This window comes from Typopeltis vanoorti, chromosome 1, assembly GCF_054136105.1.
Source record: "Typopeltis vanoorti isolate ZY-2024b chromosome 1, IOZ_Tvanoo_1.0, whole genome shotgun sequence".
Lineage (NCBI taxonomy): Eukaryota > Metazoa > Arthropoda > Arachnida > Uropygi > Thelyphonidae > Typopeltis > Typopeltis vanoorti.
The window spans coordinates 98051020-98195198 of record NC_143549.1 but is presented as its reverse complement, the minus strand read 5'-3'; the positions used below and the strand labels follow the sequence as shown (position 1 = coordinate 98195198).

Sequence of the window (144179 nt, the reverse complement as noted above, 5' to 3'; positions counted from 1 at the left end):
ATGCAATTTTACTGGTATACTTCTATTGCTTTTATTATGCATACACAACAGAAAATTCCTGAATTATATTGAGGTCTAACTTTTTGAATGTGAGTTAATCATTATATATCAGTATTCTCTCTTTACTGATGTTTTAACAAAAAGTTAATTATTATAATGTTATTAATAGTTAATTTTTATAGAATACTTTATAAGAAGAAACAAACTAAAAAGTTACAGAGAATTCTTCAGTTCTAAATACATATGTGCAATTCAAGTTCTTATCAACCTATTAGAAAAACTTAGGTTTGATTTTTGTCAGTAAATAGCTTCTTTTCCATTTTTTATTTTATTTATTTATTTTTTGGCTGATTTCAGAATTAGTTGATCCTTGGTGTGGGTAAGTTAGATTTTCCTCCAAGAAATCATATCATTCATGTGTATTTCATTTTTATGTTTTCAAATTAAAATTTGGAGGTGTCCCATTTGGATTTTGGTGGAGTGGATGAGTGATTAAATTGATCGTAATTCATTGTTTTAAAGCTAAAGTTGGAGGAATAAAGAAATTGATGAGCTGAACAATACTTTTTTTCATTTCATTTATTTTTTATTTATTTTTTTACATTTCAGAAGTACATTTAAGAACTTCAACTTATTTTAATCTGAAACATGTAAAAATTGGCATTCTGGTATCTGGAATGCTTTGAATCAAGTGAATCAAATAATTCCCACATCCTGTTCTAGAATATCAGATGAGTTTGTTGGGTTACATGGGAAACATAATTAAGTCAGTTTATCACTAAACTAAGTGATGATAAACTTATATGATTTTCTTTAAGTACTTGACATATTTATTTATAAATATCCAACATCTAGGAAAATACAGTGTTAATGCTGTGTTTACCACTCTTTATTTCCAAAAGGAATTAACTGGGTTTAGATACTCTCTGCAATGTATAAAATTCTCTAACCCACAGTTGCTAAATTAACTATCTAGAGAACCATATAAGTGAAATATATCCATTTCTACTTCATACCCATATTACATCAGTGGTATCTAAATGTTATTTTAATTTCAACGAACACTTTGCATCTGCGGATTAATGATGGGTAAACATGTCAATGCTTGTATGGTATTAATTCAATCTCGTCTACATATAATTACATGGTCTCAAGCAAAATGAATGATTTTTTTATTATACTGAAAATTTTTGATGTTGATTCATAGCATTTTTAAGTCAAATCACGAAAATGTAAGGGAAAGAAAATTTCCTAATTCTTTGATCTGTACTCTCAAATCAAATTTAGAGGATTATGAACAATTCTAAGTATTTTCTATATTCTCCTGTCTTACACCTTCCTGTTTCTAAGAATCTGTTAAGGATTCTTTCTACTCACATTTTGGAAAATATGCAGATGGTCTCTTAATTACCTTGTTAGAAATTATGAGACGTGTGTACTGAACTTTTCCCTCTTCTTAAGAGGAGACGAGTGAAATGCTAATTTTGAGAAAGAAAAAGTATATAATGACTTCTTCACCAGAAATAGTTCTCTTTTTTTCATTTTTCCTTTTTCATTGTATACATTGAACCTTTGTTTGCATAAATGTGAATAGTTAACTAAAAGTAATGAATCTGCTAGTAAGACATCACATAATTTGATCTGAAGAAGTCTGCGAAGTGTATTCTTAAAATACAGTGATACAAAAGGAAATATCAGATTGGTTGAAAATCAGTGAAGTGATTGTCTATGCAGTCCCAAATTATTATGTAGTATATATTTTAAGAAATAATATGATATGATAATATGATTTAATTTTTTTAAATATTTTTTCTCTACATATCTGTTAAATGATATTGTCATTTTAATGCACAATATCTAGTCTGTTGCTTTCACAGTTATCTTGTTATAGTCCGCATTTCTTTTGAATAGTAAATGGTTTATATTGATGATAGTCTCTCTCTCATATATTACAAGTTAAACATTTGTGGTTTTACAAAGTAAAATATCAGGTGAATGTTTTAGACTAACATTGTATGCACTATACTGTAAGTGACTGTTTTTAATATCAGATATGTAAATGTAAACTGTAAAGTCATCTGTTTTATGCTAATAATTTTTATATTGCCACAATACTTTGTAAAAAAAAAAAAAAAAAAACTGGATTTAGATACTAAAATGAAGAATTGTATATACAGTTAATGAATTAACATTTTATATTGAACATTTGTTATGTCGATTGTCATATACTCCAGTTGATTGTTGTGTGTGTGTGCTATTCATATTCATTCACATTTTGTAATCTTGTTATTATTAATTGGTATAGTACCTCAACGTTTTACATTTGCTCTCAAAACTTCTTTAAAACTGTGAAACATGTGATTATATGTTATGTTGATAATTTGCAAAAAAATTTAAATTATAGCCTTCTCAAACTTTGGTTTTCAGAAGTTTAAATAAAATTTGAGGAGCTAAATAATCGTTGTATCAATATTACAAAGATATTATTTTTGTTTCTTTCTTTATCAAACAGTTATTCATTAACTAGAAATTATTGCTTTATATAAGAATAAATATATATTTTGTAGCATGTCAAAAATGTTGTACATGATTTGATATAAAATGCTACTACAGTAAGTAACATTCAAACTGTAGTTGTGAACATCAATACAGAAACAGTAAATTAAAGTGACTATTATTATTATTATTATTGAAGTACTCTTCAGTATGGCACATTTATTTAATATCTTCTGATATTAAATTGTTAGATGTGACAGTACTGGAGACCTGACAAATAACAGATTAATTTAGAAAGAAATTATTAATAGGAAACTAATAATAATGCAAACTTAATTATGTAGCATTATCATGTGCATAGCATTCTACACCACTGCTTGAAGATAAATATCAGGAAGATAAATATCATTTGATGATGATTACATATAGGCTTCATTCTTCTTATCATTTTAACTGAAATATTTAGTTTAAACTACATATATTATTTAATAGCAAGAATGTACATATTAAATACTTCTAACATTTCATAGCTGCAGCAACTTCCTCTTCAGAGAACATGGAATATATGCACAAGAAAAACCTGAAAATTAGAAAGACTGTAGATAACACTGGAAGCCTTAATTTCAAGAAATTGACATTGGTTCATTACATGACAGTTACAATAATTCACATAACATATGGAAATTGCAGACTTTGAGATATGTTAATTCAATTTCCACATTTTATATTTGTTAGCCCATTTGCACAGTTTGGTACCATGTATGGGCTAAAAGTTCTCCAACTGTTGGAAATGAAATAGAAATTTTTAAAGCCCCCCCCCCCCTCAAGCTTCACTAAAAACTGGGTGGTAATAGTTATCTGTTATCTAAAGACTTTAGCAGACATCCCACTATGGGATTCAAACCCACAGCTTGTTGGTTGGAAAGAAGATACACTATGCAGTTTGCTAATCAGGCTAGCCATGTGAAATAACTTTGAAACAGCAGTTCATATTATGCACCTGTCAGGCTCATAACCTTTCTGAAAAAAATATATATTGATTGTCATTTTCCCATCTGGGTTTGCATTATACGTTAGTTGTAATACAGTTTAAGTTTAACACTCTTTAACAGCTTGACCATTGTTGATTGAAATATATGTTAACAAAAAACATTGGGAAGAGAACCTTCTTTTTTTTTTTTTTTTCTTTCTTTGAAGGGAAGAGTTACATTACATTAAATCAAAATGTTGGTAGTAAAAACCTTTAAATAAATAATGTTTCTTCTTTGGCGAAACAATCTTTACATTATTGCCTTTTAATTTAGACCCAATAAGAATATTACTGTATACAAAAAATATGTCAAAAAAAGTGTTGAAAAACTATAAACGTATGCCCGAATGTATTTGTTTAACCACATAACACTGATTATCCTGTTGTAATTCTGTGTTTTTTTTTAGCAATTTTCATTGATCCTTTTTTTTTAACTGCAGTAGCAATCATAGAAAAAAAAAATCTTATAAGTGGGTTAGTAAAGGTATGAGTGTAAATATCTTAACTGAGTTAATAACAGTATTTATTGCGCTGATTATTCAGCAGCTGTTATTGCTACCATTTCAGACGGGTATTTCCACTATGCTAAAGAACAAACTGCTGCACCCACACATTTAATTAGTAGTTCCAAATGAAGCGTCTACTTTATTTTAAGAATACAAGCAATTTACCATTCATCCAAACACAATTTGACCTGATAAGTAAAGCACAATTATGTGTTGTTTTACCATGGTTGGTATATGTGGGTCAGTTAATTGGAAAATCATTGTTTTGGAGGTCGGATGAACAACAGATTACTATAATTTAGTTTCTAAAATAAGATTTTTATGGATGTTGTTCAACACTTTTTTTTTTTTTGAAGGCCTTTTGCTTTTAAAAATAAATTTGCTCAAATAGATTTATAGAAGTTATAAGGGGTTATGTTGAAAAAAATGGAAATTGGTATGAATTTCAGTGACATATTTTCCCTGAGCACAAACTATTGCTTAGAATGATTCGACCAAACAATTAAATCTTGATATATTAAAATAAATAATAAATAAAAAAAGGAATGATGATAAAGAAAAAGTTATGACTTCATTTCGGCAATGTAAATTATATAAAAAAACTGGAAATTAAAGATTCAACATTATTTCAAAAGTCAAATGTATGTAGAAATCATGAAACTTTTTAAATTTAAATTTAACTAGAGAGCTTATGAGAATACAATCCTCATACTGGAGTTGCCTTAGCTTGCACTACTTAAAAGAACATGACTGCTGTCCAAGCATTGTGCATTTGATAAAGGTTTCTCTGGTCTGACAGCTGATTTGAACTGGTTGGTTCTCTTCAGAGACTAGGCAGAAACATTAAGAGAGTAAAAACTCATTCAATACTAAAGCAATCCAATATCAGAGAGTTGTATTTTTCATAGGTGAACTCTCAGTCAGAGCATAAAGGTAGTTAGTAATGAAAAAATGATACGGCTTCGTTTTGGCAACATAAATTATATAGAAATAGTGGATATTAAAGATTCAACATTATTTCAAAGCCAAATGTATGTAAAAACAATGAAAGTTTTATAACTTTACCAGAGAGCTTATGGTATCAGAATTACCTTAGTTTACACTCACTACTTAAAAGAACATAACTGCTGCCCAAGTATTCGTATATTCTCTTTTTATTAGTGGATTTGATAAAGGTTTCTGCCTGGTCTCTGAAGAGAACCGACCAATTCAAAACAACTGCCTGGCCAGTGAAATCTTTGTGAAATGCACTAATAAAACACAAATATATTTGGACACTTGGGCAGCAGTTGTGTTCTTTTAAGTAGTGCAACCTAAGGTGACTTCAGTGCCAAGGGTGGTATTGTTGGATTCTGAATGAGGAGAATTGGAAATTATTAATACTTCATTCAGAGTCCAACATAATCTACCATTCCCTAAGCCAAATTTGCTCATCAGATTAATAATCTCTTGTTAATAGCATGATATTCATATGATTTCAAGTTATGTTTATTAATATTTATTTGTTCATTTATTATTTTTATATGAAGTACAGATGTAAAAACTATGTATTAAATGTCACTTATTATTATGAGATTAATGTTACTGATACAGAGATAAAATTTGTAAAATATGCAATCTTTTTATGTTGTTAGTAAAATGTAATGTATCCAAGTAATTCTTCAAAATAAGACTTGATTGGTGGTTGTGAGAAATTATGTTATTTTAGCCAGCGCGTGCCTTAATGTGAGTTACTGTACAGTATGCAAGAAGCCAGTTTGGTATCAACAAAACCAGTTAGAAACAGATTTTGGCAGGAAAGGAGAGTAGGATGTCATAAGTAGTACATGAAAAACGAGTAACAGGGTAGAAAAAGAGGGAGAAATAACCTGGGGTTGAGCGGAGTAGGACAGACTGAGAACCGCTCTGTATTTTGACTTATCTTTCTTCGAGCTCTCATTCTTTTATAAATTCTTATCGCCTCGCAGAAGGATGGTGTTGGATGAAATGATAATAAGAATAAGTAAGAAATATTGAAAGTTAGACAATTACGAGCAAGAAGATAAATTCTCCCAAGTTAATTAATCAGTTACTGAAACCCAGGATTCTATAATATTTGTGTGCTCTCAAAGTGAATGTATTTCAGAACCAAAGAGTGTTTCTAGGATTCTCGATAATGAGGAAGCTATACAGTTTATACCGGTAAGGATATCTTTTCTATGCCTCATGTGAAGTAGCGAAGCTTGTTTCTGGAGAACATGATATAGTTCATATTGCTGAAATTAATTGTCAAGATTGAATGTGTGATATAGCGAAGCATTTCCTCATAAACGTAATATATGAAGTATCTCTGGATTTAATAGTTCATATTTGAACGTGTGATATTGCGAAGCCTGTTACGTGAGAACGCAATGTAAAATTGAGACTGAACTTTCTGAGGACTATTGTGTCAGATCGATAAACTTTAAAGTTGCTGAATGAATGTCTGTTGACTTGTGCTTTGTGGTTGTTCTGAATAGTTAAACTGAATCAGTATTTAAATGCTTGAACGATAGCTTTGTTTAGAGTGAAGCTGTGGTTGGAATATTGATAAGAAGAAGAGTAGAATATATATGCATAAACTCTAATCGTAAATGATATACTCAGCCGAGTAAATTACTAATGTCTTAATGAGAACTTGTTCATTCTTAATTGTATTATCCCTACTAGGAATCCTTGTTTTAATGTAAATTTATGTGTTAAAGCATTAAATATGTTTATTTGAGTTGAATCTTATGTTTGCCTGATTTCTTTCATTGCACCGCTCATTAAAATAGTTCGAATCTTAGCGGGAACCCTATATATAACGAGAATTTCGGCCTAAAATAAGTTGATAACAATATTGTGCTAGCTAGTGGTTGATTTCACAACGTTGCATATGTGACTTAGAATATAGAGTGGCACAGTTAAAAATAAATTTTCTCTGTGTTTGAATGTGGAGTCAGTCAACTGCTAGAATATACATCGGAGTAGAAAGTTAGGATTCAACAGTATTTTCATAAGCTCTCTGGTCAAATTATGAAATTTTCATAGTTTCTATATACATTTGTCTTGAAGTAATGTTGGATCTATTATCCACAACTTCTATATAATAATAAATAAAAAATTTGAGGTTCATTGAAATAGTTTTTAGTATATTTAGGTACGAAAATCATGCTGTTCGGAATTTAGGTAAAATTAAATACAATGAGCCATTAATGATTGACAAAAAATTAATTTTAATAGAAATTTAATAATAATAATAATAGGAGATATGACAGATTGCTTTTTGAAATAAAAGATGATGCACGGTGAAAAATCAATAAGTTGGCAGAAAAAGTATTTTGGGAGTTTAGCTTTAGCCTTTTTAACTTAAATTCCTTCCTTGTTGTGACAAGTCTATTAATATGAAAAATGATAACATGTTCTTGTTTTAACTTTGTTATAAAAAAAAAAAAACATATGTAAGAAGAGGCTGTAAAAAGTTCTGATAAACACCTAGAACAAAAATAGACCAATTTGTGCAACAAGGGAAAGACTTCTTTCTCTCGAGGATTGCAAATGATGTAGCAGCAGTGTAACAAATGTATAATACTTCATGGGGAATATGCAGAATAATGTTTAAGTTACATGGATCTACCTCAATTCCTCTTTGGTGATTATCACAACTTTTCAGCATACCCTCATATATATATATATATATATATATATATATATAGATAGATAGATAGATAGATAGAAATAGGGAATATTAAATTATTATTATCATCCACAAACCTCTATGGAGTCGAGACTCGTTACGATAAGTCCCACTCTCATACACAGCTCACCATGCCTCGACTTAAATGCCTTTACTGTCTCTGGACTTGCCATACTCAGATAATACATTCAAATCACCCATCACTATATTCTATGAAAAATCTCATCCATGTTCAACTAGTAATTACCCCTTACCAATTTATATGTTTTAATCATATCTCCCCTCTGTAATTTGCATTCTCTCAATCATACTGGAATCCAGTTTTCAGTTTCTGAAATGTGGATTCCAGAAACTGAAAACTGACTTAGTCAATGATCTCTGAACCCTCTAAAGCAATTCATCATCCTTTTGAAAACTAAGTGACCAAATCTGTGCACAGTAATCCATATGTGGCCTGATCAAAGCATTATGCAATGGAATCATAACATCCTTCTACACGGCAGTGTTCTCTGCATCATTCCCATAATCAGCTGTGTTGCCTTCACAATTTTAGCAAAATCCACAAAATTTCAAGTTCCTAGATCTTTCAACTCCTCTAAAATTTTAAAACATTACACTTTGCTATATTAAACTGACATCCCCAAACACTTGCCCATTCGAACAGTCTAATTAGGTCCTCTTGCAAAACAACGTGCTCTGCATCTCATAGCTTCCCCCCCCCTCACACACACAACATCACATCTTCTGCAAACAATTGTATATTGCCATTTAAGCCCTTTCCAATGTCATTTACATACAAAATTAAACAACCATTGCTCCGGAACATCCACTAGTGACTTTCCTCTTTTGGGATATTGTTCCTCCACCACCACCCCACCCATGCACAGTTTACTGATACCTATCAGACAGCCAATCTCCAATCCAACACACTAATCTACTATCCAACCCTATCTGTTCCAATTTAACTACTACTTTGTCATGTGATAGTCTATCGAAAGCCTTTGCAAAATCTAAATATGCTACTGTATTGCACCATCCATGTCCAATGTATTCGTCACCTTGTTATAATAAGTAACCAGATTGCTAAAACACAATCATCATTTAGCAAACCCATGCTGTCCATTAAAGAATTCTGCTACTGTCAACCCAGTCCTGAATCCTTGTTCTCACAAGCTTCTCCAACACCTTGACCACAACTGCAGACAAGTTGAATGGCCTGTAATTCAAATCCTTAGTCTTATCACTCCTTCTCCCCCTTATGAAGCAGAACAATTTTGCCATTTTTTCACTCCTTTGGAACTTATACTCATGTTAAAAATGTAAATTAAAGCTGTTAACTCCCTGCAACATTCCCTCAAGACACGTGGTGATACACCAAGTCCTAGCCTTGTCGACATCAAGTTTACTGCATTCCTTATTTACCTGCTGCTCACTCACTATCATTGGTTCCTCCCCCATTCCCACTGCTTTCCAGTTCTGCATTATGTTACAATCACAATGATGGAATACTTTAATGAACTGCCCATTAGTACCTCTACTATATCCTCCTCATTGTTTATTATTTTCCCATTATCACTGACCAGCATCATCCTCCCGTAATCATTCTTCCTTCTACTGGTCACATATTAAAAAAAAAAAACTTAGGATTTCTTTTATTGTCATTTGCTAACTGCTGCTCATACTGCACTTTGAACTTTTACTAGCCTTACCAAGCTAGTCATCTTTCTTGCTTGTTCTTTGCACTCCTTGTATTACTGATTATCGCTACTCATCTCGTACTGCTTCCACAATGCCTTTTTCTTCCAGACTTCACTTCTTCAGTCATCCATTTTACACCTACCTTATTTAATCTTCTGACTTTGGGATACACTCAGTTATTACCTCTGCCAGATACTTCCTAAGTAGAGGCCAAGCAGCACTGACCAAGCCAAACCAATTTGCCAATTCCTTATTCCATGATATTGCTGTAAGCTTCATCCTGAGTTTGTCATAATCACCAATTTTATCATCTTATAGTTCCACATATAATCCTTTCTCACAAAAGTCCTGATGTGGCTGGCCATCAAAGCGATCACTTCATGGTCACTTTCACCAACTGGAGGAAGATAAGACACTTTGTTTACAACATCTTCTGATGAGATAATCAAATTCAATACCCTCATTCCACACATGGTCTCTGTTACATACAGCTTAAGGTAGTTATCGCTCAGAAACTCAAGAAATTCTTTCTCTTTGGTTCCTGATGCTGTCTTTTCATTCTAATCTATGTTACCATAATTGAAATCACCCATAATGATCACCCTTTTCTTATTAGCCAGACCAATTTGCCTAAACATTTCCTTTTCACTGCCTTTCACATTACCAAGTCTGTAGCAACACCCCTTAAAAACATTTCATCCTGTCCACCTCCACTTCACACTATACTGCTTGAAATCCACTGTCAGTATTTGCTCCTTGCAGCTTCACCCTAGATGGGCACAACTCCTCTACCATCATTAATAAGTCTGCTATGCTTATTTCTTCTTAAAGTTTCTGCCTGGTAACTGATAAGACCCAACAAGTTTAAAACAGCTGTTGGACCAGAGCAGCCTTTATCAAAAGCACTAATTAAATAAAAATAAATAAAAACCCATCTATACAGATGCCTAGGCAATGCTTGTGTCTTTTAAGTAGTGCAAGCTAAGGCAACTCCAAATTTTAGAATATTTCAAAGTTTGTTTTTGCTTCCGCTGTGAAATAAGGATGGATCTTTAATATCCCCCTATCACAATCTATTTTAACATAACTGAAATGAAGCATTTGGATCTTTTTCTTCTTTTCTTTTTTTTTTTTTTTTTTTTTGATTATTGCATATACTGTATGTGTTTATGTACAAAAAGGATAAAGTTGAGTACAGATTTAAAGATTATGTGGTTTGAAGGTCATTTTTTTTTTAAAATTTTCTGTAAATTTGCTTTTGTAAATTCTAAATATTACTATTAGTACAGACACATCTAAGGACTGGCGGTGTCATGTAAAGCATCACAAGAGGGCGCACTATCTGTTGTCTACCGCTACTAATAAGAGTACAGTATTTTCTTGTTTGTAAATTGCATGTGTTCTTATGGCTTGTATTTGCCTGCATGTGGGATGAAAAACCTGAGTTTCTGGAGGTGTGTGTGGGGGGGATCCTGCTACCCCTGTATGAGATCAGTTAACTCATCTTCAATTTTAATAGCCCATATAAAGATGCTATGTCCCATTGATCTTCCAATTGCACTACAAAGCTCTTAAAATAAAATTTTAAGATTTTACATTACTGATGGAAGTTTTTCCACTGGTTGTACTATAAATTAAAGATACCAAGAAATTATATACAGTGGAACCTCGGTTATCGAACATAATTTGTTCCTGAAGCTGTTCGGAAACAGATTTGTTTGAAAACTGAAAACATTTTCCCATAAGAATTAATGTAAAATGGATTAATCCGTCCCTGAACCCCAGATGATTGCTTATTTAAACCTTTATAACAGTACTTCATGCATAAAATCTTACACAAAAAGAATAAACACAATAAATAGATAAAATATAAACGAAAATTGATCGCCTGTTTATTTTTGAGTATGTACAGATCGTTGATTTCGCCATACAGAACTGCATAACAAGATCCGAGATACGAACGCCATTTTCATGTTTGGATATGATTTCTTTTTTCACCTCTATCATGATTCTAACAATAATTCTTTTCGCTTTGCTGCTATCACTATCCTTCTTCGGTCCCATGGTGGCTTATTTAATAATAATTTATAAAATATACGGGAATAAAAAAAAGGCGTTAGCTGATTTTTTTTTTTTTTTTTTTTTTTAAATACAAAGAAAATCAAGAAAAGACACTGCAAATTCGAGCCGGGGCTACGACGTAACTGACGCTCTCCCGCCGTAATCTCAGCCCGTGGAGCACGTCGTTCCTGGTTTGCCTGTTCGGAAACCGATTTGTTCGAGATGAGAGTCGTTTGACAACCGAGGTTCCACTGTACTTGGTTTAATCCTTTTTCCAAGTGTAAGCAAACAAAGTTTGCGTCTGAAATATAATCAGGACTGGGGCAACTCGGATACAGAAGCTAATGACTTCACATCACTTGCCTTAGTATCCCGTAATGCAAAGCACATATCCTTATGGGTATGTATGCTATGCATTATAGGAAGGGTTACTACCCAGACCAATTTTGACCTTTATTGAGGTCTCGTCAGTGGGAGCCAGACCCAGAGATGATACTAAGGTTGTTTAATCTAAGTCTCAGCTCTGGCAAGATTCCAAGGGAGTGCAAAGAAGGTAAGATTATTCCATTATATATATATATATATATATATATATATATATATATATATATATATATATATATATATAAAATAAAGGTAACGTCAGGACAGAAGTAGCAAATTATAGGCTATTTAATATGCCAGGAGCAGTAGTTAAAGTATTGAAAAAGTTACTTAATGGTAAAATTGAGGAATGGATGGATAAGAATATGATAATCTTATGGCAGGCAGCACTGTTTTGTAAAGGATAGATTCTGCCTTGGTAATTTATTCACATTTTATAATAAAGTGATAGCAGAATCACATAAAGGAAATAGCTACACCTTGATATTGCTGGGCTTTGTCATGGTCTGTGAAATGTTCTCTATGAGGATAGATTGAAGGTGTGTGGGTTACTGAGTTAACAGATGGAGGAGATGAGACATGATAAAAATTTATCAATTACTAAAAGGGATATATAAGATTGGCATAAAATACATTTTTCAATATATGAAAAATAGGGTAAGAACAAATGAACGAGTGGATAGATTGCCAGAAGTAGTTGTGAGTTTCCCGACGGTGAATGAGTTTAAGGGCGAGTATGAGAGGTGTGTGAATAATAATAGAGTGGGTTTCCCTCGATGAGCCTTTTGATTTCACTATTACCTGCAAATAATATGAATAATTCCATATAAATTTATTCATCTAATTCCCAGTACTAGCTTTATTCTGTCATATTTCTATGTTCAAATTTCCATGGCTGTTTCTATGATTCATGTCGAAGCTGGCATTTTTCTAGCGTTATCAGAGACACTTTAACAATACACACAATTTGATGAAAAGCCAAACGGCTATTTTTTCTGGCGAAGTTAATTTAATTAAGGGAATAAAAATCACTTATTATTTTACAGCCAGTATGCGAAACTCTAAGATCGAAAACTACGATCTCAGAGTTTCATGCCGAAGAACTATCGGCGAATCCAAGCGTAAGTGACCACCTAGTAGTGCAACACCAAGGCAACTCGAAGCAAAGGTGGAGCAAGCTCCCTCACTATCCTTGATATTTTCTCATAATGTAAAAACACACAGCTCCTAGGAGATGCAATACTGCTTTACATTATGAGGAGAGAGGTCACTACCCAGACCGGTTTCAACCTTTTTTGAGGTCTCATCAGTGAGTAGCTAGACTTGGATGATATCAAAGTTTAAGTGAAAAGAAGTTACATACCTTTACTATACGAATGCCAGAAAGGTGTGCCCACATATTATATTATATTATAACTAAGATGAAAAGCAAAACGGCTATTTTTTCTGACCCCTCCTCATAATGTAAAGCAATACACACACTTTGTTGACAATCACTTCATGGAGTGTGACAGTCAGTGGCATAGCTAGGAGGGGAAATCCGCCCCTGGCGGCACTTTGAACCTTTTTTTAACTTTTGCAGTTAATTCTAAAATATAGTGTCGAGAACTCAGTTCCAAATATTGTAATACCACTGAGAATTTTCCGCACAATTGCTGTAAGTGTTGCTAGTTGTGAGAGGAGTTTTTCTAAAATTGATTAAGAATTACCTACATTACTATGAAATAGACATCGCCAATGTCATCGACGATTTTGCTAACATAAAATCAAGAAAAATAACATTTTAGAATGTTGGAATTAAAGTTTTGCTTCAAAAATAAGCATAGTGTTTTAATTTATTTCCCTAAACGTCGTTATGATTTTTTGTAGTATTTTTGGCGTGTATAGAGAGGGGTGGCAAACTCAAGGGTTTCCTCGGGCGGCAAAAGCTCTAGCTGTGCCACTGGTGACAGTACTGCTCTTTGTAGTGATTCCAGTTATTAATTATGATGGATAGATAGAGCAATGTGCCAACATCTATACACGATCACACATCAGTTCTTTTATACCCAGGTTCTGTAGGATGCCACTTCCAGGAACACACTCTCTGATTTAAACTGGGATTTGTTAGGTAACCTCACTTTCTTCCATCTAATGAAGTGGCCATTTTCCAAGGCATGTCGTGAGCATCAGCTGTTTAGTTGTCAGTTACAGATGTAACTTCTGTTTTTTTCTTGACTAAATGCTGTCTGTCCAAAATACCAAGTTCCACACTGGCAGGAGATGCTCCAGACACCTGGGAAGGAGACAGAGAGGGCTCCCGGTGAACATTCATTTCTCTCAGGAACGAAGATACTCTGTTCAGAGGGTTATATGCTGTTCTGAATTTTTTTGGGGTGTGTGTGTGTGTGTGCGAGGGAGGGGTTGTTGAACTTTTACCATAACGTAAAGAAGTGATGCATTCATAGTATTTGGGGGGAGGGGGGAGGTTAAGGAGTTTGGCAAGTTTTTTTTTTATTGTTGTTGCTCTTGTATCCATTTTGTTGGAATGATGTGAGTAAAGCCCGTTTTTCCACTTGCAATGCTGGACATGAAGATGAAATAGAAAATGTAAAAAAGATAAAAAGAGTGTGTGCCGAATGGCAGAGACATCATCTATATATCTCGACCATACTTTGGGCTTGGAGGTAGGCTGACCATACGTCCCGTTTTGAATGGGATAGTACCGTTTTTTATTTTTGTCATATTTCCCGGCCGTCTCGTCGTTTAAAAAAAAATGTAAATTTCGTCCTGTTTTTAATAAAAATTATAAATATACTATAATATTGGTCGACCATAAATTATTATTCATAACCTATAATCGTATATAAATGTCATGGATACCGGTAATTGTATAACCATGGAGTCGCATTGTTCGATACTAAATATCGATATCTAGAGTGATTTATTCAGAGATAATAAAAAATACATGTTGGCAACATTTGCGCGTCTGAGACGAGGCGTCTGTTCTGCTGTACCGTTAGTTTGTTTTGCTTGTATGCTAACCGGTGGCTTTGTTATTCAATGGTTTAAATTTTATATTTTTTTAAAGCTTTAAGTCTATCCTTGCAATGTCAAATGGGCGAAACTGCAATTTTAATGACGATCTCCAGAAAGAATTCTAATTTATTAAAGTGGAAAAGCTGTGTAGTGATGGAACAAAAGTGGTATGCCAATATTGTAATGTCCATTTTTCCGTTGCTTATGGAGGCAGAAACGACATCAAACATCATCTACGAAACCAGAAACATAAGTTTGTTGAAAAGACTTTGGCTTCAGTTAAAAACATCAGCTCGTTTATGATGATAGTGAAAGCGATAAAATTGTAGCAAGCATTAATAATAAAAAGCAATAATAAAAAGCAAGGATTAAGACCCACAGAGGCCCTAAGCACTAAAAGATTTTAGTGCCTCATATATATGTAATTCAAATTATAAACAATAATAAACCATAAAATAAATTTTTATTTTTCAAAATGAAACAAAACTTATAGTAAGATGGAAAATAATGTTTATTTTTGTATACTTCAACTTTATTTAGATTTGAAAAGTTTTCTCCTACTCTTTTTAATTGCAAAGTCTATTGCAACTTTGATCAGATCCTCAAAATTAATTTTACGTAACACATCTGTTTCTATACTTAGTAGAGATAAGGCATTCAACCTGCCTTGTTGCATAGTTATTCCGATGGGATTTTTAATATACTTCAACTAAGAAAATGAACGCTCAGCTTAGCAATTTGTGACCATTAATGTTAAAAATATACGAAAGGCAATGTCTATATTTGGAAAGGCACACTTAATATTGTCTTCTACAATTATTTTAGCATGACTGAATCTTGTTTTTACATTTTTTGTGGCACTGAACTTATGGTGCACATATGAGTGAAACTGCTGAAGCTCAGCTGAGAAATTAGTGTTCAAGTCCTCTGGATAAGCATCAATCAGCTTTTGACAACACTGAGAATACCTTTCAATTTCGGTAGATGATGAAGTCACTGAAGTAGCATTATGTGGCACATCAATCTCTCTGATACCTCTCTGTATATCTCTCCTCTTCTTCTCATCTCAGTTTCAAGTTTGTCAACAATTGTGTAAAAGGTGGTGATACGAAATTTATCTCTGGCATTCGGATATACTTCTGGAGCATCTCCATCATTGGGTACCCTCTTTCTGATACGTTTGCGAGTTTGAGCTGCCTTGTAATCAACATCTGGTAGCACTTCCTTTGTACCTGCTTCATATCTTCCAAATTCATTTTGTGAAGTGCACAATTGGTCAGCTAATGATCCATACAGATCTGCACATGTTTTTAAGTTGAATCCTCATTCTGTAGAACTTGGCTTACTCTATGAAAATTTTGCAAAATCTCATCCCAAAAATTGAACATAAAACGAATTCTAGCTCTTGCATCTTATTTGCAATATTAGCTGCTTCTCTTCTAGTGTCTCTCTTTTGTGACTGGTCTTTGGCTATACAGTCTAACGCTTCTAAAATTTTAAGGAAAGATTTCAAAATTGCTGCTGTTGCCATAGCATCTGCATCCCATCTGGTATCAGAGAGGGATTTTAAGACATTTTCATTTCCAATACAACCTTTAAGAATTGTCCACCAGCTGGTTGAGGTTGAAAAAAAGGTATAAAGCAACCTCACTGTAGAGAAGAAATTAATGCATCTTCACAGCAGTAAACAGCACTTCGGCCAACCAAATTTAGTGAATGAGCTGCACAGGGCACATATATAGCAAACTTGTTTGTTTCTAAAATTTTTTCCTGCATCCCCTTATAAAATCCAGACATGTTAGCAGCGTTGTCATAAGACTGACCCCTACATTTTGAAAAGTTTAGCTGACAAACTTTACCTAAGTACCGCAATATCTGATTTGCCATTTCCTCACTGGTATGGCTTTTCATTTCCAGAAAGGTTAAAAACCGTCCAATAGGCTGTCCATCTTTTAAATACCAAAGTTCAACACTTAACTGGTCGATATGTGACAGATCTGGTGTTAAATCAACTGACAAACTAAAATAACCAGAAGATTTTACTTCATCAACAATAAGCACGTGGACCTTTTGAGCCATCAGTTGAATGAGTTCCTCACAGGTGGCTTTGGACAAATAAGAAGGATTTCCTTTGCCACAATTTCCATACTTCGCAATGTGACCTACTAAATATTGATCAAACTGACTTATGAGCTCAAGCAGCCCTAAATTTCTCATTTTGCAATGATCCAAATCTTTCTTCTGATCCTCGAAAAGCCAAGCCACGTTCAGCTAACGTACGAAAAACAACTATGACACACCTCAGGACATGTTCCTAGTAATCACACACTTCCTGAATTAATTTTTCCAACTGTTGTCCAAAACCTACACCTTGTCTGCGAGTTAAGTATGTTAGCATAGAGTCTCGGTGAGTAGTGCTTTTTTCATGTTGATCAATTACAATAGTATTTCGCCAGTCACTGAACCCTTCTCTTGTAACAAAATGCGAGAAATTTTTAGGAGCAAACAGTTTACAAACAAAACAATAAACTGACCCCGTTGATGGTGGATACAATAACCACTCTCTCTCTCTCTCTTGTATTCAAGTGAGATACTGTTCTGCGAACAGTATCTTACTGGTTTGCCACTACTGAAATGTCGGTAAGACTTGTCAAATGGCTCATTGTGGTGTTGACAGTCACTGGGTCCATAAGCAGTCCAATATGGCACATCATCAGTAGAGAAATCAAGCCACAACCCTGGATCTTTTGCTATATTTACTTCATCTTTTGCAGACTGAATCATTTCAACACCATCACCATGGCCCACTAAACTTTCATTTTCAGCAATTATTTCAACCTCAGAATGTTTTGTAAAGCACTTGCATCAACATTTGCAGTAGAGATATCAAGAGAATTTACAGACAAAATGAGGTCAGTAGTGAGACATGTTCTAGATGAACCTGCTTGTGACACCTTGATAATTCCAACATCATCATATGTTGATTTTGAAGTGATGAAATTGGTATTTGGGTGCACTTCTGATGATGGAGATTGGCTTTGATCAGGAATTGGTATATAATGTTGTGGAACTTGTGTGAAGAAATCAGTCAGCTTTGCAGTCTTGGAATCTAATTCCAAAATCTCCTCTTGCTTCTTTTTTGATAGTTTCGCTTTTCTGCACCACTTAACTGAAAACGTTTAATCTTGGAATCAATTAAATACAGAAATAAAAAGATTATTTTGTTGAATATTAGGTGGCAATCAACACAGTTACACATATCACAGGCAAAATCATGCGAACAATTTAATTTTCGGCTTACAGCTGAATCTTGTGCTTTCGTGCTTTAATTAACTCTTATTTTATCTGAGTCGCACTTCTGCGACAGCTAGGCCTTTTACCGGAAGCGCGTTTCTGAGACAACCACGTGATTTGTTTTATATTTGCTTCTGGAGCCTTTTATAAGACATAATTTATTAAAGCAAGACCTAGAACAGATAGGAAAATAAAAAATAAAATGATTACGTTAATTATAAAAAATTACCTCATTTGACGCAATGGTAGTCACAGAAAGCGTCGTGAGCGATAATACGGTGTAAACGAACCGTCATGCACGTGGTTAGAGTTTTATTAGGCCTTCTACACGTCATTATTTATTGAAACAAAGTAGGTAACAGTAAGAAAAGATAAAAACGATGAAAAACTAATTAAAAGTTAATTTAAATTAAATTCGTCATCTAACTAAAGCAGAAATTCTGTGGTGCCCCCTTTCCATGATGCCCTAAACGCGTGCTTATTTTACTTAATGGTTAATCCAGCCCTGGTAACAAGTGAAACTCTTGTTGCTTATCATATTCTGCATCACGGCCAAAGATTTCGCGCAAATGACTGCTTGTCCACATTGATAAATAAAATAAATTTATGAACCAAAATTTCTTCAGCACGTACTAAATCAGAAGCAATAATTATAGTTCGCCCACCGATTAGAGGTCCCTCGACACTTCTGCGCATGTCAGAAAAAGAAGAATCCATTCCGATAATAGGGTAATCAATCTGTCTTCTGGGATGTGTTTGTTTATTATTACAGGTCGGAAAATTTAGCTTTTCTTTGACGAACATTGTAGTTTTTAAAGTAACTATTTTGCTTGTATAACAGTTGGAAAAATGTACGTAGAGTATTAACAAAATTAAAAAAGGTATAGCATAAAACAAAAATTTAACTAAGTTTATTTTTAAGAAAGTTTTCTATAAAATAAAAATAATTATACAGAAAAACAGAAATTTTTTCAAATGAACTTAGATATTCTAAACTTACAGTTGAGAGAACTGAGACACTTTAATGTCCTAAACCGATTAATTATTTATGACTTGTTGTGACTCTTTTAACAAACCCATGCAAAAAAAGGTTGGAAAAAATACCATTATCAAATCCGTTTAATCTTCAGTGGCATCTGAATCGGTGTCGGAATCGTCATCACTTTCACTTAAACTGATCACCAAAGGTTCGCATAATTCTTCGATAATTCCGTCTCTGTCCCAATACATATTTTCCAATGAGGTGACATGAAAGCAATATTTTCCCCAGTTTTGAACTGTAATACTTTCAATCGCCTGTTCTGAAAGCTTAAAAAGTTTCGACATGTCAATATCTCCAGTTACGTTGCGATGGCGAATGAAACTTTTCACTTTTGCCCAAACATTCTCAATAGCATTAATATCGCAATGATATGGTGGTAGCCTCAAATCTAGAAATCATGCTCTTTGAGCATCGTGTCGAATTTAAATAGTTTAGTTGTGGGCGAGTTTCTTTTGACCAAATTGAACAATTCAATTTTTCGTATATCTGGGGGATGAGAAATGTTATTTGCAGAGAGCCAATCCATCAGAACTTGCTTCTTATTAGACCAATTTGGAACTTTGTTTAATCGAATAGAGTGATATGAAGCGTTATCAATTATAACAGCATTCTTAGGAAGGTTTGGAATCAGTTTTTCTTCTGCCCACTTTTCGAAGATCATAGAATTCATTTGCCTATGGTAATTGGCTTTGTATAGTAAGTTTGAATTCGGTAAAAAACCCATTTCTCCACCCGCACACAAAATTATTATGCGCCGCGAGGCATTTCCGGTTTGTAGCACTGCACATTCTTCTTTAGACTGCCAACATTTTCCATGAGTTAAATTACTATCAATCCAAGTTTCATCTAGATACACAATCGGTCTTTTCTCATCCCTGAAACGTCTTATTGCTCTCAAATACTGCGTTCTACATAAAACAATGTCACTTCGCTCCATGATAAGTTTCCTTTTATTCTGGGACTTTTTAAAACAAAATCCGATTTCATGAACTATTTTCCTTAAAGTTTCTCTTTTCCAAGGAAAATTATTTTTCTCTTTAAGCACGGGAATCAATTTCGGAACAGTTGGCATTCTTTTCTCGAACACGTAAAATTCGTGAATAGTTCTTATATCGTCTACATCAAAATCATTCAAAGCTACGGTTTCGATGGTTTTCTTTATTCTGGCGCTTTTTTTTTTTTAGGCGATTTAAATTTTAGCTTACCTTCACCTTTTGATTCCCTACGAATTCTTTTAACAGTCGACCCCGATACGCCCGCAATTGCACTTGCACGTTTTATGACTTGAGAAAGGGGAACAAGGAGACGATTCTTTTTTCGCAGAATGTCAGCACATTATTCAATATTCTTTTGCAAGAGCTACTGAAACGTTTAACAACAGAACTTGCTGACTGTACTGGATCCATCATACAAATTAATAATAAAAAATAATGCAAAAAAGCGACAACAAAAATCAAGCTAGTACTAGTACAGCGACAGACAAGAAAGCACGTGATTTCGCATGTTGGCGACCAATTCGTACATCCTTCATTTCTTTCTCCCATTCAGCATGAATCGACTATTCTTGGCAAAATGCCAAGGAGAGATCTACAAACGGTGGGCGAACTATACCAACGTTTTTTCACCATACAGATTGGACGAAGTAATAAACGATTTGAATAAAACAAAAAGCATTACAGTGTCAGTTTAGATCATAGGTTCCCAAGGTGGGCGGTACCTCCCCCCAGTGGGCGCTGGAGCCTTCTATGGGGGGGGATATAGTGGGATCAGAAGCATTTAGGGGCGTTCAGGCGGTCTAGGGGTTGGTGGCCCTTTATAGAATAAATTAATAATATATATTTAAAAATGAATTATTTTCATGATTTTGCGATTAGATAATAATTTAAAATTTAAATATTGCATTTTAATTCAACTTATGCCCGTCTTACACGATCAATTTTTTTATCAATTTTCTATTTCAGTTATTTAATCATTTGAAAATTTACAATGTCAGATAGAAAAAAAGATGTCAATGAGAAAATAGAGCATGTATATATGTGTGTGTAATAGGTTATGTTTACAGTTTTGATTTGTACAAACATAAACCCAATTTTATATAATTTAATATTACGAGTAAAAATAATAATGGCAAGAAAGAAATAAAATCGTAAATTTTAGTTAGCCTAGTTAGGGTAATAACTAACTTATATTGCTAACTGGAGGGAAAAAACAAAGCAAATATTATTTGAAACTTATTTTACTGTTTTCTGTGGTTATGTTTTGTAAGTTTGTTGTTTATATCTTGTGTAATTATTTTATTTATTAATTATTATTTATAATTATTCGGACAATGTCGTGGTCGGACTAACAAAATGTGCTTGCGTGCAAAATAAAAAATTGAACGTGACATACAGGATATTTTAACTTCTCTTTTTTATATACTTAAAAAATTTATTCATTTTTTGCTATTGTAAAAATTGATCGTGCCATACGGGCTTTAGTCTATCCACGCAGCAGACGAGTCTTAACTAGTAGTATGTCGGTGAACTATTACGTAGGTAATTCACTCAATTCAGCATGTTTTAAAACAGGAATATGGGTGCTTGCAGTGACTTATTCAAAGCACGAGTACGATGGTATTGCAAACAAGTCAATGCATGCAAGTCGATTCGGGCTAGATTTCAAATCTATAAATACCAGTGGTTTAGGAATAAGTTTCATTATTTTTTGTGTGCTTTGCCAACAATCATCAGTCGAAAGTGTGATAGATAAGTGGAGTCATACAAAATGTAAATTAAATCTTTTATTTTGTAAATATTTTTGCAAATCTTATTACTTCATTATGCCTGAATATAAGAAGAAATGTCGACAGTACAGTATTGAGTATTTGAAATATGGTTTTATTCAGTCTCCTGCGAACCAATTATTACCCATGTGCTTGATTTGCCAAAAAGTGTTTTCACATGAAGCAATGAAGTCTTCTAGGCTACAAGAGCATTTGACTGAAATGCATGCTGACAAAAAGGTTAAAGATTTGTCCTATTTTCAAGTACTAGAAGAAAAATATTTTAAACATCTAACTATATCAAAACTTTTTACGTCGTCCACTAAACAAGATAATGACGGATTACAAGCTTCTTATAATATTTCATTATTTATCGCAAAAGCGGGAAAACCACACACAATCGGTGAGGAATTAATCTTGCCGGCAGTAAAAGAAGTAATAAACACTGTGCTTCATAAGCCAGTGTCAGATATCATCAGGAAAATTCCTTTGAGCAATAATTCAGTGCAAAGAAGAATCGATGAAATGGCTGAAGACGTTGAAAAATCATTGTGCGATTATTTGAAGACATGCCAATTTTCCATTCAACTTGATAAATCAACTCTCCCGAATAATGAACCACTACTCTTATCATACGTATGATTCATAAAAGAAGAAAAAGTTTGTCAAGAATTATTATTTGCTAAAAACTTGGAAGCGGATACAAAGGGAGAATCTATGTTTAATATCATGAATAGGTTTTTTCAAGAGAAAGACATTCCTATTCGTAATATTTTGTCTGCTGCTACTGATGGTGCTCCAGCAATGACAGGGCGCCACAAGGGTTTCATAGCTCATTTGAAACAAGCCGTACCAAATGTACTCTCTATACATTGTGTTCTTCATCGTCAACATTTGGTTGCGAAAAATTTAAGTGAACGCCTGCACACGTCGCTCCATTACGTTATTAGAGTAGTCAACAAGATTAAAAGCAATTAATTGAGAGACAGATTGTTTAGCCAACTTTGTAGTGAAAACGATGAAAATTTCAATCGTTTGCTGCTTCACACAGAAGTTCGCTGGCTTTCAAAAGGTATTTGTCTGAATCGATTTTACAATTTGTTTGATTCAGTCCTAGAGTTCCTAGAAAACAGAGACGACGGATTGCGGGCCAACCTGATTACATCCAAAAATGACATCGCTTATTTGACAGACATCTATAAAATATTTAATGAAGTCAATCTACAACTACAAGGTGATGAATTGAATTTATTTAAAACAAAAAACGTTATTGCCGCTTTTGTAGGGAAACTTCTTCTGTTCAAGCGGAATGTGGGCCGAGGGGAATATAGCCATTTTTCAAATTTATCAGCAGTGTCTCTCAAAAAAAAAAAAAAAAAAGAGTTACTTACATACTACCAACACTTGGAGGTTCTCCATGCTGATTTCAATGAGCGATTCAAGGATATTCTAAACATGAATATACCAAATTGGGTTCTAGATCCTTTCTCACATGTAAGCACAGCAGCATCATCAAATTTAGTAGTGGAACGCATAGAACTCACAACAAATGAAGAACTAAAAATAAAATTCAAAACTGGATACCAAGAGTTCTGGCTTCAAAAATCAATACCGACACCGACACCTATACCCTGGATTATGGGAAATAGTGCAGAAATTTTTAATTGCATTTCCATCTTCTTATTTGGCTGAGAGTGGGTTTAGTGCTGTAGTGAATTTACTATCTAAGTAAAGGAACCGATTGCATATAACTGAGCGTGGCGATTTACTACTGTTTTAAACGCAAGTTGAACCCGATATTAACAAACTTAAAAATTCACCAGGCTCATCCTTCACATTAATTTGTAATTTTTTCTTTGTAAGTTCGAAATAAACCATCTAATACATTTGATGGTGTTTTAATTATTACAATAAGATTCTTACTAATGTAATGCAATCTCTTAATATGTATTCCGAATTTTCATATTTAAACCATTGTATGAAACTTCACATTAATTTCTTATTTTTGCTTTGTATTTTTACTTTATAAGTTAGAAATAAACAATTTTGTAATATATTTAATGGTGTTTTAATTATTACAATAAGATTCTTACTAATGCAATGCAATCTCTTAATTGTATTCCACATTTTCATATTTAAACCATTGTATGAAACTGTGCATAATGGGCTACGTTTCACCAATATCGGTATAGTAATAACTGTGTTCAAGATGAAGCACATATTGACCACTTCTTTTTAAAAATTTAACGGCATAAGCAGTAATGTATCGTTAGTTGCTATTTAAGTCAAAAATATCAAACGGCTTGATCGCGGAAAACTGTTATAATGGGGGGGGGGTTTACAAAATTTATGTCTTGCAAAGTGGGCAGTGGCCCGAAAAAGTTTGGGAACCTATGGTTTAGATGCATCAAACAAAAAAGACATCAAACTTTTTCCAATCATTGTGCGGTACATTTTGTTAAATTGTGGTGTTCAAGACAAAATTATAGACTTCATTTCCTTATCTGGTGAAACATCCGACGTACAGTGTGCTATGTTGAAGGAAGTAAGTAACAAATTTGCCTTACAAAACAAAATTGTTGCTTTGTGGACAGATAACACGAACATCAATTTTGGTGGCTGTAAAAGATTTTGCAAAAAAAGAATGTGTGGCTTGAAACCGAACTGAAGAGGCAGATTATCGGTATAGGTTGGGGGCACACAATTGCCTCTAGTGTGCTGTGGACTGTTTACCAATTGATATCGAATGTTTTTCAGTGAAAGTATATAAATAATACCTCACTATATATATACAGCGGCTCGTGGCTTGAAATCGTGGGGATGCTACAACTTTCGAAATATACATAAACACTATAAGTACAGTGTATACGTGTTTGGATAAAATATTAAAATTATGGTAAAAATTAAAAAATAAATAAACATGAAAAAAATATTGTTTATTTTCGATAAAATTATACAGTTTAGTATAATTCAAAATTACTTAAAAATAAAATCCATTATCATAACCCCAATAATGTTCTAAAAAAAAAAAACTATAACAAATGTTATGTCTTTAATTGTAATGTCCAAATATTTAAAGAGGCGGAGTAAATACGATAAGCACTACGAACACTCTACTACTGGCGCAAGCTTCATATAAACGACAGTGCCACATTACGCTAATAGCTCGCATCTCACTATGACGTGCATACACTTGCGCGCGTAGCAATATGACACTGGTAAACACAGTGCTGCTAGTGTCCTTCGCCCTCCCAAGTGCTACAAGATGGATTTTTATTATTTTTTATACAAAATAAGAGAATTGTATAGGATTGTTGATAAAATTAAATATTACAAGCAAATATAAATAAATTACCGTATTTTTTGGACGATAAGACGCACCCCAAATTTATGGGACGATTTTTGAAAAACATTTTATTATATAAAGATATTTACAAATTCTTACTTAATTTTTATTTATTGTTACAATCATTTGTATTAGCAATATTCAGTTCATCTTCACTCTTGGTACTATCACTGGTCTCGTTAATGTCACCGTTCGTATTACTTTCGTCTGAACTATTGTTGTCACTTCCTTCCAAAACTGCGTCATCTTCGGTACCATCCATCGCATTACTTATCCCGCATTTCTTAAATAATTTTATAATCGTCTCTTCTTTCACAGCTTCCCATGAATTTTTCACCCAGATACATACTTCTGAAATTGTTGGCCGTTTCACACATCCTGTTGCTGTAACATCGTGATTTGGCTTTGCCATCCATTTGTTTCACTCTTCCCGCATAAAATTTTTGAATGATTTATTAATAGATCTATCCAAAGGTTATAATTGACTTGTAAGGCCTCCATGAATGAAATTTAATTCTGTATTCATTTCTTTTAGAAGCTTCTTGGTTGATTCTGTTTTATGAGCTCTGAATTGATCCCACACTAACATCGCAGACTTTTTAAACAATGCATCTGGACGTTTTGCCCAAATCTTTTGTATCTATAATTTCATCCCTGTTTCTTCCAGCTTTTATCTTGAACGTGGATAATAATGGAACGAGGAATTTCATCTCTCAGTAACGTTATTCTCTTGAAGATTAACATGGGGGTAGTTTTGTTCTGTCCGCGCAACAAGCTAAAACGGTGTAGTGAGTTTTTTCGTGACCTGTTGTTTTGATCACTATTGATTTGGTGCCTTTTGAATCTACTGTCCGATTTGAAGGAACATCAAAAGTTAGAGGCACTTCATCCATGTTCGCAATTTGATTAAGCTCAAAGTTGAATTTCCTTCTCGCTGATATGACAAATCTATGGAATTCTATAATTTTAGCTTCATAGTTAGCCGGCATTTTTTAGGCTAGAGTGATTTTTGTACGCATGCCTAACCCGTGTCTTTTCATAAATCTAATGCACCAAGACGGTGATCCGGTAAAATCTAAAATTCCATTAGCAGTTGCCCATCATTTCGCTTCAAAAATTATCATATTCGTAGAAACAGATATTCCTATGTTTCGATGATTTTTATTAGTCCTTATAAGGACTGGCTTAAAGGGGCGAAGCAAGAATGCTTTTCATCTTCCCCGTTATCTGTAGAGGACAGTGTAGGGATAAGGTGTTATTAAGCTATTAAAGCTCTGATCATGGCCGGAGGATAACAGCAATAGCCGAGCCTCAGCTGGACTTCATTGGCTACAGCATTGCCTTCCATTACCCTCCAAGGATATTAATTAACGACACCTCTCCTGTTTCGATGATTTCTTACCCAATTTTTCATTTGTACTTCTAATACTGGCCATTTTTCTAGGTGTGAAGCTTTGTTTCCATATTCCTTCGCATAATTTATCACATTTAATTTATAACTCAAGTTATATGAAAGTCGTTTTTGTTTTACACTATTTTTTTCTAATTTTAAGATACAAATTTTAACGACTTATAAAAAATAATTCAAATGAACCGTACAAAAGCACATATATTTACATAGTAATGACTATTGACGCTCTAAATCGGTGATTCACCCACATGCAGCGAGATAACTTAGGTACCTACCTTCAGTGGTGTACTTATTAATTTTATTAACATATTGCGCCAGTAATTGAACTTCGCTAACAGCTTCGGTGCAGTAAAGATTCGTATTTTAATGTTACCTTCGGACCAAAGACGCACCCTAATTTTAAGTCGAATTTTCTATGTAAAAAGGTGCGTCTTATGGTCCTAAAAAAACTGCAGCACCCCCAGAAAAATTGGGGGTGCTGCAGTTCCCCAGTGCCTATACATGAGCTCGTGTCAGGACAAAATTACACAGACAAAATTACATGAGGATGAAATTACACAGGGACAAAATTACAAAGGGAAGAAATTACATATATATAAAAATACACTAAGAAAAAATTACACAAATGTTCCGTTAATTTTGTAATACTTTATAACACCTACCTGTTGACTTTAATTCGATTAAAATATTATTGATACGTTGTTTTAACGAAATGTACCTACGACGTCCGGCTTCATTGACCAGTTAAATGCTGCAAATAGTTTGTATGTTGTAAAGATAATTCTTTAATAATGTTATCCAAAAATTTCCAAACAGTTGGATGGGAACACTGAAAGAGAGACTGAAGTCCATAGTGCCATCCTTCGATACAATTTGTAGTTCTAGCTATACAGTTGACTGCAGAGTGTCTATGGTTCCAAGTAGAAATATTGAATAGAGGTTGTCTATAAGTGCCATTCCTGAGCTGTCTACCTCGAATATATGTACGTTCGAAGTAAAGGAGAACTTGCTCGATTTGTTCATTATATTCGTCTAAATTAGAGAACAGATCAGCAACTTCTAAAAATGTTTCTAACACTTCTTCTTCTGGTAAAAATGCAAGTGATTGTAACATTTTATTCAGTACTGCAAATGACTGATTGGATTCATATAGAGATTTTAGTCCACATTCATTTACTTTGTGTATAAGAGATTGTGATAAGTGGAAAAAACAGCCACCAATTTCGATGTTTTCAAACATGGCATGGAAAGCATTCATTGCTGCTGTTTCAAAATCGGTCAAAATTTTTCGTGGTCGAGCTTGAGCAATTTTCTCCAGTAACATGTTCAGCATTTTCACGTATATTTCTTCCTTTTTTCCTGGTAGAAGAGCCAGTAGACAAGGAAAAGCGACGCCTGAATCATACTGGACCTGGATACTGTATAACTGATAATATATTTTTGGAACCACTTTAAATGTACCATCTGCTAGCCAAAAATCGTTAAGTACAAGTTGATCTAGAAGAGTCTTTTGATCAATTAGTATCATACGTTCTGGATCTTCTTCCCCGGAATCATGAATAATCCATTTAGAGTATTTCTCTGGTATTTCAAAATTTTTGTTATCTGGATTTGACGCTTCCGATTGTTTTAGCTTTGGATCTATTTAATCGCCTTGTCATGGAGCTCTTCTTCGGTAGGCACATTTTTAATCCGTCTGATACAGTCACTAAATTGTTAGCTATAATTGCATGAGCCGTTGCGCCTGGATTCGACATTTTTCTTTTCATTTGATTTGCAAGTTGATGAGCTTCAGATTCAAAAGTCCTATTAACATGACAGTGTTCTGAAGACTCACGGATAATCTTGTTGTCTCTAGTACGGAGCAGCGATCGGCAATGTAAAGTTCTAAACTTTGCACAACGCCAATGAATAGTTCCGATAACAGTTTCACGCTGACGAACAAACTCGAATCCTTTGTAAATTATAATTTGACCACCTTTATTACTAACACCTTACTCAAAATCAGCCATGGGTAAATTAAAAATTAATTTAAAAAATTAATCACGAAATTTATTAACTCGCACGTTATACACTAGTTGTATTACGAGTCACTACACTAGAACTGAAGAATGTAAGAGAAAAATATACTTATATACCTTCACCCAAACAATTCTTAGAAATTCTTGAGCGGTTCGTGGTGATTATTGTTGATTAGTGATTTACCCCTTGCTGGTTATAAATTTTGTACAATTTTTGGTAAATTTTATTTTATGTGTAATTTCTTCTTTGTGTATTTTTTCCTTTTAATTTTTTTCTTAGTTTAATTTTCGTAATTTCGAAATTACTAGTGTAAATATTTTCTTATTTTTCCTTTTAATTTTTTTAATAATTTAGAAATTACGAAATAAAATTACATTTAATTTCTTATATGTGTAATTTTTTCTTTTTTGAAATTACGAAATAATTTTTTGTTTCATTTTATACTGTATGTGCAATTTTTCTTTGTGTAATTTCTTCCCTGTGTAATTTTATCGTGTAACCCTTGGCTGGTAGCGTCTTTAAGCTCCTCACGTCGGCGACGGGAATCGAACCCAGGACACTCCTTCCCCAGGCATATGGTTGCGAACTGCAAAGCCACTAGGCTAACCGTGCAGACGAATTATGGGTGATGGTTAGAGATAAGGATTCCTGACGTCATGAGTATGAAATGTTTGGAATTTCCATGGGGGAACATCTGTCAGTGATGTTACGTTATGTGTTTCGGTTCGTGTATGGAATTCTGGGCAATTGTTCGAGTATGGAATTCTGGGTGATGGTTAGAGTATGGAATCCTGGGTAATTAAGGATTAGAGAAGTGACATCACATTGTGTGTTTGGTTTGAGTGTGGACTTCTGGATAATGGTCAGAGGGTGGAATTCTGGGATGCAGCTGTGTTTGTCATTGACATAAGATGGACTTTTTGTTTTCATGTGGCATTATGGGTAATAATTAGAGATTGGAATTCTGGGAGGATATTTGATCAAGTGTTGGGTTCTTTGGATTCATTGTGGAACTATGGGAAAATATTTGTTAATATACGAGTAGACATTTTCTAAAATAATTAGTTACTGGATATCACTGGTGTCCTCCTCACCGACTCAAACACACACAAACAAACACATTTTTTTTCTTTCATGTTTACATTTTAAAAAATAATAAACTACTGGATATCAGTAGTGTCACCCCTCAAACACACACACACACACACACACTTTTTCTTTCATGTTCACATTTTCTAAAATAATTAATTATTGGAATCTCAGTTTTGCTGCATTTTTTTCTTTCACGTTTTTGTTGTCAATAGGTTGTAGTTAGACATTTTCTAAAATAATTAATTACGAGCTATCAGTTGTGTTCCCCGCACATCCCTCCTCAAACGCACATACACACACATTTTTTTCTTTCATGTTCACATTTTCTAAAATTAATTAAATGTTACCTTTTATTACAAATTCTAGGCAGAATAAATATTCTTAAATAGCACAACACACACACACATGCACGCACGCGCACACACACACACACATAAAGATGATCTGCAGCCTGAAAGAACGAACTGCAGCAAATAAACTGAATTCCGTCCAATGTGACATCATTGAGTTGAAGTGAAAAGGGACGTTACTGTCATGGGTATGTGTGACTTCCTGTGTGTGGAATTCTGGTCTGATGGTTAGAGTATGGAATTATGACAAGTGAGATGAGTTTTTTTTATTATTATTCGTGTGTGGCATTATGGTTTTTTCCCCCATTCCCGGCATTAATTTCACAATAGTGATATTTTTTAACTCATTTATTACGTCATATATGTTTTCTAACACAAATAAATAATTATTTATTCTTATTTCAACTGAATATTAGGTCTGGTACTATAATTTTCAAATTAATTCCTCTGTTACAACTTCCAAAGATTATACTTTAGACTCCCGTATTTTTCATCGCATTAGTAAGTGTTGACTGAAAGGAAATGAGATAAACAAGGATTGGAAGTAAAGTATAGTCACTGCTACGCTCTTCTGTTAATTTCACACTATATTGTGTGAAATTAACAGAAGATTAACAGATTACACTAAGACTTGGTAATTTGCACTCGTATTTTTTTCTCTCATTCATGACTAAACAGAAATTAAGACTTTAAACTTAACAAGTATCTGAAAGTAGGGTTACCATGTTTCTTGAAAACAATATGCGACATCAATGTCGACCATAAAAAAATGTAAAGAAAAATAAACTGTTTACCTTCAAATAAATATTTATGATATCTGTAAACAAGAAATTCATCAGCCTTTCCAAGTTTTGACATTCACACCCATAGTTTTCATCATTTGGGAAACAACAACCCGAAAATTCGTATCACTCGATACTGGCTTTTGATATGCTTCTGACGAGTGATAAAGCCTGTATCGAGTGATACGAATTTTCGGGTTGTTGTTTCCCAAATGATGAAAACTATGAGTGTAAATTGACATAGTTGACATAATTTCTTGAAATATTTGAAGGTTGGCATGAACAAATAAGATTAAAAATTCACTGAGTGGATTTTCTAAAAAGTCTCTGATTAGTTTGTAGCAAGAAATTTCACAAGATTTTTCTGCAAACTCGCAAATTTCTTTTGGTTTTTCTAATCTAATCTGTTGGATACATCTGATATAGTAACAAAATTGTCACTATTTTATTCATTTTGTACTTTATCCATTAAAAATCCCACAATTACTTTATTTGCTAACTTTGTCTTTTTTGTTCTACTTGTAGAATAGTAGGATCATAGAGTTTTGAATTAAGTTTCGACTGTCAGCTACATGATTTTAAACTTTTATCATGCACAATTGTGTGAAAAGAAAAGAAAATGTATCTTCTCTTTATTTTTGAAAACACCATCGAGAGTTACTAATATTACTTGCTCAAATAGCATTTTTGTTATAAGAGCAAGTGAGTAGTTCTCACTCTCATATGTCCGAAATTGTTGGGAGGGGAAAAATAGCATTAGGTGGTGGGGGGGTGATTGGGTAGTTGAGAGGGTGATGGCAGTCTCCCTACAATGGTTTCCTCATCCCTCTCCTCCAGAAGATGTCTGCTCAGTCAAGGGGAGATGAGTGACCTCCCTGTTTGCGGATATCTGTTGGTGATATCACTTATCTCAAACTGATAACCTCGTGGTTATCAGTTTGGGTTATACAGTTCCATACAATTCCACAATTACCCAGAATTCCATATGCCAACCGAAACACAGAATGTGATGTCACAGACAGATGTGTCCCTAGGGAAATTCCAAGGATTCCATGCTCTATCTTATCTCTAACATCACCCACAATCCCAGACGCGAACAATTACCCAGAATTCCATACACGAACCAAAATGCATATGTAACATCACTGACAGATGTTTCCCCCAGGGAAATTCCATACTCATGACATCATGAATCCTTATCTCTAACCATCACCCACAATTCCATATGGGAAAACAAAAACACATAACGTAACGTCACTGAGAGATGTGCCCCCAGGGAAATTCCAAGGATTCCATACTTGATCTTATCTGTATCCATCCCCTAGAATTCCATACGCGAACAATTATCCACAATTCCATATGCGAACCAAAACACACAACGTGATGTCACTGACAGATGTGCCTCCAGGGAAATTCCAAACATTCCAGTCTCATGACATCACAATACCTTATCTTATCTTGATCTTGATCTGGTTTATAGTGACCCTACTACTACTGACACAGTCAGAATTGAAAAATTTTTCAACTCTGAAAACTTTTGTGATTTTGCAGGAAATAGTTACACTAAATTGTTAGAATATGGAAATACAAGATTTTTGTCCTTCGGTCCATCAAGTGTCAGTGTTTTAAGGATGTTTGATGGACTTCGTTCTTATTTTCTTTCTCAAGAAAAATGTCCCGTTATGTTGCAAAAATTGTTTGAAGATCCCTGTTTGACACTTCTCATTTGCAAGAGATCAAGTTTATACCTTCCAAACATACATTAGCTTAATTGAAAAAAGATAATATTTCAGCTACAGAAGTAGCCATGAACATTAAAAATGTTATAAACAATTTAGAGTCCAGCAAAAGTGAAGTGTTTGTAACTACTGAGGTCAAAAAACAACTGAAAATTATTATTATTATTATTCGTGACACCTCCAAGGAGTCCAAAGGCTCATCGCGGGAGGACACCCACTATACAACTGTTTCCACCCACCGAACCTCTGCTATCAATCATCTCCATCAACGCTATCTACCGCCCACCACCACAACTGGTATTTTTTGTCTGTAAATTACGTGTGTTCTGAAGGGCTGATTTGTCTGTATGCGGGATGAAAAACCCGAGTTTCCTGGAGAAAAACCTGCTACTAAAAATATTAGTACATTCAGGAGAAATTAATGAGAGTAAGTTTCTTTAGGTAGTTCAGAGTTTCTATGAAACCAGGTTAGAATATGACAACAAGTGGAACTGCAGTTTAGGAAACAGTGAGAAGTTCAAGTGGGTGCTACTAAGGAATACACCGGAATGGCAAGAAATATAGAACCGCCTAAACGAGGAACTCATCACACGCATAGAAACAGAAGAAACTCGTGTATTCGATCAGTGGACCCTCATAAAATCTGTAATTGTGAGGCAGTTAGACACATGGAATGAAGAAAACATTCCTGTATCTGATAGATGGGTACAGATTTTCTCTGAAATGAGCGAAAAACTAGACTTCCAAGACTTTTATAATATTGTAGAGTTTATTCTTTGTCTTCCAGGAGATACAGCACCTGCTGATCAGTGGCGCACCCAGAGGGGATCAACGGGACCCCTCAAAGAAAAAGGAAACAAAACTAGAAAATTTTCCAAAAATCTTTTCCTAATTAAAATTCGTTTTTTTTTATTTATGTTGTGTCGTGTCCTCTATTTCTATACTGCTTATGAATTAGCGATCATTGCAGATGCTCAGTCATAGGTTGTATACGATGCGTAGTGTGTATTATTAAATCGTCTACTAAAGTCCCCCCTCTCCCAACATTAAATCCTGAGTGTGCTACTGCTGCTGAGAGAATGCTTTCTGTTATGAACAGTATGTGGTCAAAGGAGAAATCTAGATTAAATGTTGATAAAATTGGTGGCGCTGTGACGTGTGGCTGGTGGTTCATTTAGCTGTATAAAGTTGTTTACGCGTTTTAGTGAAATATTTTTGTTGAGGAGTATTTCTTTTAAAATTATGATGTTTAGGTTGATCACATTGCATATGGTTTGTGTAAATTGACTATTGCTCTTCAGTGAGCATACTTTATGAAACTGTAGTGGTAGAGAATGTGCGAGCAACTAAGCCTAATTTGAGTAGAAGCTTATTATACTGTTTTGTTGTATGCAATTGCTTAAGAATTTCTGTCGCTAGTACTATGCTGCTCAATTTAGTTAAGGAATCCTAATATATGGAGAGGGTTAGTGAGGGGACAACCACCCCTCCTGTAAAAACCCTACTGGTTACGAAACAAAAACCACAGAAGCCACGGAATTCGGACGCTTTTGCGACTATGATTATTAATTGTTTTGGGACCTGGAATATACGTAGTTTGGTGAAAGAAGGAGCTCTTTTTAATGTAACGAATATCTTACGACAGTATAAAATTGGACTTTGTGCTGTACAAGAAGCGCGTTGGCCGGGACAAGGCTCGACCTGCAATCAGGGGTACACGCTATACTATAGTGGTGTCGACAGAGGACGGAGAATCCTTGGAACTGCGTTTTTAATTAGTGATAACTTTTTGTGTAATATTTTAAATTTTAAACCTGTGAACAATCAGCTGTGTGCTATTAGAGTTAAGGGACGTTTTCGAAATGTGTCTATTGTGGACTGTTATGCACCTACTGAAGAGAGCTCGGAGGAAGCTAAAGATTGTTTCTACGAAGTGCTTGAGCGTACTTGTAATAATCTACCTTCCTATGACGTCAAGCTAGTGGTGGGAGATTTCAACGCGAAGCTGGGGAGAGAGCGTGTATGGCGCCCTTTCGTGGGTAGTGAGAGCCTACATGAGGAGTGAAATGATAACGGGATCCGACTTGCGAGTTTTGCCGCCGTTACTGGATGCTTTGTAAAGAACACTATGTTTGCACATAAAGACATCCACAACAGACCTGGAGATCGCTAGACGGTAGAACAGCTAACTAGATAGACCATGTAGTAGTGTATCGACGTCAGCACAGCTCTATCTCGGATTTGAGAAGTGTCAGAGGAGCAGACGGAGATAGCGACCACTATCTGGTAGCCTACGATTTCAGGCATAGATTTGCAGTTCAGAAGCCAGCGTGTCCTACCATACGATCGACAAGGGACCTGGACAAGTTGAAAACAGTGGACGGCAAGCGGACTTTCCAGTTAGAGTTGCAGAATCGTTTTGGAGAGTTACAGGAGAAAGAAGATGATCCGGATGGGATGTGGGACACCATCAAAAATTCGGTCGCGTTAGCTGCTTGGAGAACTGTGAGAAAGAGGGGAAGAAAAGCATGGTTTAATAGACAGTGTGAAGAAGCTGTAGCAAAACGAAGGGAAGCACTATTGAACTACCTAGCGGATAGCAGGAAGAAAGCTGCATATGAGAGGGTGAGAAGAGTGGTGAATACGTCTACACAGGGAAATGCGGAAGTATCTTAATAACAAAGTGGCTAGTATAGAGAGAAATAGGGTGACGAATAATGGACGGGAGATATTCCAGATGATCAAAGCCATGCGAGGTGCCCAGACACAAGCGGCAACCATAAGAGATGAGAGTGGAAATCAATTAACAAACTCAAAAGATGCTCTCGTTCGGTGGTGCAGATATTTTGCGAACTTGATGAATGTCAATGCTGGAACGTCAATATCGGAGGATTATACTCCTTATCAAACTGCTGAACCATTTATTGAAGAGCCGACATTTAGTGAGATTACTCGTGCTATCCGCATGCTGAAAAATAATAAGGCTCCACGAGTGGACTGCATACCGGCGGAGCTCCTGAGAATGGTGGGGGACGTCCTTCTGGAGCAGCTGAACAGGTTCATGTTGATGATCTGGCGAAAAGAACGGCTGCCGGACGAGTGGAAGGAGTCGCTGATCATCCGGATATATAAGAAAGGAGATAAGGCTTAATATGGCAACCACAGGGGCATCTCACTGCTGTCGACTGGCTAAAAGGTGCTGTCTAACATCATGCTAATGCGCCTCACACCATATGCAGAAGAGTGCCTTGGTGACTACCAGACGGGCTTCAGGAGGAACCATTCTACAATAGACCAACTCTTCATGCTGCACCAAGTTTTTGAAAGGCGCTGGGAATATAACCGGGAACTTCATAATATTTTCATAGACTTTTCTAAAGCCTATGACTCAATGATACGCCCAAAAATATGGCAGGTGATAGAAGAGCTGGGAATTCCTCGAAAACTCCGAAAAATGGCGCCGGTGTGCGTAGCTGGTTTGAGAGCAAGAGTGAAAGCAGAAGGTGACCTTTCGGACCAGTTTCAAGCACAGATCAGTGTGAAGCAGGATGATGGGCTTTCTCCGATTCTCTTCAATCTAGTGTTGGAAAAAGTAATTAGAAACACAAAGCAAGTGGCAGGTGGAGTCGACATGGGGGTGCAAGTTAGGATTCTTGGCTACGCTGGCGACCTGAACGTTATGGCGCATCAACGGAACGACGCAGTGGCATTGGTTATTGCTATTGAAGAAGCTGCAGAAGAAGTTGTCCTGAAAATAAATGCCAGAAGACAAAATACCTTTTTATGAGTCGCCATGCTTCTCAAGATCCAGAGGGAGCTGCACAGTTTGAGAGGGTGAAGGTATTTAGGTACTCGGGTTCTTTCGTGACTGAAGACAACAAAGTTGAGGCTGATGTCCAGAGTTGGGTAAATGCTGCGGATGTTGCCTATTATCAGGTGCGTTCCCTTTGCGCCTCGCACTTGCTGTCTTGGACTACAAAGTTTGGACTATACAAGACTTTGATCAAGCCTGTTCTTCTCTATGGTGATGAAGCGTGGACTCTCACGGCGAGACAAGCCAATGACCTGAGAGTATTCGAAAACAAGATGCTACGACGTATCTACGGAGGGGTCATGGCAGACGGTCTGGAGGAGGCGGTGCAATGCTGCCATACATGCTTTATACAACTCGGCAGACGTCTTGATGGAGCTGTGAGCCTGGCGTCTTCAGTGGTTGGGGCACCTGTACCGTATGGGCTCTGAAAGGACTGTGAGACAAGCGTGGGAGGCCCAATCCCGATCAGGGTGACCGAGAAAGAGATGGGCGGATCAGGAGAAGGAAGACCTGAAGGCTGTTGGACTGGAGACCAGAACGTGGTGGACAGTCGCAGAGGACCATGCCCAGTGGCGACATGTGGTGCTTGAGGCCAAAAGTCCCCCTGGGCTGATAGTGGCTGACTAATGTAATGTAAACAATGAGGGATATGTTAGTTGTAAGGCAAAATTGAGTCACGGAGTGTAAGAAGTTTTATAAGGGGTTGAAAGACCGAAATTTGCTGCATAAGATCACTTCAGTGGAGAAATATTCATAGTATGTTCGTGGTGAAATACAGTCCCCCCCTCTACGTCCAGCTAAATTTTGTATGGGTTTGTCACTGAAGAATATTGGTAAGCTCAACATGTTTATGTAATAAAACTTTTTTAACGTCTTACTTTTTCATGAATACAGAATATTACATAACCCTCGTTCCGTTTTTGCCATCCTAATATCCCATTTTTGTCTCAAGGAAATATGGTCAGCCTGCTTGGAGGGGGAGTGAAATTAAGTGCCAAAAATTCAAATGACTCCATGTGTAAGTTAGCAGTGTGGTGAAAGTGCGAAACTCATTGCGACACCTTTAATTTGGTTAAAGAGCTGGTTCTTCCGACAAAAATACCATTATTTAAGACAGTGCTTAAAGAGTTCAGAAATGTTAGGGGTATAAATTTTCGAAAGGAGAACTAGTGTATCATCTACTGGAACAGTTGTAAAAAAAAAAAAAAATTAACACTGAAAGCTTATTCAGGTGAATATTGAAGGTGCTGTATAGTAGTTTTAAATGTGGGGAGTTTACATGTCCAAGTCATTTTGTTTTGCCTTTTTGCTCAATGTGCACTGTTAAACTGCTTATGATAATGCTAGCATTAGCATGTAAATAAGTACTTTTAGTGAGTAAATTATTTATATGGATTCCAGCATCTACATAGTTTCCTTTTCCAGCAACTTGGACAAGAATTATTCTGTTATCTATTTCTAAATATAATTTGCCATTTTCACTAAAATTGTACTTAAATAGTTGAAATAGTTTACTAGTTCTATAGGTTCTCCGTTAAGAATGCAAATAACATTTTCTACATTCCTGTTTTCATAGTTTTTAACTTTTTAGTGCTAATTTTAATGGGAGATGTGTTGTTTCAAGAAGTTTCAGTTTGGTGAACAAATCTTAAGACCTGGACTGGATTTAAGGGTATAACATTGTCTCCATAAATTAAACAGATGAGATGAACTTATCTTACTCCAAAATCACGTTTAATTAATCAATCCTTCATAATGTGATCCATAGATGAATAAATAACAGTGGGGATTGTTAGAATTGGAAGAGGTACAAGAGAACATTTTACATGAAACTGTTTTCTTGTACATCTTCCAATTCTAACTGTTGGCTTACAGCTACATCAAGCCTATGTATTGCTTTGTGTAATGTCCTATCACCACCATATAACTGTGTTTTGAATAACTTTGTTCTTACACATTTAAAGATGCCATTTCCATATCTAAAATTTATACCGTATAGAGATTTTAAAATTGGAGAATCTTGTTATGCTTCCTTGTTGATTATATAACAAGGAGATATGATCTTGTTATATACCGGGTGATTATAAATAACGTCAAGTGTTCAGAGACCTCTAGCGATTAATGTATTGGACGAAACTCACCAATATTCGGTAGAAATACACAGTGGAACATGGGAATTCGATTTAACGAGAAAAAAATAGTACAACAGGTGACATTTTGTCGCTGTTTACAGAGTAAAATGCATTAATTTGCATTGTCGCGTTTCTTGTGAGCCATCATGCAATAAAAGGAAAGCCTGTGAGATTTCTTATCATTCGTAGACGAACTGCTTTTTGATCCCTCTTACCTTACGTGAGCGTGCTTTGTTAGTCAAACTCTATTATCAGCGGAACAATAATGCCAGTGCTTGTCTTCGTGATTTTCGGCGTATGAAAAATTTAAGAAAAGGACCGATTAGCGTAACAAACTTACGAAAACTGATTCGGCGATTTGAAACTACTGGAACTCTAACAGTGCAGGTAGGCAGGGGATGCAAACCAATCAATCACCAACAAGTTGAACAAGTTGCAACTGCTATTGTGGAACAGGAGATGATCAGTGATGTTCAAGAATTGCACCCTGGTGATGCAACCACACGAATCGACTTATATTTGAGATTCTTAGCGCGCATGGAAGTGGATGATGCTCGGCCTTTGCAGATTTTATGGAGTGACGAAGCGCACTTTTATTTGAATGGCAATATTAACACACGCAGCTGTCGTTTTTGGGCTGCAACTAATCCACACGTGTGTCTGCAGATGCCTATCCACTCGCCCAAAGTCACAGTGTGGTGCGGATTTACGGCATCTGTTTTCATCGGTCCATACTCTTACGAGAAAAATCGCCAAAATGGACCAGTGACCTGTTCCGTCAATGCTGACAGGTATGCCTATATGCTACAGAACTTTGTGGTTCCACAACTGCAGCAAAGAGGATATCTCGATTCGACCATCTTCATGCAGGATGGTGCACCATCCCATATCGGACTTCATGTACAGCGTGCTTTTGCGACAACATTTCTCTGACAGAAGAATCATTAGTTGTGCATTTCCCACGCCATGGCCACCGAGATCGCCTGATCTCAATCTTTGTGACTTTCAGCTGTGGGTATTTCTTAAAAGCATTGTGTATCAAGGACATATATCCGATATTCCAACTTTGAGAGATCGAATAACGTTACACGTGAGCAAATCAATTCCAATATGTTGCGAGCCACTGTGGAAAATATTGTGCACCATATGCAGTTCCTGGAACATCAGAATTGTGGTCATAATGAACCTCATTTGTAATTAACAATAAACGTCATGAAATTGATGTGGACTGTCTCTCATTTGCCATTTTGTCATTCATTAGTCACACCTACTAAAATTAATTTGGCAGCGCCAAAATTTACCCTGTTGGCGACTTTTGGTACTATTTTTTTTCGTTAAATCGAACATGGTTAAATCGAACACAGTGGAACATGGGGACACAGCGCTTGACCGCATGAAGGAAGACTTGGTTTCGAATCTAGTCGTCGACTAGAGGAAATTTTTCTAAGCCTTTTTTCGACCTGCTCCCGAGTTAGTCGATCTCTGGCACGGGAAAGTGGGTTTTTTCTCCCGGAAACTCAGGAAAATCGACCGTAGAACCCACATTATTTCAGTCACTAAATATATCGTGTTAGGGACCACGAGATGGCGGCACTTGTTGAGCCATCTCTCTTCACTGCATGCCGCTTAATTAGTGATAGCCTTGGGCCAGCTCTCTCTGATTGGCTGCCAGTGGAGATGAACTGCGCACTCAGTCTCCAAAGTTAGATAGGGCTAAACCGCCTCGCCTACTCCCTATAAAGGAATAAAAATATGTTTGCTGATTTTTTTTTTTATAGGTTCTCCATTTACAATGCAGTTGATATTTTCAATGCTTCTATATATTTTCATTGTCTTGTTATTGCTGACCTTTATACCAAATCTATTATAAAACATATTCACTTTAGTCAGGAAACTTGCAGAGTTGTTCTGGATTTATTTAGAAGTCTCCCTCATCATCAGAATAAAGTGAATAGCTGAGATTAACATCTCCAATTTTGATATCAAGTATAATACCACTTTCATTCGTAATGTGATCCATATAGATAATGAATAACAGAGGGGATAATGTATGTAGATCAATGTCTATATATTGCCACCAAATACACCAGATATAACATTGAACCTTCTTCCTGTACTTCCATCAATTCTAACTGCTTACTTACAACTCAAATAAAGACTAAGTATAGCTTGATATAATGCCCCATTTGACACCTCACAACTGTAGCGGTTTGAATAGTTTCTCACTCGGCACCTTGTCATATGCCTTTTCCGTATCTTCAAAACTTAAATACAGATCTTTATTATTTTCCCATGATTTCTCAACTATTTGTTGTAAAGTGAAAATCTGATCCTTATAGCCTCTATTTGGCCTGAATCCAGCTTGTTCATCATCAGGCTTTCATTCCACAGTCCTTTTCCACTGTTTCTCAAGTATACTTGCATATATATCCTACCAATAATACTCAGTAGAGAAATACCACTGTAATTCTCACATTCAGTTTTATTTCCCCTTTTTATGTATGAGTACTATCAGAGCTCTACGAAATTCGTCCCTCTGTCCAGGCCTTCTGAACTATGTAGTGCAGCCACCGTAAGACTTTCATGCGTCCATACTTGAGCATTTCTGTCGAATATCATTTACTCCAGCTGCCTTACTATCTCAGGCCTTCGATAGCTTTTTCTACTTCAAGTATGGATATGTTTTACTAATTGCATGCCTCTTGAGTGTTGTTTTTTATTACTATGCGGTCACTGATTGTTTCGTTTAGCTATTTTTCGCGGTTATTACTCCATACATCAAGGATATCTTTTTCACCAATTTTCATGTTCATCTTTTTCACCTCTAATTTCTTTTACAACACTCTTTCCTCCATTTCTTAGCTTTTTAAACAACCTCCAGAATATCTTGCCACCTTCCTGATATTTATTTTTTATGTTCTTACCAAAGTCTTCCCATGATTTTTGTTTACCTAGTTTTACACAGTTTAGCTTTCCTACAATTTTCTGTGTATTCCCTAAGAGCACAAGCTGACTTATTTTCCAGGAACTTTTGATATACTTTCTTCTTTTCCTTCACTGCCTCTTCAACTTCCTGTGTCCACCTTGGAGGTCTAATTTTTTTATCTTTGCAGACAACCTCATCACAAGCCTCTCTGGCTGAATCAATCAATTTTCTTCAGTATTTGCCAATGAATATCCAAGGGTTGGTTCCTGTATTCAAATTGTTTCATTTTTTATTGAATAATGTTTGTGTATTTTAGTCTACAGTTGAAATCTCTGAGGTGATCAACTTTTATTCGCTTTAAAACTTTCTTAGATATTCTTCTTTTCAATATGAAATTCAATATTATCCAATTTTATTCAGTTTTATATTAGCCATTAAAATGATAGTGAATTTCATCCTGCTCAAGACTAAATTGTGATCCCTTCCAATTTCAAATCCTTTGTACATTATAATGTCCTGCATCAGGGAGAAAACACACTATCAAGAATAACATAGTCAATGAGAATTTTCTTATTCCTTGCCTCTTCTCTATATGAAATTTGTGCACATTTCTATGTCCGAGCATTGTGTTAGTAATAACCACTCCATGTCCTGAGCACAAATCGAACAGGTATTTGCCATTCCCAGTAGCGTTGCTCTTTTCTCCAAAATATTTTTGTATGTCTGGCAATCATTCCCTTCTATTTACTTCCCTACTCTTGTATTTACTTCCCCAACTGGGACCAATTTTTCCTTTTTCATTATGTGAGTTGATTTCTCTAAAGCCTCTCTCTCTCTCTCTCTCTCTCTCTATATATATATATATATATATATATGTATTATAAATGGACTATATTTATTATTACGTGACACCTCCAGGGAGTTCAAGGACTCATAGAGGAAGGGCACTACTCCATCTCCACCACTTAATTCATCAACTAGAAAGAACCGAAACTACCATTATCATGTATGCTAACGCCATTTACTGTACTTCACTACTGGTATTTTCACAGAAAATCACAAATCATAATTTTCACAGACAGTCATCAATACCGACGGCAGGATTCGAACCAGCAGCCTTTCCGTTGGAGAGCGGATAGGCTAACCACTCGGCCAACCAGACCATCTATATATCAGTTATACCACAATTATACACATATATCAGTTATACCACAATTATTATTACGTGACACCTCCAGGGAGTTCAAGGACTCATAGAGGAAGGGCACTACTCCATCTCCACCACTTAATTCATCAACTAGAAAGAACCGAAACTACCATTATCATGTACGCTAACGCCATTTACTGTACTTCACTACTGGTATTTTCACAGAAAATCACAAATCATAATTTTCACAGACAGTCATCAATACCGACGGCAGGATTCGAACCAGCAGCCTTTCCGTTGGAGAGTGGATAGGCTAACCACTCGGTCAACCAGACCATCTATATATCAGTTATACCACAATTATACACATATATCAGTTATACCACAATTATTATTACGTGACACCTCCAGGGAGTTCAAGGACTCATAGAGGAAGGGCACTACTCCATCTCCACCACTTAATTCATCAACTAGAAAGAACCGAAACTACCATTATCATGTACGCTAACGCCATTTACTGTACTTCACTACTGGTATTTTCACAGAAAATCAGAAATCATAATTTTCACAGACAGTCATCAATACCGACGGCAGGATTCGAACCAGCAGCCTTTCCGTTGGAGAGTGGATAGGCTAACCACTCGGTCAACCAGACCATCTATATATCAGTTATACCACAATTATACACATATATCAGTTATACCACAATTATTATTACGTGACACCTCCAGGGAGTTCAAGGACTCATAGAGGAAGGGCACTACTCCATCTCCACCACTTAATTCATCAACTAGAAAGAACCGAAACTACCATTATCATGTACGCTAACGCCATTTACTGTACTTCACTACTGGTATTTTCACAGAAAATCACAAATCATAATTTTCACAGACAGTCATCAATACCGACTGCGGGATTCGAACCAGCAGCCTTTCCGTTGGAGAGCGGATACGCTAACCACTCGGCCAACCAGACCATCTATATATCAGTTATACCACAATTATACAACTACTCAACATTTTTAAAACCATAGCTCAATGTTGCATATACGAGTTTGATAGCTTTTAACAACATGGGCACTCATTAGTTGAACAATCTCATATGCATCTGTTACTTACACGCCATCTGCATTTAGAAGAATTGTTCTTTCCTAGTCATTCTTTCTGTTACTTAGAATATATCGATAACATTCTTGTGGGGTGTATTTTGCACTCAGAGCCACTTTCTACATTCATACAATGATCACCATTCATCACCAATAACGGTCATCACCATTACACACACGGTATTCCGTCCACATCATTCTTTTCTTACGAATATTTTGCTTAATAAGAATACACATCCATTTCACTTCTACCCTATTTATTCTTTGAACTCTTGTGATACATTTTGATATCGCATCATTTAAGTATTATTTAAATGCTTTCTATCCACTGTCGAATTTTCCCATCCAGTAATCGATATCATTCTACTAAACTCAGTATTATCCTCAGTTAATCATAATTTCATGCTTTGTAGTTCAGCATGTAACCTTTTCCGAAGTAACATTCATAAACTTTGTTACTTCCCAAATTAGTATCGCATGATCACTCTCACCTAATGGAGGCAGAATAGTTACATCTTTAACTGAAACGCCGTCTGACACTATAATCAAATCTAACACTCTTTGACCTCGAGTTCCTTCTGTCACATGCTGCTTGAACACGTTGTCCCGCAACATCTCAATAAATGCATTGTCATTCTTCTCATGAGATTCTACTGCTACCCAACCAATATTTGGATAATAAAGTCTCTCATTATGATTGCCCTTTTCGCGATCATCTTTTTTATTTGGCAATGCATTTCATCATCACTAGCAACCGATTCACCATGTCTGTAACAACACCACACTATGTAATTAATCTTTTTAGATTCCGCTTCACACCAGATGACTTCAAACTCACTGCCAAATGAAATACTGTTAGTACTTGTACTGCAATCATAGGTCTCAATTCTAACTGGATTCAAGTCATCCGATATCATTAGCACCACGCCCTCTCCTCTCGTATGCTCTCTGTCCTTTCCAAAAATACTGTATCCTTTACAATTTACTCTTGACAACTGTACCGTTTACCAGGTAGTATATCTGATTCGGAATGGCAAGTCTTAGTAATATCCACAATCTGAGGTCTCAACGTTTTGACCAATTCAACAAGCTCTGTCCTCTTTGTTTCTGATACGCCTAGCATTTGTGTACAGACATAATAATCTACCTGCATGTTCTTTTGTATACTCTTGTCTGCATGACATATTTGAACCACTTGCAGGTCTATGTTATTCTCTAGTGCCTTATACATGTTGACTCTTTGCCCACGCTTGATGGGTCATGTACGAACACAAAGTTCAAATCCTTCTCTTGTCAACATTTCCATTATAAAGCCCATTTCCGCCATTTACACAGTTATGTGACATTGTCTCTCTTACACTCACATTCACAACATTTCTCCTTTTATAATTTAATTTTCCTGACTCTCTGTGTTAGGGCTCATGCCAGTTATAACTATTTTAAGACTCCTGATACCTAACGCTTTCAGATGTAGGCCGTCCGTCTTATACAAATACAATCTTCTCTAAATCTCTCTTCACATCCAAAAACTCATATCCATTCCTTGTACATTATTATAAAGATTCTCTAGCAATTAAAAAATTCAATAAAATAAAGCAAATTCAAAGTAGCCAAAGGATTCATGCAAGGTTTTCTGCCCTGACCAAATTTATTTACTATCCGTCTCTAAAATATATATAAAATAATAACCAAAACACCAGCTCTCTAAATAAATGGTATACATATCAACCACCTTAAATATGCAGACAATATTAATATTCTTGTAGAATCTTAGCACAGTTGGCAAAGTCTTTGAAGATTTTAAACGAAGAGTGCAAAACTTTTGGAATGAAGATCAGTCTGCAATAAGCAAAAGTAGAGAATGAAAGGAAATTAGCAGTGAAGGCCAAAGATAATACCAAACAGTTCTTTCGATATGCTGCAAGTAAAAGGAAAAATATTCAGACAAAGGATTTTAATTAATGCCGATGGTAGCGAGGTACCTGAATCAGTCGAAATTGAATTACTAAGGAGGACATTTTGCAAGAGTCATCATCAAGGTGGAAATATCGCAGTAAGGAGAAAGGCTAAGACTTAAATGGGAACTGAAATATATGAAATGGAGGTGCATAGCATAGTACAGAACATCAATGTGAAAACAGCTATGGGATTACATGGTTTGTGTGTGTGTATATATATAGGTGCTAGGGAATTGTCGATGCCTTTGACCACATTGTTTAATCTGTCTCTGCTCTGGGTTAGTCACAAGGGGATGGAAAGTGGAGGAAATAATTCCATTGCATAAACGAGGCTCCAAGACTTATGTAACAAATTACCGACTGCTCATCATTTCAGGAGTTGTTGTCAAGAACAAAATACAGGAATTCATAGTCGGAAACGGGTACTATATGGGACCACATTGTTTTTTGAAGGGCCTCAGTAACTCGCTCACGTTTTGTAATAGAGTGACACTTGAGTTGGATAAATGTAATGGGTTTACAGTGATACTGCTGGACTTTGCTGAAGCCTGTGATGGTACACCGCATGGAATTCTAATCAGTAAAGTGCAGCACATGGGGATGGATATAGGATTAGTTGGGTGGAAATGGTTGTGTTTCATTCAGGAGTAGAGTCCACAAGAAGGACAGTGACTAGTGGTGTGCCACTTGGCTCTGCTCCTGGGCTGCTAATATTTAATTTGTACATGAACGATATAGAAAGGATCTGAGAGGAACTATTCAGTTGTTTGCCGATGATGCAAAGTTGGGTAGAGCAATAGTGAATACAGATGATGTTAAAATTTTGCAGGATGATTTTGATAGACTGATAATCTGGACAAAGGAGAATGGATATCAGATTAATCTGGCAAAGTGTAAGATTATGCATTTCGGGGTGAAAAAATTACCAGCTGTATACCACAATAATAGAAGTATACTAACAGGAAACTGATGAAAGAAGTATTATTTGATAGGAAGTAATATTTAGACGGCATATAGCAAAAGTAGCTAAAGCACCTCATCAGATTGCTTTGTTACTGAAGAATACTTTGACAAAAAGGTTATTATTTATCTTTATCGTACCTTGATAAGACTGCACCTTGAATACCCTACAGAGATCTCATAACCTGGGTTTCTTAGTAATAAGGAGGAGATGAAGGCGTTCAGAGCCGAGTAACCACGATGTTAACAGGTTTATATATGAACATTGCTAAAACAGGTTAAAGATTTCTCTTTTACAGAAAGACAGGTGGAAAAGGGGTGATATGATGACACATGCAAATTCCGGAAGGGTTTTTACAACGTAAAAACCCTTCCGGAATTAAGTAAAAGTAACCATGATGTTAACAGGTTTATATATGAACATTATTATTATTATTATTTTTTTTTTTCCCGGGAAACTCCAAGGAGTCGACAGACTCATCGAGGGAGCCCTAACATCATGTCTGGAACAACTATTCAACATTCACACAGTATCTATCATATCTTGCCTTGAACTCATTCACGGTCGTAGCACCCACAACACACTCTGGAAGCTTATTTCACTCATTCACCACTCTCCAAGAAAAAACCTAGCTCTAACACCCTTGTCAACCACGCTCTTGCCCAGCTTTCATGCATGGCCCCTAGTCCTCCCACCACCAGTCATATTTTCAAAAATATCTTCTGGATCAATCTTATAAAAACCCTTCAGTAATTTGAATGTCTCAATCATATCACCCCTCCTTCGCCTATCGTCCAATTTCTGCAACCCACAAATCCTCAACCTATTCTCATAAGGTTCATTCCACAGACCTGCTATCATCTTGGTCACTCGTCTCTGGACCCTCTCCACTTCCTCCCCATCACGAAGAAACCCTGGTGCCCATAACTGGGCACAGAAGTCCAGATGGGGTCTTATCAAGGCTCGATACAGAGGAACAACAACTTGCTTCTCTCTGCATGTTAAAGTATTTTTCATAAGCCAAGTGATTTGGTGAGATGTTTTAGTCACTTTTGCAATATGCCCCCTAAACTTCAACTCCCTATCCACCAGCACTCCCAAATCCCTGGCCTCATCAATCTCCTGGAGTACGGTCCCACCTATGCGATATACTGCTGCTATTCTTTTGCCTTACCTCTATAACCTTACACTTTGCCACATTAAACTGACATCCATTTTTCCTAGCCCAGTCCTCCAAACTATCCAAATCATCCTGTAAAATTTTGACATCCTGTGCACTCACAATTGCTCTACCCAACTTTGCATCATCAGCAAACAAGTGAACACTTCCTCTCAAATCCTTTCCAATATCATTAATGAACAAATTGAAAAGCAGTGGTCCAAGAACAGAGCGCTGCGGCACTCCACTAGTCACAAGACGTCTTTTTGACTCCACTCCTGAATAAACCACTCTCTGGTATCTCTCCTTCAACCACCCTCCTATCCATCTTACCAACCCTATATCTATCCCCATCTGCTCCAGTTTACTGATTATGGTTCCATGTGGTATCCTGTCAAAGGCCTTGGCAAGGTCCAGTAGTATCACTGTAAACCCATTACCCCTATCCAGTTCAGCTGTCACTGTGTTATAAAACGTGAGCAAGTTACTGAGGCATGATCTACCCTTCACAAAACCATGTTGTCCCCATACAATATCCCATTTTCATCTATCCAATCCTGTATTCTTTTCTTGACTAATTTCTCTAAGACCTTGACAATGATTCCTGATATGCTAATCGGTCGGTAATTTACAACAGCGGTCTTTGAACCACCTTTATGCAGTGGAACTATTTTCCCCTCCTTCCACCCGCTCGGGACTAACCCAGACCCGAGACTCAAATTAAACAAAATGGTCAAGGGTACTGACAATTCATTAGCTGCTTCTCGTACTACACGAGCTGGTATACCATCCAATCCCACAGATGTATTGATAACGACGTTATGCAATAGACTACTCACCTCCACTTCATTCACCACAATTCCCGTATAATCTACTGGTACATTCGTTTCTGCAATGTCACTACCTGGATGATATATTCTTGCAAAGTGCTCACTCAGTAACTCAGCTATCTCAACTGATTCAGTTACCTCCCTACCATCGGCATTCTTCAAAATCATTCTGCCATGAACATTTTTCCTTTTACTTGCTACATATCTAAAAAACTGTTTAGGATTCTCTTTAGCCCGCATGGCCAATGTTCTTTCGTAATCCTTTTTGCTTTTCTTACCACACTCGTCACCCTTCTGGCCTTTGCTTTATACCGTTCATGTGCCTGCCGGTCACCTTTCTCCTTAAATTCCCTCCATAGTTGTTTCATTTTTTGCAGCTCAAGCTTAATGGTGTTATTCATCCATTTAACCCCTACTTGATTTATTATTCGGACTCTAGGTATACAGTCAGCCATTGCTTCATGCAAGCACTTCTTAACCACCTCCCATGCACTATCAACTTCTAGTCCTTGCAGTTGTACATGCCATGACACTGAGCCAATCAAACTCATAAGCTTGTCATACTTTCCAGCCCGATAATTCCACATGTACCCTGTCTTAATTGAAAATTCTATACCTTTAGCCACTTCCCAAGTCAAGACCCTATGATCACTCTCACCGATTGGTGGCAATGTGGTCATATTTGTTACAGCCAAATCCTCAGATGTAATTACTAGATCAAGCACTCTCTGACCCCTAGTATTTTCCATTACATGCTGTCGCAGATAGTTATCCCTTAATAACCGCATAAAATCCAATTCCTTCCTCCTGTGTGTCCTCTCCTCACTCCAATCAATGCGACCATAGTTGAAATCTCCCATAATAATCACCCTCCTTCCACTCATTTCTTCTATTTGCTTGTGAATACTGTCACCACCATCTTTTCCATCACCTGGTCTATAGCAGCACCCAATTGTATATTTAGTTCTGCTAGCCACAATCTCACACCAAGTGGCCTCAAATGTGCTCTTTTCTCTATCCTGCAATTCAACTTCTATTCTCCTTGGCTGTAGCTCATCAGCTATCATCAACAATACTCCTCCCCCCATTTTATTCTCTCTGTCATTCCTGAACACACTATACCCATCACATTCAATCCCGCTAGCTATATCATCTATAGTCAGCCATGTTTCACTAATACCAATAACCTGTGGTCTGGAAGTGCCAACCATGGCCAAAAGCTCTTCCTTCTTGTTCCTTATACTCCTAGTATTAGTGTACATGAATTTTAGACCCCCATTAGCCCCAACCCTACCTTGATGCCTTATATTAACTATCCCACTGTGGTTTGTTGTCCTTATTTGCTCTAGCATATTATATTCATTCTTACATTCAACTGCCTCCCTAAGGACTGTATATCTACTCCCCCCCCCCTTAATGAATCTAGTTTCCCTGAATTTGCACATCCACTACATTCAGTAACACTTTCTCAAGTCTTCTTACACCATAACCATTCAAATGCAAGCCATCCATCTTGTATAGATCCTTTCGCCCATCAAACTCACTCCACACGTCCACAAATTCCACACCACTCGTCATACATAACCCACGCATAAAGTCATTCGCAATTATGGCCCTCCTTTTAAACATTTCACTGTCATACCGTGGCAAAAGACTAATCATTCTTACTCTCTCGCTCTTTTCTTTTGCTACCTCAAACAATTCATTCAGGTCTTCTATCATTTCCATTTTATCTCCTTTCAAATCATTCGTACCTGCCACAACAATCATTTCTTTCACCCTTTCCTTTTCTCTCTAATAGACTCAGTTACATCCTTTATGGTCGCACCAGGTTGGTACGATTTTGTCAAATCGTCTACTAACACACCTCGTACTAACGAGTCTCCATACAGCACTCTATCCTTCATTTTGTTCATGTTCACATTCATACGCCTATTTTTCCTGTCATACCTTTTATTATTGGTTGGTTCATTCAGTCGACTTTTGTTCATGCACTCTAGCTGCTGTTTTGCCCTTTCTATCGCACCATTCAACAACGCGATCTCATTCAATGCATCTATCTCATCTTCTTTATTCTCTGAGAAACCATTAATACTATCATTCACACTCTCATAATTCTCATGTACAACCTTGCCGTTTCTTGTCATATCGCTATTTTCTTCATTCTGAAGGTTGACAAAAATATCACACTCACAATCCGAAATACACTTCAATTCCGTATTCTCCCTACATTTTCTACACACATTCAATCCTTTATTATCATCTATTCACACTCCGACTGCACTCCGTAAAGCGTACATTTCACAGCTAGTACACTGACTCATTTCTTTTATACTACTGTTCTTTGATAACGATGGCGAACCATCATTACTGGCCGCCATTTTCCTTCGTACAGGTGCCATAATTATTGCAACGTGTTTTATCAAATAATAAGTTATACACACCAAAAACACACAAACAGACGCACTAAAATACACAAGGCAAACAAAACTACGCAATATTAACTAATTTTATCAACGATAACTGAAAATAATACTTATCTTATCAGGAGCTTGCACGAACACTACACACTACGATATAACCTCGAACTCAACTCAACATTGCTAGAACAGGTTGAAGATTTCTCTTTTACAGAAAGACAGGTGGAAAAAGGGGTGATATGATGACACATGCAAATTCCGGAAGGGTTTTTACAAGATTAATACAGAGGTAATTTTTCAGAACAGATCTGCTTCTGGGTGAACTAGGGGCCATCCTTGATAACTGAGCAAGAGTTTAGTTAGCAAGGCTGTTGAAACTAGGTTTTAGGCTTAGAGAGTGGTGAATGAGCAGAGTAGGTTCCCAGAGTCTCTTTTGGGCCCATTCTAATGAATGAGTTCAAAGCAAAATATGATAGATACTGCACAAATGTTCGATAGGATTATGATGTTTCGGACCTCTCTTTGTGGGTCTGTGGATTCCATGGAGCCAGTAGTAATAATAATTATTATAATTATAATAATCAGCTAACGTTTTATATTCCTTTATTGGGAATAGACAAGGCCTACTCCCTATGACTTTTGGAGACTGAGCGGGCCGTTCTATCTCGACCGGTAGCCAATTACAGATAGTTGGCCCTCCTTGAACCTCAGGAAACTGTACTGACTCTGCACATGTAACATTTAATAGCGATATTTAGTCGATTGCAAATCCTTTGGATAAGCCGGAAATGCACAATTCGGTTATCTGAGTTATGATTATTTTGTTACTTTCTTGTACTCTTTGACTGTGAACGTCGCTAATTGAATGTAATAATAATAATAATAATAATAATAATATAAATGACGTAGTTTTAACAAAAGCAGTTCATAATCTTATCAATGAAATTCACCATTGGCTATTATTATTTCTTGTAGAGTGTGATAATTAGGCCAGTGACAAATGTTATCATATGAGTATGATTCCTCCTTTGTTTATTACTTCATGAACAAAATCCTGTATTTTTTTATTTATCCATCCTGTCGTCACTTCCTGTTCGTCATATATCAGTAGTGATTCATTCTATCCTATCAGAATATTGTTACATTTACTGAGGTGTTGTCTTCAGTGAATGTATGTTTCGTGTAAATTCGCTATTAAACTGAAATACTTAGTAATTGAGAAGAAGAGAAATCCGTATTTTAATAACAGCAGTAAATGTATATATTTTTAATTTAGGCTTAAATTAGGGCATCCAAGTCAAGAATAACGTATGTCACAGAAGCTGAAGTAGTATAAGCATAACCTCCGAATATCACAGTTGGTTACAGATCTTTGCATTTTGCGTCGTAAATTTGTTTTGTTATAGTTAATAGGAAATATAAACTTCAAAATGAGCTTCTTAGCTAAACTATTTGGAGGAGGTAAAGGGCAAGAAAAAGCCCCTACTCCCGCCGAAGCTATTCAGAGACTTAGAGAAGTAGAAGAAATGTTAACAAAAAAGCAAGAGTATCTGGAGCGCAAGGTTGACGAAGAAGTAAATCTAGCAAGGAAAAACGCTTCAAAGAACAAACGAGGTATGTATTTGTTGTTTTGTCCCATCCGTACATTTTACTTCTAAACAGTTAAAGTTAAATTGTATTATCAAGCGGTTAAGTTGTTTGTAGCGTTAAAAGCAGAAGTATGTCTTCTAATACTTGACACATTTCGGGATTTGATAAAAGTGTTCCGTCTGATGAGTGTTCGTGGGGTAGTGTTTAGCCCTCCCGAGCAAAATATTCCCACCTGGTATAGTTAAAGGTGTGAAATACTTCTTGTCTTCCTCCCTCGTCACTGGAAGGTATAGAAATTTTAATTGGTTGTTCGATGAACACTACCAATGCTTACTGTGGCCTACGCATAAAAATTGTGTATTCAGAGATGTGCAGATACCTCCCGCATTGCAGGGATACTTGATGGTGAGGGTACGAGAAAACCGTGTTTGTTCACTAAGTCCGAGTAGCAGAACGATACTTGCAAGTTACCTAGTTACCTGTGCAGTATATTTTGGGGTCTATCAAAAATGAACGCGTTTTCTTATATTTCGCTGATACTTGGAATCAAACTTTATTGCAATTTCATTTCCAAGTATAATTTCGTATTTATAAAAATGGTTAAAGGGGAATTCCCCCCCCCAACCGAATTCCCATCATATGGATTGACAACAGAATAAAACTTTTTCCTTTATTATTTATTATTTCTTTTCTCTTGAATTTCAGTTGAATATGTCATTGCATTAATCTTGGCCACAAGTCCCTTGAAAATGTACATATTGATAAGCTGACCACTATGGTAGCAAAAGCTGATGTGACAACAGCCCATGGAGTCTTCTTAAATCTACTTCTGTGTTATACACATAGGGATCTTTCCAGTTTTATGAAATGTTTCCAATCATTTATGTTCATGTTTTTCTTCTGCTTAGTAGTACAACCAATATAGTTGCAGATGTTTGTATGTTGCAGTTTGGGCCTAAAAGGACGATTGTATGATTGCAGTATGACTGCAATGATGTATGATTGCAGTATCTAGTGCTGTACCTCATGTTTAAAATGCTGATGTGATGCTCTAGCAATGACTGTATGATGCATGTTGAACTTTGAAGTCCAGTCATCCTGTAGCAGCCAGATTCTCTGCTTAGATTGGTAGTAGCCTGTTAGTATCTTGGAAGTTTTTTCCACTTATTTAGACTATAAATTATATATTTAGTTTAATCCTTTATCCAAGTATCAGCAAACAAAGTTTGCACTTGAAGTATCTTCAGGACTGGGGCAACTTGTGGCAAAGATGGACTAAGTTCTCATCACTTTCCTTAGTATCCCATAATGCAAAGCATTATGGGATAGTAAGGAAAAATATACATAGCATTATGGGAAGAGTTACTACTCAGACTGGTTTCGACCTTTATTAAGATCTCTTCAGTGGGAGCCAGACCCAGAGGTGATACCAAGGTTGAAGCAATGCAGAACTCGTATTTCCATATGCCATTTGCCAAAAGATGTCACACCTTATTATTAAATTACTCTGGGAGAACTTAGTCCACTTTGCAATGAGTTGCCCCAGTCCTGAAGATACTTCAGGTGCAAACTTTGTTTGCATACACCTGTTAGTATCCTTTATATATATATATATATATTAAAAATAAATATTTTTAATTTTTAATAGTGTTTAATAGCATATATTCAGAGTACCTAATTATCTTAAATTAGGAAGACCAATAAAATGATTCCAATTGGGCTCTGCATTTGCTATGGCTGGTACTGCCCATATCCCTCAGAGAAAAGGACAAACCTGTCTGGTGACTAGATTTAATGAATTTCATTGCCTGATGTAATACCATCATTTAATTACTAACCACTTCAAGCTTCCAGTAAACAATGTTTGCATTCCAGATTTAAGTCTGTTACTCCTCCCCCATTTTTGTGTAGCATGCAATATGAGCTATGTTTTCAGAATTATAGTAGAAATGAGAGACTCAACATTTCTTCTTCTCGAGGGTGCAACTTTAAAATAGTTATTCTGCGGGTTGGCATAGAGGACTGAACATGATGGGAGGCTGGCTTCCAGGTCAGCTAGTGAGTAATCTTGTTATTATTCTGCCAGGTCAAATCATGCCCAAAGGAGTCTGAATGGTATGGGGACATTTCTGAAACCATGATTTTCAGAGGAATTGTGAATCCACTACTATATATTTCATGCACCTTCCACTTTATCTCAGCTCTGAACAACCACCATGAAAAATTAAGCATAAAGAAATAGATCACATGCTAAAGGCAGACCTTCCAAAGCCTTCCAGGTTGCTTCACAGATTATGTGGCCTTAATTCTAACCTCAATGATCTTCATTTCCACATTCAATCTGCAAACTCACAATTTTTCTGACATTCAGATTTCATCTTCAGTGACTATTCACTTCACTTTTTCCAGTTACGTTCTCTTTGACTTCTTTCGTCTCACTGGTGTTACTAGTAGGTATGTTACTCTGACATACCACGTCAGAAAGTAAAAGAACCAACTTAGAATGTCCTCTTTTTTTTTTTTTCCTCATGGCTGTCTATGATGTGAACTGTTTGATTTCATTTCTTTAAATTTATTTCCTTCAGTCCAACTCTGATAATAGTAAGGTCATCTTTCCTGGAGATTTTTAATATTTGCAACTTTAGCTGGCTCTCTTTTTCCCAAATGCACAGACCGATAATGAGACATTTGCTATTCATTAGTGATCTTGCACAAATTGTTTATGTGCTTCATATAACCTTAACAACTCCTTAAGCACTAGATAGATAGAGAAATTTTTAGGTGAAGATAAAAAATAAAAAAAAGAGGAGATTCTGAGTTGGATACTTTCTTCATTCATCTTAGTGACCCTTCTAAGTATACTGCGAATGCTGTTTGTCTTCCAGGCAATTCAAACCATAGTCTAGTATTGATTTTCTCTCCAATGGAATATTTCTGACTCTCATCCATGTGTTGTCTGCCGTTGTAAGAATGCCAGTTGTAGTCTTCATGACTTCTTTGCTTCATTTTCTTGCTTTCAGCCACCTGATCTAAACATCTGCACTGATTATTGAAGCAGTTCTTTTTTGTTATAACAACATTTATTCTCCATTTTACTTTAAACTTTCATCCCTTATCTAAATTTTTCTTCTCCAAAAAGTGGCCACGACAATACAAAAAGAACAGGGCATATTGTAGTTAGCTTTCATTAAAATATCTTTTTTTTTTTTTAATTTTTATATATTTTTTTAATACCAAAACCTGAAATGGCAGTCAGCAAACTATCAGCATATTCAAAACTGACCTTGAAGGGCTAAAAGCAGAAAACTTTCATCATGTTTTCTGGTCTACCAAAACTATTGCCCACAACTTTTGTCCAGCTATATTGTTTCCCAGCAGATTCCCCCATCCATAAAAAAGGATTGGGGGGGGGGATCTGCTGCAGCGTTTTACTTATCCTCTCAAATTATGTAAATGATCTTGATATATGTTCTGCTACCGTTTCTAATACACATTCAGTTGCACTTTAATTTTTACCCAGAAAGAAATCATAAGATTTTTGCCTGAACTGGAAACAAAAATCATCTGATAATTTTTCAAATTGCACTGAAGGGTTATGCACCACATTAGACTCTATTATCTTTATTCTTTCCTGTTCCACTTGTATATATATTTTAAAGCCTGGAAATTAGTCCATTTTCAACCTATTCTTAAGAAAGCTGACATATCTTTGCCACCCCCCTATTGAGCTAAAGATTTTTTTCTTATTTTTAATTATTTTTTTAATATTTATTTTTGTACATAGTCCAGAATTCCTGCTCTAGAGACCAAATGGAACATTTTTATGCCATTTCAGACTTCCAGTGAGTATGGTCTTGCACTGGGAAATGAAATTATCTCCCACTGGAGGACATTCACAAATATTCATGCCTGTTGTGGGATTCAAACAACCCACTGTTTGTTGGTTTGGCGACAAGGTATGTTAATCACTTTCGAAATCAGACTAGCGGTTACTGTCCAATTTCATTCATTCAGCTCTTTCTAAATTAATGGAAAAAACCATTAACAATCAACTTCTGTGATATATTGAGGCCTCTTGACTATCAAATGATTGTCTTCCACTGTCAACTTTATGTCAAATATTTGGACAAATGCCTGAAAAAAAAAGTACGGAGAATTTCAAGTGGCTCTAAGGTACTTATCGAATTACTTTACTTATCACATAAGAACCATGTGATAAGTAAACTATTATCACATGGTTCTGTCTTCTGAGTTCTGCATCTGTATTGTCAGTTTTGTTTGGATGCACATTGCATGATGATAGTGGATGGATCCTCAGACTTCAAGTTAATTCTGTGTTCCACAAGGCTCTGCTATTTTCCCTGCTATCTTCCTTCTGTGTTACATTCTTGTTGACTGGTAATCCAGTATAGTTTTGCTGATGACAGTACAATTCACGCTTCTCTCTTTTGACAATCCTTACACTACAATCATCAAGACTTCCAGAATATCTACTTCTAAAATTCCAAATTCTGACCTCAGAACTATTCTTCAATGGGGTTCTGATAACTTTATTGATGCATAAGAATGTTTTTGGTGGGGAGGCAGTTGCCAAAGGTAACATTGTCAGAAGGGCTCCAATGACAGGATATTTTAGCAGTTACAGAAATTAGTATATTATAAAATGTACTTCACACTAAAAGCCTAGCTACACCCGTGACCTTATTAATTTCAAAAACTGTCTCCATAGTTTAGTAATGATAATGCTCTTTAGAAAGACCTGGGGTTTGAATCATGTCTGATTCATCTCTGATCCCCTGGGATGTAAATGACCTTTATAAGGATTTGTTACATGGCATGTTAATTTTAACTTGTTCCATATAAAGACAAGTTTCTTCTACTAGAACCTGAATTTTCATCCCACAAAACAGGCAGACCTGCTAGAAGGACATGCAGCTTGTTTTTTTAAATATCATCAATATCATGCATGACAGGTGGTTGCAAAACTTATAACATCAGTTATGTCAGGAGAAAACTAGAGATGTAAATCAATCCAAGAAGAGAACTCTGATTCCCTGTGGAGAAATTCTATTTTGAAAGGTGAAGTGGTCTTTTTCATGTGGGTAAAAAAAACAAACAAAAAAAAAAAAAAAAAACCCAGGTTTAATCATTGGAAAGTTTGCCAAATGAAAAAGAGGAATGGAATGTACTGCTATTGGTGAAATTCTGGAGATTATTTGAGGTTAGACATAAAGGTCACTTTTGAATAGGAGAAAGAGCATAGGCAAAAGTACAGCGGTCCTGTGTACCCTGGCATTGATGTGGAAATCTGGTAAAAGGAAGCCATCTTGGGAAGGGAAGCATCTAGAATTTCACATGGGTTTTGTGAAACCTTTCCTGAAATGGATGTTAGTGAGTAAATCTGCTGTGAGCAGCAGAATCTATGTTGGAGGTTGATGTTTAACTAGTGATCTTCTAAGTAGTAAAGGAATTGAAAACTTTCTCTTTTTGATAGAACTGAGGTAAGCAATAGGAGAATAGTTTTTGATGGCTGGCTTTTGTCCCCTTTCTTTGGGACAGGTTACATATAGGCTGGCTTCCATGCTCAAGGAGGGGTAGATGCCTGATGAGTACATTAAACATGAATGGATGATTGAAAGTTTTTTTTTTTTTCACTTGGTCATACTATAAATTATACTATACTATATAAATCATGCTAAAAAACCAAGAACATAATATCCCAAGAAATTATGTTCTTGGTTTAATCCTTTATCCAAGGGTAAGCAAACAAAGTAGCCTAGTTGTGAATTATCTTCATGACTGGGATACTTGTTATTTGACACCTCCAGGGAGTCCAAAGACTCATCGAGGTAGAATGTGCCAACAGCATCGAACAATTGTACCCTTTCAACTACTAACCATGCTCAAACTTGCTTAACTTTTTGCGTGAGTCATTAGTTGCAGAGGCTCTACCAGTTGACCAACCTTTGCTGGCATAAATATATATATATATATATATATTTTATTTGGTTTAATCCTTTATCCAAGTGTAAGCAAACAGTTTGTGCCTGAAGTATTTTCAAGACTGGGGCAACCCATGGCAAAGGTGACATAACTTCTCACAATTTTCCTTAGTACCCCATAATGCAAAGCACATCTCCTTGCAGACATGTATAATGCTATATTAAGGGACAAGTCACTACCCAGACCAGTTTTGACCTTTATTGAGGTCTCATCAGTGGGAGCCAGAATCAGAGGTGGTGATACTAAGGTGGAAGTAATGGAGAAGTCATATTTCCATATACCAGTTGCCAAAAGGTGTCAACACCTTATTACTAAAATTCTCTGGATTAGAGATAGTTGATGGGAGTTTTTTCACTTGGCTATGCTATCAATTATATATTTGGTTTAATCCTTTATCCAAGTGTAAGCAAACAAAGTTTGCACCTGAAGTATTTTCAGGACTGGGACAACTCGTGGTAGCAGTGGGATAAGTTCTGATCACTTGCCTTAGTATCCCATAATGCAAAGCACATCTTGCAGACATGTATACTGCTATGCATTAATGGAAAGGGTGCTTTGCATTATGGGATACTAAGGCAAGTGATCAGAACTTATCCCACCTTTACCACGAGTTGCCCCCACTCCCGAAAATACTTCAGGCACAAACTTTATTTGCTTACTCTTGGATAAAGGATTAAACCAAATATATAATGTACATTATGGGATATTGAGGCAATTGATGTGAAGTCGTTTGCCTTTATGTACTAGTAACTCAGTCATGAAGATACTTCACATGCAAATTTATTTGCTTACATTTGGATAAAGGATTAAACCAGGAATACGATTTCTTGACATCTGTATAGTATAAGCAAATGACAAAAACTTTCAATAACTATATCTGATCCAGAGTATTTCAATAATAAGGTGATACACCCTCTCACTACTTGTATATGGGAAATATGACTTCTGCATTACTTCAACCTTGGTATCTCTTCTGGTTTTGACTGATGATTCCTCAATAAAGGTTGAAACTGATCAAGGCAGTGGCCCGTAATTATATGCATTATGTTTGTAATGCATAGCATTATACACATCTGAAAGGGGGTGTGTGCTTTGCATTATGGGATACTAAGGCAACTGATATGAGTCAGCCTCAATATACAAGTAGCCCACTCTGCAGATACTTCACAAGCAAACTTTGTTTGCTTACTCTTGAATAAAGGATTAATTAAACCGAGAATATGATTTCATGACATCTTTAATTTATGATACAGGATGAGTTAATTCTGGAGCATAATGAAAACTAATTCTACTAAGAATTATTTCAGTTATTTGATTGGATCAGGTGTTTGAATCAGTGGAGTGAAAACAATGGTTAATCAGAGAAAAGAGGAGTAAAAAATGAGTCATATGTAAGTATAGTGTTAAAGGACATAGAATGAAGAATGGCTAGGTAAATTGCATTCTGCATGAAAGGAGGGATGAGATCAAAGTTGACTTTCGTCTTGGTAAGTAAGGAATCTACAGTATATTTATCAGAACTGGTTGAAAAGAGATCAGAGTTGTTGGGAGAGCAGAGGATTATCAAGTTCTGGTGGACAGTGGGCAATTTTTCAGATTATTACATTTATTCCAGCTTAATTGGTAGATTTGGAGAAGGAAAGCCAGTCTGAGTTGTGAATGTTGAAGTTGCCAAGAACAATAAATTCACTGTTTTGGTATTTGGACTGTATATAATAAACCTACAGACAAGTAAGGAATAAGGTAAGTGTTTATCAAGAGTTGGAGAACAATAGGGACAGCAAGAGACACAGTAAGTTAACATACATAACACACTAGCCTCATTAAATCAAGTATATAATTTCTTGGTATCTTTAATTTATAGTATAACTAAGTTAAAAAAATTTCGAACAACTAGCCTCATAGCTTTTACTGCTCCCAAACTCATAATAAGAATATCTTTTAAGATGAATTAAAAGAATAATCAAATGCCTTTTCATTTGATTATTTTGCCAAAAATCATTTCCATACAGGGTTAGACATCATTTTGTGAGCTTCAGCAGATGAACATTTCATCAGCTTTAAGTCTACAAATTGTTGGTAGAGAGTACGTCTGACAGCTGCCACAATCTTTTATTCCTAACCTTAACAGGCATTAACCTTTCTAGTGGTCAAGACATATAAACTAATTCTCTTTTTACACGGCTTTTTTTTTTTTTACACAATTTACAAATAACACGGTTTCAAAAACAAAAGTAATTCTTTTTTACACTTTATATTTTGATTTAACACTATTCAGATGGTGTTATTTTTAAATTTTCTGTTTGAATTCAGTTCTGTTAAAACGGATATTTCCATTATAATTATGATCTCCTAGTATGGTACGTATGTACTTAAGCTTGAATTTTGGGGAATCTCCCTCTGTGTTTTAAATATCAGTGATTACTCAATGCTACAGAATGTGGACAAATGTGAAGTAGAACTTATATAGCAAAATCACAAAAAAGTGTTGGTGGCTTTAAAGAAGCTAAGGATCATGTGACTTTATTATTTTGCAGCAGTGCTTCAGGAGATCGTATATTAAAACCATTACTCATTAATCGATCCCTAGGACCGTGGGAAATGAAAGGTGTGGATTTTAACATGTTACCAGTGCACTGGAAGGCAAATAAAAAAAAAGGTTGGGTTACAAAAGAAATTTTTAATAAATGGTTCAATCAACGTTTGTTCCAGAAGTTAAATGCCATTTGATGGAAAACAATCTGGACTTCAAAGTTTTATTGATTATAGACAATGGCCTGTCCATCCTGTTTTAGAACACCTGAATGTGGAATTTTGTTTTCTTCCACCTAATACAACCATTATACCAGATCGCTACCTTCAAAACTTACTATATAAGAAGAACATTCCAAAACATTTTGAATAAAATAGATAAGGATAATTTACTGACAGTTATTGATGTGAGGAAGAAATTTTCTATTTTGGATTGCATCAAACTTACTAAGTTAGTGTTATCAGAATTGAAACCATCAACTTTAAATGCATGCTGGAAAGCTACTTGCCCAGAATGTGTGAAAAAGAAAAACCCTGTACCTTTGCATACAACTAAATATCCCAATATCATCAGATTAACACATGCAGTTGGCAGAGAAGGATTTGATGATTTTTCATCTGCAAATATTGAAGAATTGATGGTTGACAAGGCTGTTAGTGATGACAAAATAATAGAGGCTGTCCTTGAGTATCTCGAAGAAAAAAAGTGATGACAATGATGATGAAGAGATTCTACTCACTGCAGAATTAATTAAAGAAGGGCTAGTAAAATTGTAAAGTCATTTTCTTACACATGATCCAAATACTGAACGAGCTGAACAGTTTAAACGTGAAGTCATGTATGGTGCGATATGAAGAATTATACAAAGATCTAGTCAAAACAGGATTTCAATGATTAATTACAGAGATCATGGTAAAAATAAGAAATCAACCTTCTTAATTATTGGAAATTAGTGCTAATTTAGTTCCTTTTACTGAAGAAAATGTTTCGGCATTGCAGTATGAACAGGATGGCCAAAGCATGTTATATTCTCTGTCTCTTAGGGTGGTGGTGGAAAACACCACCACCCTTTGCAAAAAATAGGTCTAATAAAAACCCTAAGGGACCAGAGCGTATAACATTTCCAGCACAGAAAAACAGAGAAATGAAGAATTAGAATATCTAACACAGATCTTTCAAAAGAATGGTTATGAAACCAAGACTGTCAAAAAAATTCCTTCACACACCTCCTACAAGCCATCTCTCAGAAACAAGATTTCAAAAAAGCTATCACGCTTCCATATATCAAAAATGTTACAGACAAGATGGCTAAATTACTTAACAAATATAACATTAAAGTTGCCTTTCTGCTGCTTGAAAAAATTTTGAGATTTCTACATCCCCCGAAACCTCATCATCATCCTTTAAAAAAACCAGGTGTTTACAAAATTTATTGTTCCTGTGGCATCTGCTACATAGGACAGACAGGAAGATCTGGGGAAATTCGCATGAACAAACACCAAAAGTATGTGCAAAACAGAAGAGAACACAAATCAGGTCAAGCTTTCCATACCACTTCCACCGGCCACAATGTACTCTGACAGAAAACAAACATGTCATACATAGAAAAAAACTGTTACATAAGGAAATTTAAAGAAGCTGCAAACATGCTTAAAATACCAACACAATGCAATAAAAATCAAGGATTAATTCTCCACCAAGTTTGGTCAGCTTTAATAAAAAATATACCTCAATCAAACCTCGGACATTATGAACGTAAACAACAGAATGTGGCATCATCCAGCATTGTTTTAATTTCTGCTTTGGATCTGCATTTTGATTTTTAATTTTATGAATAGTCAGACGGCTACAACTATATAGTATGAACTATTACTAATAATTTCTCTTTTCTTTGTGTTTTAAACTTTAAGTTACCTTTTACCCCTGAAGATGTAAGTCAAATGACTTACAAAACTTGTCGGGTCTTTTATTAATTCATTGTGTTTTATATAGCTTATTAAAAAAATGTGGTCCAATTACCAGAATATGCCATGTAATGCAACAATATTTGTTCAGGTTAGGAGAATTCTTCATAGCCATGGCTGTGATATCTATTTTTTTTTTTCGATATCTAATCATCTTTTTGATATCTATCTGTTAGATATGAGAAAGTAGCGTATGGAGGGGCTGAGTCCAGGATGAAGCAGATGACCAGTGGTGTGCTTGGACAAGTATTGTCTAAACACGCACGCGCACACACACACATCGATGCAAAGTTTTTCGCAATAATTAATCAAGCTGATGTAGAGAGCTTGCAGGAAGATTTAAATAAGTTGTCAATATGGGCAAAAGATAATGTATGTCAGTTCAATGCGGAAAAGTGTAAAGTTATGCATTTTGGGATTAAAAGATTACAAGTTGTGTACCTCATTGATGGAGCTGTACTCCAGGAAATCGATGAAGCTAGAGACTTGGGGGAGGGGGGGAATGGAGAGTTGAAGTTCAGATATTGCATTTGCAATATTGCATATTGCAAATGCAATATTTAAAAAGCAATATGGCATATTGCTTTTTAAAGTGTCCAATGTAGCTTATAGGATTGCTTGGTTATTGAAGAACATGTTAACATGCAGAGATACAGAAGTCATTATTCCTCTTTATAAGGCATTGATACATTCACATCTGGATTATTCTACTCAGGTCTGGTTGCCTGGATTCCTTGGAGATGAGAAAGTGATAAAGAAGATTCAGTGTCAAGTGACCAAGTTGGTGAGTGGTCTCAGGAATGCTCCCTACATTGATAGATTGAGAGTTTGTGGGTTGCAGAAGTTGATTGATAGGTATAGAAGAGGGAATGCAGGATTGATGCAGGGGAAATACTTCAGCAGTTGGTTAGTGGTGGAAGAACTAGAAGTCATCCCTGGAAATTAAGAATGTGGTTAACAAGGGTATGAGGACTAGATTTTTTGGTTGTAGAGTGATGAATGAGTGGAATGCATTGCCATACTCGGTTATGAGTTCTTTGCCTGTTATTGAGTTCAAGGAGAGTTGTTAGATCCTGAATGGAGAGCTTTACAAGTAAATTCTTTATTCAGGATTTAACATGATACCTACTACTAATTAAGGAGATATCTGCACATCAGCTAATAATTATGAAGTATTGTTTTATGTTATGTAATAATGTGTAGTCCATGTATGCCATATAGTGAGAGTTATTGTTAGGTTATTTGTAATTCCCAAGTAACCTGTCTAGTACATTGCGAAATTCTGAGAAAAATTATAAGTAGTAATCCGGAATTATCGCGTATAATCTGTACGAGTCAAACGTAGCGATGGAGGCTATACCTACGTGGAAAAATGACGTCAGAGCGGCTACCTAGAATAATGTAACCTGACAGGTTAGGGAGAGTGTAGGATCACCCAATGAACGATGTGGTTCGTGGGTGAAAACCACATCAAATAGAGGGCGCCCGAATAGGGCAAATAAAAGACGAAGCATGCCATTTTAGGGGGCTTTTTGACCTTTTGATTTTCGGGTGCCGGATTTGAGTTTTAGGGGGAGTTTGTCGGAGGATTCGTGAGAGAGCGGTGGGCTGACTATGGTAATGATGGACGGCAGGGTCTTTTCTTGAGAATGCTTGAAGATTTTCAAGTGGAGCTGATCACGATACGATGGCCTATGTGGAATTGAGCCTTAGTAGAATGTCCCATTGGAGAAAGTTTCCTGCGGAGCGGTAGACAGCATGCAACAGTCGGAAAGGATTAGAAGAAAAAGCGCAGTACATCGCCAGGTGCAAAGACTGCCGAAGAATAGGCAGTAAGGTAATCCAGACCTACATGAGATGGCAGCATAAAATCTGAAAAGATCCGGTAATGTAAGAGTTTTCATTCTAAGTTAAAAATTCGTTTAGAAGAACAAGAAATTTGTGTGCATTGTAACTAAAGGACACTAGTAGAAAACTTTTAGTGAGAATTTGACTGAATTAATTAAGCCCTTGTGGAACAAAGAAGAGTTGTTAATAGGCAGTAATTTGTGAATGGCTAGGCTTGCATAAAATGAAATTTAGAATTAAGATAATTATTGATAGAGTATTAATGAAAGTGTTCAATGCATGTTCTGTGAATAACTTGTGAAAGGAATTATATAGTAGTAGTATTATTATGCTTAAACCTAATCTTATCCTTTCATAATTGAAGGATTTAACTTACTCAGATTCATTGAGATTTAGTGTAACCCTTAATTTAGAGTGAATTTTGATCCATTGAGTATTTAAACTTACATAACTGTAAATGTTTTATGTTTTCCAATAAACATGTTTTGTACCTTTATACCCGAGTTTATGCCTGATTACGAATTCAAACCACCACTTACAAAATAGAACCTTTTTTGGTGGGAAGGAATTTAGATATAATTGCTTAAGTGAGATTCGGTCTACGACTGCTAACTGAATCTGCACAGCACTAGCTTGAGATAAAATGACTGTGTGTATCCCTTTAGAATTTAGAAATATTTCCCTGAACAAGAGTCTCTTCTGTTATAGGATATTGGCTGGCGCAGCTAAATATAAATTTTGCCAATATCCGAAGAGGAGATAGATCTGAATTAATATCTTAAGGGCACGACAGTAGATTAGAAGCAGAGTTATTATAGAGGTAGAACAAGATATAATATAGAGAAATAGCGATATAACAATAGAGCAGCCAGTAGGATTTTGATTGTATAAAGTTTTAAGTAAGCAAAAGGATAGATTCAAGAAACAGTAAATTAATGTATAATAAGATTAAACTGACTATATAACAAATAGAAATTACTATTTAACAGAGTTATGACAGATATTGTGTGGATAGTTAGGGTCTCCACATGATGAGTCTTTGTACTTCATGAAGGAACCCATATAATAATCATAGTTCAAGGAATACTTCACAGATTGTGTGAAGATCTGCAGTTTTATTGTTTTGCTTTATAGAGAAGTGTACAAAAATCTAATCATATCACTAAATCTATAATCATGTGTATGACATAATCTGCAGTTCTTTGCACTTCAACTTTCTTGGTTTCCCAGAATTGCTCATTATAAATTGAAATAAATGGTTATAAAGTAAATTGTTATGTATATATTTTCTGGTAGTTAAAATGTTGTGGCAATTTTGAAGTAGCAATACTTTTGCTATAGTTTATCATTCTAGTATGTATAGGTGCATGCATCAAAAGTGAATTTCATTTCCAAATTTTTCAGAATAGAATTAAAATTGTATTTTGTCTTTCATGGCTTCTGCATTACTTCAGCCACTAATGAGACCACAACAAAGGATGAAACCGGTGTAGGTAGTGGCCCTTCCCATAATGCATAGTATTATACATGTCTGTAAGGATATGTGCTTTGCATTATGGGATACTAAGGCAGTTGATGTTAAGCTATTAGCTTCTATATATGAGTTTGCCCTGACATGAAGTTACTTTATGTGCAAACTTTGTTTGCTTACACTTGGATAAAGGATGAAACCAAGAATATAATTTCTTGGCATCTTTAATTTATAATATAACCAAGTGGAAAATCTTTCAGCAACGTAAATGATCCTTCCATGTTGTTTATGCATTATGGGATACTAAGGCAATTGATGTGAAGTCAGTAGTCTGTACAAGTAGACTAGATATGAAGATTCTTCATACTTAAATTTATGCTTGGATATGGGATTAAAATGAGAATTCAGTTTGTCAGGGTGATGCATTGTTGTTGTAAAATTCAATGTAACTTAAAAATTCCAAAGCACTTTACATTGATTTTTACAGAGGTCAAGTCCCATGAGAATGTTGTCAAAATAACCGTGTTTGTCTGTATATTTTGTGCTAGATATTATTGTAAATAACCCTTTGGAAATTAACTATATTTACTTTTTTAAGTAAATACAGTTAATTTACTTATATTTAATTAATATTTATTAATTAAATATAAGTAAATATTTATATAAGTAATATTTATATTTAATTAAGAATATTTTAGAATGTCAAAAACAAAGGCAATGTTTTGCCACCGGAATGTTGTGTAATAACTCTCTATGAGGGCATAAGAAAAGTTGTTTACGAATTTTGTGTGTAAGAGAAAGTGCTTACAAGTTCTGCATATAAACATCTCCAAAGTCAGTCCGAAAGGTTCAAACAACTTTCTGCTGGCTGGAAACTTAGGATCAAAAGAGTACACTGAAGAGAATAAAGAGCGGGTTGAACTTAAAAGAAAAGAAGATGAAAGAGTCAGATAGGGGATTACAAGTCTTCGTGCGAGGTTTCAGAGAAGATGTAATAAAAAGTGATAGATTCGAGCAATAGGGGCTTCCAGACTGCCAGAGAGAGAGAGAGAAGGGGGGGGGCTTCCAGTAGCCGCCAGAGGGAAGGCTTCCAGTCGCCGATGAGATAAGGAACCCATTTCGGCAGTTAAAAGAGAGAGTTGGCAGCAGTTTCAGTTATTGGAGACGGCAGTTTGAGCTATTGGAGATGACAAGATAGAGGAGCCAGTCGTCCAGGCATTACGGCGAGCCCAAGCAAAAAGGAGAAAGGCCGATGTAAAATTCCCGAAGCAGCTTCGCTCGGAAGTTTTTATTTTTGTTGTGGGAGAACAACCTTTTTCCAGAGCTGTACCGAGTACTGCAGGTTGCAGTCCACAGCCCACTATTTTCCTGATGAGATACTGCTGATATCAGACATTCCTGAGAAAGCTCGAGATCTGAGATGAAAGAATTGCCATAGAACTTTTTGTGCAAGACTTTTGACTGAATGTGCGAATATAGAGCCTTTGTAAGTTCCATACTTTTATACAATTCCTCTTATAATATGTTATAGATGGGCTATTAAGAATTAGTTTAATAGTAATGAGAAGTGTCCATAAGAGAGTCAATTGGCATGTTAGAAGTTGATATCAATTTTGTAAAAATAACTTAACAGAGAGTTAGCTAACCTCTTTGCGAGTAAACTAGAAGTTAACTCGCAAAGACTTCTAGTAAGTTGAATTACAAATTCAACTTACTAGAAGTCTAGTAAGTTGAATTTGTAAGTAGAGAGTAAAATAAGTTTTTCAGTTAAAGAGATTTAGTGTTGTGAAGTAAAAGGGTTATAATTTATGCTAAAGATTTTTTTAGATGAATAGAGAAAGCAATCTCCCTATTGTTTAATTCATGTATATTTCATATTAATGTAAATAAATGTTTTAATTATTTGTTAAAAGAGTGCTGCATGATTGTTTATTTATAACTACACTGTTCCTAAAAAATATCGGACTTGTGAGCGGGAAACTAAGTGAGATAGCCGAAGCGTAAAGTTAAGTACAAAATAGACCACAGCTGTTTGTGTCAAGTTTTACTGAAGGAAATTTTGTTAGAGAAAGAGACATCAACCGGCTGTATTACTGAGTTTTATGCCAATTAAAAGATATTAGAAGCACAGTCTTAAATAAAAAATAAATTTTCTAGTATCCATAGGCATAAAACTCGTAGTGCGAAAGGTAGATAAACATAGCACGAAATAATATAAGCAAGAAAGGTTATGAGAGAGAAAGCACACACTGCTAATTAGTAATAAAAATAAAAGTAGAAAGAGTAGCGTGTCCCTACCTTCCTCCTTTCTTGATTGCTGGAGGTCCTTTTTTTTCTAACAGTGAGTCTAAGGAGTCACACAAGCCTGCCATTTCTTTTGTTATATAGCTTTATCCTATTCAAATGTACTATAATGACCTTTCCAGGTTTTTTTACGTCTCGAATTCTAAAATTTACTGGAGAAAGTTTCTCCAGGATCTCGTAGGAGCCCAGTGCAGTTCTTCCAAATTTTCCTCCTTCGGATTGATTTTTGCTCGGGGAGAACTAGGTTTTCAGGGATCAATTCCTTATACTTTCTAAGTTTTTGTTGACATACACTCTGGTTTTTTGCGAACTGTGCCTGCTGGATTCTGCTAACATATCGTGAGTTATCTTATTACGCTCAATCAAATCATTCAAATACTTGTCTATGTCCGTAAAACCAGAGTCGATGTGAGAGTTTTTTAAATTGCAAGGGAAACTTGGTTTGAATCCGTAAAGGGCAACTGCAGGGCTCTCTCTTATTGCTTAATGAATGGCAGTCCTGCAGGCGAATAATATTTGCAGCAAATACATATCCCAACTCGTCACCTTATTGTCAGCTAGCTTGGCCAGTGTCTGCTTCAGAGTCTTGTTTAACCTTTCACACGTTCTGTTCCCTTGGGAGGTGTGGGGGTAGTGAAAATCTTCTTTATCTTGAGTGCCTTGCATAGCTGCAGCAAAATCTCAGCTGTGAAGTTTGCACCCTGGTCGGAAAGGAGAGTCTGAGTTGTTCCATACTTGCATACTATTAGCTTTAAGAATTTATTAACTGCAGTCTGTGTAGTCTGATCTCTCATTGCCATTGTCTTAGGGAATCTAGTAAACATGTATATTGTGACCAGTATGTATTTATTTCCTTTCTGTGAAGTAGGTGGGGGGCTCGATTATGTCCACGGCCACTGCCTGGAAAGGTCAGACAGGAATAGGAAATGGTTGCATGGGGGCCTTTCCTCTAAAGCCGGCTCTCTTTTGGCAGATGTGGCAGAAGGACACATATGAGAGCACATCTCTCCTCATACCCTTCCACAGATATCTATTGGAGATGTGTTGCCACGTACGCTCGAACCCCTGATGCCCTGCCAGGTCAGAGTCATGAAATGTATAAAGCACCCATGGGATCATGACTGCTGGGACCAGTATTTTATCTCTCCATCTTTCCATCCTTTCTCGCTTGGACAGTAGAAACCCGTCATCGTTCATGTGTAGGGTTTTTAGGAATGAAAACTCTGGGCAGTGGCTCTCCTCTTTCAACTGTTATAAACTGTGCTCCACATGGGGTCTTTCTGCTGAGCTGTGATAATAAGAGGTTTCTCCCATGATTGAAAATGGGGGGGGGGGGGGCTTATTCTTGTTCTCTTCTAAACTCTCGATCTTATGTATGGGGTTGGAAATATCACTGTTACTAGGCTCATCTCCCTCATTGTTTGTTCTTAGAGATCTCGATAAGTAGTCAGCCACCACATTTTTCTTTCCTGGGATATATTGTGTAATTGTGTGTGTTAATTTGTACTCTTGGAGTTCCAGGGTCCACCTAATTATTCTTTGGTTCTTATCCTTCATAGAGAACAGGAAAGATAGTGGCTGGTGATCCAACCTCAGTATTATATGTTGTCCTAACAGCAAATATCTTAACTTCCTGAATCAAAACACGATTGCCAAGGCCTCCTTCTCTATGACTGAATAGTTCAGCTTGGAGGATGAGAGCTTTCTGCTAATGAAGGCTGTGGGTAGGAGATTGTCCCCATGCTTCTGCTCTAATACCGAGGCAATGATATTGTGTGAGGCATCTGCCGAAAGAAGAAAAGTCTCCACAAAATTAGGGTACGTAAGGACAGGGGATCTTGTTAGAGCCAAATTTAGAGATTCATAGGCACTTTGCTGCTCACTGGTGAAATTAAATTTCACCCCTTTTTTTGTCAGTGAAGACAGGAACCTATTGTCAAAATAGGTTCCATCAGCATGGAACAATTTGGAATAAATTTTCTATAAAAATTTATCATCCCTATATATCGTCAGACCTGCTTCCATTCTTGGAATTTTTGCGTCAAGAATGGCACATATGTTGCTTTCAGTAGGAATTATTCCATGTTCACTAACCTTGTGACCCAGGTATTCTACTTCCCTCAAAAAAAAATTGACATTTTGAATATTTTAAAGACTGCTTCCTGATGCAATCTTGCCAACACGATTGATAGTATTTCCTTGTGAGTGTGTAGGTCTTGCGAATAGATCAGTAGGTCATCTTGAAAGCAAATAACCCCTCTACCCAGGATGGCAGCGAGGACCGTGTTCATAAAGGACTGAAACAACATGACGGAGTTTCGTGCACCTTGTGGGAGCGTACACAGTTGGTACTTCTGCCATCTTGTTGTGAGAGCAAAATTCTTCCTTCCTTAATAGGATCTGAAGTAACCTGAATTCAAATCAAGTTTCAAAAAGTATTATGCATTTTCCAGTCCTATCAGTAGCTCTTCTATTTTGCATAATGGGAAGTCAATTGGCCTAATCCAGAACGAATCTAGAACCTCCATTGGGTCTCTGCATTAGAATATAAGGGCTGTTTCATTGAGAGTTTGATTTCTCAATTATCCCTGCCTCTTCGTATTCCTGCAGCATCACTTGGAGTTTCTCCATCTGTTTAATTGGTATCTGATATTGTTTGATGTGAACAGGATTTTTTGAAGTGATTTGAACGGCATGTTCCATTAAATCTGTACAGGACAACGAGGTGATCTCTTCAGTAAAAACCCTATTGTATTTCTGGAATGTTGTGTGTAGGAACTCCTCAATCTCCCTCTTTTCTTCTATAGAAGTAGTTTGACCTGTGGCTTTTCTTATTAACTCCTCCCTCCAATCAGGACCTTTCTCCATCTGCTTTGCTGCTTTAATCTCCAGTGCTATACTTGTCTCATGTAACCAGGACTGTGGAGTCAGTACATAAAACCTTCAACTCCTCAATTTATGGTACCTTCGACTCCAACTCCAAGTTTTCTAGCCATTTCTCCATTTAAGCCTAAAAAGGTTGGTTGTGAAAAAAAGGATAGAGGTACGCTATTCTTCACTGCTATTTCAATGATGTGGTCTTAAAATTTTCTGGCATCATTATTACGATAACTGTCAGATGTTAAGAATTGTGGTAGTTGTTTGTTGTGGATGGTAGTAGATTTCTGATCTTTCTTTAGTCCTGAAGTAGAGGGCATTTGTATTGCTGTCTTTCTCATTCAAAGCTTCTAATATTTTAGGATGAAGACGTTGCAAGTGTTGTTTTAAATTTGATGCTTTTGTAGGTGCATTTTTATCAGAACCATAAAAACGAATTTTTGCATTGCATGCTTTTGCACAATCACCATCTTCTATAATACATTGACACACATTATATTTCCCATCTATTGTTATTGTAAAGTGTTTTGCCGTTGTGAATTTTTTCATGGGATTCCACTTTCACTAATATAATATATAAATTATCATAAAATATGTTTTATTTTGAAATTTGCAAAGAACTTGAAATTAAAATATATCCTGAAAATATAACCTGAAAAAAAATAGGTCAATCAAATTATCTGTGAAATAGGCAATTTAACATATTATTTATATTACAATTTAAATTCATTAGGAGTCAGTTGATACATTTTTTCCAACTCCACAGCTCTGATTGTAACTGATTATTACTAGATTCCTAATAACAATTTTCTTGTAAAATTGTTATTTGTCAAGGCTCCTATATTATCAATTTTGCATTTTCATTCTCTAAGGATATGTTTCACAAACTTTCAGTAACCAGTTTAACTAAAGAATAACACATATGCCACATTAAATAACTTATATTATTATGTAAATATTTCGTCTTATGTATCATAAGACATCATCAGTACAACTAACGAACAACAATAAGAATCGAATTCAAAAAACCGTAGTGTGCATGCTTAAATTAGAATCCCTTTATGTATATAGTTCATGAATTAAAAACTGGGCCGAAATTAAAATTACTTAAATTAAAATATAGCAGATAAATTATTGAATACAATTGAGGATAACAATTTCCGAAACTTTTGGAATAGTGAGACAGTCATTTTGATTAAGACTAGGTCTGTGAAGTAAGGCTTCAGCACTTTCTTTATATAAATATTCATATTTACATGCGGATTTATGTAGCAGCTTGGCATTTTGCAACTGGATCCTTTGGTTAGCATTTTCAATTCCAAGTTGTGCAAGGCCAGATTTGTGAAGTTTGATAAGGCCAGATTTGTGAAGTTTGATAAGGCAGATGTAGTGTTGATGTTGAAAGATATGTTTATTTATAGATCTTCCTATTTGTCCATAGTAAGACAAGTTACACGAACATGATACTTGCTATGTGCCAGATAGCATCATTGGTTGAGAGGTTGTCTTTCATAGAACATAGCAAGTTGTTAATTTGATTGATATATTTATTTAATTTATATTTATTCATTTCTCTCCTAACCATACTAGCAACATGTTTATTCTGTTATCTATTTCCACCAATACAGATTACTAGATCCAATGAGATGAGGAAGAACTCCTTATTTGCAGAAGTAGATACATACATTTGAGACTATTCTAGAATTTGCCATAGCACTGCATCCTCAGTATCTAAACGAATTTGGCTATCTCACATTACCAGAAATCTGGGAGACTATAATCTTAAAATCTTCGGCTGAACAAGCAGGATTCCATTGCTGTACACATAGAGGGGCACCACCTTTTTTGCACTCTGGCATTCTGTTTGCTTTTTTTGCATGTATGCCTACGTACACATGCATAGTGTCTTTGTGCCCAAGAAATTGTTTTTGTCCAAGGTAAAATATTGATTTGATAATTTAAGAAATAAAATAAATCATACTTATACAGTGTCTAAGCATCCATACCAGATAGCGGTTCTTAGATTCATGCCTTACAGAAATATGCATCATAATGTACTAGTCTTGTGTCTATTATATCCATTATGGTCTAATAACTGATTCACATATTCAAACATTAGTTTTGCTAAATAAATTCCTGTTTTTCCACATAAGATCATTTAAATATCCTGATATCTTCTTAAAATGCATTTGCTTTTTAATACTTGCTATATTCCATTGTAGATGGGGGGTGAACCTGGCTTTGAAAGTTTTTAATAAAGGATACAAAATATTATTTTGTAGATAATATTGCAAATAAATAGATGATCCAGAAGTGAATAAATAGATCATACTAAGCAAATAAATTATGCTTTGAGTAGTTGTGTGTGTGTGTGTGAGAGGTATTTTCTGCAAATATATTTACAAACTGATTTATGATTCAACTTAAAAAAAAAAACCTTCTTGTATAACACCTATTCAGATGACTTCTACCTAGATTTCTGATGAAAGCCAGTAGTTCCAAATAGCGCCAGTATTTTGTTCAATCGTAGTATGATCATAACTACACACATTGCAAATACAAGTGAAATATTTATGCTGGTATCGTATGTTTTTGTAATTTTCCTATGGAAAAGTTCTTTAAATTGAACGAACACAAAAGATAATAAATGAACTATATAGAAAAGTAAATCAAAATAAGAATGTAATAAATAAAATAATTACAAGAAAACTCAGACAATGTAAACTGAATAGGATGATCCAGAAGTGAATAAATAGATCGTGTAAAGATGTGGTGTGGACAGAGTTATTAAGCACTGAGCAGCCTGGCAATGGATAGAAAGGGATGGCAAAAAACAACTATATTGGACACACCAGTTGGTGGGGGGGGGGTTGAACACTTGGACATTCTGGCAGATGAATTATTTTCTCATGACTCCTCAGTCAGTTTTGAAACAGTTTCAAAAAAAAAAGCAGCAGCAGCAAACAGGGTCTGTTTACTTGGCTAGAAAATCATCATTCGATATTTGTTATTCATCATCCATTGGATATTTATTATTTTTTATTTTTAAACATTTTATGCATTCCTTAGCAGTGAGAAAATTTTAACATCTTTGCATAATTATCTATTATAAAATGTTTTTCATGTATTTCTGCAGTTTTCTTTTGTTACTCTTTTTTGTACATAGATATTGTGAATATTCCCCCTTCCATTCCTCTGGGATTATGTCTTTTAGTACTTTAAATTCAAATATTTATTTAAATAAGTTAAAACACTAGGTATAATTTAAAATTAGCTTTTCGACTCTTCACATAGCATATTTTTATTTTTACAGGGTTTGGAAAGTATTAGTGTTTGAGCAGAACATCACTGGATGCTTTACAGATGCTGGTAGTGAATATGGCATGTGGTGAATGGGTTTGCTGTAAAACCTGCAATGACAATTGGTTTGACCCTCTTGTGTACATAATATGGAGGAGAATGCTGTAGCCATCAAATGCCATGGTATCACCTTTACGTTACCTAACTCTGGATGTAGTTTCTCAAGGTTGACCCTCAAGTGGCACTATTTTACTCCCCTCCCAGTTCCTGTTGCAGTTCTTGTATTATACTGTTTATATATTAATTCATAGCCACTGTGATGCAGGATTACATCATCTTCCTGAACATGATATTCCATGTAATTGTTTACTAGGTGCCACTTCTGCATCTCTGTAAGATGGGAGACACCATCTACACTTATTTTTCTTGCTAGTGTTTGGTTTCAAAATAGGTGGACTGAATATAGGTTATTGCATGCTCCATCCTTACTATGGTGAATGCTAATGTTTACTAGCTGTCTTATACAACAAACCCTTTTTCCTATTTGCTTCCTGTAAACCTCACCAGTGGTCATGAGCATTGCACTTCTATCCTTTCATAACATAACCTGAATTTTTATCCATGAGCATTGTTCCAATGTCATAAATTTGGTTTTACAGCTGCTCAACACTTGTCCACTTCACTCTCACTTCTATATGTCATTCAAGTGGGTGTTTCTATTCTCCACAAATACAGTTGTCTATGCTGTGCACACAGTGTTGCCAGTGCTTTTATTTTCAGCATATGTGTACTGGAGTGCAATTGCAGATTAGGAGTTTATATTGGAGTAAATGAACATCGAAGATATACTATTTCATCTAGGTTAGCAAAACATTCTTTAATTCTTGTAGATAGGATTATATGTTGGTAACACATGACTATTAAATTATTTAAGGAATTTACAACATACACTGGAATATTAATTAAAAGAAAATTTAATAAATACCTCCTATGTTTCGGCAATGTCACATTGCCATCTTCATGGGAACATACAACTTGGCACGTGCTTGCAGACACTACAAAAAGCAAATGAAGCAGAAGAGAGAAAACTACTGTTGTTCCTAGAGTCCTAAAGGTACCCCACCCTACTGGGCTATATTGGGTTGTCTTGGCTGTTGGGCTGAAGTTCTCAAGATGCAAGCTTTCCAAATTTGGGGCAGTCTCATGCACCCAAATTTGTTCAGGTTTGGAAAGTTTCTTAGAGCTGGGGCTGATTCCATGAACAATCTTTCATATTTAAATTTGCTGCAGTGTATTAACATGGCTTTCTTACAATGTATTCTGTTGCAGGTATCCAGAGCATGGTCTGCAAGCCCAGAGTAGCTGTATTGATGAAACTGGATATAGTCTTTGTGTTCTGAAATCCTGACATTTGCTGTCCTGCCTGTTTGGCCAAAGTAGAACAATTTACAGCTGCAAGGGACGTGGCATACCCTAGGTAGGTCTAGGGGAAGTGGCTGGTCTTTGGTGGAGTGGATAAGGGATGCCAATTTCTTATACGGTTTGTAACCAGAAGTCAGTATTTTTTAAGGTTTTGGTTAACTTTTCAGAGGTGCCCCGGATATAGAGAATGGTGATGGATTTAGTGTATTCTTTGTTATGAAGGGATGGGGGGTTTGTGGTTAACTGGTTTTAATATTTTTTTGGATTTCTTGGGGGTTGTAGCCATTACCTAAAGATGTGGTTTAGTTCAGTGGTTAGGGCATTGTTATCTGAACAGATTAACTTTGCCCTGTTATATATTGTTTTTATAACCCCATATTGTTGTGTGTGTGTGTGGGGGGGGGGGGGGGGAGGTTGCTGGTGAATGTATTATTATTATGGGTAACTCCAAGGGGTCCTTAGACTCATCGAGGGAGGCCCTAACATCATGTCAAGAACAACTATTTGACATTTACGCAGTATTTATCATACCTCGCCTTGAACTCATTCACAATGGCACCCACAACAGACTCTGGCAGCTTATTCCACTCATTCACCACTCTCCAAGTAAAAAACCTAGCTCTAACACCCTTGCTAACCACACTCTTGCCCAGCTTCCTTGTATGGCCCCTAGTCCTCCCACCACCAGTCCTATTCTCAAAAATATCTTCTTAATTAATCTTAGAGAAACCCTTCAGTAATTTGAATGTCTCAATCATATCACCCTTTTTTTCACCTATCAATCAATTTCTGCAACCCACAAATCTTCAACCTGTTCTCATAAGGTTCATACCATAGACCTACTATCATCTTGGTCACTGTCTCTGGATCCTGTCCACCTCCTTCCCAACAAGAAGAAACCCTGGCTCCCAAACCTGGGCACAGTAGTCTAGATGAGGTCTTATCAAGGCTCGATTCAGAGGAACAATAACCTGTTTGTCTCTGTTGTTCAAGTATTTTTCAGCACCCAAGTGATTTGATGAGCTGATTTAGCCACTTTTGCGATGTTCCCCCTAAACTTCAACTCCCTATCCACCAACACTCCCAAATCCCTGGCCTCGTCAATCTCCTGGAGTACGGTTCCACCAATGTGATATACTGCTGCTAATCTTTTCACCCCAAAATGCATAACCTTACACTTTGCCACATTAAATTGACATCCATTCTCTTTAGCCCAGTCCTCCAAACTATCCAAATCATCTTGCAAAATTATTTGGTGAATAATTTTGCAAGATGATTTGGATAGTTTGGAGGACTGGGAGGTTCATATCATATAATAGTTTGGAGGACTTGACATGCTGTGCACTCACTGTTGCTCTACCTAACTTTGCATCATCAGCAAACAAATGAACACTTCCTCTCAGATCCTTTCCTATATCGTTATTGAACAGTAGTGCTCCAAGAACAGAACCCTGCGACACACCACTAATCGCAGGCCGTCTTTTGGACTCTACTCATGAATAAACCACTCTCTGATATTTCTCCATCAACCACCCTCCTATCCATCTCACCAACCCTATATCCATCAGCTTATGCTGCAATTTACTGATTAGAATTCCATGTGGCATCCTGTCAAAGGCCTTAGCAAGGTCCAGTAGAATCACTGTAAACCCATTATCCTTATAAAACGTGAGCAAGTTACTGAGGCATGATCTACCCTTCACAAAACCATGCTGTCCCCCATACAGTATCCCATTTTCATCTATCCAATTCTGTATTTTTCTTTTACTATTTTCTCCAAGACCTTGACAACGATTCCTGATATGCTGATCAATCGATAATTTACAACAGCAGTCTTGTAACCTCCTTTATGCAGTGGAACTATTTTCCCCTCTTTCCACCCCCCTTGGGACTGACCCAGACCTGCGGCTTAAATTAAACAAAATGGTCAACGGCATTGACAATTCTTTAGCCGCTTCACGTACAACACGAGCTGGTATACCATCCAATGCCACAGATGTATTGACATTGAGGTTTTGTAATAGACTATTCACCTGCAATTCATTCATCACAATTCCCGTATAAGCTATTGGTTCATTCATTTCTGCAATGTCACCACCTGGATGATATACTCTTGCAAAGTGCTTGCTCAGTGATTCCACTATATCAACTGATTCGGTTACCTCTCTACCGTTGACATTCTTTAAAATCATTCTGCCATTTACATTTTTTCTTTTATTGCAACATATCGAAAAAAACTGTTTGGGATTCTCTTTAGCCCCTGCATGGCTAATGTTCTTTCATAATCTGCTTTTGCTTTTCTTACCACACTCGTTACCCTTCTTGCGTGCGCTTTATACTGTTCATGTGCCTGCCGGTCACCTTTCTCTTTAAATTCCCTCCACAGTTGTTTCTTTTTTTGCAGCTCAAGCTTAATGGTGTTATTCATCCATTTAACCCCTACTTGATTTATTATTCGGGCTCTAGGAGGTGTACAGTCAGCCATTGCCACATGCAAACACTTCTTAACTGCTTCCCTTGCAGTTTTACATGCCATGGCACTGAACCAATCAAACTCCTAAGCTTGTCATACTTACCAGCCTGATAATTCCACATATACCCTGTCTTCTAGTAGCAAGGCTTATATGTTGGTCATACATAACTGGTAATTAGTTTACGGAATTAACAATGCATATAAAGTATATTAATTAAAGATAACTTTAATAAATAACTTCTATATTTCGGCAACGTCACGTTGCCATCTTCAGGAACCTAATGGTCAGAGAGTGCTTGACCTAGTAATTGCATCTGAGAATTTGTCTGTAACGAATATGACCACATTGCCACCAATTGGTGAGAGTGATCATAGGATCTTGACTTGGGAGGTGGCTAAAGATGTGGAATTTATAATTAAGACAGGGTACATAACTGGTAATTAGTTTACAGAAATAACAACGCATATAAAGTATATTAATTAAAGATAACTTTAATAAATAACTTCTATATTTCGGCAACGTCACATTGCCATCTTCAGGAACATAAAGATATGGTATGTGCATGCAGGCACTAACAAAAGCAAATGAGGAAGAAAGCAAGAAACTAATATTGCTCCTAAAGTCCTAATGGTGCCATCTTGTGGGCCCAGCCCACCAGAGGACACCATTAGGTTCCTGAAGATGGCAACGTGACGTTGCCGAAATATAGAAGTTATTTATTAAAGTTATCTTTAATTAATATACTTTATGAGTTGTTAATTCTGTAAACTAATTACCAGTTATATACCCTGTCTTAATTGTAAATTCCACATCTTTAGCCACCTCCCAAGTCAAGATCCTATGATCACTCTCACCAGTTGGTGGCAATGTGGTCATATTCGTTACAGCCAAATTCTCAGATGTAATTACTAGGTCAAGCACTCTTTGACCTTAGTATTTTCCATTACATGCTGTCGCAGATAGTTAGCCTTTAATAACCGCATAAAATCCAATTCCTTCCTCCCATGTGTCCTCTCCTCCTTCCAATCAATGTTACCATAGTTGAAATCTCCCATAATAATTACCCTCCTTCCACTCATTTCTTCTATTTGCTTATGCATACTATCTGCACCATCTATTCCATCACCTGGTCTATGGCAACACCCAACTGTATATTTTGTTCTGCTAGCCTCAATCTCACACCAAATAGCCTCAAATGTGCTCTTTTCTTTATCCTGCAGTTCCACTTCTATTCTCCTTGGCTGTAGCTCATTAGCCGTCATCAATGACACTCCCCCCCCATTGTATTCTCCCTGTCACTCCTGAACACACCATACTCCTTGCATTCAATCCCATTATTTATATCATCTTCTGTCAGCCATGTTTCACTAATGCCAATAACCTGTTCCTGGAAGTGCCAACCAAATCCAAAAATTCTTCCTTCTCGTTCCTAATACTTCTGGCATTAGTATACATGAATTGCAGAAGCCCATTTGTCCCATCCCTATTTTGATGCTTTATATTGACTATTCCATTCTGATTTGTTGTCCTTCTTACTCGCTCGGGCATGTTACACACATTCATACACTCAACTGTTTCCCTAAAGTCTGCATATCTACCCCCCCCAATAACTCTAGTTTCCCTGATTCTGCACATCCGCTTCATTCAACAACACCTTTTCAAGTCTCCATACACCAAATCCATTCAAATGTAAACCATCCATCTTATATAAATCCTTTCGCCCATCAAACTCACTCCACACATCCACAAATTCCACACCACTCCTCCTGCATAATCTGTGCATAAAGTCATTAGCAATTTTGGCCCTCCTTCTATACTCTTCATTGTCATACCGTGGCAACAGACTCACCATCCTAACTCTCTCACTCTTCTCTTTTGCTACCTCAAGTAATTCTTTCAAATCCTCTCTCATAGCCATTTTGTCTCCTTTCAAATCATTCGTTCCTGCTACTACTATCAATTCTTTCACCCTCTGTTTTTGCATTCTAATTGGCTCGCTTACATCCTTAACGTTCGTGCCAGGTTGGTACAATTTTGTTAAACTCTCATCTATCACACCTTTTACTAAAGAATCTCCGTACAACACTCGCTCTTTCATTTTGTTTACACTCACTATCATACTATTATTTTTCTTATCATACTTTTGCCATTTATTAGTTGGTACGCTCGGTAATAATTTTTGCCAACGCTCCAGGTGCCGATTTGCCCTGTGTATCACTCCGCGTAACCATGTGATCTCACTCGTTGCATCTGTCTCATCATTTTTATTATCCGTTAATTCATTCATTCGTTCTGTATGTTTACCTTCATTCTCACTTTCAATGCCACTCTCACAGCTATCTGGTACTACCTCGCATATCACTGTTTTCTACATTCTCACTTTCAACAACGATATCACTCTTACGACCTGAAACACTGTTTAAATCCTCACTTTTCTTACACTTTCTGCACACATTCACTCCACTATCGTTGTCTAACCAGACTCCAACCACTCTCCTGAAAGCATACATTTCACAAACAGTACACTGAATAAAATCCTTTAAATTAAAAGTTTTAGAAAAAGATGGCGACCTGGACGCCATTGTATTCATATTCGTCCTTATTGGTGCCATGTGCACAAATAATTATATCTATCAAATTACTAATTGGAAACTTAGAAAACTCACAAAAATCACCCAGACACGCTAAGATACAAAAAGTAAATAATACTATGTAAGATTCAAGCAAATTTACCAATTATTACTTAAAATAACGCATCTGTTCAAGAGCTCTCTACAAACACTACATACCATGTAGCCCTCTAGTCTGGGTAGGTTTTCTGTAAACAGAAAAAGCCAAGGCTCCATCAGGCTGGCAAGTGATTAGAGTGTCTAGGAAAGGGAGACTGTTGTTTTCCTCTTTTTCCAAGGCGAACTTGATTCTGGGGTGTTGGTTGTTTAAGTGTGTTAAGAACTGGAGTATATCTGAGCCATGTGGTCAAATAGCGAACACATCATCAACGTAGAAAAGCCCAACAGTGGGTTTTTGTGGGTCTGAGTTTAAGGCTTTCTCTTCAGAAGTCTCCATAAAGAAGTTGGCTAGGGATGGGAGAGTGGTGAACCCATGGCTGTCCCCTCTATCTGTTTGTAGAATTTTCCTTGCCAAACGAAATAGCCTGAGTTCATTGTGAACAGAAATAGGGTTGATACTGTATAGAGGCATGAAATATGGATATTGGGATGAAATTTGGGTTGGATGATTACACTAAATACATCACCATTCCCTATATCTGGGGTACCTCTGAAAAGTTAAACAAATTCTTAAAAAAAAATATGACCTGACTTCTTGTTACAAACATATAAGAAATTGGCATCCCTTATCTGCTCCACCAGCCACTTCCTCTAGACTTACCTGGGGTATACCAGGTCCCTTGCAGTTGTAAACTGCCCTACTTTGGCCAAACAGGCAGGACAGCAAAGGTCAGGATTTTGGAACACAAAGACTACATCCAGTTTCATCAATACAGCCACGTTAATACACTGCAGCAAATTTAAATATGAAAGATTGGAATCAGCCTCAGCTCTAAGAAACTTTCCAAACCTCAACAAATTTGGGTGCATGAGACTGCCCCAAATTTGGAAAGCTTGTATCTTGAGAACTTCAGCCCAACAGCCAAGACAACTCAATATAGCCCACTAGGGTGGGGTGGTACCTTTAGGACTCGAGGAACAACAGTAGTTTTCTCTCATCTGCTTCATTTGCTTTTTGTAGTACCTGCATGCACGTGCCATAGTTGTATGTTCCCATGAAGATGGCAATGTGACATTGCAAAATATAGGAGGTATTTATTAAATTTTCTTCTAATTAATATTCCAGTATACGTTGCAAATTCCTAAATAATTTAAGTCATTCTTTAATTGGATCAACATTCACCATAAAACTTCAAAGAAGTTGCTGAGACTTTATTTTAATCTTAAAGTGATTCCATTTGTATCTATAAAGTATCAGCTGTCTTTTATTCAACTAGCATTACAATGAAGTTCTGTTTTCAGTGATGTCTTTTTGTGGTAAGCCTTTTTCTTCATGTTGTATATTATGTTGGATGTTAAAACTTTATGGTTGTTTTTATTTTCATTATTTTGGCTACACTGTATCCAGAATAATGACAATACTCAATTTCTAATCTATTATTTATTTTCATTTTCTAATGTGTCCATTTTTTTTAAAATGTAATACATTATATTAATGTTTTTAATTAGTTGCTTTGCAGGCACTGAAGAGGAAAAAGAGATATGAAAAACAATTGCAGCAAATTGATGGTACATTGACAACAATTGAATTCCAGAGAGAAGCTCTAGAAAATGCAAATACAAATACAGAGGTGATGAAAATAATGGGATTTGCCGCAAAAGCCCTGAAAAATGCACATGAAGATATGTTAGTATATTTATCTTTTAATATAAAGATTTTTATATTTTGAATGGGTTGTATTAATTTATTATAAAGGAATATTTTATAAATGAGTGTATCCTGTTTGTAACTTGTTTTTATGTTGTTTCTGCATTCTTAGTTTCGTGTTCCTGAAACACCCACAGAAAATAAAAATAAAAATTATATCTGTTTATGATCTCAGTAAAAGAGAACAGACATTTAAAGAAATCCATTCATAAAAGTATTTATACATCATCATCATCAAATTCCTGCTGATTAAACAGGGCTTAAACAAGGCTCCCGTTATTTTCCCAGAGAACCAGCTCAAACAGCGAAAAGTCAGCTACAGGAACACACCCAAACTCAACATCACCACAGTTCAAGATCGGTACCATCAACATAAGAAGCCTGAATGGCAAAGAAATGGAGCTGGCTGAGGAATTGGATAAGTACCAGATCAACATAATAGGGGTGACTGAAACAAAAAAGACAAAAAACTGTGAGATCTTTCTAAGGAATAAATACAAAATGCTATATTCAGGCAATAACGATCAGGGAAAAGGAGTAGCAGCAATAGCATTCAACATTGTGAATGCTTCATATTCAACAATATGAAGCTAATCTTCTTGAATGGCAGGCGATATCAACTAGAGTGTTGTGGGCAAATATCAGAATGGGGAACTTGACAATGAGACTTGTTTGTGCCCATGGTCCCACAGAAGGTTCTATTAAGGTAGAAGTGGAGGAATATTTTGAAGCTTTAGAGAAAGCAACTGGCACTATGAAAAAAGAAAAGTTGATCCTTGTTGGAAATCTAAATAGCAGAGTAGGAAATGATTTCTGCTCAGGACATGGACAGGTTATTACTATGACAGGAACCAAACCTTGGCAGTTCAGTGGCAAAACATTGATTGATTTAGCCAGAGAGGCATGTGGTGAGGTTGTCTGCAAAGATAGTAAAATCAGAACTCCATGGTGGACACAGGAAGTTAAAGAAGCAGTGAAGGAAAAGAAGAAAGCATATCAAAAGTTCCTGGTGAATAAGTCAGTTTGTGCTCTTAGAGAAATCAGAGACAAATGTAAGGAAGCTAAAAACTATGTAAAACTAGCTAAACAAAAGTCATCGGTTGACTTTGGCAAGAATATAGAAAATAAATATCAGGAGGGTAGCAAAATATTCCAGGGGCTGTTGAAAAGAACTCAGAAATGGAGAAAAGAGTGCTGTAAAAGGAATTAGAGATGATAAAGGTGATATGAAAAATGGAGTAAAAGATATTCTTGATGTATGGAGTAATTACTTTGGAAAATTGCTAAATGAAACAGTCAGTAACAGCACAGTGGTAAAAAAACACTGAAAAGGCATGCAATCAGGAATACATAACCATACTTAAAGTAGAAAAAGCCATTAAAAGCCTGAAATGTGGAAAGGCAGCAGGAATTGATGATATTCAACCGGAAATGATGAAGTATGGAGGTTTAAAAATCTTGCATTGGCTTCACTGCATTGCTCAGTCGGTAGAGCATTAGGCTTTTAACCCAAGGGTCCAGGGTTCGTGTTCCTGTTCATGCACCAGTCCGCCTGGTTAGACTAGTGGCTGTGCGCATCACAACTATATGCTTGGGGAAGGGGTGTCCTAGGTTCGATTCCCATCAGTGACGTGAGGAGGTGAAGGATCTTCCTCAGCCATACCAAGTTAGCCAGTCTTGGGTGTGGACAGTAGAGTTTTTCATCCCGCAAGGCAGGTTTGCCTACTTACACAGGATAGGCAAACCTGCCTATCCTGTGAATGGTTTGATGTCCGATGATCAATAAACCCTTGACACTGCAAGGGAAAAGGAAGATGAGAAGTCTTACATTGGCTTCACTGCATAGTTTAGAAGGCCTGGACAGAGGGATGAATTCCAGATGATCGGAGTAGAGCTCTCATAGTACCCATACACAAAAAAAGGGAAATAAAACAGAATGTGTATTTCTCTACTCAGTGTTCCTGGTAAGATTAATGAAAGTATACTCAAGAAAGATTGTGGAAGGGAAACTTGATGAAGAATAAGCTGGATTCAGATCAAATAGAGCTGTCAGGATCAGACTTTCACTTTACAACAAATAGTTGAGAAATCATGGAAATGTAACAAAGATCTGTATTTAAGTTTTGTAGACATGCAAAAGGCATATGACAAGGTGCCAAGAGAAAAGCTATTCAAAATGCTGCAGTTATAAGGTTGTCAGTAGGGCATTATATTAAGCAATACTTAGTCTTAGAGTTGTAAGTCAGCAGTTAGAATTAAAGGAAGTAGAGGAAGATGGTTTGGTGTTAAATCTAGTGTCAGACAAGGACACATTATCCCCTCTTCTATTCATTTTCTATATGAATCACATTATGAAGGAAAGTGGTATTAAATCTGATATCAAATTTGGAGATTTTGATATCGGGTTTAATACCACTCTTTACTTTATGCAGATGATGTTATACTTTTAAATAAATCTGGTACAAGTCTGCAAGATTCCCTGACTAAATTGAATAATTTTTGTAATAAATTTGGTATGGAAATCAGCAATAACAAGACAAAGACAATGAAAATATACAGAAACATTGAAAATATCAACTGTATCATGAATGGAAAACCTATAGAATAAGTAAACCAATTCAGTTACTTAGGCACAAGTTTTAGTGAAGATTGTAAATTAAATATGGAAATATACAACAGAAGGAAGTCAATGAATCAATTTATATGGAATAAGAGAGAGATTAATCAAAACACTACATTAGCTGTATACAAGATAAGTGTTCAAACCAGTTTTAACTTATGGATCTCAGAGCTGGGTTAGAAATAAAACACTTGACCAAAGACTAGAGACCACAGATATGAGTCCTGAGAAAGATTAGGGGCATGAGAAGATGACATCAATGACAATATCATATTAAAAATAAGAATATTAGGAAAGAATTTCACATTGTTAGCATCCAGGAACGTGTTAGCAGAGCTAATCTCATGTGGTATGGTCACTTGAACAGAATTGGAAAGGAAAGATTAGCAAAACAAGTGTTCTCTTCCAGGTTGGCAGGAAAAAGACTTAGGGGAAGACCAAGATATAGGTGGATTGATAAAGTGGAAAGTGCCTTAGAGGACAGAAGTATAAGATCTGATAGTTGTGGAGTCTTGACAGATAACAGATTAATTTGAAGGAAAATTGTTGATAGGAAGTTAGTGATAATGTAAGTTCTTTATGTAGTACTATCATAATATCCTATACACCCCTTGAGCATATCAGGAAATTTATGTATTCTGAGGTTTAATTTGATTTTTTTTTTTTTTTTTTTCCTTGAAATGATTCCAAATTTTTGGTGACTATCAGATATGGCATTTGTGTCAAGAAAACCTAGAGGTGAATGTTTTCTTCACAAGAGAAATCTGACGTAGCCTAGTAATCTATATTACTGAAAAGGGAGGTAAGAGGGTTGTTTGAAAAGTTTGTTAAAAAAATAAGTTAAACACATTTTTTTAAAAAAAAATCACCTTTATTTCTCAACATAGTCTCAATCGAGTTTTACACATTTAGTCCAGCGAGTTATCAATTTTTGCATTCCATCTAAAAAGTAGGATTTGTCAAATTGCGCAAAATAGTCATTGACAGCCCCTTGATGGCATCCTTGTTCGAAGAAAATTTTTTCCCACTGATCCAAATTTTTTAAGTTTGGGAACAAGAAGTATTCACACAGGGCCAAGTCCAAAGAATATGGTGTATGTGGAACCAATTCATGCGATTTTGGCATAGCAATTGTTGATGTGTGGGACGGTGCATTCGATGAAAGAGCACTTTTTTGTGCACCAATCTTAAATACTCCATCATGATAATTCCTTAGGAATCCCAAAAAAACGTTGGCCATCACCTTCCCAGCTGACAAAATGGTCTTCACTTTTTTCGGTGCTCTTTCACTGGGCATTGTCTACTGTTTTGACTGCTGCTTGGACTCAGGTGTATAGAGATGGATCCAAGTTTCATCTATAGTCAAGAATCAATGCAAAACATCCACTTCTTCAAATAAAAGTGTTTTATCACTGCACAAAACTTTTTTTTCTCCATTTTTATGAAAAATGCAAACACAGTCATATGTTTGCCCAACGAGAACTACTCATCGCTCGTGGCTAAAATTTTGCCAGGGGTCGTGAAAAAAAATGATACCTGTCGACAGTGGTATAAATGAACAAATTGTATCGCCGTCTATTGGAAATTTATCAAATTTTCAAACAACCCTGGTAATTTAAGATCTTTCTTGCAAAAGAAGATAGATCTGTATTTTGGTAGAACTGAAGTTGACTTGGTTATTACTCTTGAAAATGGCATTAGGTCAATGTTTAAGACATTGGTTACATACTTGAAGCATGGATTATTGTAGCACTGTAAGGGTATCATATGAAGAAAAGTAATGAAGTGCACCATCAGCAAAATTAGATGAGGTCATTGATGAGAAGAGTCACGTGTGTTTAACTCACCTGGTTGAGAAGGTTAGAAGAAAAACCCTAAAATGATATGATGTTGAGTAAGCCTCCATGCGAGACTAGATCAGATAGCTGCACTCAAACATTTCCAAGCAATCTTCTTGACTGCATGAATCCATATATTCCATGAGATAGCTGTATGTTGAGTGGTGGAATCCTTACTGCTGGTTGCTTAACTGGTGAAACTTATATGTGTGGTGAAGTTTACTTCTCATTACCTTCTCTACTGTTTTTGACAAAACAGATGTGACAGTAATAAGCAAATAGTTTGATATCAGACTTTTATTTGTTTTCTTGGAATGGACAGATTAGCCCAAATCCATGTGTAGTGGGCTAGATTTTTGAGTATTATGGGATGGGTTTTAGTTTTGGACCACAAGTTTTGAGCATAATTCCATCTGGATCTATGAGAGGTGAATGAAAGTATAAAGGGCAGAAGATTTTGCTTCATACGGGATCATAAGGCATAGCTGCCATTTGTATAGGGATATAAGTTTTCTGAATTTCTCTTATCAGATTTGAATTTGTTGAAGTTTTTTGCAGCTGGTCAGTTATGTATAGGTGGAGCATGAAGCCAGAAAATTTTGTCTTGAAGTACTTGTGATATTGTATATTTCAGTGTAACCTACTGAAGCATAATGGAAAAATAAGACTTGGATAATGAGTGAAATAATACATCATTTCAACTTTCTAGACATCACTTCTCATGTGCAGCCTGCCACTAGTTATTTGAATGTATGTTGCAGTTGATGAATGTACTATGAAAAATTAGTTAGGTTATAATAATGTTTTGTTTTTCCAATTATTGCTTAAGATTTAGGCTCTTAATATAAAATCTAAACTGCCTTTTTGTGGTTAGCATTGTTTGATTAATAAACTTTGAATTATTGATATAGTTATAAAATGGTGACTTAATTTTAATGCAGGGATATTGACAAAGTTCACGACTTAATGGATGAGGTCCAAGAACAACAAGAAATTGCTAATGAAATATCTGATGCTATTTCGAATCCTATTGGTTTTGGCAATGATGTTGATGAGGTAAGGACCACTTTTTTATGTGTAAACATTGTAATGTTTGCAAAATACTTTAAGTAGCGTTGCTTTTGGCATTAACATGTTTAGGTATCTTCATTGTCCACAAAATTACATTTAGAACAAGTATTAAGGCTGAAACTGAACATCAAAGAGGGATTGGAGTATATCTGAAAAAGGAATCATCAGTTAACTGGATTGCTCTGTTCTGAACAAGCAGTCTTAGAGAGGATCCAGTTATTCAATTTAGTTAAGCAGTCCTGCAGACTTCTTCTGTATTTATTTTAAAGTATCATATCACCTGCATATAGTAAAGTGCTGAGGTTAATGTCTTTAATTTTGGTGTCTGGCCTGATGCCATTTTATGCCACAGTGTGATTCATCAAGATGATGAATGACTGTGGAGATAATGTACACCTCTTCTCAAACCTGATTTTACATTAAACTATCTTTTGTAGCTTCAATTCTTATTGCAGACTTATAACTCAGTCTACACTATGGATTATTCCTGCTTACACCACATCTTGTTTATACCATGTAATTGCAGCATTCTGAACAGTTTTTCTCTTGGCACCTTGTCATATGCCTTTTTCATATCTACAAAACTTAAATACAAATTCTTGTTGTATTTCTTCAAATTCTTCTTAATGACATTGCAAAGGATTTGATGGGAGATGCAGATTATCCTGCATATCTTTGCTGATGATGCAAAGATATGCAGGATAATCAGGAATGCAGTTGATATGCTGCAGTACTTACAAAATTTGAATAGCTGGCATTGTGGGCATGTGAAAATGGCTATCAGCTCAGTGTTAGTAAATGTAAAGTCATTCACATTGGTGTGATCCAATGTCTGATGAAATCCAATGTCTTATTATATTGATGGGATTGTGCTAGGAGAAATTGATCATGTTAGGGATCTTGGAGTTTTAATAGATAAGAAGTTCAAGGGCTATAGTAAAGATTGCAAATACAACTCAGAGGATGATTGCAATGCTGAAATGAACCTTGACACGTAAAGATATGGAAGTTATTTTGCCTCTTTACAAGGTCTTGATAAAACCTCACTTGGACTATTGTGCACAGGTCTGGTCTCCTGATTTCTGTGGTGATTCAGATACAGTGGAGAGGGTGCGAAGTAGAGCATTAAAAATATCAGGATTGTGGAATACAGATCATGAAGACAGATTGAGAATTTGTGTACTGTAAATAGGAGAAATAGGGAATGATATGATTGAGATTTACAAACTTCTGAAAGGGTCATACAAGATATTAGTAGAAGGAATTTTTCATTTTATGGAGGGCGAGGAAAGGACGAGAGAGGGCATCTTTGAAAGTGGAAAATGACATTTGTAAGGGATGATGGCTAGATTTTTTTCTCTCAGAGCAGTGCATGATTGAAATGGATAGCCATTGGAGGTGGTGAGTGCAGGTAGTGTGAATGAATTCAAGAATAGGTGTGAAAGCTGGTGCTGGCAATATGTAGCCTTTCTCAATGAGTTCTAATGAAGTCAATAGAGGTTGTCTTGATCACAAAACAGCTAAACATATCTTGTTCAAGTTTCTCTTCCACAATTTTTCTTACCCTTGTAAGTATGCATCTATAAATCTTACCTGGAACATTTAATAGGGAAATTCATTTGTAATTTTAACCAATGTGGAACATTCTTCTTCATTCTACTTCAATATGGAATATTGCATTCTTCTGAATTATGTATTGCATTTCTGCTCGGTATCATATGTTCCAGCTGTCTCTCCACATTCCAGGAATTTGATGGCATTTTCTATGTCAATATTGATATATATATATATATACTTCTGATTGCAGTCCACTTGAATATTTTTACCACTTTGTTTCATTTAGCAATCTTCGAAAGTAATTATTCTAGATAACTAGAATTTTCTTTTAGTTTCATGTCACTTGATCATCTTATTCCTTTATAACACTCTTTCCTTCATCCCTAAGGTTTTCAGAAGTCTCTGAAATATTTTGCTGCTTTCATGATTTATTTTCTATATTTTTACCAAGATTTCCATGACTTTCATTCAGTTACTTTTACACAGCCATTTGTCTTTCTTACATTTTTTTTTTTTCTTTATTCTCTTAGAACACATACTGACTTCAGGAACTTGGATATGCATTGACTGCCTCTTACTGTGTCCACCATGGAGTTATATAAGTATCCTATTCTTGCAAACAACTTCACTATAAGCTTCTCTGGGTAATTTAATATTTTCTTTAATCTGCCACTGATTCCCCAAAATTTGATTCTTGTTTTCAGACTTTCATTTTTCCTTGAATAAAATTATTATGAATCTGTGCAGATCTTTATGTTGGAACATGGTATTAGTAATGACTAGTCCATGTCCTGAATAGAAGTCCAGCAGGTGCTTACTGTTATTATTAGTTTGATCTTTTCTTTAGATTTTTCCAGAATATTTCTATTTGTTTAATATTATTATTATTTTTCTCTCCAAAGATCTCCAGCAAGGGTCAGTGTTTCCTTTTTTCTTTGACAGCTGCCTTCTGTAATGATTTAAAAAATTCCTCCAATATTTCATTACTAGAACATTCTCTTGGATCATATGCATAAATACATCTTTGTTCATTTCTCCCATTTTGATGTTTGCTCACATTACTGCTTGATATTGATTGCCCAATATCAAGTACTTGATTATACTTGTGATCATTGTCGAATACTGTGGCTACTCCTATCTTTCCCTTATAATTATTTTGTAATATCAACTTGTTACTTCTCTAATTCTTTTTCTGATTCCAACCCCCCCACCATTAATGTTAATGAATCTTAAATTGGGCTGATGTTGTGTTAGAGATTGTTCCACTTGCAGAGTTTTCATTGTTTGCCCTAGGTCCCTGATAAAAACTGAGGTTAGGTTCCTTGTTTAGGCATGCAGTTCCCAGATGGCATGAAATTTCATCTTGTTGTACCATTTTGTTTTGGTTTAAGCCAATATGGAATATAGTTTGCTCAGCTAAATCCCAAATTATCAGATATTTTGTGCAGTATCTAGGGAGATACTAACAGCATTCATATTGTCAGGAGCCAAGGTTGGATTTTTCATGCTCCTTAAAAAGTTATATGGAGGTTTTCTCCCAGTTCTCTAGCTATGATTTCTTAAGCAACATCATGAGTTGATATTTTAAATATAAATGAATTGAAACTAAATGGACATTACAAGGTATAGTTTATATTCAAATTATTTAAAAGAAATTAGATAATTTTAAATTAAATGTTTTTGACTGAGAGAGAGGGGAGAATGGTATCTGTTTTGGATTAAAGGGGATATAAAATCTATCGGTGTGTGAATTTAACAACAGTTTACTGTTTATCATTTTGTCTTATATAGTTAAACGACTTCATTTTGAGATTTTGCTAATTAGTCAACATAGAAATCATCATCAGTTTCCTGATATTTATCCTCGAGATATTAAGGCTACTATGATGACACTACATGATTAAGTTTACATTATTATTAATTTCCTATCAACAGTTTTCCTCCAAATTAGTCTCAACTTGCCAGCACTCAAGTATTGTCATATCTAACATTTTGTTCTTCACTTGTGACTGAGTAGATCCATCTAGACCATGGTCTAGATGGGTCTCTCTTTACTATCCTATTCTGGTTAAAGTGGGCATATACCACCTTAGATTAGCTCTGTTCACACATTCTTGAATGCTAACAATGTCAAGTTCCTTTTTAATATCTTCATTTTTAATGTTTCTGCCATTGCTATCATCTGTTCACTCTCCTAATTTTTCTCAGAATTCTCATATCTGTGATCTCTTTGATCAAGTGCTCTATTTCTAACCCAACTCTCATATCCATAACTTAAAACTGGTTTCAACACTATATTGTATGTCGATACTTTTGTGTAACTACTTTTACACATAGCTTAGCGCTTGTACATTAAAAAAGCGTTTAGGTTTAACAGTATTAAGGGTTGCTTATGGGTCAAAGCCAAATAACTCGGAAACCGCCACATTTTTATTTCTATTTTTCGAACTGCACACTGAAAGCAGTGCTACATACTATGGTCCCACTTGCAAGAATGCAGAGACCCGATGGTACAGCCAAATTGTACTTTCTGTTGACCTAAACCTATAAGATGGTACAACATGTAGAAATCAAGTATGATGTATTTTGTTTAAGGTAAATGAATTCAAATGTATGGTGAAGTCTTGCTATAGCAAATTCATAAAAACTACAGGAATAATTTGTTATAATGGATAGTTTGCGATAATGCATTTCCTTTAGAATACCTTAAATTAAAAATGCCAAAATATTATATTCTACAACTTTAGAATGTCTGTGAATCAAAACTTTTTTGGTAGTTGATAATAGTTAATTATCAAGTGATCAAGATGTTTGTTTAATCTGACAGTCCACACCCAAGTACAAACATGTTCCTGAATATGATGGCAATATATATATATATATATGAACTTCAAGTAAAGATTATCTATTGATGTTCAGTAGTGATAAATGGTGAAATCTGGTAAAGAGCTTAAGCATTTGGAAATAACTTTTTTTCTTTATTCATTCTTGGAATAATTTATAGCATGAATATGTTTAGTCACAAAATAATGATTAGGAACTTAAGCTAAGCAAGTGCACCTTTTGTAATAGCTATGAAAATTATTTCCTTTTTAAATAATATTCTTTGAATAAATAATTAAGTAAAACGTATACTTTATATCATTCTAATAGGATGAGCTCACTAAGGAGTTGGAAGAATTAGAGCAGGAGATACTAGATAACCAGCTTCTAGATGTTGGGCCAGCAGCAGTAGACTTGCCTGTCCCTCCTACAACAGAACCTGGTCGTCCAAGTAAGTTGTACATAGTCTTATCTTGTTTACATATAAATGACCAATTTTATCAAAATGAAATTGTACATCTTTCAATGGCAGAAAGGAGTGTATTTATGTGTAAGTATAGGCATGTTAGCAATGTTATTACAATTGAATTGTTTTTATATAATAAAACAAAAAAAATTATCTTTATACTCATCACGCTAAACTAGAGAAGTTTGTGGTACAATAAAGAGTAGGTGGAATGAGCCACACAGATGATCATGGATCATCTGTACAGTGTGTGACATCAATAAATGCTATAGATGTTTTCAAGCATTTTTGAAGCTTCTGTGTGTGTGTGTGTGTGTTGTAAAAGCGACACATGGTCTACACAGCTACACCGTCTAAATCCAGCTTCTTCTATGGGGATACATTTTTTGATTCCTGGGACTATATGGTTATAAGCAAGTCTAAGATTTTATAGAAGATGCTAAGCAGCACTATTGGGTGGTAATCTTCAGGCTTGTCCTCACTTTTGCTAGGCTTCAGTAATCCATCATTGAATGTTTAAAAGCATTTGGTAGTTTACCCCTAGTAAGGATGTTTGAATAGAAACAATGGAGCCATTCTCGAGCTACTTGCTCAATATGCTTAGCAAGCTCCAGAAACATAGCATCTGAACCAGCAGCTTTTCCACTCCTAGTAGCTTGAATTGCTTTATCAATTTCGGAAGGGATGAAAGAATGAGAAAATTCTGACTCCATGATGGCTTCACACTTTGCCTGATCTGGTTCCATGTTAACATTTCTCATATGTTTCTTAACTGCAGGTGTTCTGGAGAGATTAATTATATGGTTTACTACCTCACAGCCACATATGATGCTGTGTAGAGGCAGGACATGCTTCTTAAGTTACTTTGTATTATACCATACAAAATGTTTACTATCTTCTTAACAACTGCATCACCAATTGCACCTTCCAGGTTTTCAAATCTACCCTCAGGTTGTGTTCTGGCCCTGCTCCTCTTCATTGTGTATATTAGTAATTTATTCTCTGCCATCTCCAGGAAGTTTGCTTATACTGATGACTGGGCAATAATAGTAACTCAAGATCAATGACTAAAAGTAACAGAGCATATATTAACAAGAGATCTAACTGTGCTAAGCAGTGATTTCAGGAACTGGAGATTATGACCAAACTTAATAATTCTCTATTAATTTATTTTGACTGTAAAGTTTTCTTAAAAAACTTCCTAAAACAAAATTCTCTGGTCTGCATTCTCAAACTTCCATTTTCCCAGGTACCAAATGCTCTCCCAGCTGTCAATCACCTATCAATCTCCTCAGTGAGCATGCACACTTGTTCCAATAAGTGACAGGCAAGAAGTTAGTAATGGCTGATATTTTTTCGTTGTTAGCGAAAAGAGAATGCCTTTACGATGAATGAAAGATATCAACACTTAACAGTATGAATTACAATATAGAACCATTGAAATCATTACAACTATCTGATATCTGGTAAGAATATATCAATCTCAAAAAAAAATTTTTTTCAACATATCAATTTCTTATCAAGCACATTACAAGTACCGATTATACATGGTTACGAAACTAATAAAATACTAATATTGAGAAAAACTAAAAAAAATCATAATTATAAATTATGACTATTTCTACAGTTTTTATAACATCAGACAATATGAGATCAGCAGTGGTTGTGAGTAGTGCTCTTTGGGAGAAGAAATCAGCATCAGTTATATGAACTGTACAGAGGATAACCATGAGATCTAAGCATTTATGTACTCATCAGGATTGTCAGGTATTAGAAGTAGTCTGGTGGTAGTTTGATAGTAATCATATGAATGATTTATTAGGTGCTTGGAAAAATGCCTCTCCATTGTCTGCTCTGTGTGCATCTTGAAAAGCTTACATTTTAGTATCATTTGGCAAACAGTAGGGAAAAGTTAATTTAGAATAGACTGAAAGGATTTTTAATCAAAGATGAACATAAGAGAAGATTCTAGGTTTGACGTTCTGGCATGATTTGGGAAGTGGAGGAGAGCATGTGCCTAAATGTTATGGTATTGTGTGCATAAGAAGCATTGTTTGAAAATTGAGCATTTTGAAGCAATCCTTGTGCAAATTATATGAATGTACTTTAAATAAACTTTGAAGAAATTTATGTAAACTATTATAAATAACATAACAGAAGAAACTTATATTAAAGTTGATTACAACCAGAAATTTTTTTTATCAAAGTTCTTGAATTTTTGCTTTGGGCTGTCGTACAGATCAAGCTCTCATTGTTCCTGTAATATCTCATGTTGTTAACATTTTGCCTTTTTGTTTTTCTTTTCTCCCTTCACTTGCATTGCAAATGGTCAAGAAACTTGACTGAAAATTTCGATTGAAATGAAAGTTTACGTAAGTGTCTTCTGTTATTTGTTATTGTTACATATAATACTTATGTATCTATTCAAGAATATCATTTAAGAAGGTAAGAGTTTATCTCCAGTTGTTTTCAATAAAGGAATTAGAGAAGTCTATGTTTTAGATTTACAATTGAGGATAAATCAAAGTATTTGATAACATATTTTGTATTTAACATACAGTGTTATATACAAGTCTGAGAATAAAAATGAAGATTGAATCCTCAATGTGTTTTTCTTAATTTTTTTCTGACAGACAGCATAATTGCACTGGCTTTTATAGCATCTGATAATGGTATATTTGTTTCAGCCCCATATTGCTGACCTTTATCAGCAGGTGACCCTCACATATGAGGGAGAAATGTTTGTTGCAGTGGTTTATGAAAAGTCTATTTGATTTACTTGTGACCAATTTAAATGCTAATAGAATGTTCAACCATGAAGAAAGTTCTTGTTGGCCCAGATTTCACACTGCAAATGATGTTGACATGCTTTTGGGTTAGCAAAAAAAAAAAAAAAAAATCATTTTGTTATTTTCTTTCCTGCACTTTCAACTATTTATAGTGAGATACATTGCAGGGTTTGTTTGCTATCATCCAAAAGAACCTTCCATGTTTGCTGTGGTCTGATTTGCTCTTGCTTCATGACATTTCTTAGTTGCGTATATAGACACACAAACACAAACTAATCTAGTTAAGCACACCTGGACTATGTTTGGGTGAAAGTCCATCACTCTTGTACTGGAGTTGCTGTCAATAAATATCACTTAGTGTGATATTCTGGGATCACTGAATTTGTATAACTGTTGTTCCTCTTGTATGAGTACAGATAGGAGAGATCCCATATTTGGAATACTTAATAAACAATGCAGTTTTTCTGACCACTTACCAGAAGGTGTGTGTGTGGGGGGATTTTAAGTAAAAAAAAAAGTGATAAAGGCTTGTATATTCACATACAAATTCTCACAATTTTGTGATTGAGATTATTTCCATCTTGCTTTCAATTCTCCTTCCTCCAAGATATTTTTGAGAACAGTAACAAATTCTCATTTGAAATCATGTTGCTTATGCATTAAACATATATCTGCATGCACTTGCACACACACACGTACATAAAAGGTAACTTTGTTATTTTAATAACTAATGATAGTAATACTAACTGAAATATTTCTACTTCTTTAGGCAAAGAAAAAGTCGAAGAGGAGGATGCTGATATGAGAGAGTTAGCAGCCTGGGCTTCTTAATGCATTGCTTGAATGAATGAATCATGTGTATAGTGTAAGTTAATATAGTTACTTTTCTAATCATTGCCTATTAATTGTATATAAAATAGTTTTTAGGAGGTTTCATGAAAATACTCTCTCATACTGTATTTTTTTTTTAAAGTGATTGGCTCCTTTGCTTTTTTATTCTATATAAATTCCTCTCTTTACTCGATTTGTAGTTATGATGAGCAGTTAACACATCACCAAAGCATTTGTTTTATATTATTGAGAAAAAGCTAACATAGATTGGTTTCTATTGTGGTTTTACAGTAAATTTTTGCTTTTTGCAAGTAAAGCTGCAGATAATATCAAGTATACTCTCAGCTTTACTTGCCCTTCCTTTCCTTTAATTTTTTTAACATCTAATAGATCCATTGAGTCATTATAAAAACATGCTAGTGGGACTTGCCTGCAAGGTTCAACAGTGTGGTGTTCTTCCCTGTGGTCTAGGGAAAGGGCCTGATGCTTACTATAATGCTAGTATCATCTGAGGTAACTCTGACATCCCACTTCCAGGTAGGATGCTGGAGATCCATACATGGACTCTAAGGTGAGTCCATGTATGGATCTGGTGAGTGGGGATCTCTATCACTGAACCAAAAATCCCTTTTGAGCATGCATTCTTCATTTTCAAATTTTTCAGGGATCCTCACAGGACCCAGTAAGTATCAGTACTGTAGATACATCTGATAACAGAAATAAAAAGAGAACATCTGACACACAAGTATGCTGCTGTTTCTCATCATCCATGTAGCAGGTGAAAAGCCACTAGAGAAAATGTCTCCTTTCTTTATTCAGAAGGGATTCGGATTAGCAGAATCTCTCAAAGCAGTTAAGTTAAAATCCGGTAATATTGTTTTGGAAAACATAACAAAAGGCAGACAAAGATAAGTCCCAGCCTTTCGGAAATCATACAAGTCTACAAAGGTAAAGGAATAGGGAAATTCTTATAATGAAACTATCATGGATTCCAATAAAAAATATCAGTATCCTTTTACAAAAACAAACCTGTTTTTTTCTATAGGAAAGATTTAAAACCTAGTGAGGACAACCCCCACCTTAAGGTATATAATAAATTTAGTTTAATCCTTTATCCAAGTGTAAGCAAACAAAGTTTGCACCTGAAACTATCTTCAGGACTGAGGTAAGGTGGTGCAACACCAGGCAACTCTGAGCAAAGGTGGACCAAGCTCTCATCACTGCTTGTCTCAGTATCTCCCATAATGCAAAGCACATCTCCTTGCGAACATGTATACTGCTATGCATTAAGGGAAGGGCCACTACCCAGACCGGTTTCGACCTTTATTGAGGTCTCGTCAGTGGGAGGCAGACCCAGAAGTGATGACACTAAGGCAGAAGCAATGGAGAGGTCATATTTACCTATACGAGTTGCCAACAGGTGTACCACATTATTATTGAATTACTCTGGATTTAGAGAAGGATGTTGGAAGTTTATTTTTCACTTGGTTAGACTATAATAAATTTAATTTAATCCTTTATCCAAGTGTAAGCAAACAAAGTTTGCACCTGAAACTATCTTCAACATCCTTCTCTAAATCCAGAGTAATTCAATAAGGTGGTACACCTGTTGGCAATTCATATAGGTAAATATGACCTTTCCTATTGCTTCTGCCTTAGTAGGTTGGGTCTGTCTCCCACTGACGAGACCTCAATAAAGGTCGAAACTGGCCTGGGTAGTGGCCCTTCCTTTAATGCATAGCAGTATATATGTCTGCAAGGAGATGAGCTTTCATTATTGGAGATACTGAGACAAGCAGTGATGAGAGCTTGGTCCACCTTTGCTTGGAGTTTCCTGGTGTTGCACCACCTTACCTCAGTCCTAAAGATAGTCTCAGGTGCAAACTTTGTTTGCTTATACTTGGATAAAGGATTAAACTAAATTTATTATAGTCTAACATATGCAAAATAAACTCCCACCTTAAGGTGTTTCATTATTGTTTGTAAAGACAGACACTGAATTTTCTTGTGTAAGAGTTCTTGTTATGTCTTCGTTTTTTTATTTATTCCATTCTTGTCCTTAGCATTATTGTAAATTTCATTTCCATTACACATATCTTAGATTTCTTTTTTTTTTCTTTCTAAGTTCCTGTTGTTGTGTTCTGCTCAATACCAAAAAAAAAAAAAAAAAATTTTGGTAGATAAAATTATTTTTGTTACTCAGTTTTATATGCTATCTTATTTTGTACGTGTTCCCATTTAATTTATTATGCTTCACTGATATTTAAATATGCTTCATTCTTTAAAGCTATGCTGTCAGCCATGGAGCAGATTCTCACTGTAACAAACTCCCTCACTACAATAAACTGCTGAAAAATCCCAACCAATACTCCCTAAGAGTGTGGTCTTTCTGTATTTATGGGGCATTAATTGGGATTTTGCTATGGAGGGAAAAAAAACTTTCCTTGCTTTGTATTCTTCATGAGCTTATTAATCACATTTTTTTCTCTCTATTTTCTCTCCACAATCTCTTCTTACTTTGTGCAACTCTTCCTTGATTGTGTTACTTATCTATTTAATGTCCTGCTGATTAATGATACTCCCCTTGCAATTTCCTATGCCATGACACTGCTTTGAGCTGCCTCACACTTAACAGTGCAAGAATGCTCTCTCTCTGTTGAAAGGCCATACACATGGTTATGGTCAAATCCACTGTTGCCATCACTCCTCAATCCTCATTTCCTCTCCATTACATGTCATCATCAAATTCCTTATGTATTCTCAAGGAGTGTACACGCAGAGGTGTTGATAGCTAACAATGAGCCTGGAGAAAAGAACTTACTGAGCTCTCTGTAGTGGGGGAAAAAAGCAGAACAATCTTTGATACTTCAATATTCTATTTATTTTGTCATACAATTTTTCTCACAGTAATGAAAACATATGTAGTGATCACCACAAAAACCACATAAAAATTACAATAATGAAAACAAAAGTACATAATACAAAAATACATAATACCTGTCATCGTTATTTATTACATTAGTAACTTTTAAATTGTACATATTTTACAGTGGTGCTCTTCTACTTTTTTACAAGCCAGAATACCCAATTATTTGAATGATTCTGGCACATAGTCAATCTTTTCCCCTTGTCAGTACACTGAATGAACTTTCTGCCTGGGCCACAATTACTGGTACTATGCAAAATATTCTTAAAGTAATAGAAATGCTTGGAAATACTTCTTCTACTTGTAGTTTTCTTATTTTGTTTAACTCAAATGGTGGTAGTTGATTTCTCTGAAATTTGCAGATGTATAGCTTTTAAACATGGTATTTCTTCAGAAATATCACAAGCATGTTTATTGGCTACACTTTTAGCAATTTCTATCAATTTGCTATTTTCAATAAGCAGGTAATTCCATGAAAATCCAAGTGAATTGCAGAATTCATTCACTGTCTCATAGGATAACGCTAAAATTTTATAAAACACATCATCAAATTCCTGCCATGTACCCTCAAGGGGTGTACAGGATATGATAGTACTACATGAAAAATTTACATCATTACTAACTTCCTAGCTACAATTTTCCTCCAAATCAGTCTGTTACCTGTCAAGAATCCAACATTACCAGATCTTATTTCTATCGTCTAAGGCATTTTGTACCATATCAATCCACCTAAATCTTGGTCTTCCTCTGAGTCGTTTTCCTGCCAACCTGGCAGAGAACACTTGTTTTGCTAATCTTTCCTCACCCATTCTGTTTAAGTGACCATACCACCTGAGATTAGCTCTGCTAATGCATTCCTGGATGCTGACAATGTCAAGTTCTTTCCTAATATTCTCGTTTTTAATATGATATTTCCATTGATGCCATCTGTTCACACCACTAATCTTTCTCAGGACTCTCATATCTGCGGTCTCTAGTCTTTGGTCAAGTGTTTTACTTCTGACCCATCTCTCAGATCCATACATTAAAACTGGTTTGTATACACTGTCTTGTATACAGCTAATTTCGTGTTCCGACTAATTTCTCTCTTATTCCATATGAATTTATTCACTTGACTTCCTACCATACCAGCTTTGTTGATTCTGTTGTCTATTTCCATATTTAATTTACCATCTTCACTAAAAATCGTGCCTAAGTAGCTGAAATGTTTTACTTGTTCCACAGGTTCTCCATTCACAACACAGTTGACATTTTCAATGATTCTGCCTATTTTCATTGTCTCTGTCTTTTTTATTGCTGACCTTCATACCATATCTATTACAACAGTTATTCAATTTAGTCAGAGAATCTTGCAGACTTGTAGCAGATTTATTTAGAAGTATAACATCGTCTGCACAAAGCAAAGAGCTGACATTAACATCTCCAATTCTGATATCATGTTTAATACCACTTTCCTTCATAATGTGATCCATATAGATAATGAATAACAGTGGGGATAATGTACATCCTTGTCTCACACCAGATTTAACATTAAACCATCTTCCTGTACTTCCTTCAATTCTAATTGCTGACTTATAACTCAAATGAAGACTAAATATTGCTTGATATAATGCCCCATTGACACCATATAACTGTAGCATATTGAATAGCTCCTCGACAAAACTTAAATACACATTTTTGCTATATTCCCATGATTTCTCCACTATTTGTCTTAAAGTGAAGATCTGATCCTGACAGCCTCTATTTGACCCGAATCCAGCTTGTTCTTCACCAGGCTTTTCTTCCACAATTCTTCTCAACCATTTCTCAAGTATACTTGCATATATCTTACCAGGAACACCCAATAGGGAGATACCTCTGTAATTCTCACATTAAGTTTTATTTTCCTTTTTATATATAGGTACTATGAGAGCTCTACTCCAATCATTGGGAATTCATCCCTCTGTCCAGGCATTCTGAACTATGCAGTACAGCCACTGTAAGACTTTTATACCACCATACTTCAGTATTTCTGGTCAAATATCATCTCTCCTGCTGCCTTTCCACATTTCAAGCCTTTGATGGCTTTTTCTACTTCAAGTATGGATATGTATTCCTGACTGCATGCCTGGTCAGTGTTTTTTATCACTGTGCTGTCATCACTGCTTGTTTCATTTAGAAAATTTTCAAAGTAATTACTCCATACTTCAAGGATATCTTTTTCTCCCGTTTTCATTTCACCTTTATTATCTCTAACTCCATTTACAGCACTCTTTTCTCCATTCCTAAGCTTCTTCAACAACCCCCAGAATATTTTGCCACCTTCTTGATATTTATTTTCTCTGTTCTTGCCAAAGTCCTTCCCCCATGACTTTTGTTTAGCTAGTTTTACACACTGTTTAACTTTCTTACATTTGTCTCTGTATTCACAAAGAGCACAAGCTGACTTATTGGCCAGGAACTTTTGATATGCTTTCTTCTTTTCCTTCACTGCCTCTTTAACTTCCTGTGTCCACTATGGAGTTCTAATTTTTCTATCCTTGCAGGCAACTTCACCACATGCCTCTGTAACTGAATCAATCAGGGTGTTCTTCAAGGCTTGCCACTGAATCTCCAAGGTTTGGTTCCTGTTCTCAAACTCTTTCATTTTTCCTTCAATAATCTTTGTGTATTTTAGTCTACAGTTCACATCTGAGAGCTCCTCAACTTTTATTCACTTTAAAACTCTCTTACATGTCATTCTTTTCAATATGAAATTCAATTTTATCCTGCTCAAGACTAAATAGTGATCACTTCCAATTTCAAATCCTCTGTACACTCTGGTGTCCTGCACCTGGGAGAAAACATCACTATCAACAATAACATATTCAATGAGACTTTCTTATTCCTTTCTTCTTCTCTCCATGTGAATTTGTGCACATTTTTATGTTGGAACATGGTTAGTAATAACAAGTCCATGTCCTGAGCAGAAATCCAACAGGCATTTGCCATTATTATTATCATTGCTCTTTTCTCCAAATTTTCCCAAAACATTTTTGTATGTCTGACAATCATTTTCTACTCTCCTATTTAGATCCCCAACAAGGACCAACTTTTCCTTTTTCATTGTGTCAGTTGCTTTTTCTAAAGCGTCAAAAAATTCCTCCACTTCTACCTTAGTAGAACCTTCTGTGGGACACAAATAAGTCTCATTGTCCAGTTCCCCATTCTCATATTTGCCCACATTACTCTACTTGAGACTGACTGCCATTCAAGAAGATTAGCTTCGTATTTTGTGTTGAATATTATGGCTACTCCTTCTTTTCCTTGATTTTCATTGCCTGAATATAACATTTTGTATTTATTGCTCAGAAAGATCTCACCAGTGTTTGTCTTTTTTTGTTTCAGTCACCCCTAATATGTTGATCTGGTACTTATCTAATTCCTCTGCTAGCTCCATTTCTTTGCCATTCAGGCTTCTTATGTTGATAGTACCAACTTTAACTCTGGTGGTGTTCAGTTTGGGTGTGTTTTCATATTTTTATGAAACCTTTTATAAAACACTTGACAGTAGTATTATATTCTTGGCCGATATCACTTAAATTATCATCTGTAAATTTTTCTCATTTTTTGTCTTTTTTCTGAAAAATTCATTAAATTTATTGTCAAGTTATTAGCAATAAGTTTGCTCAATCCATTTTTTTTTTTTTTTTAAATCCAAAATTAAACTTTTAATGTTTTGTTTTTCCACATCGGTTGTTACATTTATTTCTTGCAAAATTTTCATAATTTCGTAATTATACACTTAAAGCTATTAATATGTTAAAATTCCATTCAAATCTGATCTAGTTTTTACACTTAAATTATGAGGAGTTTCCGAAAACATGTTTTTTTGCTTGAGAATGTTTAATAATAGGAAGTTGAAATTATACACCAAGAAATTAGTGAACATGCACTACTTTGCCATAAAGTCTCCAAATTTATTGAAGCACTTGCCCCAATGATACATCAATTTATCAATGCCCATAACCAGTAGCCAACATCACACCATCTAATGGAACTTCCTTATCTGTAGTGAAATGCCTTCTGGAAAAGTGTTTCTTGAAGGATCAAACAAAAGTCCGAAGGCACTAAGTCTGAGTTTCCCAATGATTAGAGCGTAGCTACTCATTAGTGACGTGCAGAGGAGCATTGTCGTGCACCAAAATCATGCCACTTATCAGGAGTCATGGTCGTTTGCATCAAATGTTGGCTTTCAGTTTGTCCAATGTTGCACAGGAAACCCTTGCATGGATTTTTCCTCCTTTTGGCAAGAAGTCCAACAACAGAATGCCTTGGTGATCCCAGAACACTGTGGCCATGGCTTTTCAGACAGTTGGAACAGTTTTGAATTTTTTGCACACAGGAGATTGTGAATGTTTCCAGGTCATGGCCTCTCGTGTGCTCTCTGGGATAAAGTGATAAACCAACATTTCATCTCCTGTGACTAGGCAAACAAGAAAATCCTGACCTTTGTTGCTGTATTGCTACAGATTCTGTGGACACATCCCCATGCATATTGCCTTGTGCTCCTCAGATAGCTGTCAGAGCACCCAGCGGGAGCACGTGTTTTGAAAACCAAGGATAACGTGAACAATTTTGTAAACAGTGGATTTAAGTTCAACACTTGTTCAATTTCATGCAGTTTCACTCACCAGTCTCCTGTTTTGGACCACACTCGCATGGTAGCCACCATCTTGCAACTGGAATTAGCTGTAAGGCAACCGTAGTGCCACACTGCATGGGTGGTCTTTTTAAACATTATTAATGAGTCTATCTGTCCATTGTGTTTTATCTCATTCTTTTCACCAATTATTAAGAGAAAAAATGTGTTACCTTACTTTTTGGAAAACCCTTGTAAAAGACAAAAGTATTTCAATTGCATTTTATTTATCCTAATGAAGCAATTACATTTTTTAATTGCTTCATTTCCAGAAAATTTAATTGTATCATTGCAAAAGTAGGTAGCCTGAATACCATAAAGATTTAATGAATAGCAGGCATGTAGAGAATAGACTGCTAGAAAATTTTTTTTTTCCAAGATAAAGCTCTTAGCACCTTGATATGCACCACCACTCATATTGTTGTCATTATCCTTGACCAAGACAATCTATTATTGGAATTTTTTTTATTTTTCAAGGGTGTTTAATATTAAATTTTTAATAAATTCTCGTCTTTTTATTAGTCTCTAACTTCTAAAAAGGTTCTATAACTTCATGCTTACCAAGTTCATTTATGTGCAAATATTATAAAGTTCTGGGTAAGCCAAATCAGGAGTTGCATCAACTACTCAATAATATTTTGTCTCTGCTCTTTCCTGAGCACATTTTGACTTTGGACATTTTGACAGATAAATAATGCGCTTGCATTTGGTTGTGATAATTGGGATTGTTTTACATCACGAAATGTTTTCTCATTAAAGAGTCAGTATAACTTAAAAGTTCTAAAAAATTCTAAAATTCCTAAAAAGTTTTCATTTCCAGAATCACCCACCCAGTGTGTTTTATTTCTCTAAATGCTAAACCTCTTTTGCCCCAAAATAAAGTTACATCCAAAACCCTATGTAATATCTCCTTCCTCAATTTTCTAGTCCTCAATATGCCTTTGTACATAATGATGCACGGGTGTTGCATTGCCAAGACTTTTTTTCTAAATTTTGCCACTCTATATAGTGCTTTTTATGATCACTACTGTTTTAGTGTTTTGGGAATTTTTTTGTATTAACTTCTTCAATTTTTGTTTAGTTGAGTAATCGGACTTTATACAAAACTGGATGCGCGAGCTGATGAATTTTTATTGAAAAGTCTACAATGTGGGAACAATAGTGCTTGTTTATTTTTGCTCCAGACAAGCCATTCTCTTGGTATGTGTTCATCATTCTGAAGTTATTTTAAGTAAATTAACAGGAAATTTGTGATTATGCCATTAGGAAATTCAGTATAATGTTTTTGTGGACACTTTCCACTGTTGTTCCACTTTCTCTACTTGAGCCCATATACGATATTCTGTTTCAATTACACCTATATCAAAATCAAAAACTATTAAAATTTTTGCACCAGTATTGTCTAATATGGTAACATTTAAATGTTTTGTTAATTCTTGTAATACTTTTTTGTTACTAGACTCATCATCAAATTCCTGCCATGTACCCTCAAGGGGTGTACAAGATATGATAGTACTACATGAAAAAAATTACATTATTATTAATTTCCTATCTACAATTTACTTCCAAATCAGTCTGTTATTTGTCAAGACTCCAACATTATCAGATCTTATATTTCTATCGTCTAAAGCACTTTGTACCGTATCAATCCACCTATATCTTGGTCTTCCTCTGGGTCGTTTTGCTGCCAACATGGCAGAGAACACTTGTTTTGCTAATCTTTCTTCGCCCGTTCTGTTTAAGTGACCATACCACCTGAGATTAGCTCTGCTAACACATTCCTGGATGCTGACAATGTTAAGTATTTTCCTAACATCCTCGTTTTTAATATGATATTGCCATTGATGCCATCTGTTCACGCCTATAATCTTTCTCAGGACTCTCATATCTGTGGTCTCTAGTCTTTGGTCAAGTGTTTTACTTCTGACCCAGCTCTCAGATTCATAAGTTAAAACTGGTTTGAACACTGTCTTGTATACAGCTAATTTAGTGTTCCGACTAATTTCTCTTTTATTCCATATGAATTTATTCAGTTGACTTCCCACCATACAGCTTTGCTGATTCTGTTGTCTATTTCTATATTTAATTTACCATCTTCAGTAAAAATTGTGCCTAAATAGCTGAAATGCTTTACTTGTTCCACAGGTTCTCCATTCACAACACAGTTGACATTTTCAATGATTCTGCCTATTTTCATTGTCTTTGTCTTTTTTATTGCTGACCTTCATACCATATCTATTACAACAGCTATTCAATTTAGTCAGAGAATCTTGCAGACTTGTAGCAGATTTATTTAGAAGTATAACATCTGCATAAAGCAGAGAGCTGACATTAGCATCTCCAATTTTGATATCATGTTTAATACCACTTTCCTTCATAATGTGATCCATATAGATAATGAATAACAGAGGGGGATAATGTACATCCTTGTCTCACACCAGATTTAACATTAAACCATCTTCCTGTACTTCCTTCAATTCTAACTGCTGACTTACAACTCGAATAAAGACTAAGTATTGCTTGATATAATGCCCCATTGACACCATATAACTGCAGCGTATTGAATAGCTTCTCTCTTGGCACCTTGTCATATGCCTTTTCCAGATCGACAAAACTTAAATACAGATCTTTGTTATATTTCCATGCTTTCTTGACTATTTGTCCTAAAGTGAAGATCTGATCCTGACAGCCTCTATTTGGCCTGAATCCAGCTTGTTCTTCACCAAGCTTTTCTTCCACAATTCTTCTCAACCATTTCTCAAGTATACTTGCATAGATCTTGCCAGGAACACTCAGTAGGGAAATACCTCTGTAATTCTCACATGCAGTTTTATTTCCCTTTTTATATATGGGTACTATGAGAGCTCTACTCCAATCATCGGGAATTCGTCCCTCTGTCCAGGCTTTCTGAACTATGCAGTGCGGCCACTGTAAGACTTTTATACCACCATACTTCAGCAATTCTTGTTGAATATCATCTACTCCTGCTGCCTTTCCACATTTCAAGCCTTTGATGGCTTTTTCTACTTCAAATATGGATATGTATTCCTGATTGCATGCCTGGTCAGTGTTTTTTACCACTGTGCTGTCATCACTGCTTGTTTCATTTAGCAGTTTTTCAAAGTAATTACTCCATACTTCAAGGATATCTTTTTCTCCCGTTTTCATGTCACTTTTATCATCTCTAATTCCTTTTACAGCACTCTTTCCTCCATTCTTAAGCTTCTTCAACAACCTCCAGAATATTTTGCCACCTTCTTGATATTTATTTTCTATATTCTTGCCAAAGTCCTCCCATGACTTTTGTTTAGCTAGTTTTACGCAGTGTTTAGCATTCTTGCATTTGTCTCTATATTCTCTAAGAGCACAAGCTGACTTATTTGACAGGAACTTTATTTTTTAATTTGTACATTGCTTTCAGTCTTATTTTCTGTTTTTGGTACTTGCTTTAGCAGTTTATTAGTATTTGATTGTTCTCTTTGCAAGTCACCATTGTTATCTCTATTTGGTGTAGTTTTGTCTACACCAAATAGAGATAATGTTTGCAAGGTCTGCAAACATTTTAGATTCTTTGTAGCTCCTTAAAGAATTTTTCTTCATATTTTTTTGCTTCCAATTTGTGATGATAGTTCATCATGATTCTTTAAAAGTTTGTAAAATCGATATAATTGGACACACTAACCACTTGGCCAGCCTGGCTGGCCAAGTGGTTAGCATGTATGCTCTCCAGTCAAGAGGCCGCAGGTTCGAATCCTGCTGTGGGCACGGATGTTTGTGATTGTCTGTGAAAATACTACTGGTGGTTGGCGGTAGATGGCGTTGGTGTAGTTGTAGTCAGTTGGTGGATTGTGAGTGGTAGAAGCAGAGTTGTAGAGTAGATGCCCTCTCTCTCTCTCGATTAGTCTTTGTACTCCCTGGAGGTGACAAATAATAATAATAGTCCTAAAAAATTGACAATAAATTGAATTAGCAGTGGAACTTATTGGATGTTGTTAAGCATGATTATAATTTATAATACAAATTAATAATACAGTACATTTATAATACAAAAATGTTGCAAATTTTTCATATAAAATGTATCTTTTATTTTTACAATTATAAGTTATTTTATATTTAAGATATCAATCAAAATTGTATATAGTGCTATAGCTTCATTTTCAATTTTAGGGTACATATGCATATAAACAGTGACAATACTTTTTTGCATAAAATTGCATGTAATATTTTATTTAAATTAAAAAATCAAATTCTAAAAATTATGTGCCCTCTGTATTGTACGTTATCAGAATTATTAAATTGCTGAGAAAATTCCAAGTATTGTTTATATAAATGCCGATCTGCTTTAATGTACATGTAGAAAAATAAATAAAATAAACATGACACATGGTACTTACCAATTCATTTGATGATAATGATGGCAATTTGTTTTCATTAGCTTTCATTAACTGAACTGTTATGATTGGAAGATTGGTTTTGTTTTGATCATGATTTGTTTGGAGAAAAACATGCCTTTCTTTCCCCCCACTTCCCCATTGCAAAAACTTTAATATTTTGAGTTTCTTAGGATTGATGTTTCTAATATAATATTAGTATGGTTAGGGTTAGATTTATACCAAACTTGTATTGCTCTGTCAGTTAACATGTAATATACCTGATCTATTTCTTAAAATACTTTTTTTTTTTCCTATCCCTTTCCTTTAGGAGAAGTGAATTCAGAAAGATTATATATCAGCATTTTGTCTTTTCTGTCCTTGCTTGAAGTACTTCACAATTTTATTAATACATTCAAAAGTTTTAGAATCAGAATAAACTGCCTTAAATCTGTGCGAGAATACTGATTTCATCGTTTCATAAATTCTGTATTAAATTTGTTTACAGTAGACATATAAGAACTATGCATGTTTTGAGAAGCAATTTATAATTGATTTGCATAAGTTTTTTTTCATGGAAAATATTTTGATTTGTAATATAATGTTAATTTTATATTAGTTTGATTTTAAAAATTATGTATTAAAATTATTACTAACATCAGCACATTTATGCTCATAAACTTTTGGATGTCAAGATTGTAATTGAAAAGTTACAGGAGAAAATGAAATACTAACTTTTGACAAACTGCAAATAATGTTGACTAATAAATATGTATTCACCTTCTGGAAATGCTTATTCAGCCAGCCAACTAACTAAACCTTGAGCTTGTGACATTCTTTCAAAAGAAAAGTTACCATGTTTATAACATAGTGCTAATAGAATTTTTTATTATTATTATTATTATTGCACAGATAGTCATACCTGACTGAAAGGTTGGATTGTTATGAAATAATATATAATCTTTTGACCTTTTGTTTTACTCTATGATTAATTGTATATAGTTTTGTTTTAATGAAAAATAAATTCACAATGTATTAAATTTTTGTTAAGTAGTATTCTGTAATGTTTAATCTTTGTTCAACAGCATCCTTTTTCTAACGTATTTCAAACATGTAACACTTTCACTTAAGAGTATCATCAGTGCCTCTTCTAATGTACAGTATTCTGGCACTTAACACTGTAAATTTCTTTCCGGAATTCAACTGATAAAGAACTAAAAGTATTTTGATTTTAGTAATGTCATTATTTTGCTAGTAAATCAGTTTCAAGTACAGGAAAACCCAGTTAATTTAAATCTGTATCTCTAAACTATCAGCCTTAGACAAAACTGATTTAAACTTATAGAATTGGTAGTATGAGTTGATGAAAGTTGAATTTAATCACTTATTTAACAACATGCTCTTTTTTTTTTTTTTTTTTTTTTTTTTTTTGTAACTTGAATATTCCATTTTGATCATTAAGCAACAACAAACTTTTCAAATGTTGGCACACTTGAATGTCAAGCATATAATTTTTGGATTACAACTCAGTAGAGATTAGCAGCAGTATGGTGAAGATATAGAGAGAAGTCATTACTCCGAGTTCTGTTGCTAATAGAAATAAAAGATGAGGTGGGAAAGTCAATTATCCTGTAAGTAGGTTTCATTTGGTTATGGAACAAATTGTAGCTTCAGATCCATTGAGTATAGATTATGTTTATTTACCAAAAAAAAAGCAAACCTTAAATTTAGCTATCCATCCATACAAGACTCACTATTGGGTATATATCAGCCAAATGAATCAGAAGATGAATGTGATATATAATATTTATAAACAAATAACATACATCACTTTTTTGCGTATTCTGATTTCATATTAAGGGAACAATTATTCTTCAAGTAACATTGTCTATAGTCATCTTTCCTTGACCAGGAATAAGCACTTGCCACAGTTTTTTTTTTGTGCCATTGGAATTGATATTAAAAAAAAAAAAAAAAAAAAAAAGGGTTGAATCTGAAAAGTTCTTAAAAATCCTGAAATGATTGAGATTGAAAAGGAGCTAACAAAGCTACTTACAGAGCTGTGTGGAGGGGAAATAAAACCCTCTCGAGTTGGTTTTCTATTAAAAGGTAATTATTTCAAAATAAACTAAAATTTGTGAAAACTGCTTTGGTAGACAGGTAGTAGGATATGACACCAAATTAGCCAGGTTTTCCTGTTTATACATTTCTTACCATGGTTTTGTTTCTGCTCAAGTCCTGTAATACTGAGAAAGTTAATTTTCTAAGAATTTATTTTTACTTTGCTTTGTCAGCAATAGATCTGATAACTGCCTTGTAGATTCAGAAATAAACAAAGCATTCCAGATTAAGTGTACTGTTTTTTATTATAAGACATACTTTTCAGTTATAGCAATTAGTTTTCTTTCCACAAAAATTTCGATATATGTATTGCCATTGTTATGAAGAGTGAAACGTTTCTTTCAAACAAAGCAAATTTAGGGAAATAACACAAAACTACTCAAGTAAAAGGTTTTAATTATTGTTTTATATATTAATTGTAATGTATTGTTTTTAAAGAAATGATCTCTGAATAAAAATTAAGAGGCATTCATCAAGTTAGTGGGAACACAATTACTTTACTAATATAAAAATACCTAGTTATTTCACTAGAATTTTCTGGAATACCTTACAGTAGTTGTTGATTAATTTTAATGGTATAGATGAGAGCACAGACTGAGAAAAAAAAAACTATTAACTTATTGCTGATATTTTGCTGGTATTCTGTCCAGCATCTTCAGAACACAAAAAGAGCGTCACAGTACGCGAGACAACAATCTTGTATAACAGTGGGACTAGTTTGAACAATTGTAACATACAATTGAAAGACTAAAGTTCTAATTTGGTGGCATCTATGTTGGGGGGGGGGGGGAGACAAAGCAGGTATTAATTTGGTCTTAAGATGACTGTCTCCCAAATCTTTGGAAAATTTATACAGCCATACTTGTTGAGGTTTGGAGTATGTTTCAAGGCCTCTTGTTCTCAGTTTATAGAAAACCCACACATACAGGGAGATATTTACACAAACACACCATCACCCATCTTAACAATATGGCATCCTAAAAACACTAACCACAGAGCTAGAATTTGTTCCAATGACATTGCTCTCACTGCTGAACTCACTCACTCAGCCACACCTTTTTGGCCAATGGCTATAATCTCCATAAGGTAGACAAAATACTAAATGGCTCCCAGGAATTCCCACCCGTCTACCACAGAAGACTACAACAAAATTGTCACCATCCCATACATTAAAGGCACATCTGAAAAGATATCTAGAGTTCCTTAAATATAAAGAGCTAATAAGCTTCATTTCGGCGATATAAACAATATTTTAAATTAAGGGGATATAAAATCCACATTGTTTCAAAACCGAATGAGAAACTCAAAGATTGGAATCGGAGAGTTTCATGCCGAATATAGTAAACTATAAAGTATCGGTGAACACTGCCGTGAGCTAATGCAAGTGACCCTAGTACGTAGTACGGCACCGGACTCCTTTGCAACGAGTTGTCCGGTACCGTACTACGTACTACGGTCACTTGCATTAGCTCATGCCAGTGTTCGCCGATACTTTATAGTTTACTATATTCGCCATGAAACTCTCCGATTCCAATCTTTGAGTTTCTCATTCGGTTTTGAAACAACGTGGATTTTATATCCCCTTAATTTAAGATATCTAGAGTGCTTAATAAACATCAACTACACAACATATTTAAACCATATGTGAAATTGACAACTCTCATTTGTTAACCCAAGAACAGAATCTCTTTTATCACATTCAGGAGTCTATGAAGTGCTCTGTTTGTGTGACCAAGCTTATTATGGACAGACAGAAAGAACTGTGGACATTCCCCTCAGTGAACTTAAAAAATACATCAAACACTATCACTATGGCAAGTCAGGTCTAACAGACCATGTTTTAGGTACCCCTGTACACAGGATCGATTAGAAAGAAACAAAATTGCTGCATAAATGCTTTTATAAGTCAGAGCAGTTGTTCCTGGAATCACCAGAAGCCTTGAAACATACTCCCAACCCCAATGAGTATGGCTGTATAAATTTGCCAAAGATTTGGGAGACAGGCAAAACCAAACGAATACCTGCTTTCTCTCTGTTTTTTCCTCAACATAGATGGTGCCTAATTAGGACTTTAGTCTTTGTGTTGTACATTACAATTGTTCAAACTAGTCCTATTGCTATACTGGATTGTTGTCTCATGTACTATGACAAACTGTTTTTGTGCTCTGAAGATTCTGGATAGAATACCAGCGAAGTATCAGCAATAAGTTAATAGTTATTTTCTTATCAGTCTGTGTTCTCATCTATACCGTTAAAATTAATCAACATGTACGATGAACATACAAGTCTTTTTTTTCCTTGGGGGGGGGATGTAAATGTTTCTTTTCCTTAACACATCCTTCCACTTCTGCATGCATCTTACAAGTGGTTGATAGATTTTCAGAATCTCTTCAGTCATAATTTCTCTTTAGATTGTTTTCAGTTAACACCACTGTTTCTTCTAGATTAACTATCTTCATCAAAGAACTCACTATTTCTTATTTTTAAATATTGAAACAGAAATATTAGTTAATGCTTGTTTGTAGCGCTTTTTAAAAGCGCTTTAAAAAAATCTTACAATCCACTATAAACAAAATGAGCATTTCAATATAATTATTCCGGTTTTGTGACCACATGTTTAGTTTTAAAAACAGTTTTCTTTAATAAGCAAGTACTAAAAATATCACCTGACAAGTTTCGTAAGACGTCAGACTACCATCTTCAGTGGTAAAGAGAACTAAAAGTTTAAAGCACAAACTATTAGAAATTACGAAAATTAGTTCATTTTGTTGGTATTGTGAACATCAAACAGTTTGTTAAAAAAAAAAAAAAAAAAAAAAAAACCCCAAATAACAGATTTATACAACTGTTAATGCATGTTAGGTGGAGACAATGCTATTTGTTGTTGCATTCTGTGGTTCATGCTCATTCTGTCCGAGGTCTGAAATTAGTAAATTTTTAATAAACGATGACCAAACTTGATTTAAAATCAAACTTTGGTTTTTGTTGCATTGTGTAGGAATTTTAATCATATTTGCTGCCTCTTTGAATTTTCTTGTGAAACAGTTCTTATCTATATAGAACATGTTTGTTCTATCCCAGAGTACATCATGACCAGTAAAGGTTGTGTGAAATGAAAATCCCGATTTATGTTCTCTTATTTTATACGTCCATTTGATGTTTGCTCATGCGGATTTCCCCCGATCCTCTGTCTGGCCCACATCGCAGATGCCACAGGAACAGTGAATATTATCAACCCCTGGATTTTTCATTGGGTGATGTGGAGGTTTTGGAGGATGAAGAGATCTTGATATTTTTTCAAGTGGCAGGAAAGTCACTTTTATGTTGTATTTGTAGAAAAGTTTGGCTAATTTATCTGTTACATTCTTGATATAAGGAAGGGTGACTGCATTCTTGAAATATTGTTTAAGTTTCTTGTAGGTGCTGTATTGAGAAGTTTCTTAACTTAGTATTGAAACCATTGTAGGATCTGTGTTAAGTATTGTATTTCTTCTTTCCGTTTTTCTTCTGTACTTGGAGATGTTGTATGCTTTATCCCTTAAGGTTTTTATTAGACCTGTTTTTTTGCTTGGGGTGGTGATGTGATGTAGCATGCAGAAATCTTCCTGTGTTTGTTAGTTTTCTATAGATGGAGAACGATAGTCAGTTTTTTCTTTCATTTATTTATAAGGATGTCTAGGAGAGGAAGTTTTTTATTTTTTTCTAGTTCCAGAGTGAATTTTATGTTAGGATGTAAGGTATTAAGAAAGTCTTGAAATGTAGTCAGTTCTGGTGATGTTTCTGCCCAAATGATGAAGTTATCGTCCACATGGCGGAACCATATTTTTGGTATTTTGTGCCAGTTTTGTAAGCATTATTTTCAAAATTTTCCATGTAAAGGTTGCTAGAGCTGGTGAGAGGGGGGGGGGGTGAACATATTGCTAGTCCTTTTTGTTCCCAGAGTTTGTCTTGGTAAAGGAAGAAAATGTTTTATGCAATGTTTGTAAGAGCTGTACAAGGGCCAGTGAGAAGAGATTTTCTAGGATGTTTACTGTTTTATTTCTTGGAATCTTTGTGAAAAGGCTGACTACATCTAAACTCGCTAATATGTCTGAAGGCTCTATTTTTCTTGTTGAGAGGCTTATACGCTGGTTAGACATGATAACTAATATTTAAGGAATTGACAGCGTACGTATACTGGAAATATAGATTAAATAAACTTTAATATACACTTTCCGATATTTCGGCGAACGTCACGTTGCCATCTTCTTGGGAACTTACTAAAAAGACACGTGCACACAAGTACTAATAACAGCAAATGAGACTGAAGCTAGCGTTTTCCTAAAGTCCTGATGGTGCCCCCTGGCGGGCTATATTGGTAGTTCTTGGCCTTTGGGCTGAAGTTCTGATAAAAGTTTCCCAAATTTGGGGCAGTTTCATGCATCCAAATTTGTTGAGGTTTGGCATATTCCTAAGGGCCGAGGCTGATTCCATGAATAGTCTTTCATACTTGAACTTGCTGCGGTGTGTTACTGTGGCTTTCTTCCATCTTATTCTGTGGCGAGTATCCAGAGCGTGGTCTCCAAGCCCAGAGTGGCTGTACTGGTGAAATCGGATGTAATCCTTGTGTTCTGAGATTCTGATATTTGCTGTCCTGCCTGTTTGGCCAAAGTAGGACAGTTTACAGCTGCAAGGGACCTGGTATACACCAGGTAGGTCTAGGGGAAGTGGTTGGTCTTTGGTGGAGCGGATAAGGGATGCCAGTTTTCTGTGTGGTTTGTAACAAGTGGTCAAGTCATGTTTTTTTAAGATTTTATTGATTTTTTCCGAGGTGCCTCTGATGTAGGGAATAGTGATGGATTTAGAGTAATCTTTTTCGTGAAGGGGAGGGGGTGGTGGGTTGTGGATAACGGTTAGGAATTTTTTGGAGGGGGTAGCCGTGGGCTGAGAAAGTGTTGAGGATGTGATTTAGTTCAGTGGTTAGGGCTTGATCATTAGAACAGATTATTTTTGCCCTGTTGAATAATGTTTTAATAACTCCATATTGTTGTGAGGGGGGGGGGATTGTTGGTGAATGTATCTGCCTGTATGGGTGGGTTTTCTATAAACTGAGAAAACCAAGGTTCCATCAGGTTGGCAGGTGACTAGTATGTCTAGGAAGGGGAGGTTATTGTTTTCCTCCTTTTCCAGGGTGAATTTGATTCTAGGGTGTTGGTTGTTCAAGTGTGTTAGGAAGGAGAGGAGTGAATCCGGGCCATGTGGCCAAATAGCGAAAACATCAACGTAGCACAGCCATATGGTAGGTTTTTGTGGGGCTGAGTTTAAGGCTTTCTCTTCAAACATCTCCATGAAGAAGTTGGCCAGGGGTGGGGAAAGTGGTGAACCCATGGCTGTCCCCTCTATCTGTTTGTAGAATTTCTCCTGCCAAACGAAATAGGCTGAGATATCGGGAGGAAATTTAGCTTGGATTAGCTCTAAGGTTTCTTTGAGGGGGGACATTCGTGAATAGGGAGGAGACATCAAAACTGACCATTATGTCATTATGTTGGAGTGTAAGGTTTTCTATACTGGCTTTGAAGTGGGCTGAGTTTTTTATGTGTGATGGTGTATTGCCAGTATAGTGTGATAGCGCTTTGGATAAATGCTTGGCTAGTTTGTAAGTGGGGGAATCAATGCCATCCACTATGGGACGTAATGGCACATTTTGGAACACATCGCCGAAATATCGGAAAGTGTATATTAAAGTTTATTTAATCTATATTTCCAGTATACGCTGTCAATTCCTTAAATATTAGTTATCATGTCTGAAGGCTCTATGTGTATATCTTTTATTTTTTCTACGAAGTCTGCTATTCTTAATGAATGATGGTGTTTTTCCTGTATGTAGTAAAATCAAGTTTGTAAGGTATTTTGCCAGATTTGAGGTAGGAGAGGCCCTTCCATTCATAAAACAGATATACCACTAAGACCGGTACTACCGGTCTTAGTGGTATATCTGTTTTATGAATTTTAGAAACTCCATATATTCTAGGCACTAGTGGGTGTTTGGATTGTAGATTTCTTTTGAGTTCCTCAGACCAATTTGGTATATTCTTGATAAGTTCATTGGTTTTGTTGTGAATTCGCCATGTGTGTGTGTGTGGGGGGTCTGTCTAATGCTGTGTAGGTATCGAAATCTTCAAGAAGGCTTTTCATTTTGTTATAATCTGAGTTTAAATTCACTGTTGCATTGCCTTTGTCTGTTTTTATTATGACTGTTTTTGTCTGATTTGAGTTTATTAAGGGCTACAAATTCTGTTTTTTGGTGGTAATTTGCGATTTAATAGTAATGCTGCACTTTGAATGTGGATCTGATCTGCTATATCTCCTGGTAACATTTGTTCTTCATTTTTCAATTTTCGGGACTTGTGGTGTTACAGCAAAATTAAAGCCTTTCATAAGATTTCTTTCATCCCTCGTTAAAACTCTTGAGAGGTTAATTACTACTTTGGAGCGATCTAGATGTTTCCTTTGTTTTTCTTTTAGAAGAGAATTGAATTTTTTAATTAGGTTGCGTTTTTTTCTTTTCTTGCACTATTGTAGCTTCATTGTATATGATAGTGTATGTTATTACATAGTTCTGACGGCAGTGATGTGACCAGTTATGTATATTACATGCATCCTGGTTAATCTTGGGCAATTCTGCTCTAGTAGCTGCAATTCTTTCTCTCAATATAGCTAATTCTGTTCTTTTGTATATTCTGTTGGCCTCATTCATTGTCTCTGCAACAGATTAAAAATAAATGGTTGATAACGTTCTGCTTTTTAATGTGTAATTTCTCAAATTGTGAAACTTTAGACCAGTTAAACTCGCTGTGAGTTTCTATATTAGCCAAACTTCTGTACAAATACAACATAAAAGTGACTTTCCTGCCACTTGAAAAAATATCAAGATCTCTTCATCCTCTGAAACTTCAACATCACCCACTGAAAAAAACAAGGAGTTTATAATATTCACTGTTCTTGTGGCATCTGCTATGTGGGCCAGTCAGGGTGATCAGGAGAAATCTGCATGAGCTAACATCAAAAGGATGTACAAAATAAGAGAGAACATAAATTTCGGTAGTCGAAAAAAAAAAAGAGAATATAAATTGGAATTGGCATTTCACCAGTGGCTGCCCTTACATAAGCACTGCGATATGTACGGGCAGATTGGAATTGTTCGATTAACACTTAATATTACGGAACAAATGCACTGCGATCTAACGCCGATATTCGTTTGCGCTTGTCACTGCACGTTATGTCATTCTGACACTGCCCAAACGGCTGTGTGTTTTTAGTATCCTTACGCACGTTAGTGTAAAACTGTCGAGTTTTACGCGGCAGGAAGTGGAGTTCTGAGACTTCACTAAGGTGTCATAAAGTGCAAGAAGATTTTTTAAGCTATTCATTAACAATTCATAAAGAAAAATCAGCTAACACCTTTTATTCCCCATCAGGGAGTGGGCAAGGTCGTTTTAGCTACATCTAACTCTTGGAGACTGAGGGAAAAGTTCAATCTCCAGATACAGAGATAGTTGGCCCAAGAATATCACCATAATAATACACAGCACCCGGTAAAGAAAGATTGCTGACAAGAGCTACCATCTCATGGTCCTAACACTGTTTTCTGTGAAAATGGTATGAGTTCTACTGTCAATTTTCTTGAGTTTACAGTGCAAAAATCCCGAGTTTCGCGAAGAAAAAAGCCACTTGCCCATGCCAGAGATTGACTACACGGGAGCTGGTCGAAAAAGCCTAGTAAAAGTTCCTCTACTTGGCGACTAGAATTCAACTTAAGATACTATTCTTCTGGCGATCAGCGCCGTCGATGACCACTTCCACTGAGTGACACAGGTGATTAACAACCCTTTCATCATTATACTAAATATTGAGTGTAGAACTACAGCATTTGAAAGGAAAATGCAAAAATACCTCACTTCCGTATCCCTACAGAAATTACGTTTGCATCCTTTTGCTATGGAAAAAGAAATACTTTTTCTAAGAAAGGCTTAGAAAAAGAAATACTTTTTCTAAGCCTTTCTTCAACTGGCTCCTGAGTTAGTCCATTTCTGGCACAGGCAAATAAGATTTTTCTCTGGAAACTCTAGTTCTTCATCCCAATAAATTTGGGTTCTTCATTAATAATATGTAGCGTTGAAGTTAGAAACTTCGATGTAGCAGCAGTTTGCCTACTTTTGGATGCCACTTCAAATCAACGATAGCCCAGCTTTCTGTGTGTTGGCTAACAGTAGAGACATACTGCCCACTGATCTTCAAAAATTAGGACTTTTGCTGACTTGGAATTAAAGGCATAAGTAAATTTTTTATTTAATTTTTTTATCTTCCATTCTGTTGAAGCTACTACTGTACCATCTTAGATGAGCTCCATACATGCACATTTGTGAATGTCAATAATGCTATCCTAATTTTTAACATGGTTCATTGATGCAATCTGTTCACTCCTGTTAATGTTCCAGAACATTCATATCTCTGAACAGACTATTTTTTTCTCAGCTTATGCCTTACATCCCCATATAAGGAACAGATGAGGCTGCTTATACGTAACTTTTAGAGAATGACGTGTCAGTTCAATCTCCAGCTGATCCAAGACTATTAGTAATTATACATGGCATCCTGTGAAGAGAAGTGACTGACAAGTGCCACCAACTCGTGGTCCCTAATCCTAACACTATGTTTTCTAGCTGAAAATAGTGCAGGTTCTACATTCGATTTTCGTGAGTTTATGGGACGAAAAACCCGAGTTTCTGGGAGAAAAAACCCGTCTGACAATGCCAAACTAACGCGGGAAACGGTCGAAAAAGGGCTTAGTAAAACATTCCTCTAGTCGGCGAATAGAAGAACTTAGGACGCTCTTTCTTCGGGCAATCTAGCACCGTAGCTAGATTGCCCAAAGAAAGAGCCACTTTCACTGAACTACACTGGCACCCAGATTATACATGTAAAATTATGCAGAGAAAAATAACCTGTTTAACATGAAAAACACATTTTAAGATGAGTATCTCATTCCATCTTCAAAATGAACATAATTCAACCATCACATTAAGCAAGAATGAAAAAAAAAAAATACACCCAGTGTGTATTATTTTCACCTCTTGGCACTAGTAATAATACTATACTGCTTGAAACAATCAGCAAAACATTTAGAATATGTGCGACTCATGCAGTTTGTGATTAAACAAGATAAATTTTGGTGTAGTGGTGCATAACATAACAATGAAATAACGAGACATCGAGAAATGCAGATATAAGGAACATTACATAGTGATGTATAAGAATTATTTTAAAAAATCACATTACAAAAGTCGACACAGTATGCTCAAAAATAGTTAACATAGTAGTGGTATGGCATATAATCCTCTTTAATGGCTTAACAGGCCTGATAGTAGTGAACTATGCTCGATATATAAAAGTGTCCTTAAGATTTTGTGTAAAAAGAATTCCATTTTTCCCATAGCACTCTCAGTAACAGAAGTGTAGCAGTCGGCGTGCACTGTGACGTTGTCACACTCGTTCTATCGGATTTAAGTCTAATGATAGTACTGGCCACGACTATCATTCAATATTTTCAGTTTCGAGATACTCCACAACTTTAGTTCTATGGGTAATGGTATTGTCATGAACGAAAAGAAAATCTAGGCCAACTGCCCCTACAAAGTTGCACATACATATAGTTCGAGGATCTTTTCTTGGTATCCCTGTCGAAAACATGGATCAGTGAAGTCGTTAATCATTATTCAGCCCCACACAGGAACACTGCCTCAATCGTCTCTCTTACTCTGATGATAGAGGGATGGTACATTCCTCATTCTCTGAAGATCAAACATCTAGATTCCGTTTATAGGCTACAGCTGGGCTCACCAGAGAACAGTACTGTACACACTTTGTCAGTGCTCGAACTCGCGTGTTCATGGCACCAGTTTTGACGAGTGGTGAGGTGGTTGTGTATTCCACTTAAATTGAGCCTATTTAACACAGTCGAAATGATTGATACGTAGTCGAGGAAACCTTAAGAGACGGTAATAGGATATCATAGTGTTCCTTCTTGCTGTAAGAGCTAGACAGTGGTCTCTTCTGGTTGACGTAGCCCTCGGACTACCTTCTCTAGCTCTTCTTGTAATAGTGCCTGTCTCCTCAAACTGCATCCATAGTGCAGAGACTACACTTCCTGACACATTATGCCAGCGTGTTACCTTTGCCTGCAAATGCTAGGCGTCAAATCGTCCAATGGTCCACTATCTCAAATAATCTAAATGATAACTTATCATCCTGAAGGCACTGGAGAAGTGGCCAAACACGAAAATGAAGGATATGAACACTACGAGAAGAAACGTGGCCTTTATCGGGGCCTTCGGTGGATGCTTTTCCATGTGAGATGTTCTGTTCGGTGAAAGGATGTGCCTGTTACTGGATAGAACACAGCTGAGTATCGTTGAGTGATCAAGAGCTAATGAGTTAAAATGATCATTCAGGTGACTCAGTGAGGATAGAATGATCCGAGGGATCGCCTAGTTTTTGGAGAAGGCCAGCACTTAACCTGTTTTTGGAAAAGGTTCCGCCAAAGTGGTCTCGATGACTACATCCCATTAGTCTGCCGATGGTATGGCTTCTACTGATGTGGACTTATTGAGTCCTTCCATGGATACCTTGCCATGGGAGATGAGCGGTTCCAGCTGATGACATGTGGAGTTTGATGTTTGTCTTAGTGGTGAGTTTTTTGCCTATCATGGGTGGAGCTTGGGTATCTGCAGATGTTGTCTGGCAGAACCACTGAGATTAATGAAGTGTGATGAGTTGTAAGATCCTCAGGTTACTCATTCATGTTCGAGTGATCTAAAAGGCCGTTTAATCGACGACTCAACAAGTGCCGCCATTCCGTGGTTCCCAACCCTAACACAATATTTTTATTGGCTGAAATAGTGTTGGTTCTAATGGTCGATTTTCTTCAGTTTAAGGGACGAAAAACCCACTTTTCGTGAGAAAAAACCCGTTTGCCCGTGCCAGAGATCGACTAACTCGGGAACCTGTTGAAAAAGGACTTAGAAAAAGTTTCGAACTAACGACGCTCTCTCTCTTCGGGAGGTTTAGTGCTCAGGAATGCAAACACCACTTCCACTGAGCTACATAGGCTCTGGAATCCATATTAATAATCACTAATTTATTAATGGGTCTCCATGTAATGAAGAAGCTTGTTGTAGATGATCTACACCATTTCCCAAAGTTTCATAAGGTGAGTTGAACTGAGAGAAAACAGGATAAGAGTTTGATGGCTAACTTTTACCAGTCTTTTTACAGACAGGCCTGATATTCCTTTCGTGCTGTTAACAGAGTAGATGCTAGTGATAGCTTACATAGGTAATATGAGATGGGTGGTAATTCTCAGAAAACATTTTTAGTACAGCAGGAGTGATACCATCTGGATCAAGATATAGTATAAATGATAAATGAATCAGATGATAGTATCTAGGCTATAGAATGTTTTTCTTATGGTCCTTCTGATGAACATCAGAGGAGGAATACTGTGCAGTTCGTGGACCATCTGGAGGAGACCCGTCTTGGTCATATAAACTAGTGTTAGAGGAAATTATTGATGCTAAGAGTCTACCGTAAAGGTACTATTCGTTTGGATGAGATGAGAAAGAGAGAGATGCATGCTGAAGGCTTTCTTGAGAAAGAAGTGGAAGACTGGTAAGGGGTAGAAGTTTTGGCCAACAGCCTTGGCGTGTTATGGTAAGTTGAGTGAGAAGCTGGAATGTTTAACTTCAGCCATTGAATGTATGCTGAAATATCGTGGATTGCATTGGAGAAGCAAGGCTTGAGTGGAGTGGGAAACAAAGGCATTATTCCTACAAGAATAATTTCACTTATTTAATTGGAGCAAGTGTGTATGTGGATCAGATGAGAAGAAACAATAATCAGACAATGGAAAGATGTATGAAAATTTCGAAGATCACCCCATTTGGCACAGAAGTGCCATATGATAAGATGCCGATGAGAGCGATTTTGAGAGGGACGATCTATTGAAAAGAAAGGAGGACAAAGTTATAGTCAGAGTTTCCAAGAGGAGAGCTGATGTTAAAGAAGGTGGAGGGTGAATTATGGATTGAAATCTCCAAGGAAGATTATATCACTGTTTTGGTAATTAAATTTTATGTCAACTTTCAGTGATAAATATAACTAGGAACTTTTATGTATGTAAACATAGTTCGTTCAGCAACGACGATATTTAAAAGCTTTTCAGTTGAAACCAAACTAGTCTGCGTGAAACCCTGGATATCCTGGGTGATTTTTCCCCGAAACATAGAAGGTAAATGTTAAGCTATGTAAATACCTGTATCTAATATTTTCCAATTCGAAAGTTTATCAACCGTTTAAGTCAATTAGATAATCTAAAGTTTATCTAATTTCTTAGAGTTCCATTTCTCACAGCTTGGTTGACTATGCATAGCAATCTACCATGGCGTTAATGCTTACGGTAGCTTTAGTCCTTAGATGATTTTCACCATCCGGTGTGAGACCGCTTTGAACCAACAAAGAATAGACAGATATTGTTCTTATTTGGAATTACGGCAAAAGCATCTAAGGCTATGAAGCCAGCTTATTATTTCTGTAAATTACAGTATTCTGCTGGTCGGTTTGCTTGTTTTGGGAGATGAAAAATTGCACTTTCTGGGAGGATAAAACCCTTCTAACTACGAATGAGACGGCCAAACATACCTTCAGCTGAAGAAGAAGAAATAATAAACCTTTATGAAAGATTTTCGTGTTTTAGATGGGATTTGAACTAAAGTCTTTGCGATTGAAGGCATCGCCGATAATCACTAAGCTGCCGAAATACCAATGAACAGATATTATATCACTATTATTATTGTTGTTGTTGTGGTGGTGGTGGTGGTGGGAAGTTACCAGTAACCTGTGGAGTGCCATAGGGAGCTGTTCTCTCCCCATTTCTATTCAACATATTCAGATGACACAGCTATATTATCCATCCATAATAATGCAAACATAGTCCAAACAAACATACAACATGATATAAATCTGCTCACTGACTGGGCTCACCAAAAACTCCATTCTCCTAAATTCCAATAAGACAAAATTAATTATATTTAGAAATCCGCTGATTCAACCAGTTGATAATATATATATATATATATATATATATACACACTGAACAGTAAAACCACTACCATCACTCAGGTTGAAATAATATGGTACTTTGATGCAGATATGAACTGAGTCACATAAGTCATCTACTAAACAAACGCAGGACAACAACAGAGAACTGGCTATGAGAATCAGATCTACTAAGTGGTACAGTGTCATTGGTACAATATTTTTTGGAAGGAGAGAGAGGATAGGAGAGGAGGGGGGCGTGCTGCTAATGATATCGGATGACTTAAATCCAGTTACAGTTGAGACCTATGATTGTAGTAATAGTGCTAACAATATTTCATATGGCGTGAGTTTGAAGCCATCTGGTTTGAGATGGAATCTAACAAGCTTAATTACATAATGGGGTGTTGTTACAGACTTGGTGGATCGGTTGCTAGTGATGAAGAAATACATCTCCAAATAGAAAAGATGAACGCGAAAAGAGTAAACATAATGGGAGACTTAATTATCCAAATATTGATTGGGTAGCAGTAGAATCTCATGAGAAGAATGAAAATGCATTTATTGAGCTGTTGCGGGACAACTTTCTCAAAGAGCATATGACAAGGAACTCCAGGTCAAAGAGTGTTAGATTTGATTATAGTGTCAGAGGGAGTTTCAGTTAAAGATGTAACTATTCTGCCTCCAGTTTGGGACAGTGATCATGCGGTACTCATTTGGGAAGTGACTAAGTTTATGAATGTTCCATTCAGAAAAGGTTACATGCTGAACTACAAAGCAGGAAATTATGAGAAAATGAGGATTATACTGAGTTCAGTGGAATGGGATCGGTTGTAGGATGGAAAGAATATCGACAGTGCATGGGAAGCATTTAAAAACAATATTTAAATAATGCGATATCAGAATGTTTCCCGAGAGTTCGAAGAATAAATAGAGTAGGAGTCAAATAGATGTGTAATCTTATTAAGTAAGAGATTCGTAAGAAAAGGATGATGTGGAAGGAATACCCTTTGCATAATTATGACGTCCGTTATGAACGTTATAAGCAGCAGGCTAGAATCGCCACAATTGTTGTACGGAAAGCAATACCTGAGTATGAAAAGAAACTGGGCTCTGCGTGCTAAAGACAACCCACAAGAATTCTATCGATATGTTGCAAGTAAAAGAGAGAATGAATATGAAAGAATAACTATTCTAAATCCAGATGGTGTGAGGGTTACAGATGCAGAAGAGGTTGTTCAGTTGAGTGCCCATTTCGTTAAAAGCTATCAACTTGGTGAACGCAACATTGAGGTTTTTGGCAGAATACAGCATGGTAGACTGTTGCATAAATTAGAGAAAATGGGTTTTGGGGTATACAATATTAGCATGGATAAGAGGATGGCTGACTGACAGATATCAGAAAGTGGTATACGGGGGGGGGGATCTGAGTCTGAAAGGTTTAAGGTAACAAGTGGTGTACCACAAGGATCACTGCTTGGTCCACTGTTATTCAATCTGTATATTAATGATATTGGGAAGGATTTGACAAGCGACATACAGGTATTTGCTGATGATGCAAAGATAGGTAGGGTAATCAGGAATGCTGCTGATATGCAGTCTTTGCAGAATGATTTGAATAGGCTGGAATTGTGAGCATGGGAAAACGGATATCAGTTTAATGTCAGTAAAAATAAAGTCATTCACTTAGCATGATTAGATATCCAATGTCGTATTATATTTGTGGGATTAGGTTAGAAGGAACTGATGAGGCTATGGACCTTGGAGTGTTAATAGATAGGAAGTTGAAGTTCAGGGGCCATGTGGCAAAGATAGCAAATTCAACTCAAAAGATAATTGCAATGCTGAAATGAACGTTCACATGTAAAGATAATGATGTTATTTTGCCTCTTCACAAAGCTTTAATAAGACCTCACTTGGACTATTGTGTGCAGGTCTGGTCTCCTGGTTTCCGTTGCGATTCTGATATATTGGAGAGAGTACAGAGAAGAGTGTTAAAATGATAATCAGGATTGTGGAATACTGATTATGATGACAGATTGAGAATTTGTAGACTGCAGATACTAGCAAATAGGAGAAAGAGAGGTGATATGATTGAGACTTACAAACTTTTAAAAGGTTCATACAGGATTTCAACTGATGGAATTTTTCAATTTATGGAAGGTGAGGAACGGACAAGAGGGCATCCTTGGAAGCTGAGAATGAAGGCCGCCAAGAAGGATGTGAGGGCTAGATTTTTCTCTCAGATGGCAGTGCATGATTGGAATGGATTACCTTTGGATTTTGTGAGTGCAAGCAGTGTGAATGAATTCAAGAATAAGTATGCTAGCTGGTGTGTGTGTGTGTGTGTGTGTGTGTGTGTGTGTGTGTGTGTGTGTGTGTGTGTGTGGTACGTAGCCTTCCTTGATGAGTCTCTGACTCCCTCGAGGTCTCTCTTAATAATAATAATAATAATAATAATAATAATAATAATAATAATAATAATAACAACTAGCAACTCTACAAGTTAAAAGACAATTTCTACACGCCTGAAAACCCTAATATACAAAGCACTATGCAAAATATACTAAGATACGCTATAATAACATATACATTTTTGGCAAACTGCAAAATAAATAGATTAATATCATTACAGTACAAAATGATAAAGCTGATCTTTTTGGGAACAAAGTTCTTTGGGAACAAAGAACCAGCTTTATACGCATCACAACATCTGAACATAAAATACTAACAGCAAAATGCTTATGTCACTATGCAGCTATGCTAAAATATCACTTTGATGCCAACTACAGGATAATCAGAAATACATATTGCATAACAAGACCTCAGATAACGAATTATATCACATACAAATACAGTATAAAACCACTACGGAAAGGCTACTGGACGCTTCTACATTCCAGATATGCTAAATAATAATAAATTTGCCAGCCTGGTTGGCCGAGTGGTTAGCATACTGCTCTCCTGCCAAAAGACTGCTGGCTCGAATCCGCCGTGGGCATGGATGTTTGTGATTGTCTCTGAAAATACTAGTGGTGGCGGTGGGCGGTAAATGGCGTTGGTGTAGATGATGGTGGTAGTTGCGGTTCGTTGTAGAGTTTGTGGATTGAGTGGTGGAGATAGAGAGTTGTAAAGTAGGTGTTCCCCCACGATGAGTCTTTGGACTCCCTGGAAGTGTCACGCAATAATAATAATAAATAAATAAACTATTTTTTGAAAACAGAAACCTTACAAACTACAGTAGCATAAAAAGTGCCCTAAGGACATACAATGAACGAGAAATACTCACGGTACACATAACAAACTAAATTAAATACAATATATTAGTTCACGCTTTTCAGTTCAGTAACTCGTCATGGCATTAATAATTATCGTGTGTGTGTTGTGCGCCCTTTCTCGCGTGTTTGTGTGAATGAATTTCTTCTTCAATGGCTGTGGTGAATATCAGACCTATCATGCATCAACCTATTTCCAATACAGCATTCAAACCAATAAACAATAACAAACGTGTCGTCCTCAGATAATCAGCATAATAAAAAACTTAGAAAATGCAAGCTGAGACATTATAAGATCCAAGACTAACATGAAAAAAAAAATCCATTTATTACAACTACAGCATTTAATGCATTCAAAATAAATAAATTGCAACTGAAAATGACCAATTACAGTTACTATTATTTATCTACAGTACAGAACCACTATTTTCGAACAGAAACATAACAAGTCTCACAACTGGCCAGCCCTTTCTTTTCTCTACATGGAACTGGGCAGGAATAAGAGTCATAGGGGACCTCCTAACCCAGACCATAAAGTGGAAAATATTCACAAGCTTACCAATGAAGAACCCCAAAACTGAAAAGAAATATCAACAGATGCAAGCCGCTATTATGAAAGCCTATCCAGATATCACTACACCTCAGGAAATCCGTATTTCTTCTAGAAACTGCTAGGGGCCGACATATCATCTTGTACAATCTGAAGCTCCACTTCTAATTCTTCCCTCCAACTACAAGAAACTATACCACTTCCTCATGTCAGTGTCTCCAACCTCGCCCTTCGTATATTCATCCTTACCCCTCTCATCTACAAGGTTGCATATGCTACTCAGTTTTCAGTGGGATCTTTCATATAAATCGAAGTGTGGCAAACCAGATTCCGACATACAGTGGAGACTATGGCATAACATCTTGCCAACTCCTTCTAAGCTCTACAAATTTCAGCTAAGAGAAACGGATCTGTGTCTATTCTGTGACGTTTCAGGTACAAAGTGATGATCACCTATGTCCTTAATACTGCCTCTAGCACCTGTAACTACGCACACAGCCAAGAAGACTACTGGAATTTAGCCCACACAGAGGAAAACAGACACAGAATATGTAATAATTTCCTCTTCATCTGCGCTAAGGCCGTCATCTACAGCTTTTACCTAAAACACACAAGAAATAACCAACACCCATCCATCACTGAAACTGCACAAACCCTCATGTATATCCTTTGTCGGAAACAAAAAAAAATGGAACTTGAGTACTACAAAGAAACAAGAACTGTCGCGGAATTCATAGAGGAGTGGAATCCAACTGGTATACCCTTTCTGGATTGACGACGACAATACGCTTCATCTGAAAGATAACTAAGACTGAAACTGAACTGTAAATTTTTAATTTATTTGTTGCATTCTGTATTGTATACCCGATATGAAAATTTTTTCTTCTGTAATATATATACTTATAATATATATATATATATATATATATATATATGACGCAGATATTCAGTGGAGAATGTGGCACAATGTATTACCCAATCCAACAATATTACGAAAATTTAACTCAGATGTCTCAGATAACTGCCTGTTCTGCTACCGATCAGGAACAGTCCGGCATATTTACTTGGAATGCCCAGTCAACACCAGTGGCGGCTCGCGGCTTGAAATCGTGGGGGTACTGCAACTTTCGAAATATGCATACACACTGTAAGTACAGCGTATACATGCGTGGATAAAATATCAAAATTATGGAAAAAAAATTTTAAAAAAAATTCAACATGAAAAAATATTGTTTATTATCGATAAAATTATACAGTTTGGTATAATTTAAAATTACTTAAAAATAAAATCCATTACCATAATCCCAATAATATTCTAAAATAAAAACTACAACAATTGTTGTCTTTAATTGTAATATCCAAATATTTAAAGAGATGGAGTAAACACGATAAGCACTACGAACACCCTACTACTGGCGCAAACTGCATATAAACAACAGTGGAACTGCGCGACGGAAAGTGCCGCATTACGCTGATAGCTCGCATCTCACTATGACGCGCATATGCTTGCGCGCGTAGCAATATGACATTGTGGAAAACAGCGTGCCGCTAACGTCCTTCGCCCTCCTAAGTGCTACAAGATGAATTTTTATCATTTTTTTGTACAAAATAAGAGAATTGTATAGGATTGTTGATGATAAAATTAAATATTACAATGAAATATAAATAAATTAATAATTATATTCATATATAGAGAAAAATTGGGGGTGCTGCAGTTCCGTAGTGCCTATACACGAGCCGCCTCTGGTCAACACCCATTTAATCAGTTTGTCTCCGGAAACGGCAGCTCTCACCTGTGGTAGTCTTCATACAGAAGAGGAGTATTTCAATCTCGTCCATGCAGAGTCAAATAATCATTCATTCTGCAATTACCTCTTCATCGAAAGCGGTAATATACAGCTTCTACCTCAGACATACAAGACCAGACAGCTCAGCAGCTTCACAGAGAGAGGAAGCTGACCAACTCCTTGCGGCCTTCAAACAAAAAGTGAGAAGTCGGATCCTACACGAGCATCACCACCACAGGCGAAACAATACCTTAGATCTTTTCCACCAAGACTGGAATCCACGGAATCAACTTCTGGCTGACATGGCTACTGCATCATTATCCACTTTCCAGCATCGAAGTGACATTATCCCCCTTCCCCCAAGGAATGGGGAAGAAAGAATTTTTTGTGCTTAATGGTGCGAATATTAATCAGCTGTCACACTCATGTAAATAGATAATATTGTCCTATAGTAACTGTTATGTTCTTCCACATACATGTCAGATTTTATGTTCTTATACAGCATCATGTCAAAATAACTGTTAATTGCTGGAATTAAAAAAAAAAAATGTAATTCACCTTATAAGTGACTTCGATGTAACATAGCTCAACAAAAGTATGAGCATATAGCCTCTCTGCCTGACTGTAGAGAACCAAAAACCGGTAATCCTATACATAAGATTGTTATGTTTACAATACAAAAAAAAAAAAAAAAAAAAAAAAATATATATATATATATATATATATATATATATATATATTTTTAAACATGAGGATATTGTATATTAGGATAACCAAGTAATTTTATAAACTTGGCTATTTTAACTCCTAATCCCAAGTATGCAAACAATTAAGTTTGCGCCTGAAACAAAGCTCAAGTCTGAAGATGTTACAACACAGGGCAACTCATTGTAAAGGTGGGTAAAGATCTGATCACTATTCTTAGTATTTTCCCATAATGTAAAGCACATTATAAAGCACAAATTACTTGGTTATCCTTATATACAATATCCCAAAGCTAAAAAATTTATTACATCTATATCTTCTCCAGAGATTTTTATTAATTTAATCATTTACATAATCTTATATATTTACATAATTTGTTAAAATCATAAAGCACAAATAATAATTTAATAAATATTACATGAAAATCATATTCTGTACAATAAAACAGCAAGTATATTGATCATTTGCTGCGAAGAAAAAAAGTTGATTTATTATTCAGCATTTTTAGTTTGTAAAAAGGAAAATAAACTATATTTTATACGGAATATGTTAGATGATTTTAAAAATAAAATCTGTGGTAGGAAATGAACCTATAAGAATTAAATAATTTTAATTCTTTCCTACGTTAGACTACGTAGACTGTTGTCAGTAACAATAAGCACACATTATGAAACGACTATTCTTAAGTTTCCAAGTCTCACGTGTAGCTCTACAAATTGTTAAGTGATAGCCAGTGTTAACGTCAGTCCAATTGTGTTCAGCAAACCATTTCTGAACCGACTGATGTAAATACTAAGTATAGCCACGACTATTGTGGTAATAAATCTAGAAAAGAACTAACTTGGGACGTTCACAATGGGAAAGAATACATCGCCTTTAAAATAGCTATTTGAGATTAGATCGTCTTTCACAAATAGCTATTAAATTATTCTGTTGAATAATGTTGAATATTAAAACATTATTATAGCACTTTAATTCGTGAAAGCAGCTGCTTGTTATCGTAATGGCTACGGGTTCGAATTCCACACACACACAGGGAATGTTTGTAAAAGCCAGATTTGATCTTGCGTATAGAGTTGCTCCCTGAGTTTATAACGTTTGTTTCTTGATTATTATTATTATTAAATATTAAACATATTAAATAGGATGTCAACTTTAACTTACAACGACATTACATAAAATATTAACAGCCAAACTGGCAGGTTATACTAAAGCATTACAGATATACCTCGATTAAGGAAGAGGATGCGTTCCACGAAATTACATTGTTAAGCGAATCTTCGTTCGCAGAGGTAAAAATTCTATGGCCATAATAGGGATACGTGTGGTAGTGGTAATAAATGAAAGACTTTTTTTTTAAAAAAAAGAAAAACTTTATTAAATAAAAAGTCAATATTACATACCAAACAAAGATAGAATCACGGTATTTTAAAATACGAATCTAAAGTTGATTGTTTAGGCTTTTTTTCCCTTTTTCATTTAACAATTGCCTATACGGATTTATTGCATTTAACACTGACATCTTAACAATAACGCTTCTTCCTAAATCAGGATCATTTTCACTAAAAAAATTAAAAACATTTTCATTCAAGCACCTTTTTAAATCTTTGGTTGCTAACACCTCTTCGGTAGGAACTTCTTTAATTTCGGGTTCATTTTGTTTGGCTTCGTTACTAACAAGTTTTTCTAAATCTTCCACTGAAAAACCATCATCTTCTGCATTTAATAAATTTCTTACATCCTGTTCGTCGACATTTTCGAAACGTATTGATTGAGCCATCTGGATAACTTCATTTCTAATCTTTTGAATGTTATTTTCTTCTTCTAGTACAACTTCTGGCCATAATTTGTGCCAAACTCCATTTAAGCATTTCTGAGTGACTTCTTTCCAAGAACTATTAATGTTTTCAATTAAACTGCTTAATGTACCACGCAGATAATATGCTTTAAATGTTGCTATTACTCCCTGATCCATCGGTTGAATCAAGGAAGTTGTGTTTGCTGGAAGAAAGACAACTTTGACAGGAATGCAAGTTGTCTAACTTATTAAGATCAGTAAGATATCCCGGAGCTTTGTTTCGAAGAGCTTTTTCTTCAAAATTATTTCTTTGGCAATACCGTTTCACTTCTGGACAAAAATGGTTAATAAACCAATCAGTAAATAACTCTTTGGTAATCCACGCGTTTCTATTAGCCTTCCATATTACAGGTAAATTCCTTTTTATATTACCTTTTAACGCCCTCGGATTTTCCGAATGGTAAACTGAAAACAATTTTAATTTAAAATCGCCAGAGGCATTTGATCCAAAGAGTAACGTTAAACGGTCTTTGGCTGCTTTGAACCCAGCTGCTGATTTTTCTTCAATAGAAATGAAGCTTTTTGATGGTAGCCGTTTCCAGAGCAAACTGCTTTCGTCAACATTGAACACCAAATTTGGTGAAATTTTTTCACGTTCAATTATTTCCTTTAGTTTTTCTGGAAACTTATTTGCAGCTTCAGCATCTGTACTTGCAGCTTCTCCTGATAATTTTACACCATGAATTCTAGCCCGTTTTTTAAATTTCTCAAACCAACCAACCACGAGAAGCCGCAAAATTTTCTGCAAATTTCTTCAGTTTGTTTAGATTTCAGGTGATTAAACAAAAATAATGCTTTTTCTTGAAATCACCATTTGAGTTAAAGTGACATTGTGACATGTCATCTGTCCACAAACTTAACATTTTCTCCATTTTTTTCTAAAATTGGACTCCTTAAGCGAGTTAATTTTGCTGCTGTAACATCCGTACAGTTTTGGGCAGACTGCTTTAGCTTTTCTGATTGACTAAGTATGGTTGTTAAAGTTGACTGTGCTAATTCTAAAGAAAGTGCCACATCGGATTTTCTTTCACCCCTTTCAACACGTTGTAAGATATTTAATTTAGTTTCGAAAAGAAATTGCTTTTCTTTTTTTCTTGATTCTGACATTTTAACTAAATAGATAGAAAAACAAAACATCAAATAATATTTACAGAATCTACAATAATGCTATCAGAGAACATGCGTTGCAATGCAACGTATGTTTATTGCAATGCACCACACTGAAACACACCCTTCGAAGTGTAAACCAGGACTAAATTTACGCGGATGAAGCGCGAAACTGTTAAAACAGACACACCCACAGCTTGGGAGTATGTGACGAGTCGCCGTTGTTCGCTAATCGGATGATTGCCGGGCGTTGACCTTAAAAGTTTTATACAGGGTGGCTATAAAATAACTTTCTCTCTTTGGAGGCATCTATAGCTAAAACCAATAAACGGAATGAGACAAAATTTTATATTGAGACTTTTGAAGGCATGGGAAGATGATTTACGCGAAAAAAAATATTTAATATCAAAAGTCGCCGATAGGGTAAATTTTGGTGCTGGCAGAGCCGAAAACAAGTGGATAATTAATTGAAGGCAGATAAAATGGAATAATAACATTTCCACGGTGTAGGCGACAACCGCGTCACATATTCCAGCTGGATATGTGGCGCGTTACAATGATAATAATAATAATAATAATAATATGTAAACTAAAACAACAACTTGCGAGAGATTTTCCAGACTGTACCATAAGTCATATCAAGTTTGCGAGCTATCGCACGAGCGCTTTGACTAGTACTGGTCCCTGTGTCGTCGAACACCGCAGTAGCAACGTCTGTTACTGTCTCTTCTTGCACTGCTTTCCGTCCTCTGCCAGGTCTAACTCCTAGTGATCCAGTTTCTTCAAACTTCTTAATCATAGCTCTCAGTGCTACAGGTGACATAGGACCTGTACGCAGGTTATGAAGCCTTCTAAATTCCCAAAGGGCCGCTACGGCATTGCACTCTTTAAGGTAAAACAACTTAACAAGTAAAGCACCCTGAGGCAAGGTAGGACGCATATTGAGCACAATTCGTCAGTCATTCGAATAACTGCCTGAATGTTCCCAACCCCTTTTTAAGTGGAATTGGTGCCGCTGCTGTCACGTATGCACAGTAAAATTTGCATAATCCTTTCCACCTGCGTTTACTGCAAATATCTGTGTTCCCCTGCTTTTGGCTCCGCCAGCACCAAAATTTCCTCTATCAGCAACTTTTGGTACTAAATCTTTTTTTTCGTGGAATTCATCTCCCCATGCTTCGAAAGTCTCAATATATAAAATGTGGTCTCATTCCGTGTATTAGTTTTAGCTAGATACCTCCAAAGAGGAAAAGTTAATTTATGGCCACCCTGTATTCGAGGCTTCGTTACCAGAGGTAACGTTAACCGAGGTATACCTGTACTTTGTTTCGAACTACAGAACAGCTAGGACACCTAGAACCACGTATTGTATAACAAGACTTCTGACAACTAATTATATCATATACAAATACAATAATCATTATTACGGAAAAGTCACCCAGCACTTTTATATTCTAGATATGGTAAACAAACTGCCACATGAAAACGGAAACATTGCAAAATATATTACTCTGGATAGAGCCTTATGCTATGAAATACTCACTTAACATAAACCACAGACAGGAAGCATCATACGAGTTCAGTCTTATTAGTTCAGTGATGTATTATCTTATCCCATGTGTGTGTGTGTGTGTGTGTGTGTGTGTGTGTGTGTGTGTGTGTGTGTGTGTGTGTGTGTGTGTGTGTGTGTGTGTGTGTGTGTGTAATGTATGTGTGTTCCCCTGCTGATTGAGTAGTATATTTCTGAACTATTGCCACCATAGCAACAAACATATGCAATGATTCTCAGGGTCATCCAGAGATAAGCTTACCACATGCGAATGCATTATATCTCGTCCTGAAGAAATACTAAAAATGAAAAATATTTCATTTAGTGCAAATATAGCACTCTAAATAGAGTATTGTAAATATTTGAAAAAAAAAACTGCATTTATATGCATATAAATTTATGTTAAAGCATTTACACTTTACACTGAATGTTTGTTTTCAATAGAAAATGCAATGCTAATATTAATTTTTATAGCTATTTTTGTCTATTTTTCTTCAGGAGTACTCCATTTTATAAAAGAAAAATAGGCAACTAAATATCCATAAAAAGTAATATTAATTTAGAGGCATAACATGGAAATTTTTCAGAAATAATATCTATATTAATGTTAATATTTTAACTGTATATTTTTCTCTGTATATATGATAATAATGAACTTTGTCACTTGTCAAAAATTATTATTATTATTATTATTGTTGTTGTTGTTGTTGTTGTTGTTATTATTAAAAACTATGCTACATCATTATTGTTGAAATCTCACTATAAGTAGCACTTAGTGATGAACCTTGTAAAATAATATACTGAATGTTACTCAAGATGATCGTTGAATATATGTAAATATTTGAGAGATCAATAAAAAAATTATTATTATTATTATTATTAATACAGGAACCTTATAAACTACAATAGCCTGAAAAGAGCCCTAAGGACATATTATGAACAAGAAACATGCACCCTACACATGTTACTAACTTAATGAAACACAATATATTAGTTCAGGCAGTTCAGCGATGCATTAAGACATTCCAAGTTATTGTGTGTGTGTGTGTGTGTGTGTGTGTGTGTGTGTGTGTGTGTGTGTGTGTGTGTGTGTGTGTGTGTGTGTGTGTGTGTGTGTGTGTGTGTGTGTGTGTGTGTGTGTGTGTGTGTGTGTGTGTGTGTGTGTGTGTGTGTGTGTGTGTGTGTGTGTGTGTGTGTGTGTGTGTGTGTGTGTGTGCGCCTGCACGAATTTCTCAATCAACGGCGGTAGTGGAAATCAAATTTATTAAACATCAGCCTACTTCCCAACACAGCAAATAAAGCAATAAATAATAACTAACTGGTGTCATCCTCAGATAAGCTTAACAAATAAGCTTTGAGGATGAAAGCTGAGAAATTACATCTCATCCAAGATCAATAAAAAAGGGGGAGGGGAATCCATATATCACAGTTAAGTGCTGTAGTTACTGTGCTTAAATATATTAAAAAAATCAAAATTGTAAATATATATAACTCATTGTTAAATGAATAAATACTGTATTATTATTATGATCTGATCTGATTTTCCCTTTCAGTCGTTTCTGACTCTAGGTGACTTTGTAGGCATTGCTCACAAAGTATTGCTGGTGAGATTTTTACAGGGTAGTTCACCATTGCTTCCTCCCCACCCCAATGTTATCTGGGCTTGGGACAGGCATATGGCTAGGACATATTCATGACTGTAATCGGAGTGTGTTCACGGGACCGATTATTATTATTATTATTATTATTATTATTATTATTATTATTATTATTATTATTATTATTATCCAATCAGACAGACAACATAAACTTCAAGGTCTTTGACTCTATGAAGAAATGGTCAGACAACATTTCCACCAACACCAACACCAACTTCACTATCATACACACAAACATAAGAAGTATAAAAAAACACTGGCATACATTGATAACACAGCTCAATACCATGATAAGCATAGATGCGGTAATACTGACCGAAGTTGCAATAAACGACACAGAAATTTACGCATACAACATAAATAATTATCAAACCTACAACTTATGCAGATCAAACGAAAGAGGAGGTGGCTTTGTGGCATTTATCAAAGAAAAATACAATGCGACAGAAAAACAAACTCACTTCGAACATGCGGAAACACTAATTTTGGAAATTACAAATAGCCACAATAGTATCAAATACACAATAAACACAATATACAAACCCCCACATAATAATCCACTCCGTTTTCTTCATGAGTTAGAAACATTGCTAAGCGGCATCGAACCGCATACAACACACAGGCTCATCCTAATAGGAGACATTAACATAAATACTCTTGACCAGCTTCTTCAACCACTAACACATATCTTGACATACTAAGTCAGTACAACATAAACCCTACCATTAACTCCCCAACAAGAGAAGAAATATTCAATAACTCACTAACACAATCATGCATTGATCATATCAACATACGGACTCCCATCCATACATATACATTATCAGTAATTAACGTAAAAATTGCCGATCACTACTTTGTCTCAACTTCGTTTTATTACGTTTCCTATCCCCCCCCCCCCTTCCACCACCACAAAAGTCGAAAAAACTTGATCATACTAAAGAGCATTGTCGATAACCAAGTAAAAAATACAGACTGGAATTCCCTACTTACAATAAACGATCCTGTAACATTACACGAGAATTTTCAACTAAAGTTCACAGAAATATACAAAAAAGCAACAAAACCCACACAAACGAGGCGACAAACAGACAACAATCCATGGATAAATGACGACATACTAAATACTATTACTGAAAAAGAAAATCTATGGAAAAAACTTAAAAAGTCACCCGGTAACACACACTTACAAACCTTATACAAAAACACAAGAAATAAACTAACAACAAAAATTCGTAGGGCAAAAAGACGCTACTACTTCCAAAAATTCATGGAATATAACAACAACATTAAGCAAACATGGGCTACACTCAACGAATTAGTAACGCGAAAAAAGAAAACTTCAGCACAAGATTTTATTGCAAAAAGCTTCGGTCAGGACACAAACCAAGAGGAACTAGCAGACTCATTCAACCATGTTTCACAAACAACATCACACAACTCAAAAAAGACAAATTACCAACGATCAACAAAAAACTACCAACACAAAGTCAACAACAAACTATGCATTTTCCACCCATAACAAAACAGGAACTGAAAGAAGCACTCCTAAAACTGAAACCAAAGACCACTCCAGGAATAGACAAAATAAGACTCACAGACCTTATAACACACTTTGAACAAATAAATCCAATACTTTTGAAACTCGTGAACATAATATTCGACACAGGCATTATTCCACAACAACTAAAAACTGCAGTAATTAGGCCAATATACAAACACGGCAAAAGAAACGATACTCAGAACTACAGACCAATAGCTACACTACCAGTCATCTCAAAAATTCTAGAAAAAATAACACACACCAGACTACAGAACTATTTACAGAAGTACATCATCTCACAAAACCAATATTTCTTTCAGAAAACAAAAAGTACCATCACTTTATTAGAAGACATCGCCGACACAACAAACAAAGCTCTCGACAAAAACAAGTACGCCGTCCTTATACTGCTTGACCTTACCAAAGCATTTGCCACGCTTGAACATGACATACTACTCACTGAACTATACTCAATAGGTATAAGAGGAACACTGCATACGTGGTTCAAGAACTACCTCTCAAACAGAACACAAGTAACAAAAATAGGTACATGTCGCAGTCGGAGTATACAAGTAAAACACGGTGTACGTCAAGATACCATATTATCACCCACTCTATTCAACATATACATTAACGATGTTCACAACATATCTATAAGAAGTCAAATATTTCAATACGCAGATGACACTGCACTACTAGCAATCCACACAGACATCAGCACGGCTCTCTCCAAAGCACAACAAGACCTAAATGAAATCACAACATACTTCTACCAAAACGCCATTCTAATCAACACCAAAACACAGATGCTGATAATACACAACCCAAGAATCATACGCCCCGCACCACTATCGATACACTGTCATACATACCCCTGCATTAACAAGAAAAATACCTGCCAATGTCCCGAAATCAAACCTGTAACACATGCAAAATACCTTGGTCTCTATATTGATTGCCACCTTAAATGAACAAAACATATAGAATATCTACATACCAAACTCCGGATCATCGCAACAAAACTCTTCCAAGTAAAAGACATTATTCCGTCCAACATTAAAAAACTCCTATATCTGCGAATCCCTACTCAGATACGGTATAACAGTCTATGCAAACACATCAAACAGCCACCTAATAAAATTAGAAACATTACACAGGAAAATTGTGTCAACAGTGATTTGGGCACCTTACACGCAACAACCAATATCCGACCAGCACGTATCGACAAACAGAATCCCGAGCATTAAAAACCTGAAACACTGGATGACATTAACACGACCCACAACAACTCTCTACATCCCTACACCCTTCAACAACTCATACGGTTCTTTTGTGAGTTCCAATCAGATACCCACGCAACTCAACAACCTACCAAGAAATTTAAAACACATAGATAAGTACCGAACATTAAACCACGAACTCTGGAAAATATACCAACAAAGTTAATATACCATTAACACTAATATACACATCACAAATCACTAGCATCCAATGCCTACATCCCACGCATAAACAGTAACAACAACATAAATAGTGAAGGCTAAATCTCACTCTCTTCATAAAAGCTAACCCCAGCTTCGTAGTAGGTGGGATTAATTTGCCTCATTCATCCACACGTAATCTTCATAATCAAAGACTGCAAATTATGTAACAAAACAGTCAGTACGGTGTATAATAATAATAATAATAATAATAATAATAATGAAGATACAGACATAAAAAAAAAAGTATCCAAAGAAAAAAATATTGAAAAGAAATAATGGCCTTAAACTGAGTACAGTATAATGAACAGAGCATCAAGTATAATATGCATTAATTTTAAATATGTAAATACTCTGTACGATGAAAATAGAAAAATTGTTATTTTATACATAACGTGTAAACATGTAAAAAATGTCTGCAATAATCATATGTATGTAATTTATGTAAGACATTATCATATTATTATTATTATTATTATATGATAATAATATGATAATTATTATCATATTATTATCATATTATAATAATATGATAATAATTCCATTCCAATTTATAACCATTATTCAAAAATTCCGTGTAATCTTCATTGTTAATATTAGAAGAACACTGTTGTAAATGTAGATGCAAAAAAGTATTATTATCAAAATTTTAATTCAAATGCAATTGTAGAAAATGAATCACATATCACTTAGTGCTGAATTTTGTAAAATTACAAGTTGGAATGCCACTAAAGATGATTATTGTAATTGTGTAAATATTTCAGAAATCAATAAAAGGAGAGAAATAAGTCAGTTATGGAGACGGAGTTATCGGACCTATATTTATATAGCTCCGATTCCATTTTAATCAAAATGCTTTTAAGATATTTGTTAGATAAGAAATTTTTGGCACTTCCATATATTACTGATTGTTTTTCCAATTTGTAAGTTTCAATAGGCCAAGCATTACATTGCCTATAAAGGTATTAATAAATCTTTAAAAAAAATCAAAAGACTCTCAACTAATCTGTGTTTTGTTATAGTAAAACTTAAATAAAGTCTTCGAAGGGAGTATATACCCAAAACACTCAAGACGGCATAAATCACTTTCATGCGTAAACACGGAAAAAGAAACAGAACTGTAGACACATCGCCATATTGCCTGTAATCAACCAAATCATGGAGCGCATTGTGTACCGCAAACTCTCCATATATACATAGAAAATTTCCACGTCGTCCTAAAAACACAATATGGTTTTCAACAGAATCAAGATAGAACAACGTTCGTGGAAGATTTCACAGACCTAATAAACGCTGCATTAGATAAAAACAGAATAGTATTAGTTGTTTTAATTAACCTAACAGAAGCATTTCATACACTAACACACGGAACCATGATAAACAAACTCTTATTGGAATCGGAGGTGGTTCAAAGCATATATGGAAATCAGAAAGGACATCACACGAATAGGATCAGCGCACAGCAAAGAGCTGATTGTCTATTCACAACAGATTGTTTATATATATATACAGGGTGTTCGGGATAAATTTGACATATTTATAATTAATTATATTTTTCCGTAAGTTACATGTATTAACACACACTTCTCTTCATTTAAGTTTGGACCCTTCTTCATTCATATATAAGATGTCAGAAAGGATGGATAGCTGGAACCCACCTGAATCATGGAAGAGAATAACTTGTATCATGATGATTCGTGCCCGCCATCAAAATAAGGATATTACGACTGCTGCCCAATGCTCCCTGAATACAGTAAAAACAATCAAGCATGAACTAGAGACTTGCAATGGTGACTACGAGGATGTAGCAAGAAGAAAGATCCCTAGCAGACGATCTGATTGCGTTCGTACAGCAGAATTCCTCGCAAATCTGCAGGAACAGGTGTTGAAGAACCCTGGCATTGGAATTCGGGCTTTGTTCGTGGAGTTGCTAACTGTAGTCAAGCCCTGGATAACAAGGGTAGCCAATGGTAGGCCGTATGTATGGCAGCAGGATTCGGCCCCTTGCCACACCTCTGGGAAAAGTTAAAAATGGTTGTCTGAAAATTTCTACGACTTCACCAGTCCAAATGTTTGGCCTCCAAACTCCCCAGACCTTAACCCCATGGATTATTTTGTATGGGGCGCAGTTGAAAAAGACACCAATCGCACTTCCAGTAATACAAAAGCCCAGTTAATGGATAAAATTAAAACAGTTTTTGCGGCCCTTCCCAGGGAGACTGTAGCATCAGCTTGTTCGAGGTTCCGAAGCAGAATTGAAGCTGTGATCGATGCTAATGGTGGTTATTTTGAGTAAATCTTGTTGATAGTATTGTAATTAACTCTGCCTGTAATGTTTTTTTTGTCAATTCATTAAATTTAATAGATACAAAGAAGATTTTCTTTTTCCTTACGAAACTGTCAAATTTATCCCGAACAACATAATACATCCCCTTCTTGGAGATGTGTTTTGGCATTAAGGGTAAATATTAAGATTAGTGATCGGAGCTTGTTCCACCTTTGCCACGAGTTGCCCTGATCCTGCACTACCTGTGGGATCAGTTAGACTTGCATCAATTGCAGGCGCAAACTTGACTTTCAGTCTGTTTGCTTACTTGGGAAATGGAGTAAAACCAGGTTTAAAATTACTTGGTATCTTTAACATATATATATATATATATATATATATATATATATATATATATATATATATATATATAAACCCTGAAGAAACAAAGCTAATGCTATTCAAGAAAACCCCAGATCCCTACCCATAGAAACTAAATATTTCACTATCCGATATCTATCCTTATACACACAAAGCGCCGATCCTAAAACAACAACCATCACACAAGTGAAAACGACGCTATCTCGAACTTCACTTCGATGCTGATCAAAGTTGGAATAGCTATACAAATTATCTACACAACAAATTCGGGATAATAGCAAGCAAACTATATCAATTAAAAGACACTGCTCCGACACATAAAAATATTAATGTATAAACCATTATGTGAAAACGTTTTAAGATACGCAATTACATCATCATTATCAGTTCAGTACAAAGATTCAGTAACAAAATACTGAGTACATTCATTTTGTTTTATAAAATATACATAATAATATAATGTCACAATCACGAATAATGCTAATAGTATAATTAATCCACATTCTATCCATATTTTTATCCACTATTTTATGCACCGTTTTATCCACATTTTCAAAGACAATATTTCGCTTGTTACTATGCTTTTCGGTTCCATTAAGGAATATATTAGACTAATTAGGAATACATTAGAATAAATAATACGTAATTAGTGTAATTATATATTATTAATTGAACTAATTATCTATAGTGTATAATTATATACCTAATTATACACTATTACAGACAAGAACATGAGGGTTAAGGTTCAGGATCACAAAATGGCGACAGCGTACTTTCTTCTCTATGTCGCTAAAGTCATCGATAAACATAGACAAAGCTCTCGCAGATAGCTAAGGGTGTAGTAGACCTATAATCCTCCGATTTCTAAATAAACTTAGATAAGGTAAAAAAAAAGCTCTGGTTGTTCCCCTGTAGAATAAAGTTAGAGGATATTTTTCATTTTTATTCATTTTAGTGCATTTTCTAAAGTAAAAAAGTATATTTAACTTGATCTCAGTCGGAAATATGTAATTTTTCTAGTCTAAATGAGCGATATCGAAGTTTGTTAACTTTTTTCCAAGAAATATATGTTGCGTGTTTATTAGAACTGCCTGCATTTTCTGCGGTATTTGACTGAGTGGTTAAGCTATCAGAGACTACTTCCGGGCTGCATGCAGCTTTAGTAGGATTGCGGCTAACAAAAGGATTAAACACTCTAGGGATTCAATAACGTAAGCCGCCACCAGGCCATAGGCTGCTTCTTTGTGTTAGTCGTTGTTCTTCTATTCGAGTACTTATCTCTTCTCCGATACTAGCCTTTATTAGTTGTCGGTAAGTTGCTGTTGACTGTTAAAAGACTGAGCTCCACTTTTTATCATTATTATTATTTTTTTTTTCTGTTGAGCCCAATAGCATACAACAGACTTTAT

The 144179-nt window shown here is 35.7% G+C and overlaps 1 protein-coding gene across 1 annotated transcript; it reads left to right on the top strand.

The window, feature by feature from the left end:
* Nucleotides 1-52310: 52310 nt before the first annotated feature.
* shrb (charged multivesicular body protein shrub) lies at nt 52311-111705 on the top strand. The gene is made up of 6 exons (XM_090398520.1): nt 52311-52798; nt 83209-83386; nt 88807-88921; nt 93647-93767; nt 97341-97436; nt 109690-111705. Exons 1-5 carry the CDS (start codon nt 52615-52617, stop codon nt 97400-97402), a joined length of 660 nt encoding a protein of 219 aa, XP_090254646.1. The 5' UTR covers nt 52311-52614; the 3' UTR covers nt 97403-97436; nt 109690-111705.
* Nucleotides 111706-144179: the final 32474 nt, after the last annotated feature.

Excerpts from the sequence above, each read along its gene's own strand:
- shrb (XM_090398520.1), top strand. The coding sequence starts at position 52,615 with ATGAGCTTCTTAGCTAAACTATTTGGAGGAGGTAAAGGGCAAGAAAAA. Across the intron at positions 83,387-88,806 it reads AAAAATGCACATGAAGATAT|GGATATTGACAAAGTTCACG; the intron begins GTTAGTATATTT and ends ATTTTAATGCAG. Across the intron at positions 88,922-93,646 it reads TTGGCAATGATGTTGATGAG|GATGAGCTCACTAAGGAGTT; the intron begins GTAAGGACCACT and ends TCATTCTAATAG.